Genomic DNA, 126,456 nt, shown 5'->3' with positions numbered 1-126,456 from the left:
TCAGTGGGATAAATCTCACATCTTCTTCTTCAACAATGGTCAAAGAGTTCAAGACCATCTAGCTCGAACTATTGTTTTTCAAACAGATAGTCTCCTGGTTAAATATCTAAGAATCTCGTTGGAAATGAAATCTTTAAAAGTATTATGCTAGTAGGATATGCTCAATCATATTAAAAAGCACCTTGCCAATTGGACACTCTATTATTTGAATCTGACAGGATGATTTACCTTACTGAAATTGGTCCTTCAATCCCTCCTAGTGTATTAGATGTCCATACTCCCTCCTCTGAAATTGGTGTACAAAGAGATTGTGGCATGTTTTAGGAAATGTTTGTGTAAGGGAGTGAAGCAAGGAAATAAAAGGCCATTAGTGGCATGGGATAAAGTATGTGTACCAAAATTGGGAGGAGGTATAGGGTTGTGGGATTCAGAAACATGTATTAGGATCAAAATTATGGTGGAGTTGATTGAAAGGGGTATTGGAACTATGGAAGCGGATCTAGTATCGCAAGTATTGTCCAAACATCTCTCAAGAGGAGAAGATCAAAAAATAGCCTTCCTAGTGGCCTCTTCTATTTGGATTCTACCTCATGAGAATAATTTTCTTATTCAAGATCATATGTTCTGGGAGATTCAACTCCATAGTCTCGTTGGAGATAATGGAAATCACAATTACATTATCAATCAATGCAAGTGTGGCCATTGTTACTCCCAAGCTAGAAAAAAAGGAAAATACAAATTGCTCCCAATCTAGATAAACTAAGATGGTGTCATAAACCCAAAGGTATGTTCATAGATAAGGAAGGTTATATAATCATGGCAGGACACCAAGAATCTCTTCAGGATCCTCTATGGTGGAGAATATGGACTGGGAAACTATTTCCAAAGGTAGCCCACTTCCTATGGTTAACAGGAATATAGAAACTGCTAACATGGGAATTGCACATAAATAAAGGACATTTTGGACCATCCTATTTCCACCTCACTAAGGGATAGGAGGAAACCATTGAGCACTGCTAAATTCCTATAGTTTCATTGGAAATCTATCGAATAAATTTCTCTACCTCTTTAGACATCTTGACTACTCCCCAAACAACCTCAAAGAAACTTTGGAGTCACGGTGCCTATCTCTATTTAAAAATATGTTGGTTAATAGGGAATGGGTACTAACATTAGGGCTCATACTATGGAATGTGTGGAAAGAATATCACAACAACCCAATCTTCAAGGATCTGAAACCATCCAAGGATCACGTTTGGAAGATTACAATGCAAAATTCGAGAGAACTCATTCTATTGGAAATGTGGGAACTCGATGACTAGAAGGAGAATTAGTTGGAAGAGATAATATTGAGAGACGTACAAATATCCCAGGAGATGGTGATACCACATAGGACTTAGCAACCTTCACAGATAAATCCTTACTCCTTATGTTGTATTCTTCCCCTTGTGGGTCTCATAAAATTGAGCTTTGACAGGGCATCGAAAGGGAATCCTAGACTCGCAATCTTTGGAGGTGTTCTCCAAGATGACCAAGACAAATCAGGAATTTATATGTAGGGTACTATGGCCATACTAGTAACAATGTAGCAAAATTTAATGCATTAGAGAGAGGGCTCTGAATTGTGAGGGAGGAGGGATCCACAAATTATAGTGGAGGCAGCTCAAAAACTCAACACCAATTATGAAAGTTTTCATTAGTTGGAGGTTGGTGCTATTAATGCCTCAGATCTAGGCAATGTTGTTATCCCTCCCCTACGTAATCACCACACACTCTCACAGATCTGGTAACAAAGTGGGAAATGTTCACCCTATGCTTGTCACCCTATTCCCAATCTTGATGTAACATGAGATGTCTATCAATAGGTGGGTCACAAACATGAACGAATAAGGATACATCCCACTATGCAAAGATAATTAATGGAATTTACAGTAGTTGCATTTTTTTGTACCAAAAGAGTGGATGGTGGTATAGTCAGTGATGATTGAGAACCTAGGAGAATTTAAGTGATACAATGTTGGTTTTGATTTCCTTCATATCGATTAAAATGGGACTCCAAAGAAGCCTTGGTTTCATTAACTAGTTCCCACTAGAGGTTCTGAGTAGACAGAAATTGCGCATTGCATTGAGGAATGAGTGAGACACACTGGATACACTAGGATACATAGCGCATTTTGATGTGCATGGTTTGCTTCCAGAGTTTTTTTAGTTAATCCACATAAGGTATAAGGACTCTTATCACGTACATTCATTTGTGTTGGCCTATTTTGTGATTATATATATTTGGAATCTTAGACATGCTGTGATAGGGCATACCAATTTTCCTTCTCAGGTGAAATTAGGGCATGGGAGTGGTATTTTGTTATTATAGAAGGTGTTTAGCCCCTCCCTTGGGTGGCTGACAAGTATAAGAAGGTGGAATATTAATTCTATTGGGGAAATTAACCTCTTATTTTATAAACGGTCTATTTTTTTGTGTTTGCATCCTGCTCAACTTGGCGTCCATTCCAATGTCTAAATTTTCTTGGTTCTATGTAGAGAGGTGGGTGGGATTTTTCTCCTCGAGGATTTATTTTCAGAGCAGTGACTGGATCATTGCTTTGCAGCTTGCTGTGTCTAAATTTGTGGAAAACAATGGAAGGCTGAAAAGGAAGTTTTCAATGAGTTGGAAGTCATGGACGGTTGAAGAATTCTACAGGTTGGGGACCTTCCCCTATCCACTTAACATGGCTAGTCAGGGTATTAGCAAGGTGATTTTTTCAGGACAAGAAGCTCTAGGCATAAACATGAACATGAAACCTCAAAGAGGTTGGGCATGCCATGGGATGGATATGTGAGGTCTTCAGTTTCAATAGTAGCAGCAACAACAGGGCCAAGGTGAAACAATGGACCCTCCATTTTCCTCCTTACCTTCAATGAGAAACACTTCCTCAATGGAGGAAAAACTGAATAGCCTTCATCAATTGCATAACTTGTTGGTCCAGCTCAATCTAGATAGAAAAGATGACCATAGTGATATCATTGATTTCGTGAACCATATCTATCGTAATATGTGGGAGATGCATGAAAGAATGGCTAGATTTTGGAGAGGACGGCAGTGCATCCATGAGCACATGGATCGGCTGGAAACTAGGTCAACACACATGGGGGGGTCACATGCATTATGAGTTCAAACCCCACCATCCTCTGGCTCAACTCTAGACCACCTTGTTCTGGTAACTTCTGATGATACTTGATGAGTATTGGTTTCTTCTTTATGTTGTAAATATTTTGGAAATGGTCTCTGATTAGTGTATGAAAATCATTATTTTTTTGGAAATATGTTACATATGTGGGCAAGTACCTATTGGCCTAGTAAGATTGAGGCCAACAGGCTTTTGAAAATTGCCATGAAACGATCTAATATTTTGACGTAATGGAAATTGTTGGCATAAAATTTTGATTAGAAGACCAGGGGTTCAACCACTGGTTGCCAACAAAGGTTTCCACTGTAATATAGCACATTGTTGGCATTTTCATTCCTCCACGAGGGAGAAATGTCTCACTCGAGGCATGTTGAGACATTCAAAGAGGAAGGGGATCGAAGGATGAAGTCAAGGATCTATTAACGAACAGATCATTCATTCCTCCAACAAGTATATAACATTTTTGAAAATATTAAAAACTTTGCATGTAGTTAAGACCCACTAGAAATTTTTAATTCACAAAGAAAAAAGAGTAATGACCTATTTAATATTATAAGTATATAAAATACATTTCTGATCTTTTATATTAAAATTTATAACCTCTTTCATACTATCGATATATATTTAAATAGTTCATTTACTTTATTTAAATTATTTATCTATTTTATTTTAATAATTTATATAAATTTGAAATTTATTTATTATTTTTTTTTAAATCAAAACTACAAATTTATAAATATTAAGATAAAGTAATAATAAATTTATTTTGATAGGGTATAATGGTGTGAGGAGGGATGGAGTCTACACCTAGAAGGATGAGAATGAAAGTCGACCTAGGTCTTCAGACCGGGTTTTGTAGGATTCTAGACTGTCAAGTATAATCGTGCAAAGCTTTAGATAATGGATTGCACCCAGTCATAGTTTTTCTTCTCGTAAGTCAGTGGCCTCACCTTTGTTATCCACGCATTCTTTGTTCTCCCCATAGTTGGAAGATGTGTTGGAAAATTTAGGGTTTCAGCGATCCATGTCGAAGTTGACCTGTGAGACACCAACCTTCAGACCCTCATGAACGATCAAGAACAGGTGGATTTTAAACCTGAGGATGAAGCTTACTAGCAAATCTAGGCTAGTACCCTAGATATCACCCATGCTCGGATCGTAAATAGATTAGAAGCCTGGGAAGTGAGCACCCTAGTAACCCTTTTTGAGGGTGAAACCACACATATGATTGAGATGTCATTTGGAGGCTCGAAAACTATAACCCTATCCTCAGTTCCACAAGAGTTGAGTTTACAAGGAACAATAAGTCTAGGCCCAAAGACATGGTGTCAGGGTTTGAAAAATCTCACTTGGGGTTCTCTATAGGTTAATCGCTCTTTATTGTCTCTCTTTCCCCTATCAACCCTAAGTCCTGAGCTAGACTTCTAGAATTACCATACGCAGTTTGGTTTCTCTATAGGTTTCAAACATAGCGGTGGTTTTTTGTTCATAGATACCCTTCTGGTTAGTTTCCTACACTTGGCTCTTTCAGCCTCGCCAACCTCCAGTGGTTTCTTACGGGAATCAGCACCGGCCATGGAAGAAGGTCAATATGAAACAAATAATGAGGTTAGGGCTCTAGGAGAGGAACTCCTCTAACATCTGGGAAAGCCGAAAACTAGGAGGTGGATTGTGAAAAGGTCGGGAAGGGGACAACAATCACTGCATTAAGAAGTCTCATAGGACATGCCTTTCACAAGTTGTGAAGTGGTTTTATGAGTGACAACATAAAAGATTTTTAAATATAGATAGCAAAGTGGATGTTTAGCTAATAGATGGAAAGAAATGGATTACAACAACATTACAGGAAGCAGAGTAAACTTTATATTGGTTCACGAAGCTATGCATGGAGCATGGTGCTAGTATAATATTGTGAAGCTTATTGAGACAAATGGTCTTAGGGTCTCAACCATCGATCTGATGAGTGCAAGTATAAATATGGTTATCATTGATTCCATCAATTCATTTTAGGAATACAATGAGCCTCTCATTCACTTCCTCCCCAAGCTCCCACAGATAGAAAAGGTCCTCAACTCCTATTGTACATTTATATTTCATGTTTGAATTCATTGAACTGCTTTTAATGATCATTTATTAATTTAGAAGAGATTACTTGAACGTCTTCTTTGGAGTCTTTCAGCAATGAGGTTAAAAATTCCTAGGTTGTCCGGATCAATAGGTAGAGAAATGTGATATCTATTCTTTTAAGGATCAAGGTAATTTTCTTATTTTATTTTCCCTGCAATTCAATGAAAGTTCAAATCTCAACAATTTCCAAGGCACTAAAACAACCTTGCTCTTGAGCACCAAAATAGTGAAGTGGTTTGAGAGTGAAAAATCATAGTGTACCCATCTAGATCAATAAATAAAGAAATGTGATTTCTAGCCTTTTAAGGATCAAGGTATTTTTCTCAATTTATTTTCCCTACATTTCAATGAAATTTCAAATCTCAATAAGTTATAAGGCACTAAAACAGCTTGTCTCTTGACCAACAAAAAGTGTAGTGGTTTGTGACTGAAAAGCCATAGGGTACCCATCGAGATCAATAGGTAGAGAAATTTGATTTCTATCCCTTTTAAGGATCACGATTTTCTTCTATATTTCTTTCCTATATATTTTTAGAAAGATTTCCAATATCAGCCAGTTCCAAGGCACTAAAACAACCTAGCTCTTGACCACCAAAAGGTGTAGTGGTTTGAGACGAAATCGTCATAGGGTGCCCATCCAAATCAATAGGTGGGAAATATGATTTCTGGATTTCTAAGGATCAAGTTTCTATGTTAAGTTTCTTTCCCATACATTTTTTTAATGAAGTTTCAAATCTCACCAAGTTCCAAGGCATTGAAACAACCTCTTGACCACCAAAAAATGTCCTGGTTTGTGGAATACTATTGTAGATTATGTTTTTTCTTAGAATAGTTTTTTTTATTATTCATTGTTAGAAGCCAAAACCAAGTATGCTTTTTAATATGATCTCTATTACATGTTTAACTAATATATATTTATTTATGTTAATAGAGTTAGAATAGTTTTTTTTTATTCATTGTTAGAAGCCAAAACCAAGTATGCTTTTTTATATGATCTCTATTACATGTTTAACTAATATATATCTATTTATGTTAATAGAGTTATATTATTTTATTAAGGCAATTTTGTTTTAACTTTAGATTTATGTTTTTTCTTTGTGGTTCACTGACTCTGGAGATCAATGACCGCTACATCCATTGAATATTTGTAGCAGACAGATCCACCTGAAGGGATCACTTCTTGTGATATCAACCACAGTTGCTAACCCTCAGAGTGTCGAGAGAATTGAAACCATGACCTCTCAAAAGAAAACGTTCTTTTTAATGAAAGGGACTCAACCAATTGAGCTAACCCTTAGAGATTTTAACTTCGACTTTATCAAATATTAAAAAGGGATTAATTTAATTCTTTTATTAGGTAAATTTTTTATCATTTAAAAATAATAATTAAAAAAATATGTATATATTAATGTAGTGAAACATTAATATAATGGAGCGAGCTCTGCAAACTTCTGCAATGGTTAAGGTTTCACCCTAGTTGGTCATCCTCTCTCCTACAATAGGAATCTCTGCAGACTCCCACTATGCAAATCTCACAACCCTCTGATTGATGGTTAATTTTCATGATTTAGCACAAAATTTAGTTACTCTTGAAGGAATGGTAGGTTGTTCTACAAATTCTTCCTCTCAGGTAGCTCAAGCCAAGGTTTCTTACAATGCCATGTTGAAATCCAGATTTGATCTTTCACTAGTTCAAAAAGCTCCTACATTTAATGTTCCGTTGGAGGAGGAAGTATTTGGCTATGCAAAATTCTTTTTAGATCAAGGTTTGGCCTGCATATTTAATTTTTTTTGTTCTCCAATGATCTAAATATTTACCCTCTGCCTTGGGGTTCTCTTATTGTTGTATTTGATAATATTGAGGATAAGAATATTATTTGTGATTATGGGCCCTAGTTCTAGGTTAGTGTTGGTCTCTTCATTTATCCCTAGTCTCCTTTTAATCTAGTTAAAGTGAATGTAATCAAGAATTACCGCAAGAAATTATAGAATAATAAAGTTTTGAAAAATAGTTGGAGGCCCAAATGGTGGGAAAGTGCTTAGATAGAACACTATACTATATACAAGAAAGAAGAAACCCAAAAGAAATCCAGGAAGAATTTCATTTCAAAGAGGATTCACTAGAGGAAGCAAAATAAAGTTAGGAAGAAATGCATATCAAATAGGATCCATCAAAATAAGAGAGAGAAGAGGCCCATGCCCATTAAACCCTTTTGAATTCTACATCCTCTATTGAACTCTCATGAAACAAGGCTAGAAAACCAAATTATTGAGCTAATGAGACAAATAGAAGAAGTGACAAAGACAACAAATATCACTCACAAAATGGTGATTCGTTGGATTGAGAAGAAAACCCATTTTTTATCCAAGTTGGGAAAAAAGGAAAAAGGATATTGCCAAGGAAAATGGGAAGTCACTCAAAGTCAAATCAATAAGTAATAAGAAATGGAATTTAAATGTATTTAGATCATTATGTATCAATTTCATTCCCAAAATTCTACGAAAAATATTTGAACCTATGCTCTTTTAAAAAGAAACACATGTTCTCTAGATGGATTTATAATATTTATTTTTTTAAATATTTTTTAAATTCTAAACATGTTTACAATATCTACATTTCCCCATTTATCTTTAAAATCAATGAGAACTTCTTGTTTCTATCTTTTAAATTTGATTCATGCATTTATTTTCTTTAGTTCTTCGAATTGGTGAGGAAATTAAAAATATAAAACCACTTTACAAACCCAACTCGATTTTTTCTAATTATTATTATGTCAATAAAATATTTAATAAAATTTCTTTCAACATCTTGCTTTTCTTTTTTCTAATTTTTACTTGGAATGAAAGCACAAAAAGAGTACTTCCCCACATTTTGTAGATGGTAAACCCAATTGTCAACCCTAATTGTGGGGCCTCACTCCAAGGTAATCAAAGTGATTCAAACAACGATCAGCAACAACTAATAACAATATCAAAGAAATTCATGTCTCCCTCTAGACCACTTAAACTAACCCTTAGAGCTAATTTCAATACATTATCAATTAAAGAGAATAATAAAACACTCAGTTATAATTAGCTATTAATTATCAAAATTCTCATTTCATAATTGTGAATGACTTTATGATTAATTTTTTTCTTAAAAAAGTCATATCTTCTTTTCATTTATTATTCTTTCAAATTATTAAAAATTATTTATAATTAATTTTTTAGAAATTATTTTATACTTATATTTAATTTTTTAATCCTTTAAAATTTAAAATAATTGATTTTTTTTTGTGATTTTATATTTATATTTAATTTATTGTTTTTTTTTTATTTAAATTATTTTGGGTTTTTTTCTAGATTCTTGATTCATTATAAAACACATAATGTTGTTGTTTTCTTGTTTATATATATATAGTCTCAGTAATAGATTAATTATGTTGCCTTTGCCCATGGAGATTTGAACCATGAATCTTGAATCTCATGATTTACATAATATTTTTTTTAAACATAAATGAGTAGAAATTGTATAAAATTTGTGCTAAATAGCAACAAATACATGAGAGATTCACTACATTGAATCTTATTTCAAAGGATCCTCCAAGGAGACACTCTCTAAGGTACCAAAAATACTATAATGGAAACACACTACAATAGCAAATCGACATGTATAGATCTTACAAAATTGTTCTAGTAAAAGGGTGCATTTACAAAAGGATGCCATTAATAAACGAGAAGGAAAGCCTTATCTCGAGTCTTGTTTAGATCTAATTGCATAATTCCTTTGGGAGGGCTTGAAGCAGTGATGGTGATATTTTGGTCCACTGGTGCTTGAGGAATTTGTTGTAGGTCCTCTATATGTTGCCAAGGTGCATAAAGCTCATCATTTTGATGATATATCTTGACCTTCACATACTAAATTTCCTTTGTGAGAAATATTAGAGTTGTCAAATGATGAAGTTCCCATTTGATATCCATGTTCCCCCTTTGGAGGGCCTCGATTTGGTGAATGAATTCATTACAAGCCCTAGTGCTTCCAACATAATGAGGGTTTCCTATCCTAGTCAACATCATTGTAGATGTGGAAGGGGGGACATTAGTCAATAGAGTAGACTAGTCTTGAGGAATACAAATAAGATAAGATAGGGTTGTCAAAGGGAGTGCAAGAGATGTCAGTGGGCACTGAGCCGCTAGAAATTATATAGACTAGAAGGGATACATCAAGGGAGCTTATTTTGAGTTCATAGCATCTACGAGAATTTTCAGGGTTGGGGATTGGCCAAAGTGAGAAAGCTAGAGATAGGGGAGATTAAAAAATGATAAAAGTAACCAACAAACATAACAAATTTCTAGGGGAATAGAAGAATTCACCATAATGAATAAAGGAAATTAGTTGGTAACAAAGCTCTGGAAAATAACACCAACCAAATAATTATTCTCATGGTCTTTGGTGTTTAGAGTACCGATGATGCCACAGATTAGGAAGTTAACCCCTCATTACACGGATAAATGAATCTCGCGAGCCTTTGAGTGGAGGTGGCACCAATCCACCTCATCATGTGGATGGTGTTAAATTTTCAGAATGTTATATGTTGTAACAATCACTTAACAATTTGTTCTTTCAGTAGAAATCACTTTTCCAATTTGTTTTCAATCACCCAATAATAGTAAGTAATTATAAATAGAATAGTAAAATATATGCACAATAGATGGCAGCCAAGATCAATGAGACATAGAGGTTTAGGTCAAAGACTAGGGAAAAAAACCCACAATTGGAAAAACCCAACCAGATTCTTCTTCTATTAGATGTTCATCAAATGTTCAACAGGGATATATAGTCCAAATACATTCATAAAGAAGTCAAATGTCAAAGCCTTGACTATCCAAGTCAAAAATCCAATATCCAATCAAATATGAGATAAAAAGTCAAATTTGTTCAAAGTGCCAGTTCTGCAATTTTCAGCCCTATCAAATTCGAGTCAATAGTAGTCAACAACAACCCTAACTCGTCAAAGTCAATCACCCAAAGTGCTCAGAACAACTTGGTCAACTAGTCAAAGAACTTGACCTCTTCTCCTCAATCAAACCTAGTCAAAACAAATCTAAAATTCCTCTAGCCATTTGGTCAAAGTCAATAGTCAATCTATGGTGAGCCCTAGATTCAAATTCTCATTCAAAGATTGTCAAAGTGCATAGAAAAATTTGGTCAATATCTCAGTCAAATCGACCTTCCAAAACATATCAGATTCCATTTAAACTGAGTAAAAGTCACCCCAAGTCAACATCGGTCAAAGGAGGCCAAAAAATGAAGTCAACAGAGCCAAAGTAAAACTACTTCTCTTCCTTTCATGCATGTGAATTTGGACCTACAATTTTCAAAGGAGATTTAACAAAATTAAGAAGATGTGATTGTGATGTGATGCCTCCAAGTGATGTCAAGTTAGGTCTATTTATATGTGATCTTGGTGCTTAAATTTCTCTCTCTAATCTGACTTATTCCTTTTAATTTGACTTGGACCAACATTAAAATAATATCTTTCTATGTGAAATTTTGATTTTTCCAAGTGCAAGAGGGGTCTCCATAGGATTTTATAGGCTTCTTCAAGGAGTGAATTTCTCCCCCAACTGCCATTTTTCAACACTCCCTCTCAAGTAGGAAGTAATTGTTACTGCATCATAAGTCTAATGTTAGATGTACATATCTCATCGTTATCATTGCATCATCTCATCTCATCTATGCTCATATGTTGAACAATGAATTTATAAGGTTTGGATCACTACTAGTAAGGATTAGATCATCAAAATGAAGAAAAAGAATGATAAGAGACTTACCCACTTTCTTGGTGTAGATAGTACTGTCAGAATGACACCTACAAAAACCAGTATCTAAAAGAAAGTTATCCATTTTTGCATACCAAGCCTGAGGGGCTTCCTTGAGACCATAAAGGGAATTATTAAGATGACATACAAGGCTAGAGTCTGTTTTTATAAAGCTAGGAGGTTGTTCCATATAGACTTCTTCATGCAATTCCCCATGCAAGAAGGAAGATTTATCATCCATCTGATGGACTTCCCACTTGAAAGAGGCAGCAAGGTAAAGAACAAGGTAGATAGAGTTCATTTTGGCAACAGGGGAAAATGTTTTAGTATAGTCAATGCCTTCAACTTGTGAAAAACCCTTAGCAACAAGACGAGCTTTATGTTTATCAATTTTTCCATCTGCTCCAAACTTGGTTCCGTAAACCCATTTTTATCTAACAGGTTTTCATCCCTTTGGAAGAGGAACAAGATCCCATGTATCATTTGCCAATAATGAAAGATATTCTTCATTCATAGTTGCGTCCCAATCTGGATGGCCTGAAGCTTCTGCAAAGGTGTCAGGATCATAATTCGCTGAAGCTTGAGCTAGTAAAGAAGAGGCTCTATCAAATTGAGAACGTGTAAGTCATTGATCTATAGGATCACTTGCAAGAGAACTTGTTGCATCCCAAGTAGCACGGACCGATTTAGGAATATGAGGAGCTAAAGGAGGATCCTGAGAAGGTGGGGGAGGATTTTCATCCTCGATGTCATCATTTGGAGAAGAAATATTTTCAGAAGTAGAAGGGATAGAGAGAGGTGACACATCCGCCAAACTAGGCTCATAGGCCGATATATTTTCAAAAAAAATTTACATCTCTTCTAATGATAACTTTTTTGGACTTAATTGGAATAAGTCTATATCCTTTGACATCTTCAGAATATCCAACAAAAATATATTTTTCACTCTTAGGTTCTAAGGCTTTATGTTTCTCATCTGGAATATGAGCCCATGATTCACTTCCAAAAACACGAAAGCGACTTACATCTGGTTTAATTTAGCTCCATGCTTCTTTTGGATTGATATTCTTTAAAAACTTAGTAGGAGTTTGATTTACTATTTAATTTTCAAAGTTTAATGCTTCTGCCCAAAAATTAAGACTAAGTCCTTTAGATTGAAGCATACAATTAGCCATTTCCTTTAAGGTGTAGTTCTTCCTTTCAGCTACGCAGTTTTGTTGTGAAGTACATGCTCAATGAAATTTTTTATGAATTTGTTGTTAACATATTCTACTCCATTATCAGATCTTAGATTAAGAATTTGATGTCCAGATTATTTCTCAACAAAGGCCAAGAACATGTTAAATACTTCACGCTTTAGTTTTAAGAAGTATACCCAAGTGCGTCTGGAGAAATCATCAATGTAAGTTAAGAAATAGTTGTAGCCAGAGAGTGAAACAACTGGAAGTGGACCACATAAATCACTATGCACAAACTGTAAAGGGGTTGAGGCGTGTGAAGAGGCATGTTTTTCAAAACTATCCCGATGAAGTTTTTTGAGTACACATCCGAAACAAACACCATCTCTGCAAGATACCATAGGAAGACTTGTCACCATATTTTCTTTACATAGATTTTGAAAGGAGTGATAGTTTAAGTGACCAAATCGCTCATGCCAATGTTTGCTCACTTCATCATTATGAGCAACAAATACCGAGGGAAGAGTTGATGACCCAAAGTTGTTAAACTTATACAACCTTGTAGAATCATCAAAAATTCTAGTAGCTAAAATCTGTCTAGGATCTCTTAGGTCCTTAATTACAACATCATGAGGTGAAAATTCAATGATTTTACCGTCACCTGAATGAGTTATCTGATATACAGATAGAAGGTTGCATGATAAGGTTGGAACACATAATACATCATTAAATTGACCACTGTCTAGATGAACAGTTCTAGTCCCTACAACACTAAGAGATCTATCATCACCAACATATATATTTTTACTGTTACAATCATTTAAAGAAGAAAAAATGGCTTTGTTTTTGGCCATGTGATAAGAAGCTCCAGAATCAATGAGCCACTCATGAGAATGAGAAGAAGAAGATACATTTAGTGCGTAACCAGACCGAGATGCTTGACAACAATATGTAGAAAGTGTAATTCTTGAAGATGAAGTTGAAGTTAAAGAGTGCTCCAAATGGATGTTATGCTTCTTCATTGCTTCTTCCAAGCCTTCCATCTTCTTAAAGCATTTAGATTCTAAGTGGCCGTATCGATTACAAAAGTAGCAATGTCTATCAGTCTTCTTCCCTTTGTTTTTATTTACCTTATCATTTTGTTGAATTGATTTTTAATTTTGAGACACAAATTGCTTAGGACCCTTGTTTGGTATAAGACCATTCCTTTTAGGATATTGTTTCTTAGGATTCTTTGAATTTGGTTGTTGTTGGGTGGCTAAGGCTTTCGTAGAAGAGTTTCCAAGATTAAGAAGACCAAGATGTAAGATTTTTTCTTGTTCTCTTATTAAAGAATCACAAAAGGCATCAAAAGAGGGGGACTTGTAGTCTTGTCCTTGAGAAATAAAGGTTTCTCTAGTAGAATGGAAAATGGAAACAAACACAGAGTAAGTTGGTTCCAACTTAGTAAGATTGGAATAGATAAGGCTACCATCTTCTTTCTTAACCTTAAAACCTTCCAAGAGAATTCTAAGGGTCTTGAACATGGACAAAAAATCTTTAATAGAAGAAAAATTATTGGGGTCCAACGTAAGCTACTCATTTTCAAGTTGATGGGCTCTAATTTCGTTTTTAATTCCAAAAACTTTAGTGAGTTGTTTCATTGCTTCATTAGGGGTATCAAGTTCTACGATGTGGAATCTAAGGTTTGGAGAAATAGACATCCCTATCAACCCACATGCTTGATCTTTCCTATTTTCCCATTTGGCTACCTTATCTTCATCTTTAGTTTTAGTTTCTTGGCCTGAGGCTATTTGGTAAAGACCTTTAGTTCTAAGTAAATCCACAATGTAGGACCACTATTGGAAGTAGATGGTCTTGTCAAGAGTAACTTGGAATGGAATTTCTATTTTAACGGAAATTGAAGTTGTAAATTCTAAAACTAAGTGTTCCAGTGGAAGGATCTTGAAAAATTAGGCCGATTAAAAAAAAGAAGCTCTGAGAACGGCTTCCAGATGAAGAAGTTATGGCTTTTCAAAGAAAAGTTGTTGAAGATGCCAACGAAGTGCGTGAATGTGTGGAAGTGAATGATAATGTTATATTTAAAAAAAAATCCCCCACCACAACCCCCTCCCCGTTCCAAACTTAATCTAATTAGCTCACTTTAAAAATATTTATGTGACCCACTTTTATAAATAAGTGAAAGTCACTTTTACAATGGTCTTTTATGAGCTACTCACTAAATTGTAACTTAAATAAAAGATAAAGAGACTTTAGAATTATAAGTGACTCACTTTTAGTAATGGGCGAGAACACTTTTACATAAAGTAACTTAAAAACATAAGTTACATGTGCTTTTTGAAAAGGTAACTCAAAAAAAAGAAAGAATTGAACCCAAGACCTTTATTCTCATAAAGTAACTTTGGACCAAGTGAGCTAGTTTAAAAGGTTAGTAATTTTTGGAAAAGAAGAAGGTTTTTTTTTTTTTATATTAGTCACTGAAGCTTTGGGGTGCATGCTCAATTGAAAAAACTCTTTTTTTTTCCTACAAAACAAGAAACCGCACAACCCAACATAGACACGTAACAAAAAAAAAAAAAAAAAAAAAACACCTTATGCCTTGAAGTTAGCTTTCGTTGGAAACTAAATATTTTCCTTAATGTTTCTAATTTTTCGAGATCACACTAAGGCGCGGTGGAAAAGAGCATACGCATGAAAAAATTTCTTCCTTTATGTTTCTAATTTGCCCAAGTCGCACAGAGTCATAGGGAAAAGAGCATACGCAGAAATGAAAGGTATAGATCCGGTAGTAAAAAATAGAGACCGAAATAAACAAAGAGATGAATAATTAAAACTGAAAATAAAGATTATATACCTCCAGATCTTAAAAATGAAGTAGCTAGGGCTACTGGAAACCTTTTCACGTGAAACAAAAGAGGTTCCTCACTCAAACAGATGCTCCTAACACAATAGAGTAGTCATCTCGGTCCGAAAGCAGTCAGAAACAGTACATCTAGGAAACGACAGTCAGATGCAATTCTATCGGCTTCAGATTTGGATAACCATTGGATGAAACCCTCAAATAGCTCTGATACCATGTAAGAATTTACAGGGTAAGTTCCTCAAATAGAACACCAAAGGACACGTCCCACAAATAGCTCACAGGTCAATACACCAGTATTTTTGATGTGGTTAAAATCCTCAAAGAGGGAAACAGTCCATGGCCTGAGCCAACACAGCCACTTCATGCAATTTATTAATAAAAGAAATAAAATTTACATAAGCTTCTCTCATGAATGGTCACCCTACAAATGACCCTTCATGCTCTTTAAATGGAGATCATGGACCAATTGGGTGTTAAGCCACGGATGAAGTGTCGGTAAAACTGAGGAGAGAATGAGTCATCAGATCACTTCATGTCTAGAACATATCTTGACCATCGGATTATAAGTTACAAATGTACATAGTAAAGAAACACACTTTACCTAACTCTACAATAGACCAAGTTATACTTAACTATTTCCTATGTGTCGGAATATCCTAACATCCCCCCTTAAGAACAATTTGGGATAGGATTGAAGGATGTACAAATATAACACAATAGGAGAATGAAGGAGGAATTAGAGCCTATCCCCCCTTAATGACAACTTCCTAAACTCCAACCATAAATCGAAGTTTAGTAAAATTCGCCTCTCTGAGTGCCTTTGTAAAGATGTCTACAACTTGATCATCGGTTGAACAATATTTCACTTCAAGAACATGGTCATGAATGAGCTTTTTGATGAAGTGCATGTATAGTTCAATGTGCTTGATGCATTGATTTTGGACTAGATATTTGCATAGTTGAATGGCACTTTGATTATCACACCAAAGTGTAATCAGATGATGTTGTTGAAAGCCAAACTCTAACAGGACCTGACAAAGCCATAGGGCTTCCTTACTAGCTTCTACAGCACCACAATACTCTGCTTCTATTGAAGAAAGTGAAATGCCAAGTGCTTTGTTTCATGCAAGCCCATGTAATAGGTCCAGAACCAAGAGTGAAGACATAATCTGCAGTAGACTTTCGATCATCAGGGTCACCAACCCAATTGAAATCAGTGAAACTAACCAATAGAGGAGATGCTTCTTCACTGTAATGAATCCCAAACTGAACTGTACCTTGAACATAATGAAGTATTCTTTTAGCTTCTTTCCAATGAATTTCATGTGGGTTTTGCAGAAACCAAGCAATAAGGCCAAAAGAAAATTAAAGGTTAGGATGGGTATTGGTCAGATAGAAAAGTTTTCCTACAAGGTGACCGTATAAGGTAGCATCAACTTCAGGGGAAGTACAAGTGACTAAAATTTTGGCTCCAGACTAAAAGGGAGAAGGGGATGGCTTACAGTCTTCCATGTGAAAGTGTTGTAGAAGATCACAGGCATACTTGGACTGGGAAAGGGAAATACCTTCCTTGGTTTGCAAAACTTGAAGACCAAGAAAATAATGCAAGTGTCCTAAGTCTGTCATTTCGAACTTCTTTTTAGGGTTGGATTTCACATGGCTTATAAGGTTGGGATCACTACTAGTAAGGATAAGATCATCAACATAAAGAACAAGAATGATAAGAGACTTACCCACTTTCTTGGTGTAGCCAGTATTGTCAGAATGACACCTAGAAAAGCCAGTATCTAAAAGAAAGCTATCCATTTTGGTATACCAAGGCCGAGGGGCTTGCTTGAGACCATAAAGGGATTTCTTAAGCTGACATACAAGGTTGGAGTCTGTTTTTATAAAGCCAGGAGGTTGTTCCATATAGATTTCTTCATGTAAGTCCCCATGCAAGAAGGACGATTTATCCTCCATTTGATGGACTTCCCATTTGAAATAGGCGGTAAGGGAAAGAACAAGTTGGATAGAGTTCATTTTGGCAACATGGGAGAATTTTTTAGTATGGTTAATGCCTTCAACTTGTGAAAAACCCTTAGCAACAAGATGAGCTTTATGTTTATCAATTTTTCCATCTGGTCCAAACTTGGTTCTGTAAACCCATTTTCATCTAATGAGTTTTTGTCCTTTTGGAAGAGAAACAAGATCTCATGTATCATTTGCCAATAATGAATGATATTCTTCATTCATAGCTGCTTCCCAATCTGGATGGCATGAAGCTTCTGCAAAGGTGTTAGTATCATAATTCATTGAAACTTGAACCAATAAAGAAGAGGCTCTATCGAACTGAGAACGTGTACGTCGTTGGTCTATAGGATCACCTGCAAAAGCACCTCCTGCATCCCGAATAGCACTGTTTTGGAGAATTTGGTATCTACGAATAAATACTAATTCCCTAGATAATTAGCCTTATCTAGAACAACAATTTAAAGAACTTTATCCTTTTCCTATAAGCAATAGATAAGACAAAGAGAATGAGAAGACCTACTTGTAGTTCCGCTTTCCTCTTGTCTCCTTTGTATCAGTCCCATCGCTCCTTCCCGTACTTAACACACTTGAGAAGTACCTGTAAACATCAACATAAGACAAAGAACCAATCAAATCCTAAGATCTATTGATTACATGTAAATGGAATCAGATACATTCACACATATAAGCATCATATAACAAGATAAGAATATGGAAAAAGGTTCAAATACTTTATTGAATAGAAGAAGGAATTACAAACATCAATTTTGCTCCTCCAACTTTGATCCCATCCACATCACATCAAAAGCATGACAAACTTGTAGCATAACAATACTTGTCTCAAATTCAATTCTCATAGCAACATTATCTCTTCACAATTCAACATAGTCCAGCCCCTTAATCACTTACATGAGTGCTCAATTTATAGGAATATGGAGGAGGTTATGTCATAAATGGGGGTATTGAATTGCCTTCCATACTTAGAATTAGTTCCATGGAGGAAGGTATGAGAAGATAGGATGCATCTTAACTCATTCCTCATCCATTTTTGAGTTCATATGAGTTGATAAGTGAGGGAATATTCTAGAAGAATCCAAGAGATAACAATATTCATCAAACCCTATGTGAATTTCGCTCAATCTCACCCAGCGCAGGTGAAAGAGGACCTAAGTGCTTTGCAGAGCACCCTGGCATGGACTCAACTTCTCTGCAGTGCACCCTCACATGGGCCTACCTACGCTGGTCCCTTTAGAGATCATTTCAGGATGTGTTCAAGTCATGAAATTGTCTGGGAAGGAAGAATTCAAAAGGTTGACTTGTTTAGGGCATATAGCAACCAAAATTAGGGTTTGATGAGCCTTAAAACATTGAACTAGATGACGGGATTGATATGCCCAAATGGATCTGTAACAAGCATAGACCCATTTAGGAAGATGAGGAGCTAAAGGAGGATCCTGAGAAGGTGGGGGAGGATTGTCATCCTTAGTGTCATCATCTGAAGAAAAAATATTTTTAAAATTAGAAGGGATAGAGAGAGGTGGCACATTCACGAAACTAAGCTCGTAGGCCGATATATTTTCAGAAAACTTTACATCTCTTCTAATGATAACATTTTTGGACTTAAGTAGAATAAGTCTATATCCTTTGACATCTTGAGAATATCCAACAAAAATACATTTTTCACTCTTAGGTTCTAAGGCTTTATGTTTCTCATCTGGAAGATGGGCCCATGCTTCACTTACAAAAACATGAAAGTGACTTACATCTGGTTTAATTGAGCTCCATGCTTCTTCTGGAGTGATATTATTTAAAACCTTAGTAGGAGTGCGATTTACTATGTAATTTTCACAGTTAATTGCTTCTGCCCAAAAATTAAGACTAAGTCCTTTAGATTGAAGCATAAAATTAATCATTTCCTTTAAGGTGTGATTCTTCCTTTCAGCTACAACATTCTATTGTGGACTATATGGAACAGTATGTTGCATTTGAATCCCATGCTTAGTGCAAAAATTGATGAATTTGTTGTTAACATATCCTCCTTCATTATCAGATCTTAGCTTAAGAATTTGATGTTTGCATTGTTTCTCAACAAATTTCCTTAAAGGCAAAGAACATGTTAAATACTTCACTCTCTACTTTTAAGAAGTATACCCTAGTGCATCTAGAGAAATCATCAATGAAAGTTAAGAAATAGTTGTAGCCATAGAATGAAACAAATGGAAGTGGACAAAATAAATCACTATGCACAAGCTGTAAAGGGGCTAAGGCATGCCAAAAGGCATGTTTTTCAAAACTATCCCGATGATGTTTTCTGAGTACACATCTGGAACAAACACCATCTCTGTAAGATACCATAGGAAGACCCATCACCATATTTTCTTTACATAGATTTTGAAGGGAGCGATAGTTCAGGTGACCAAATCGTTCATGCCAAAGTTTGCTCATTTCATAATTATGAGCAACAAATACCGAGAGAAGAGTTGATGACCAAAATTTGTTAAACATATACAACCTTGTAGAATCATCAGCAATTCTAGTAGCTAAAATTTGTCTAGTGTCTCTTAGGTCCTTAATTACAACATCATGAGGTGAAAATTCAACGATTTTACCATCACCTGAATGATTTATCTGATATACAGATAGAAGGTTGCAGGATAAGGTTGGAACACATAATACATCATTAAATTGACCATTGTCTAGATGAACAGTTCCAGTCCCTACAACAATAAGAGATCTATCATCACCAACATATATATTTTTACTTTTACAATCATTTAAAGAAGAAAACATGGCTTTGTTCTTGGCCATGTGATAAGAAGCTCTAGAATCAATGAGCCACTCATGAGAATGAGAAGAAGAAGATACATTTAGTGCATAACTAGACCAAGATGCTTGAAAACCACATTTAGAAAGTGTAATTCCTGAAGATGAAGTTGAAGTTGAAGATTGCTCCAAATGGATGTTATGCTTCTTCATTACTTCTTCCAAGGCTTCCATCTTCTTAAAGAATTTAGATTCTAAGTGACCATCTCGATTACAAAAGTTGCAATGTCTATCAGTCTTCTTCCCTCTGTTTTTATTTGCCTTATCATTTTGTTGAATTGATTTTTCATTTTGAGACTCAAATTTCTTAGGACCCTTGTTTCGTTTAGGACCATTCCCTTTAGGATATTGCTTCTTAGGATTCTTTGAATTTAGTTGTTGTTGGGTGGCTAAGTCTTTCGTAGAAGAGTTTCCAAGATTAAGAAGATCAAGATGTAAGAGTTTTTCTTGTTCTCTTATTAAAGAGTCACAAAAGGCATCAAAAGAGGGGTACTTGTAGTCTTCTCCTTGAGAAATAGAGGCTTCTCTAGTAGAATGGAAGGTGGAAACAAACACAGAGTAAGTTTGTCCCAACTTAGTAAGAATGGAATAGATAAGGCTACCATATTCTTTCTTAACCTTAACACCTTCCAAGAGAATTCTAAGGGTCTTGAACTTGGACAAAAAATCTTTAATGGAAGAAAAATTATTGAGGTTCAACGTAAGCAACTTATTTCCAAGTTGATGGGCTCTAATTTCCTTTTTAATTCCAAAAACTTTGGTGGGTTGTTTCATTGCTTCATTAGGGGTATCATGTTCTGTGATGTGGAATCTAAGGTTTGGAGGAATAGACATCCCTATCAACCCACATTCTTGATCTTGCATATTTTCCCATTTGGTTGTCTTATCTTCATCTTTAGGTTTAGTTTCTTGGCCTAAGGCTATTCGGTAAAGACCTTTACCTCTAAGTAAATCCACAATGTAGGACCACCATTGGAAGTAGTTGGTGTTGTCAAGAATAACTTGGCATGGACTTTACATTTTAACATAAACTGAAGTTGTAGATGGTGAAACTAAGTGTTCCAATCGAAAGATCTTGAAAAACTAGGCTGATTAAAAAAACGGCTTTCGGATGAAGAACTTATGGCTTTTTGAAGAAACGTTATTGAATATGCCGACGAAGTGCATGAATGTGCGGAAGTGAATGATAATGTTATATTTTAAAAAAAATCCATCCCCACCCCACCATTCCAAACTTAATCTAATTATCTCACTTTAAAAAGCTTTTATGTGACTCAATTTTAAAAATAAGTGAAAGTCTCTTTTATAATGGTACTTTATAAGCTAACAATTAAATTGTAACTTAAATAAGAGATAAAGAGACTTTAGAATTATAAGTGACTCATTTTTTATAATGGGTGAGAACACTTTTACATAAAGTAACTTTAAAACATAAGTTACATGTGCTTTTTGAAAAAGTAATTCAACAAAAGGAAATACTTGAACCCAAGACCTCTATTCTCATAAAGTAACTTTGGACCAAGTGAGCTAGTTTAAAAGGCTAGTAATTTTTGGAAAAGAGGAAGGTTTTTTTTTTTTTTTTTTTTTTTTTTCACTAAAGCTTTTGGTTGTGTGCTTACTTGAAAAAGCTCTTTTTTTTCCTACAGAACAAAAGACCACACAACCGAACACAAACATGCAAAAAAAAAACCTTATGCCTTGAAGTTAGCTTTCGTCGGAAACTAAATATTTTCCTCAATGTTTCTGATTTTCCGAGATCACACTAAGGTGTGGTGGAAAAGACCATACACATGAAAAAAAATCCTTCATTTATGTTTCTGATTTGCCCAAATCACATAGAGTCGCAGGGCAAAGAGAATACGCAGAAATGAAAGGTATAGATCCGGTAATAAAAAACAGAGACCTAAATAAACCGAAATAAACAGAGAGATGAATAAGTAAAACTGCAAATAGAGATTGTATACCTCCAGATCTTAAAAATGATGTAGTTAGGGCTACCGGAAACCTTTTTGCATGAAACAAAAGGGTTGCTCACTCAAACAGATTCTCCTAACACAATAGAGCAGTCCTCTTGGCCGGAAAGCAGACAGAAACAGTAGATCTAGGAAATGTCAGTCGGATGCAGTTCTACTGGCTTTGGATTTGGATCACCAACAAATGCGGCCCTCAAATAGTTCTAATACCATGTAGGAATTTATAGGGTAAGTTCCTTAGATAGAACACCAAAGGACACCACTCACAAACATATCACAGGTCAATACACTAGTATTATTGACGTGGTTAAAACCCTCAAAGAGGGAAACAGTCCATGGCATGAGCCAATGTGGCAACTTCAAGCAATTTATTAATAAAAGAAATAAAATTTACATAACCTTCTCTCATGAACGGTCACCCTACAAATCACCCTCCATGCTCTTTAAATAGATATCATGGACCAAACAGGTGTTAAGCCACGGATCAATTGTCGATAATACCGAGGAGAGAATGAACCGTCAGATCACTTCATGTCTAGAACATATCATGACCGTCAGATTGTAAGCTACAAATGTACATAGTAAAGAAACACACTTTACCTAACTTTACACTAGAACAAGTTATACTTAACTATTTCCTATGTGTCGAAATATCCTAGCATGGTTTACCATAAATGACAAAGATATTCCAACCCCATGTTCAACCATCTAATAAAAACTCCATCCAGATAATAAGGGAGATTTAATTTTCCACTAAAGTAAAGATCTCCCAACCCTATATCTTCAACAATAGGGGAGATACGATTTTCCATAAATGACAAATATCTTCCAACCCTATGTCACCCAACTTAATCCTTAGTGATCAAGTGGTTGAACATCATGCATCCCAGACTTAGGGAGATAAATTTACCATACATGTCCGCCATAGGTAAATATCTTCCAACCTGAGTCTCCTCACTCATTGGTCATATGAGTGGCAATCCAAACAAGCCTTGCATATGGGTAGGATGCATGTTGGGGTATGTACCTTTTCATGTCCTAGACTTGAATAGGAGAGACCAAAATTGTCAAAATGATAAGGATCTTCCAACCCTATAGCTCCAAGGAGTACCTCATGCCCCTAGGAGCTCCCATAGCTCAGTTTTCATGATAAATGGTGACCCCTTTCTAGAAGGATCACATCCACTAGTCCAAGCTACTCTCGAAAGACCAAGAACTCCCCTTTCAATAGAGGCTTGGTAATAATGTTTTCTACCTTCTCATTAATTGAAATATGATGGAGCTTTAGACCTCCTATCTACACCATATCCCGGATATAGTAAGATCTAATCTGAATGTTCTTGGACCTATTGTGGAATATGGGATTCTCTAAAGACATTCCTCAACCATACCGCCTCCAAGCTATCCAAGCTAGTAACAATGTAATTAGCCTCATCCTTGCTAAGAGAAACATACTTCTGCTTCCTGCTCATCCAAGATATCAATGTAGACCCCAAGCTAAAACAACACCTTGATGTGCTCTTCCTTTCACCAAAATTTCCAGCCTAATTAGAATCAGTGTATACATGAAGTATCATGTATCTGGTAGTGTATCTCAATCCATGATTGATAGTCTCATGCAGGTATCTCAGCACATTCTTAGCAACAACCTAGTGTTCATGTAGTGTCTCCACCATAAATTGACTTAGAGTGTTGACAGTAAAATATATGTTTGATCTAGTATTCACTAAGAAAATCAATGCCCCAATCAACTATCGGTACTCAGAAGGATTTTCTGGATTAGGTCCATCATCTTCACCACATAGTTTCTTGAATTTTATTTCCATTGGAGTGGCCATATATTTTCACTCTGCCATCCCAAATCTTTCCAAAAACTTGACAACATAATTCCCTTGAGAAAGGAAAATATGACCAAGTCTCTACCACACCTATAAACCCAATAATTAGTTCATCACACCAAGGTATTTCATCTCAAATTTAGAGGCCATGTACCTCTTAAATTTAAGGATAATAGGTTCTCCACCTGTCAATAATAAATAATCAACATATAACACCATAAACAAAGGCATACCTTGGACTACTTTGAAATAGAGATTTGGATCAATATTTCTTGTAGTAAATCTAAGCTTCATCAGGGAGTTATCAATGAGGGCATAGTAATCCCTTAGGAATTTCTTCAATCCGTAAAGAAATTTCTTTAGCCTACACATATAAGTCTTCCTATCATGCTCCCGAAAGCCCCGTGGTTGCTAAAAGTACACCTGTTCCATGAGAATCCCATGTATAAAATCAATCTCCACATCCATCTAATGAAGTGTTGATCCTTGGCTAGTAGCAAGAGAAGAGATAGATTAGATGGTAGTGTATAAGGAAAAATGTGCAAAAATATCATCATATTCCTCTCCCTCTTTCTGGGAGAAACCTCTAGCCACAAATCTCGCCTTGTACTTCTCGATACTTCCATCCACACCATGCTTAATTTTTTATATCCATTTAAAGTCACAACATGGTTCCCTTCGGGCCTCAGAACCACTTCCCACACCTCATTCTTCATGTTGGATTCATATTATTTTTCCATGTCATTCTTCCACGCATGTTCTTTCACTCCTTCTTCAAAGGTGCATGGTTCAACATGTATGATGTTGCTCATAGCTACAACATATACCTGAATCGACATGGCTTGTTACTTTCTCTAAAGGTTCGTCTTGTAGCAACATGTCTCTTAGCATCTTGTAAAGTGTCATGAAGCCATAATGGTATCCTTCTAGTAGCAGGAGGATCACATAGAGTGGGATCCAAGGGATCCATGGGTTCCATGGGATCATTGGCAAGATTGAGCTCAGGCTTAGGAATAAGAGGCTCTTCTTGTAAATCTAACATAATCCTTTCACTCAACATTGGTAGGGGGAGGAGTGTCCCTTGCTTTTCTGAAATAAAAATATTCATCAAATGTTACATCATTTATAAACTCTATACTCATTTGACCATGTAAATATATTCTATAAGCCTTAGAATTATAAAAATAACAAAAAAAATAACTTTCTTTCCTAAAGCTTCTAGTTTGGTCTCCTTTTGCTTCTGCACATGAAAGTAGATGGGGAAGCCAAATATCCTCAAGTTTCCAACCTCGGGATTTACACTTGTGAAATATTCTTTAGGAGTCTTTTCACCCAAGGCTTGTTGAGGAGTTCTATTTTTAACATAGACAACAGTGTTAGAAACTTCTCCCCATAAAAACCTTGGCAGCTTCTGATCATGAAACATGGCTCTAGATGCTTCCATGATAGTCATGTTACTCCTTTCAACTACAAAATTTTGTTCAGGGTTATAAGGTATGATGGTCTCCTTCTTGATTCCAACTTTCTTGCAAAACTCAATGAATTCATTTGAAGTGAATTCTCCTCAAATGTTAGTCCTCAATATTTTGATCTTCTTTTTGGTTTGATTTTCCACTATAGTCTTGAAGTCCCTACACATGTCAAATGCTTGGTCCTTGTTCTTCAAGTAGAAAATCCATGTATTGCAGGAGAAGTCATCCACAAAGATTATATAGTATAGACAACCACCAAGAGAGGTCACATGCATAGGTCCACACAGATCAGAATGTATGAGTTGAAGTATTCCATTGGTCGTGCTTCTACTTGAAGAGAATGGTCCCTTCACATTCTTTCCACTTGCACATCCTTGACAAATTCCATCATGATCTACTCGAATCTCAAGAATTCTAGAAGACATATTTCTCACCTTAGGAAAGGCCTCATAGTGAAGGTGAGAAAGGATTCAGTGCCACATCTTCTAATGATGACAAACACCATGAACTAAGGCTCACATAGGGTTATATATGCCTTCATTTATAGTCCCAAGTGTGAATGCATCTCTCGTACTAGTTTTCCTTGGCTAAGCATGGGCATTCCCATTAATGAATGCAAACTTCAAACCTTGTCTTGCATGGAAAAAATTGAAACAAGGTTCTTCTTCAATCCCAACACATATAAGACATCATGTAGATGTATAGTTTCACCACAATTCAAATGAAAAGAAATATATATGAACCCATTTAAAGGATATGTAGAATTGTCTCCAAGTATTATCTTCACATAATAATCCCTCTCAATCAGATTTTAGAGGAATTGTCTTTAGCTAATGAAATGTCTAGAAACCCTACTCTCTACTAACCAGCTATCATAATCCAAAGGAGAGGAACTAGAAAGAGCAGAAACAAGAAAGTATTCAAATTGAGTTTCAGCTACATTATTATCATACCTTGAATTCCTTGATCTCTTGGGAGGATGACAAGTCTCTTCTTGGGTAGGGGGTCCTCCTCTCTTCATTCTTTAATTGTTCCTTAGAGAATTTCTTTCTTTCGGAAAATATTGGTCATATTGACCATGCCTATGAAAATTCTATCATTGGATGTTGGACATGCCCTTCTTGAATCCTATATTGTTGTTTTTGAATCCTAGATTTTTGTTCTTGAATCCTTAACCTTTCTTTCTTGAATTTTGATTTGAGGGCCTTCCCTTCTCTTTCTTCTTCTTACCTTGAGCAGAAAATGTAGTAGGTTCTCCTTCTTCATGCTTTTGAGTTCTTCCTCTAGAGATCATCTTGGTTTCTTCTTGAGTGCACTTTCTTAATATCTCATCAAATGTGGGAAACTTGCCATTGTTGCTAATGGTTTTGATAAATGTATCCCAAATCATAGGAAGACCTCCAAGGGTGATCAACACTAGCTCTCTATTAGATACCATTTCACCAGCAATCAAAAGTTGATCCTTGAGTTGAGATATCTGCATGAAGTATTCTTGAATGGTCTCACTTGTTCATCTTCATGTCCTTGAGTTGATTCCTGAAAGAAAGAATTTGGCTCAAGTTGTTGACTTCATATATCTCAATCATCTTATCACACATTTCCTTGGATTTATTTATCTTGTACACATATGTAATCAAATGAGCTCTCAAATAATCAATAATAATTTTCTTAGATTTGATCTCACCTTTCTTATATTTGGACTTGGCAGCAGTAGTAGCATTTTTTGGAGGCCCAACCACTTTTCTTTCAACATACTCATTAAAATCATTTCTCCCAAAGTCAAAGCTAATCTATCCCTCCATCGATAAAATATGGAGGAGTCATTTAGTTTCTCCTCAATCTTGAAGTATGAGGTAGACATCTTGACCAAGAAAATTGGACTTCAACAGTATATAAGATTTATTCACAGGGATTATTTCTCTTGTCTCCTTGGGATTTTCTTCACCTCAACGCTGATACCATGTCAATTTTTCACAATGTTATATGTTGTAACAATCACTTAACAATTTCTTCCTTTAGTAGCAATCAATTTTCCAATTTATTTTCAATCACCCAATAACAGTAAGTAATTGTAGATAGAACAATAAACAAATTTCATAATAGAAGATAGGCAATATTAATGAGACATAGAGATTTATGTCAAAGACCAGTAAAGAAACCCCACAAGAGGGAAAACGCAACCAAATTCTTCTTCTATTAGTGTTCATCAAATTTTTAGTAGAGATACATATTCCAAGTACATTCATCAATAAGTCAAAGGTCAAAACCTTGACTATACAATTCAACAATCCAATATCCAATCAAAGATGAGACAAACAATCAAATATTGTCAAAGTACCAGTTTGGAAATTTTTAGGCCTGTTAAAGTGCAGTCAAAAACAGTCAATGGTAACCTTAGATAGCCAAATTCATTGGTCCAAAGTGCTCAGAAAAATTTGGTCAACCAATAAAATAATGTGACCTTTTCTTCTTAGTTAAACTGAGTTAAAACAGATCCAAAATTCCTCCAACAATTTGGCCAAAGTAAACAGTTAACCGATGGTGAACCCCAACTTCATATATGTGGCAAAATATGGTTGTTCAACATCTTAGTTAAATGTGGTAAAAAAACTCCTCTTCCTTTCGCGTGTGTGAGATTGGAGCTGTAGTTTTAAGAGGAGATTGAACCAAATGAAGAAGATTTCATGTGTTATGTGATGCCTCCAAGTGATGTCAAGTTAGGTATATTTATATGTGATCTGTGGGGTCAAATTTATCTCTCTAGGCTGACATGTACCTTTTAAGTTGATTTGGACCAACATTAAAAATAATATGTTTCCATGTGCATATTCGATTTTTCCAAGTGCAAGTGGGGTCTCCTTAAGGTTTGTTGGGCTTCTTCAAGGAGGGAATTGCATCCTCAATTACTAATTTTCAATAGATGGGAGATCCAAACGCATAACCCATTGTCACACATTGAAAAACCTTCCACAAAGAGCCAAATACATAGCACATTGTCTCCATGAGTAGCAACCCAAACAATGCTTTCAAGAATTGAATGACACATAAGGTGCTTGGTCGTGATTTGGAATATGCTTCCATTGTAATTGCACCCTAACACTTATATAAGGGAACCAAACACAGTCCATAGGTTTATTACAAGATCCCTTTGCCTCACATGGATAATCCATTGAATCACCATTAATATTCATGATGCTTAGTTTCATAAAACTCATCATAGAATGAAGTGCTTAGTTAGGTCGAGGCAGGAAATTTTGTATGAACATCAAGGATGTAGCATGTGGATTTAATGGTGCGGCCTCCCATGCATAACCACCCCTCCCATATCTACCTAGTTTCACTAGCCTGTCGGGTTAAACATGATAGGAGGAGTTACTATGACATGACCTGACCTCCTAGGTCTCATTAAGGAAATGGGGTCAATTGTGGAAGACAAACTGGCAACTCAACACATCGTACAGGGGCTGCATGACCCACAAGAGCTAAAAAACCACTCCAAGTGCCCAAACCCTGCACTAACTTACATTTTTAGTGATCTGCACTCCCAGTTGCTTGCATAACAAGGCAAGCCAATGGTTGTGACCCTCCAGTCACATGGATAAACCTACCTCTCAGCAACTGCAATCCAGATTTCCTAGTTTTGAGCATGTGACCTCGGAATCTGAGCCACTTTTCAGGGCTAATATCCAGAAACCTACCCAAAACTTGATAAAACTTTCTAGAATGATGAGTGACACAAAGAAAAATCCATTAATGCAAAAATTAATCAAGAACTTGACCTAACTAGGCCTATCCATGACATACATTTCATCAAACACATGGCGAACATGTAATTTATAGGTCATGAATGCATATTTAAACATAGGGGTATGATAGTTATCTGAGAATCACCAAGAAGGATTGATTCCCTCTCATAATAGTTACCATAACATTAGTTATTCCATGCATTCATCAACCATTCATATATTCATCAAAACATGTCAACAACCATAAGTAATATACATCACACAACCAACATATAACCAGCATAGAAGCCATGGCAACGCAACCATAAAATAACCATCAGAATCAACACATATGCACATAGATCACAATAGAAAATACCTCTTATTAGCATATGAAAATTATAGCCAAGTCAGGGAATTCCACATACCACCCAACCATAGATTAGACTGAACCAAATCTCTCTTTTAGCCAATCACCCTCATGGCATATTCCAAGCATGAATGTGGGATCTCATGGAATAAACCAAACAAACCAAACCAGGGCTTCTAGATGCTAAAGAACCTCAACCCTCAACTAGTGATTCCAGTTCACGATCAGACATCACTAACACCAACAAGATCGATCTTTACCCAAGTTGTCCAGGACTCTAGATTGTCTTTTCCAACCTGGCTCCAGGACTAGTAACTCTACCAACAACTGTCATAGCATTCTATAGCATTTTTCCAACCAAGGCTCCAGTACTAGTAACTCAACCCACCAAGGGCTCTAGAGTGTTTGTCCAACCAAGGCTCTAGGACTAGTAACTCAACCCAAGTTGTTCAGGGCTTCGAGATCGTTTGTCCAACCAAGGCTCCAGGAACTATTAACTCAACCCATAACCATAAGGAACATGAGCACCAATTAGAAAACAAATGGTGAAAACCACGACACAATTGCTATCTAGGAAATTACAAGGCTAGGCAAAACCACTGTCAATCTAGGCAATCCTCCATGCCAATGACATATTATAACCAACTAATTGCATGCATATACCATGCATGTCAAAACTATCAAGGAAACCATACATGCAAGTCGATACCTACAAAGAAATCCAACTGCAATTGTTGATCCCATTATTCCCTTGTGCTTTTCCACTTTTTTTTCCTTCTTTCTCCAAATCCAATTTGCTCCAAGAATGCGCCAAGAAAACTCTAAGTGTGCAAGATTATGAGAGAGTGATAGAATAGATTGAGAGCTTTACCATAGAACTCACAAAATCCATGAACTGATCCTCAAAATCATTTTATCATTGAGGCCTCTATATTCTTCATTTTCCTCTATTTTTCCTTCAATTTCCTCCTCATGCAAATCTATGACCTTTCACCTTCCTTTTCTCCTATTTTCCATTATTTTCATAAATAAATGCCAACTACTGCCTCTTTTCCTTTGCCAATTCCTTTTCCAATTTCCATAGCCATTAATTAACTGAAATTAACACCCACTAGAATGTTTTTCCAACCATTCAGCTTGGAATACATGTCCCATAACCTTGGTATTATTTTTCCTTTATTAACTTTATTACATGTATTTTTAATTGGGGTTGTTATAGAACCCTCCCCCTTGGGGGAACACCATCCTTGATGTTCAATGACACTTATAAACTAGGAACTGTTGAAATCAATAACATACTTCCTATGGAGCTTTATAATGCAACTCATTGAAGTATTTACAATGACATCTACTAAAAACATGACAATCATATTGTTTACTAGAGCTTTATAACAAAAGTTGTTATGGTATTTACAATAACAACCACATATATTTATGCACATTTGCTTCAACCAATAAATAAACATATTGTCCATGGAGCTTTATAAATCCAGTTGGATACAATATTTACAATAATATACACATATACATATGCATGTTTGCTCTAACCAACAAATAAAAAGATATGATGTCTGCATCCGCAACAAGGAATCTAGATGATCGCACCTCCACTGACCCCAATTGGATCATTATATTGTTTTTCATCCATCTTGATGCATTTGGAGTGGAAAAAGTGGAGGAATCATCTCACGGGACCATTTTTACTGGTGGGACCTAGTTTGGTGAAACGGGGTCCGAAACCTTACGGAAGCATTTTGAGGCATCAAACGACATTTTTTGGGGGTAAAAATTTGTTGTGTTAGTGTAGCAATTTTTCATTTTGTGAACTATTCTACACATCGAGAGCTTTCCAATGTTGTAAGAATCGCATCAATCAGAGTCTGTATGCAAACATTATGCCATTGAGAAGTTGACCTTCCTGTTTTCACACCTATAGTTTAGGAGGATGTCGTGTCAGCCCCCATTATTCATGGAAAAGGGAATAGCCACGTGTTTGTGATGTAAAAGGCTCTAGAAGAGTCTATTTTATAACTCTAGTTAAGATTTGATGTAGTCAAACTTAACCACTAGTAGGTTATCGGGTTGTGTTATAACCAGGCCACTAGGAGGAAGAGGCATTCCATTCTTTCGAGATCATTTTGTTCCATAGTTGAGCAAAGATATCAAGGAGAGATAGGAGGTAGAGAACACAGAGAGGATATGTGCACTGTAGCAGCCCATGGGCCAAAGAAATTACTTCTTTGTATTTGCAGCCATATTTCTAGACACAGAAAGAGAGCGAAGCGACTTCAACTTCCAGTTGGAATCTCTCCCAAAAGGGTTTCCTAGAGAGCATATCTTGTGTATTATATGTGTGTGTAAGATTATTTTATCATTCTCTACTTTTCTTCTTGATTTGTTTTTACATGCATGCACTAATTAAAGTTAATTTTACAGATCTATAAATTAAATAAAATTGTAATAGTGTATAATCTCAAATTTTTAATACAATATTATCATATATGTTGTGACAAACTGTCCAGTGGAATATCCACAGAAGTTTACAAATCATTTGGTATTGGAGCGGGTTTCTTTGGGTGTTTTGTGGATATTGCAGGGATCTAGATCAGTGAGGCTGAAAATCGTAAAACCCTGATCATGGGCGAAGAATCTGTAAACAAACCTCGTGATCCTGCAAAGGTGAGATTTTTGTGGCTCGAAGAACAAGTCGCGGATATAAACCTGTTGTAGCAGCTATAACCACCCTCCAAAATTTTGGCCTGCACCAATTTCGTAGCCTCCCTTGGAGATTTTCACTTGATGACTGCACACATTCGGGTTCACTTCATGAGCTTGTGTGAGTCTTTACATTCACCTTGCTTGTTTATTGCACTCAAGTCTCTACATGTTGATGTTTAAGTCATGCTTGCGGTCGTGTTCTGGTTATGGTCAAAGTCTTTGCTTCATATGCATTTGTTGCATTTGCCATGAAGACATCTGTCACACTTACACACGGAGTCATATTCACTGTCACACAAGTGTCATCTTAATCATGAATGATCAATCATGAGTGTCGTGCTTGTCACTTGCACATTCAGTTAGTCATGTTGAACATCTGTGTCTAGATGGTTTGGTCATTTCGTCGCTGAGTCATGCGAGTGTGTGTCTATATGATCACTTATGCATCTTTCGATTGTTCACACACTTAGTCAATTTTGCTGAAGTTCTGACAGTCAGACTCCTCACTGACAACCGAACCATCACCCTGCTTTCAACCCAATTGACTATCAACCAGAACAGTGCAGAAGCACCAAGCTAGTTCTTCCAAGTTGTGCTACTTCTAAGAAATTCAATCAGCACTCATGCTAGCGACCCAGACAGTCGACTAGTTGTTCGTCTCAGAAATTGCGTAGTGCTCATGAGAAGGCCTCACGCTAGCCATTAGTTAGCTCAACTCATAAATTGCACAGAGATGATCAGCAGGATGGCCTCTCAGCCTTAATGTAATTTTCCCAGCCAGTAGCTCCCAACAACAGACTGCTTGTTCCCTCTAGGAATTGTGCAGTTTCTGCTGCCAATGACTGAGCAGCAAACTGGAAGTTCCCTCTGGGAATTACGTAGATCTAGCTGCCAGTGACCCTAGTAGTCAACTGGTATTTCCCTTTAGGAATTACGTAAGTCTGGCTACCAGTGACCCCAGCAGCCGACTGGCAGTTCCCTCTAGGAATTACACAATTCTGGCTGCCAGTGACCCCAGCAGTTCCCTCTGGGAATTGTGCAGTTCTGGCTGCCAGTCTCCTAGGAAGTTACCTAAAAAAATTGCGCAATCCCTACTTGTTGACCCCTCATGTACCCTGGCCTATTCCTCTCAAAAATTGCTCAAATTTGGTTGTCTGGCCCTTGCTAACTGTTCGTTCTTGAAAATTCACTGAGTATGCCTGCCTTGCCCTCCTACAGCCTGGACTATCCCTCCTAAAATTTGTGCAATTTTTGCTCCCAGCCAAGCCAAACCTTGCAGAAAATCATTGTCGACTCAGATCATCTGTCTCCATCCCTCAGTGACTCTTGCATAACTTTCATCAACAGTTTCATGGAGCCATCATCCTGCATCACACCCCTACTGCCTCTCCCGGTCACCCACATCTGAATGATCATGTGTCGTGGTAGACTAGGAGCTTTTGGATTTGATGTCATCTTGTCATGAGTGACTGCAGTACAAGTACACCCACAAACATGTCAAGATGATGAACGAGGTGAAAAAAGGGAGCACATGCAGATGGATAGGTTCACCAATGGATGAACGAATGGAGCATATGAAGCAAGGAACAAACAAATCATGTGAAATGGATGAATGCAGCGAACATGCACCTTCGCTAACAAGTGAGCCTTTCAAGCCCTCCAACGTGAAAGCAAGGAACAACATGCTAGAGCTTCATCAAGCAAACCAAGGACCATCAAAGACTCTGCGCACTTCACCATGCGGAGGTGAAGCTATGATACATCATGAAGACATTCATCACTCAGCAACAATAGCTCGACATGCACTCTAGTAGCAGCACGAATGTACCAGCATTGTCATGTCAAGTCACGTTGCCCACATCTCCACTATGGGCTTGTTTTCAATCAACGTGATGTAATGTGGAAGTCCAAGAGACTCACTTGTTGAACATAGAGTCATGTAAGTCAAAAAGTCATGGAAGTCGAATAGTCATGAGGGTAGTCAAACAGCCACAAGGGTCAGTTTCACCCTTGGTTATAAATACCCCCCTCATTTGTACATGAAAGGAATTTTCACCTCAGCTCCTCCCACATAGCTAAGAGAGTCTGTAATCTTTTCTTTGAGGAGTAAGTAGTGGCTCCAATGCCCCATTGATGGGGTTAGTGATGTATGGTGTAACGATGTGTCTTGGAACTTTCGCTTAATTTAGAAGCTTGTCAACAGGCCAACGCGTTTTCACACATGCATTGTATTTGTTGTAAGATTGATCTTTAGCACTTGTAATGCATGTTGATTTAACCATGTGTTCTACATCTGAACTGATTCATTTGTTGTAATGCATAATCTATTAATGGAAATGTGTTGTATATGTTGTTAATGTTGTCCCGTCCATGTTGACTGCTCTGTTGGGCATCAGACAGACCTTACACATGAACCTTGTTGTAACAACTGTTGCACTCATCTTGAACTAATCCATGAGCGTTGTACATGTTATATTACCTTGTATGTTGTGAGTTCCACATCCGAGTGGACTGCTCCGAGAGAAGTTGTGTATGTCCTTTGTGTTGTGTGTTCCTAGCAGATTTGGGACTGATCCCTTTCAACCTGGAACTCACCTTCACCTTTTCCCCCTCACAGTGAAAGAACCATTGACACAAGTACACTTAGACTCACGAGGCATGCAAAACTCACTTATCAAAGACAAAGTGAACCACTCTCCTGTGCTGACAAGCAAGAGTTGAGGCAAATCCTTAAGATAATGGCAACCGGGCCATCATACTAGATGGGACTCCCACACTAAACAGTGTGAGGTCTAGTTGGGACTTCATACTAGGTGATCTCCTGAATGTTTGCGGGTCTAGCACCGTCAACAAAACCGCAATGTCAACCTCCTCATGGCTAACCCAAGCAATAAGATGGGGATATTTGGAGAAGAAGTGGGTTCAAATGTAGAGGACAAACCAGAAGGGAGATCGCGAGATCGGGAAGATGCAAATAACCAACCAAACAAAGAACCCAAAAAATATCAACCCAGTTCAAGTGTCGTGAATCAATCCCTATTTAAAGTTGAAGAAAAATTTGATATCAATCCATGTAGCTGAAAAATTGATGCTCTGAAGTTGAACCACTAGTTACAGCAATTGGAATTTTATTTTAGTGTCCATCAAATCGAGGAAGGGCAGAGGATCTCATTCGCACAGCTGAAGTTGGAGGGCCATGCACTAACTTGGTGGGAGAGCAACATGAAAACCTTGAGGTTGGAGGGAGAACCTCTAGTGACTATGTCGGAGGATTTCAAAACCATCATTAAGTCACAGTTTTATCCCATTGAGTACATGGAAGACAAGTGGATCCGAAGGCATTACTTCAGGGAAAAGTCGGGCCAAAGCATACAAGAGTACACCATAGAATTCAAAAAGATGGCTATAATGTTGGGTATCTCTCCAAAGAACCCATATGTACTCCTCAAGTATTTGGGGGGTCTGCATTGCCATTTGCGTGAGAAAGTGATGTTGTTCAAGCCCAAAACAGTGGACGAGGCTTGTGTACAAGAACAATACCTGGAGAACATAGGCCTGAAAAGAGTGCAATGAAGTGGATCGAAGAAAAAGGAGAAACAAGATGCTTCTAAGGATGGGAGGAAGAAGAAGAAATGGCGAAAAGATAAAAAAACAACATCCAAAATACATCAGTGCAAAGATCTTAGCAACCACTGCAACATTCATGGACATACAAAGGAGAAGTGTTGGAAGTTGCATCTAGAGCTAAACTTGAAGAACAAGAAGAAATATAATAAGAAGAAGAATCTCATGGCCACTGATTCATGAAACCAAGTTGAAAATAACTCAAATGTAAATGAGAAGATCGTTTGTACATTAGTGCAGAAGGAGGTGAATTTGAGTAGCCTTCAGCAACAAGAAGAGAAAGAAATGACCAAACTCTTCCATGTAAAGATACAGGTCAATAAGAGGAAGATTGATGCTTTGTTTGAATCAGGATCGCCAGCAAATCTCATTACAACAGATCTAGTCAAGAAGTTGGGGATGGAAGTTCATGATCAACCAAACCCATATCTAGTAGGATGGGTACTTAAGGATGTAGAGCTGAAGGTAATAACACAGTGTAAAATTAGATTTTTTATCTGTGTTGATTTTATTGATGAAGTAGATCTGGATGTGGTTCCCCTTGATGTATCTGGAGTAGCTTTTGGGAGTCCATACATGTACATGCATAATGCAATATTCATGAGGAGAGCTAACTAGTATCATCTCATCAAGGATGGAAAATCATTCATCATCACCACGCACAAAGGCAAGTAAAAAATTTCACTAGTAAGTGCTAACGAAGCCAAAAATTTATCAGTTCTAGTAAGAAGTATGTTTTATCTTTTTTAAGGGAAAATCAGTCTGTAGAGGAGTCAATAAGAGGTAGGGCATCCCTAAAGGGGTGTGCTAAGAAACAAAAACAACAATTTGAGGAGTTGTTACAAGCATACAAGGACGTGTTCCGAGAGCCTAAAGGGCTACCCCCTAAGAGAGAAGTGGAGCACGAGATCTAGTTATTGCCAGAATCCCCATTTCCAAATATTGGGTTGTATAAGCAGTCTGTTATAGAATCAAGTGAGGTGAAGAAATAGTTGCAACAACTACTATAATAGGGTGTCATTCCACCAAGTACATCACCATGTGGGTCACCCATAATTATTGTGCCAAAGAAGGATGGGACTTGGCAGATGTGTATAGATTACAGGGCATTGAAGAAAATCACGCTCAAGAATAGATACCCCCTGCCCAGGATAGACGATCTTCTAGATTAGTTGTAGCAAGCAAAGTATTTCACCAAGCTAGACTTGAAGTCTAGATATCACCAAGTTCGAGTCAAAGAAGAAGATACATGGAAGATCGCCTTCAAAACCAGGAAAGGTTTGTATGAGTGGTTAGTTATGCCATTTGGCCTATGTAATGCACCAGCTACATTTATGATATTAATGAATGATGTACTACACCCTTATATAGATTCATTTTGTATATTCTATTTGGATGATATACTGGTCTATAGTGCTACGTGGGAGGAGCATATTTTACGTTTGACGTAGGTGCTGGAAACATTAAAGAAGCACCAACTACTAGCAAATCTCAACAAGTGTGAGTTTGCACAACAATCCTTGGTGTATTTGGGATATGTGATTGGTGGAGGAGAATTGAAGATAGATCCTTTCAAGATGGAGGCCATCATGAAATGGTCGGTGCCTACTAATGTTACTGAGGTTAGGAGTTTCATTGGAGAAGCACAGTACCTGAGGAAATTCATAGCCTCATTTTGAGCGGTAGCAGTACCGCTCCACGCCATAAAACAAGTGACAAGAGTTTTCAGTGGGGAAAAGGGAAGCATAAGGCTTTCGATGAGTTAAAGAAGAAGTTTAGTGAAGCACTAATTATGGCATTACCAAACTTGCAACAACCCTTTGAAGTGGAGACAGATGTGAGTGGGTATGCTATGGGAGCTATCTTGATGCAAGGAGGAAGGCCTATTCCCTACCCTTCTGAAGTATTTCATGGGGCAGTTCTTAACTACCCTACCTATGACAAGGAGCTCTATGCCATGGTGCAAGATGTGAAGAAGTGGAAGCACTATCTAATGGGAAAGGAGACAATAATCAACATAGATCGCCAGTTGTTACAGTAACTACAGGCCCATAATAAGCTGCAGCTTAGAAGGCATTACAAGTGGATGGAGTTTTTACAACAGTTTCATTTGGTGATCAAGTATAAGAAGGGAAGCACAAACAAGTTGGCCGATATGATTTTAGGGCCACCCACATCAAATATTATAGCTTTGGGGACTCTTATGCACATGGATAAATTCACCCATGATGCATACAAAGAGGCATATTCAGAAGACGAGGACTTCAACAAGGTGTATCAGCAGTTATAGAGTCAGAGTCATGTGCACGATGGTGACAACATGATTTACTACCATCTTCAGGATGGTTTACTCCACATGCTAGATAAGTTATGTGTTCCTAAAGGTAGCATTTACGAATGATAAGAGAGGGTCAAACCTCTAAGGTTGCAGGTAACTTTGGTTTAGGAAAGATCGTGGCTAACTTGCAGAGGTATGTGTATTGGCCGATGATGCAATAACAAGTAGCTAGGTTCATAAGAGGATGCATGCTTTGTTGTACCAGCAAGCCTAGCAATAGGAAATGGGGTTTGTATCATCCCTTACTTGTAATTATTCATCCTTAGGAAATAATATTCATGGACTTTGTGGGAGGATTACCGATAACCAAGAAGGGACATGACTACCTGTTTGTGGTAGTTGACAGGTTCAACGAGATATGTGTTCTGATGCCATGTAAAAATGCCATCAGTGGATAGGAAGTAACGAACTTGTTCTTTGGACAGGTTTGGGTACACTTTCAGATACAAAGGAGCATCATTTCAAATAGGGATACAACATTTCTCAGTGCATTCTGGACTACATTGTGGGAGGATTTGGGCACGAAGTTGAAGAGATCTACAACATTCTATCCACAGATAGATGGGCAGACATAAGTAGTCAACAGGACTTTGGTGCAACTTCTAAGGGGTTACAACCAGAAGCATCCAAAGACCCGGGATGCAAACATGGTATATATACATCATTATTATAACAAAGTGGTCCATGCTTCTACAGGAAAGTCCCCATTTGAATACTTTCCACCTTCACCTTTTGATAGTTCATATGGGTAGTAAGGAGGAGTGAAGGAAGACATTACAAGAGATGATTTTAGGGCTAAAAATTTTATAGAGAAGATGAGGAAGATCCATCTACAGGTACAAGAAACACTGTAGAAGTCGTAGGTGAAGTATAAGGCCAAGCATGATCAGCACAAAATAGAGAAATCATTCAAGGTGGGTGACAAAGTATGGCTACAGTTGAACAAGGAAAGGCTATAGGGGCCTGGAAAGAAAATCAAGGCTTTAAGGTATGGTCCCTTTGAGATACTCAAAAAGGTGGGTGATAATGCATATCGACTTAGTTTACCACCATATATGCACATTTAATCAGCTGTAAATGTAGAGAATTTGAAACTCTATGAGCCTTCCATGCCAGATGAGGAAGAGGAATAGGTCCTAACGTCTATGGAGTATTTGACACCAAACACTCAGGCAGAGTTGACAGAAGATACATTTTTGTAGAAGAGGACCATAACTACAAGACCAGGGCAACAAGACCTTTGGCAGATTGGGTTGAAGGGACAAATTCCAGGCAAAGCTAAATGGTACACTGGAGAGAAGGTGGAGGAAAAAATTTCTCACCTCATTCAGTAAAATCTTTTTGGGACCAAAAGCCTCCCAAAATGGGGAGGTGTGATATGAATTAGATCATTATATTGTTTTTCAACCATCTCTGTGCAAATGGAGTGGAAAATGTGGAGGAATCAACTCATGGGACCGTTTCTACCAGCGGGACCCAGTTTGTTGAAATAGGGTTTGAAACCTTTCGAGAGCGTTTCGAGGCATCAAACGACGTTTCTTGGGGGTAAACTTTGTTGCTTTAGTGTGACACCTTTTCATGTTTTTCTACACATAGATATTTCCAATGGCACAAGAATCATGTCAATCAGATTCCGTATGCAAAATTTATGCCACTCAGACGTTGACCTCCTGTTTTCACATCTATAATTCGGGATGATGTCGCATCAGCCCCCATTATTCATTAAAAAGGGGTTGGCCACATTTTTGTGATGCCAAAGAATATAGAATATTTTCTTTTGTAACTCTAGTTAAGAGTTGATATAGTCAAACTTGAACACTTGTGGGCTATCAAGTTGTGTTATAATCGGGCCACTAGGAGGAAGAGGCATTTCATTCTTTCGAGAGAATTTTGTTCTAAAGTTGAGAAAAGACAACTAGGAGAGATAGGTGGTAGGGCATACAGAGAGAATTTGTGCACTATAGTAGCCCATGGGCTGCAATCATTACCTCTTTGTATCTGCAGGCATATTTCGAGACAGAGAAAGAGAGCAAAGCGGCCTCACCTTCCAGCTGGGTTTTCTGTCAAACTGGTTTCCTAGAGAGCATATCTTGTGTATTATGTGCATGTGAGCTTATTTTTTCGTTCTCTACTTTTCTTGTTGATTTACTTTTACATGCATGTACTAATTACAGTTAATTTTACAGATCTAGAAATTAAATGAAACTGTAATAGTGTAGAATATCAGATTTTTAATATAATATTATCAAATCTATTGTGAAAAACTATCCAGTGGAATATCCACAACATTTTACAGATCATCCACCATAAAATCGATACTAGGATTCACCTCCTTCCCAGTAAGTCCAGAATCCACTTCCAAAGTCAACCTACATCGAATTTCTAGTGCTATGATCCTTGCGCTACCAGTCCCCTTAGTGAACACTTACTGACTCACTTCTCCATGGCACACTCCCATTGTGCTTTTGATCCCATATGGCAATGCTAATGACCAAAATAAATTCATCCATCAACCTTCCCTTCTCTGCTACACAGTCCCTCGGGCAATCCGGTCACCCCCTTCCATGCAGCCACTCACCTTCCAAGTTCCCCAGCATCCCCTTTCTCGAGCCATCCATCCCTTGGCAATTTTTCCTCACATTAGAAGGTATAAAAAACAAGGCATATCCCTGCCTAAAAACCATCATACCATTCATAGCATGCTCATGGAAATTAATGGACAATATTGGGTACTAGTGTCGCATAATGGCCCTACTCTTGAATTTCTTTACCAACATACTATTGCATGTCCCAATTCCTTTTGTTTTTCCTGCTAATTCTTGCAGTCAATTTCAACCACCTAAATCGAGCATTCCCCACCACCCAAACTAGGAATTTCCATGCTTTCTTGTACCAAGCACATAATTCCCATTAGATTCAAAATAAATTGAAATAATTCAAATCATACCTCATTGGTAGCTCACCAATAGGTAACCTACAATTGTGTTTACTTCCTGTCACAACAAGTCAAACTAACGATTTGAAAAAATCATCATATATAAAGATATCACAACTGGTTAGTTCAAAACGTAACCATCATGAACTAGAATCATAAGTCACATGAAACCATCATAGACCAAAATTATAGATCACATGTAACCATCATAAATCAAAGTCAATGGTCACATGCATAATGAAACTAAAATAAAATATTGATCATTATCATTTAATCGGTTCTTTGCTTCTATATTTTTTTTGTCCTTTTTGTACACACAGTGGATTGGTTGTCACACCCGACAAACACCCATTTTCTTATCTTCTCTTCAATCACATACACATACACAATTTACATCACAATACATACATCCACACATGGTGTACAACACTGCAAAATACATACACCTATATTCGGTATACATCATGACACATAAACCTACACCTAGTGTACAACACAACAAAATACACTTACACCTTGCATACAACACAACACATACACCTACACCCGGTGTACAACACCACACAATACATATACATACACAGAGTACAACACAATGAATATACATGTCACTATACAACAATTAAACAATGCATGTAACACAGTACCCCTGTATGCAACATAGCATTTATGACATGTACACAATACCACATGTACACAACACAACATGTATGACATTCACACAATACTACATGTACAACATGTACACAATACCATTTGTACAGAACACCTCCTACACAACGTGTACACAAAACCACAAGACACAATTAAGATCGCAAGTCAAACACAAACAAATCACAAAATACCAAAAATACAAAAATAGAAATAAACACCATGACTCAACCCCATGGGTTCCAAGTGCTTCCAAAGGAAAGCTTAATTTGAGCCTTCTTCAACATTTCATGGAAATATCTTTGCCATGAAATCCCCTACACCATACTGCCATGAACACATAATTGTCAGTGCATAAATAAGCATAAGAGTATACAAGTTATCTGACCTTGTTGTGTCAAGCGTGTTTCCTTGTAACTGAACACATCCATGCCATCTCTCAAGGGACTCTAATTACCTTAACGGATCCATATATAACTAGAAACCAATTTGTATACCTGTTAAATACATGTTCATGAAACTAGCACATCCACATAATGTTAGACAAAATCAAGGTTAGGAAGACTTCATGTACTAATGCAAGCACTCATTCATTTGGAACTACGGTTTCCAAACATTCCCAAAGGAATTCTTACCCAATTCCTTCCTTTTTCCTTTTACTTTGTTTCAATGAAGTCCTACAATATATTGTGACATCAGCCAAATGTTAGTTATATAAACAAATCAACTATTACCTTGTCATACTAATACCAAGCATGTTTCCTGCAATTGTTCACACATGTCAGCCACATGTTCCAAAAGTCAAGACATCATGTCTATTAATTTGAAAACATCCTTTACCAATACTAATAATCATATCATAATCAACAGTCAACTCATAGTCATTAGTCATAATACTACAACTAGCACCTACTTACACTCTTGTGCATATTAGTGATCTCAGCACATATTATATTAGTACAATCATCTTGAACAAGATCATTCCTTCATGCTATCTTATAGACACATACTCATATCAATAAGACATTCAAACCACCTGTGAACATACCATGTTAAATAAACTAAATAGAGAACATAATCAAACTCATACCTCAATGTATCTAAGGGGAGGTTATCGCATCAACACAAGTCAGTCTAGATTAGTATGACACAATATCACAAATACATCAAATCATACCTAAATATAATAACCATAACTTCTGCATGAGCCATTCAAAATTAGCATGATACATATAACATTAAGAACTTAAATAAAATGATCATATTCATCATGTGTACGACTACAATGCATATACAACAAGTTAAATACCATACATGACTATCTAATTCATATGCATATGATTGCACTGATTAACTATCATATATCATGCATATAACCACAACAATGAAAGAATGACAGGAATATAGATAACTATAATTAATATAACAACTATTAACCAGTCATACTTGTATACCCAAACATACAAACCTATATGATGATCTGATCTCACCATGAAGTCTAGTGCTACAGCCTCGCTAACACATGGAAAGCATCTCTTAGTCCATCTAAGCCAACATATCAGCATCAAGATGACACAAACTACAAAAATGACTATGACAATGCATGCATAATAACACATAGACATCTAACATGCACGCATAACAAACAGATTTCGCCCATCTAGTCCAAGTGTTTGAACTAGGGATCTCTTATACCACTCTGTAACCTCCCCTCCCATATCTACCCAGTTTCACCGACCTGATAGGGTAAACATGAAAGGAGGAGCTAGCATGACATGACCCGACATCCTAGCTCCCATTAAGGAAGTGGGTTTGACTACAAAAGATAAACTGACAACTCACCACATCCTAGAGGGGCTACAGGAGCTAGAAAACCACTCCAGGTACCCAAACCATGAGCTAACTTGTCTTTTTAGTGATAGGGACCCCTAGCCACTTGCATAACAAGGCAAGCCAGTGCCTATGAACCTCTATTCACATTAAAAACTATGTCTCCTTTAGACTGTAATCTATATTTCCTAGTTCTAAGCCTGTGACCCTGAAATATAAGCCACGTTTTTAGGGCTAGTGTCCATACCTCTACCGATAATTTGATAAAACTTTCCAGAATGATGAATGACACAAGGAAAAACCCATTAATGTAAAACTTAGTCAAGAACTTGACCTAACCAGGCCAATCCATGACAAACATTTCGTCAAACACATGGAAAGCATGTAATATGTAAGTCATGAATGCATATTGAAACATAAGGATCTAATACTTATCTACGGATCATGGAGAAGGATTGGTGTCCTCTCATAATATTTTCCATAACATTATCTAGTTCATGAATTGCTCATAGATCACAATAGGAAACAACTCTTATTAACATATGAAAATGTCAACCAAGTCAAGGGCTTCCATGCACCACACAACCATAGATTGGGCTGAACCAAATATCTCTTTCAGCCAATCACCCCCATGCCATATTCTAGGCCTGAATGTGGAATATCATGGAATAAACCATACAAATCAAATCAGGGCTTCCATAGGCCAAACCACCTCAACCCCTAACCATTGATTCCATCTCACGGTCGAACATCACTAACACTAGCTAGATTGGTCTCTACCCAAGCTATCTGGAGCTCCATAGCATTTCTTCTAGCCCAAATCCAGGACTAGTAACTCAACCCATAGTTTTCGTAGGGCTCCAGATCATTTGTCCATCCAAGGCTCCAAGACTAGTAATTCAACCCATCAAGGGCTCCAAAGAATTTTCCCAACCAAGGCTCATGGACTAGTAACTCAACCCAAGTTGTTCTAAGGCTTCCAAAGTGTTTTTTCAACCAAGGCTCTAGGAACTAGTAACTCCACCCACATTCATAAGGAACATGAGAACCAATCAGTAAACAAATGGGGAAACCCACAACACCATGGCTATCTAGGAAATGGAAAGGATAGGCAAAACCATTTTCAATCCAGGTAATCCTCCTTGCCAATGACAAATCATAACCAACTAACTGCATGCATATACAATGCATGTCAAAACTAGCAAGGAGACCGTCCACGCAACTTGATACCTGCAAAGAAATCCAATTGTAGTTGTTGATCTCGCTGTTCCCTTACGCTTTCTTGCTTTCCTTTTCCTTCTTTCTCCAAATCCAATATACTCCCAAAAAACTCCAAGTGTGCAAGAGTATGAGAGAGTGAAAGAATAGATTGAGAGCTCCACCAAAGAATGGACAAAATATTTAATTGGAAAAATCCATGAATATATCATGAGAATCCTTTGATCATTGAGGCCTCTATTGTCTTCATTTTCCTCTATTTTTCCTTCAATTTTCTTCTCATGCAAATATGTGACCTTTCACCTTCCTTTTCTCTTATTTTCCATTATTTTCATAAATAAATGTTAATTATTGCCTCTTTTCCTTTTCAGTTCCTTTGACAATTTCCATAGCCATTATCTAACCAAAATGAACACCCATTAGGATGCTTTTCCCACCATTCAACTTAGAATACGTGTCCCACGGCCTTGGTCTTAGTTTTCCTTTATTAACTTTATTACATGGATTTTTAATCATGGTTGTTACACCATGCATGGTCCGCTCACTTAGCAAGAGCCACGACATCCAAATAAAAATGTCTCTTCATATGTTTATCCAACCTTAAATTTCTTGTATATTGTCACCTTGTATGAGCTGTGGTGAGCTTGTGATATATTATTGTACATAATTCTTGTATCTGGGGTATAGTTCTTCATCCTTTGGATCGATTTATTTCCATTTGACTCACATTGAGAAGGAAGGCTATATTTTCTTGACTCTTTGCTTCTATATGTTTCCCTCTTATAATATGATAGAAAGACTTCAAAAGTGTTTCAAGGCACATTCAATTCCTTGGAGGAGGAGCTTAAGGTGGTTCTCTTTAGGAGATGAGTCATTGTTCAAATGTTGTATAGTGGTAAATGATTCTCCTAGGATTACAATTTCGGGGATTCCCATATATTGAGCCAATAATATGCCTAATAATAGACACTACATTTCCACTTGGTTGTCGGTTTTCTTTCCGAGCCTCGGGAGCAATTAATGGCTAAGTTTCCTTCAAGGTTAATTATAAACCCTCCCCCTCCTGCCAACCCTATGATTTACATAATACTTAATAACATAACAATCACCAATTGCATTGCACCCAGTTCTTTAGCTTGATTAAATTTATTATAAATATATTCATAATTTAATTTTCCAAAAATACTAAAATTTATTAAAATTTTTATAATAAAAGATTTTTTATCTTATTAATTCTTTAACAATAAACCAACAATATTGAGATGAGAGGCCCATTCCACAATCTAGTATGAGGTCCAGTATGAAGGACATGTGTAAGTATGTCACGTCCTAAAAAAGTAATTAAAATATCAAAAACAGAAACAAAAAATTAAATAAACAATTAAAAATCATTAACACAACAATTAAACTGATATTTCACTTACATTCTACTTGGTTGGTTGATAATTCGCTTTCACTCTTTGAGTAATAAATAAAATATTTTGATATATATGTTAAATAATATAACTTTATATAACTTTATAGAGATAAAGTAATTAAAAAAAATTATATTTCTCTTATAAATATCTCAATATAAAACTTAAATAAATTGTATTAACTAATATATTTTAGTATGAACTCTCTCTATATATACAAAAAGTGTGTCTGTGTGTGTGTATATATTGTGTGTTAATGTTTACCTTAACAAAATATTTCAATATTTGACACGAAAAAGTAATTAAAGGTAAATAATGTAGTTATTTCCTAATAAGAGGAAAATGTGTAACTCATTTAATTTTTAACATAAAACAATAAATACAAATCTAAAAGGGATTAAATCTCTTGACGTGTAAATGTTTTTTCAAGTTTTTCATTCTAAAAAAAATATTTACATAAAATGAGATTTGGTCCCTCTCGCTTGTTGGTATGGTTAAAATAGATCTATAATAGTTTTATTCTTAATTTCATTATCAAAATACAATTTTAATTTTAAATTAATTATTATAATACTAAAGGTTAAAGTTTATTAAAATCACCCTTCACTATATTAAGAGAGAGATTACTTTATTCATTTAAATTTTATTTCTATATTTGAAAAGATTAAAAAAAAACTTGTTATAAATAAAAATTAATAGTGTAATAATATTTTGCAACTCACATTTAATATAGACTTTGGTACTACATTATAAAAGAGAATATTTTTTTATCTTTCGTTTTCTTCGTATCACAAGGATAACCAATTAATTCATTTCATATTTATTTTTCTTGTAAATCAAGGTTCTATTCATTCATAAAAAAGGAAGTACATAGGTATCAAAATGTAGAGAGTCTCACCCCGACTAGGTTTGTTGACTACTGCTAGAAAAATATAGAAAATAAACATAAGTATGACTAGAGACAGTCAACAACTTAGTAGGCTACAAGCACCAAAAGACAAATAAAACAAGTAGAATACCTATAAAAATGTACAATCCTTAGAGGTAATAGGGACAAGATTATCCCATCTAATCCCTGGAGGAGGAGGGGGTCGGTAAGTGCATTGGAAGAGATGCCTGAAATGAGCCATCCATGTCTCCAACATTTCCACCTTTTTAGATAGCAAATTTTGACCACGCCATACCACCATGATCCTCTCCATGGAAAATTTTTGGGGCTAATATTCGCCCATGGGCTAATTTTCTATACTTTTTCCAAAAAAAAGATTTGCTAATTTCCATTTTTTTGTAAAAATGATTCGCCCAAATTTTATAGAATGAAATTATTTTACCATAAAATTCACCAAAACATTATATATAGACTATATAAAAATATTATAAATTTGAATATTTTTACAAAAATATCTCCAAACATTTTGTAGATTTCATATTATGGACTAGAGGTATTCGCCAAGGTTTCTAAACATTGAGATAAATTTCCGTCCTTAAAATTTTCTCTGATCCTCTCCCAGACATGGCATTGAAAGTAATGCAACTAATTGAGTGTAGGAATGAAACTTCATGTGTTCCTTCCTAGCCTTATCATGAATTTCTAATTGACCCAGAAGAGACTAGACTAGGTCCTGAAAATCCTTAGAGGAATGGTGTCGACTAGCAACCCATGCATGCCCTGACCAATGCATCCTACCTCATCCACAAGCTCCACCCCCACACATCACACTGCCCAATTTCCCAATCCTCATTACTCACCCATCTCAAGCTTCTCTCAATCCACCCCTAACACCACGGTCCCCCAAGACCACCCGACCCATGCTACCAGCTGTTCTTTCTCCCCAACTTGAACTCTCAGGCACCTAGTCCACCACCACCGCCTTCAAATGCTTAGAGTGTTCCCTATGGCTGGCAAAAATTCCCTTCGACTGGGGTTTGGAGCATGACTTACGCGACATGGGTCACATTATGAAAGCCCAGGAAAACTCTTCATAGACAAGAACACCAACAAAAAATGTCACCATGCAACGCACCAAAATATGAAACAAAGAAATAGACAACCCTAAATTAGCCATAATACTTCGACCACAAGGAACTTCCAACCCACTATCTCCACCTCTGAGAATTAAAAATGAGACCATAGCTAGGAAACACAACAAGCAGACCAGAATCTTGCCAACACCTCTATTAGAGGAAGTAAGAAACAAATATGTAGATCAAGTGATTTGACATCCAACCACCAACCCACTAGGCATGAACCCCCATTGATAACCAGTTGTCGTAGACACCTTAAGATGATCCTACACCCCCCGCCAACCCCAATAACTGTTCACCTAGTTTTTGGTAGTGAGAGGCGACAGAAAGGCTATGAAAATAGGAGAACTAAGAATAATACCAGTTGACAAGATACATAGACACCCCTGCAAACACAAAAGAGCTCCAGGAAGAGAATTGACTCACACCACGTGGAAGGGCTTGAGGGTCGACTTGATAACCAGAAACAATTCACATAAAACTCTGAAAAAAGAAGGAAACCACACACAGGAAAGGGAACTTATCATTTTTATAACCCAGAGGCTGAGGAGGAGATGACGGCTACGAAATTTCCACCATTCCCAGGTAAGCCACCAGCTAGAGAAACATGCGAAACCACCAGAGCTCAATCCTCGAACAACTAACCACCAAATTGTCAGAGCATAATACCAAGCTTGGAGATCAACAATTTCCGTATACCAATGACACTCACCCACTCTCAATCCCGAAGAGACCGATTGAAAACTCGCACATCGCACCGTTAATTTCCCCGTACTGCTAACGCAATGGGAGGATTAGGTGACCGACCTCCACACCATTTGCCATATGTTCATCATCATAACCCATGCATCTAGGTATCCTCGATGTTCATAACCCCCATCAGGGATGCCTATTTTGAAGCCATCATCCTATTGAACTTCTCAAGGTGGGAATTTTGTGAATTTAAAGGTTAGTCATTGAGAAATTTGTGACCTTAGTGATCACTTCCCCAATTAACTAACATATCAGCCACCTTATTCCCTTCGTGACCCATGTGCTTCGTGACTACATAGTCAAAGGAGGAAATCCAAGAGTGTATATGTTCTCTAATAAGTTGAAGTCTCCATATTTTCATCACCTTATCTAGGGGAGACCCATTAATAAACTTCTGCAACATAGAAATTGCAATTTGGGAATCCCCAGAGACTTGCAATTTAGCCAATACCATTTCTGTTGCAATTTCGATCCCTTTCTCCAACATGAGGAATTTAGAAACGTTATTGGTAGATATTTTGCACAAGGCCACAAAAAAAAATCACAACTTTCCCCTTATCATTACGAGTTAAATCACCAAGGACAGCTGGACAAAGGTTTCCTTTAGAAGCACCAACGAAGTTTAGCTCAAAAAGCCCAAGCGGGGGGTAAAGAAAGGTATCAGGTGAGTGGACCCTAGTGCAAGATAATCTTGGCTACGAGCCAAGACATTTCAAATGTCGTTCTCCCTACCCTCAATTTTCCAATCCTCCTCCGACTAATGCGAAATAGAGATGGATTTGTTGATGTTATATTTTATTACTTCGCAAACATCATCAACCCTGATGATCTGCGAGTGGAACACTGCTTTGTTTCTCGCTTTCCAAAGATTCCAAAGGACAAATCCTTGTGAAAGACACCACACTCTATTCACTATGGGATTCTTGAAGAGCATCCAATGCCATGACTCCAGTGATTCTCTCAGAATATGTTTAGATCGATCCATAGCTCTGAAAAGTGTGGCAATTCGGTCCCATATATCCACTGCCATCGAACAAAATTTAAGGAGATGGTATGTTATTTCCTTCATGCTATAACAAAGAGGACACCGAGAAGGACCAGAAATACCCTTTTTCCCTAATAGTTTCGCAAGTATGAATTTTTCCATGCCCAATTAACCAGAGAAAGAACAAAACTTTTAGCCATAGCCTAGAATCCAAAATTCTTTTCCTTAAAGGATTTGGATTCAGATCTGCAGAAGAAGAAAGAATAGAATATGCTTCAATGAGAGAAAACATACCTCTCTGAATATGACCCCATCTGATTTTATTTGGTTCTCCATTGTTTAATATAGGCTATTGTTGGAGGATCAAGACTAGGGCCTCCCAGTCGAAAAGAGGATTATGATCTGGCCAGTGCGTTGGGGATCTCCAAACTCTCCATTTTGATGACCTATTGGTATCTTTCAATAATTCCTTGATCTACATGACTCCTAGTTGATAGGTGGATGTTTGGATATCCCATAAGTGCCCTTCTTGGTTTATCTTGGGGTATTGCATCCAAGCCTCCTCCCAAAATCTAGCTTTACATCTATTCCTGACTTCCCAAAATCCATTATCCTTTATAATATCTTGATTCACTTTTAAATTAATATTCTAGATAGAGGAGCCATTCGACAAATTTTGGTGATCAGACAAAGGGTAATGGCTACTAGCTAATCCATTTGAATGACCAGAGGGTCTTCCATATCTCCTGTCCACGAAGCTACCACCATTGCCAAATTTTTTCACCGATAGATTTTGATAAGAGCTTGTGATATTTCAGGTTGCAACCACTATGGATCTTAGGTTTGTATAATTTATCCCAGACCACCTGAGCCCACTTATGGCTGATCCGTGACCCCGACTAAAGATATAACTAAAACATGGTTATTAATTCCTTGTAAATACTACGAGGGGCTGGGAGGATTGAAAATTTATAGATCATTATAGCTTGCAGGACTGCTCTTAAAAGAACTAACAGACCAATAGAGTTCAAAACCTTGAAGGTCTAGCTAGAAATATTTTTATCAATACGGCTCAACAATTCTTTCCAACATGTCATTCTTAGAGAATTAGAGACCAAGGGGACTCCCAGATAATTACTAGGAAACAAACTAATTCAAAAGCCAAGGGTCCGGGCCAGTTGACTTTGCACCCTTGGGTGGGTATTGAAAATGAAAATATCATATTTTCTCTCATTGATAATTTTTCCCGAGTCTTGCTCAAATTCCTCAAGGATGAAGCCAATTTTCTTAGCTTCTTTTAAATTTGGATTCGAATATAACATGTTTTTGTCAACAAACTTATGATGCATTATAGTAGGGGACTCCAGAGAAAGCCTTAAGCCCTAAAGATGATGGCAATTAGATGAAGATTTAGTGAGACATCCCAGACCCTCTGCTGCAATAATAGAAAGAAAGGGGGAGAGGGGATACCCTCGTCTGAAAACCCTAGAACCTTGAAAAGTGCGAGATGGTCAACCATTGATAAGGATGGAGTAGAATGGAGTCTCGATCATATATTTAACCTAAGTGATCCATGAATGAGAGAAACCAAAATCATCTAGAATAGACAGGAGATAATTCCAATTCAGACAGTCGTAAGCTTTAGAGAGGTCAAGTTTAATAAGCATACCTGGAGATCTGGATGAAGATAGAGAATGGACTACCTCATGAGCCACTAGGATACCATCCATAATTTTTCGACCTTCCACGAAGCCTGATTACTCAAGTCCGATAATAATTTTCAATAAAGGTTTGAGATTCCTCACTAAAATGCTTGAAATAATTTTGTAAATAATGTTACATAGGGAAATTGGTCTCAACCCATTAGGATCCAATGCAACACATTTCTTTGGGATGAGTGTGATAAATTTAGCATTCATACACGACCATATTCTTTGGGAATGGTGGGATTCCTCGACCAATTCATGGATTTCTAGCGCAAGAAAGTGTCAAGCATCTTTAAAGAACATTGAGGTAAATCCATCAGGGCCCAGAGCTTTATTTGAGGGGAGCGCATGAACATCCTCTTCAACTTCTATGTATGAGATCTCCCTCATAAGAGCCTCATTCTGATCTTTTCAAATTAGTTGGGGAATGCATTGCCTGATTCTACATATGGCTCCACTTCAATCTACCCTTGGTTCTGTGAACAAGGTCTGGAAGTGGGTGATCAGCTCTTCTGAAATCCCCTCATGTTGAAAAATTCATTAACCTCCCGATCCATGAGAGAAAAGATCATGTTAAAATGTTGGTGCTTTAACATAGTCCTATAAAAGAATTTTGTGTTTCGCTCACCTTCTTTAAGCCATTGGATCCTTGTTATTTTTCTCCATAAGGTTTCCTCCTGCTTTCTCCTTTCCTCCGGATCATTTAGGACCTGACCCTCCTATGCAGCAAGAGTTTTAGTTTGACCTTCGAGGATGATCCATTGTTAGATTGACCACATTGCCTCCTCCAAACGCCTCCCTTTGTGATGAATATTTCCGATTTTAGAAATATTCCAAGCTTTAATCCTAGGCTTTAAGTTCTTTCAATTTCATCTAGAAATTTTCCATATGATTTTGCCCCATCACGTTGATGTCCTTCCACCATTCCTCTAACTTTGCAACGAATTCATCTCTTTCTAGCTAAAGATTCAAAGCGGAAAGATTTATTCCTTGGGGCCATCCTCAAGTCAATTTCCCGACAGATAGGCCAATGATCTAATCCCATGCATGGAAGGATTTAAGCTTAAAAATATAGGTCCTGCTGTAGGATATCATCTGAGGTAAGGAAGTGATCTAGACATGAGGCAATATGGTGTTTTCCCCCTCGTTGATTATTCCACGTGAAAGAGCCATTAATGAAATCAATGTCTTCTACTTTGATATCTTGAATAGTATCTCGAAAGGAGAGAGAGATAGGATCCAATTGTTGAACTCCTCTTTTCTTTTCACCCAAATCCTTGATCAGATTGAAATATCCTACAAGAATCTAGTTGTCCACACCTAGAATCTCCTTTAGCTATCGTAAACTACTAAGAAAAGTTGGCTTCATCGATGGAAGAGTAGGACCATAAACTTCTGCTAACCAAACCATCTCTGAGGAGCATATACATTCAAATTGGCCTGAAAGAGTGTTAGGGAAACCTATCCAGGCCCCGAAGGAGATAGATCTGGAGTCCCATAGGATTCCCAGCCCTCCTACACTACCCTTGGGATCCAATGCCATAAATTATTTCGTGGGGGAGATTCTTCTCATGATTTCACTTAGTTTCTTCTACATTACCTTAGTTTCTTGCAAGACTATGATATCTGGGATTTTTTGTTGAATTCTATCTCTCAAGTACCTCAAATTTCCCTTTGAGTTAAGGCCCCTTATGTTCCAGGAAACCACCTTCATTGAGGAGGAGTTAGAGATCATTGGTAGTATTCTGTGATGCCATTGGTTTGTCCTAAGTTAACTAAGATTGACCCTGCTTCTCTAATCACTTCGCTGGTGGGTTTTCTTCCCTTCTTCCTAGACCTCGACCTAGATTTAGCACACTTAGTGGGTGTTTCCTCATTACGGAAAGCCAAGGTCAGGTGTGGGGGGGATTCCATAGGAGCTTGACATTGTTCCCATTATTTATAGATCCAGTGGAATTGATCTAGTTGTTATTGAGGAATGTCTTTCAATCTAGCTTTGCCCTAGTTCCGCAGGAAAGATATCATAAGCTGCTCATCAGAATTGAGTTGATCCATTTTGATTTCATGCTTTAAGCCTTGCTAGGCTTGGGCGAGGACTCGTTGAATCTCTGTACCAGTTGATAGCTCTTCCAATGATTTTATTTTGCTTGGTTATTTGTTCTTAGGGTTTTCTAGACCCGCTTCCACCTGCATTGCTGCTTGAGATTGAGACACAACTTCATGTGCTTTTGGCTGATCATTTTCACCAGAATCCACTAGAAGAGCAAAGTAATTCCCAGATGGGCGATTAAGGACCTCTGAAGGAGGGGGCAACATAGTATTAGTGGGAGGACCTTTAATGGTTGAAGGGCATCATTCTGGAACTTCCTGAAATCCGTTTGGGGGGGGATTAGCCGAAGGAGAGGGGATCTCTTGCTGCCGCTGAGGGAAATCACGAAATAGGTGCCCATACTCATGAAAAATTCTACATTTCAAGGGGAAATGTTCATAGTCCAATGGTTGAGACCAAACTTCATCCTGATACTCAATGTCAAATGATTCTGTAAGGGGTTGTGATATTTTCATGTAAACACAGATTCTGGCATAGGATGAGAACCGTCGGTAGTTGGTGATCTCCAAGACTTGCAAAAAATTCCAATGGAATTACCAACTGATTCGAGGTTGTCCATCTCCCAAAAATCCTCTAGCAAAGAGTAAATTCAAACCCAAATAAGCACTACCAAGAACTCTTCCTTCTTCAGGTTGTAGCTAGGTTTGCAATGCCTCATGAATAACCCTGCGTTGTTCATGAAGTAAGACCCGTTGTCCAAAATTCTCTTTCAGTCTTCCAAATCCTCAAATATCATTGTGAAGAAACCCTTTACTTGGAGGCGAACACCAAATGGATCTTTTGGTTTCCATTTGAGTTGGATCCATCTAAGAATATTTGACTCCTTGGGCTAGATGCCCATAAATTTATAGACTATCACGTGATATTGTATAAATTGTAGGCATTGTTCCATGTAGTGGTTGGGGATCACTACTCGTAGGTTTTTAGCTTCCTCTCGGAGGTAGTGGCCCCACATTCTGGACTGTAATTGAGCTCCCTAAGCTAGTGAGTCTACTTGCTTACCCTTTTGCTACCATGTGCTGGAGGACAAACCATTGGAGGGGTGATGAGCACCGATTACCATAGATTTGAAGGAGAAGGTAGACCCCCCTCCCCCAGGAGGGCTTGACATGTTCCCAATTAGTCGTAGAGTGGCATCAAGGTTGTCTGTCAGTTGCATAAGCAGGAAAATGTAGTTTCAGCGATGGTGATTCCAAAACCTTGAAACTATAGCACATCATAAACCCTATATCAAAAACAAATTTAAATAGTATTTCATAACATAATTCATTTCATGATTTTTTTAAAGTTATCCAACTCTTTATTTTATTATAAAACCTTATTTATATATTTTAACTAAGTTGTTTTTTTTCATTTATACCGGATCATTTGTTCTTTGTGGCTCGTTTGATCTTTATGTGGGCATATCTCTATAGTTCATTATATATATATATATATATATATATATATATATATATATAATCTCTACGTGGGTATATCACTATAGGGTAATTGATCTCTATCGCTTGTAATCTTTTCGGTGCCTATGGGTTTATGCGCTGGGATAGTTAAAACAATGAATAGCTTTTAATTATTGGAAAGCTTGGGTATAACGTTTTTTACACTAAATAAATATCTTTATATTTTATTTCTCAAGCTCGTATACAATATTTTTTTTTCAAGGGGAAAAGACTCATAATTTTTTATTTTTTTTGAACCAAGGAAAAAAATTACATTCTTCATATGTTGTAAAACATCCCATAAGATAAGCCTCTCAATTTATGAGCTAAAGAGAAAAAATCTTAGAAACACAAATTACATATGAAACATTAAAGTTAAGTGTGATAATAATCACTTAACTTCTCTTTATTGTCTTTCTTTTTTGTTCTTTCTACCATCCCCTTGAGTTCAGACCAACTTGAACCAATGCTTCTTTGCATCATGTTGTCTTTGGTACGGTTCTTTATTTGAGTCCAAGCTCTCAAAAACATGAGCTCTCCTTGTACCTCACATCCCATTTTATGTATGTGCCTTGTTTTTTGTTGCTTTAATGCCTAGATCTCTTGTGATTCAATGTCATTATGCATCTAGAATTCAGAACCATGTTGGACCTATGCATCCACTATTGCTTGATTCAAATGGTTTTCCATGGTTTCTTCTTAATCTTCATCTAACAAGTGAGGATCAAATGGTTTCCATCCTTTTTATTTATGGGCCTGCCCCTTTTTCTTTTTTGGAAGCTCTTTTGCCTAAGGGCATGTCTTCTACAAGTGTTCTGTTTGGAAACATATTGGGCATATGAATGTCATGTTCTCATAGTATAATATTTAAATCCAATCAAAGTTTTATTGTTTTAGTTGAATGTGATTAGGTAGACCTTTCTTCTGGTCTATCTCTACATATTTTGACGAAGGTAAATAGATCTTTCTCTCTTCTTTTGAGGTTCGTCTTTTTGAATTTTCATAGAATGTTTACAATTTCTTCTAGAATCTTGAGGTTCCAGAAAGAGGGTGAGATTTGATAATCTTACCCATACAGGAATTGTTGAGACCAACGTTTTTGTTGCATCAAAATCTGGGAACCGTGGGGTGATGAAGAGCCCAACCCTTCTCCAAAACCAAGGCCTGTCATTTAAAACTTTCTACAAATCTTCCTTTGTGTCAAATTGGACAATAAAAACACCTTTGGAACATAAAAAAATCTCACATTAGTATATATAGGATGAAAGGACCCACTAGTGTAAGGCATCATATCTAGGCCAAAATCCATTGAACATGCATACTACAACCTTGGATTGGAGAGCAAAAAAGAGGGAGTGATTAACCTCCATGGTTGGTACTTGTTGCATTTGTTCTACAATGTAGGGTCCAAGGATGAATTGAAGTTCATCTGCTAAGTTGAATGCATTTCCTTGTACCACATCCTTCATAGAGGCAAAACCGTTAGGTTTTTTGGGTCATGGAGTACCTCCACTCGACCTCAAGTTCAAGATAATGGTATAGTTCCTAGATATGTGGTATTCCTTCATCTAAGTAGGATCTTAAAGCATATTCCCTTCAAAAAATAGACACCGAGTATTCACACATATGCCTAACCTATTCTCAATAGGTTGCTTCATATTTTCCACCAAGTCCAAATCCCCGATCCACAGTGGGGAAGACTCACCATTAATATTTTTTATAAATATCTCATAGGTTTCTTCGACTTTCTCTTTTTCGTCAACACGCTCAAATTGCACAAAGAGCTTCATTTTCTCCTCACCATGCTTGTTCTCTGCAAATCCTAAAAATGTTACATTCCACGAGACCATATTCATCTCAGGAATTTCCTTAAAAAAATTTAAGGATTTGTCAACGAGCCCATTCTATGCAAATTCTACACAAAACATAGTCCAAGAGATCACTTCCCTATGAGGTATCTTTCAAAAGAGGCTATGGGCCATGTCCACAAGCCCATTTTGTGAGAACCCCACAAACTTCTTATCCCACTAGATCATGAGCACCATAAAAGAGCCCTAGACCTTAAAATTGTTGATATAATAGTGCAAAATAATGAAGGCACATTAGAAATAGTAAAAAAACAACTACAAACTAAGTAAGAAATTCAAACAACTTATCTAACACAAGCTAAAATGGTGGGAAAGATACTCAAGCACACAAATAAATTGATTCTTCTTAAGGTAAGTTGTAATGACCATAAATTATATATACTTAGTAGATCTCCAAGCCTAAAAGGGTTGGGAATCTTCATAAATGAGGATCTTATTCTGTAAGACCAAGTTGAACTAAGGAAATAGGCTCAAAAGGTAAAGAAGGTAAGAAAGAAAGGCAAAATGCACAATCATGAGGACTAGAAAATCTATTATTAGCCAAAATAAGAGCGATAAATACAAATTGGGAACACTATAGGTCTTCTTCTAGAACTATCATGGTTTTCCATGGCATAGAATTCCTATGTTAAGTCATATCCCAAGTGATTTTGATCTTATCTTCTTAGTTGAAACTTTGGAGCATGATGAATGTAAGGTCCCCCACATCGATGAATTCAATATTTGGTCGGCCTAGAACAAGAAATCCTCTTGTAGAGGTTTTTGTGGAATAGCTTGTTATATATATATAAAAAAATATTTCTCCTCACATTCGACTTCATAAGATCAATCCCCTCAACCAGTACATTTGGATCAATTTTTTTACTCTAACACCAATAGGATTTATCTCACAATTTTTTATTTTTCTCCTATCAACTCTACCTCCTATAAGAAGGAAAATAGGATATTCATAGTCTAAGGAATGAAGGTAATATCCTCTTGCTATGGTACTTTACACTAGAACCACTACTAACCAAGCTACTCTCCTAAGTAATAAATTTCACCCTAATCCTCTATCGCTACATGAGGACTCTGAAGTAGCTAGTATATTCAAAAGGAATTCTAAAGACATAATCGAGAAATTATTGTGTATCAAGCTAATCAAGCTCTGTAGCTCCCAAGACCTCATAATTTGTAATAGAATTAATAAGTGGCCAACCTCTGACCAAATTACTTGTATTCATGGGCTCGATAGTAGTGTTGTGGATTATGTGATATTTGATACTCATGTTATCAAATGTATTGTAAATCTTGATCTCCTAACCAATCGTGAGCCTAATTCTGACTACAAATCCCTAACCTTAACTCTAAACCTTTACATGCACACCAACCAGATGCAACGTAATTATGGGATTCAAAGGCACATTTGTTTTGACAAAAGAAAAATTGATCTCTTCTTAAAAGACATAAAAAGGGATTTGGCTTTCTTAACATATAATGATAACATTGATCACATCTACCACATTTTTACTACAATCATTTCCACTACCGTTAACAAGTTCTCTACTTAGGTGTCTTATAAAAAGAATAATAGAATTTCCAATGCTTTGTATGATAATGATTGTAAAATTTCTAGGAAAGCAATCAAATATTCTCCTAACAAAATTGTAAAGATTGAAAAAATTAATATGTACAAAGATATTATCTAAAGGAAGAAATGATACTGTATAAATAGGATGCAAGAGCATCTTGTTCACCTTTCTAAAGTTGAGCCTAAGAAGTTTTAGAGGCAAATTTGTATTCTTAAAATGAAAGAAAATAATTTGATCTCTTTAAAGACTAGATATATATCTTAAGAATCTTTATAATTCCCCTAACACCATGGGTGCCATCTTGAACACTCCTATAGAGGAGGATATTTGTTTTGGAAGACATGGAGTTTGGGATTAAGAAACTTGCTAATGGGAAATCTACAGATATTGAAAGCTTCCTAGGAATGGGACGCAAAGTCTTATTCTACCTATCTTTAAAAGTGGGGAAAAAACATTCCCTCTAATTACAAGACCATTATGATTAGCCACATTTTATCAAACTATATGGGCATATTTTGGAAAATAAGATTTCATGAGACATCACTCAACTATAGATCATATTGTTACTCTTAGGATCATTGTAGAGGAATGTCATCATAATAAAATGGATCCCTTCTCTTGTTTTGTTGACTTTGGAAAATATTTTGACATAGTTACTTGCGACAAGCTATTGAAGAGGCTAGAAGAGATAATGGTTCACATTGAGTTGAGGGTCGTTGTGACTAGGCTATACGAGAATGTTATTTCCAAACTTAGGACCAATGAGAGTTGGTCAGAAGAAACTAAATAAAATATCGAAGTTAAGCAAGGGCATCCCATATCCCCTACCCTTTTTGACATTTACATCGATAAATTAGAAGAGTGTTTGGAAGCTACAAGTTTTGGTGGCTCCAACCTCATAGGTATGGTCATTACTCTTCTCCTTTATGTTGACGATATTTTTCTTCTAGCCAAGATCCCTAATGATCTCAACAAGCATCTTAGAATCCTCCCAAGATTTCTACTCCAAGATGGGTATGATTGTTAATACCAACAAAACTAAAGTAATGAAAATCAAATCCAAAAAGACCAACTATGATAATTTTATTTATGATAATAACTAGTTTTAGAATGTTTCTTCATACAAATATCTATGAATTGACATTCATCATCAACTCAATTGGAATTATAGCATTGAGAAAAGGATAATTAGAGGTTGGAAAGCTTATTATGGCTTGAAAATAATTGTAATCCACAAATATTTGGGTATGAAGTAAAAAAAATCCTCTTTGAAACTCTCGTCACCTTTTTTATTTTATATATATGTGAGTTTCGGAGTTGCAATATATCTAGATAATTGAGGAGGAAAATTGAGTTGATCCAAAAGAAATTTATAACCTACAACCTCAAGATTAAAGGAAATACTCCCTACCCTATCCTCTTGATTGAAGCTAGATTTTTCCCCATTGAAAGCATGGCTATAATTAGATGTCTCATGTATAAGAAGAAGTTATACAAAATGGAAGCTAAGAGGTTCCCCAAAATTGCTTCTAACTCTACCCAAAAACAAGACCACTGGCTCAAGAGAGGTTGGCATAAGGATGCCTAGTCTTGACTAGCCCACTCGAGGGTAAAGGAGGAGACCATCTTGGATAATAAGGATAATATTAGAGATATTATTACTTCCAAATTTAAGGATAAGTTGTGGGATGATAAGAAGTTAGAGGGAAAAATGAAGCTAAGTATTATAAGGAGGTGATCAGCCCCAACCTTGATAACAAGAATTATCTTTTTGTCTTGACTAGTGCTAAGAACAAAATTAACATTGTCATGATAAGAACTAATTCTCATGAGTTTGAAAGTCAAAGTGAGCATTGTCCAATTCCAAAAACACCTTGGGATGAAAGAGTCTATCACATTTGTGATAATAAGATGGTTGAAGATGAAAAGCACTTTCTCTTGGATTCCCTAGCTTTTTCTCACATATTTTCTAATTTTCAAAATCTTTCTCACACTACCAACCTTCTTGACTTGTTAAGTAAGAAAAATTATGGCAATCTCCGAACGCTTTTCTCCCATATTTCCGATCATAAAAATAAAGTCTTAAAGAATTTTTACTGATCTCTTATTTTCTTAAGGTCTTAATAATCTTAGTAGAGGTTAATCATCATCATCCTCTTCATCATCATAACAAAAATATACACCAATTCTAATTAGAATATTTATAACTTTTGAAAAATAATTAACTCTTTATTTCATTATAGATTTCTATTTCATAAAGTTGATTTTCTATTTTTCCCATGCATTATTTACCATATAAATATATTTTTCATCTATTATATTAAGATTAATGACCTTTTAATATTATATTATAGATATATAAAAGATATTTTTTTATCTTTTATATTAATATTAATAACCTCTTTTTTAACTATGGATATATAGTTAAATGTCGTTTTATTTGCTTTATTTTAATTATTAATCTCCTCTATTTAATCATTTATATATATTTGAAAATTTTTATAATTTTTTATAATTATAACAAATTTAGAAATATTGAGATAAAGTAATAATATTTTTTTTAATAACGAGGATCATAATTAATTTATTTTTTTTAAATATTTTTATTTGTGTGTATATATATTTACAAAATAAATTTTTCAAGAGGGTGTAGTTAGAGTGGCAAGGGGAGTAGCTATTATCTTCTTCATAGGGGTTCTATCTCACCTAGATTCACATATTTGCTTTTTAAAAATAATTAGAGCAAACAACATCTTAAAACTTAACAATTGTAACCAAGATTTCCAAAAAAAATTATCAAACTGATTTTCTCAAAATAATACTAAAATTTCCATTATTTTTCAACTAAAATTATAATTTCATTAAACTATAACCACTTAATATATTAATAAAAATTGTTTTCTTTATAATTAACCTATATACTAAAAATAATATTCTTAAAATTTCAATGAAAAGATGGAAACCAACCTTTCAAATAACTCAAAATCCCAACCAGTGATGGGAGGAGGGTGATACAGAAATTAACATATTAATGACTCAAAACCAAACATAATAATTGATTATTATATATATATTAAATACATAATAATTGATTTCTATATATATATATATATTAAATTTTACATATTTCCGATTAAATTTAAAGTAGTTTTTTTCGTTAGAGTGGGATATAAAATCTGTACGGTTTTTACACGCCTACTCAACATCTCAGGCTATAGCTGCAAGAGATGTGTTTATTAATTACACTAACACTGGATGACGTGGGAATATTTAGTGTTTTCCGCGGTTGATGTTAATATTTGTTTTGTCTTGTTTTCAAGTGCTCAAAATTCGAGTTTTTTTTTTTTTTTTTTTTTTTTTTTTGAGTTTTTGGTGTTAGAATCCCGTGGAAAATATTGTGATGAAATTTGTTAAGGTATTTTTATTGTGCAGTTGTTATTTATCGAATTTGTGATTTCAATAAATTTTTACTGAATTTTAGAGAAATTAGACTGGAAAATCCTACCAAAAATACTTCTAAAAAATAATACTAAAAACAACTCAAAAATTAAATAACTAGTTTTAAATTCAACTTAGAATCATGCCATGTCACCATTTCAATATTCATGATTCTTAAAATCAATGAAATTAAAGCTTATAGCTTGATGTTTAAAGTGCTTTTGGGGGATAGTATATCATTTTGTGAGTGGTCAATAGTATTCAGTTGAAAGCAAAAGGCTTTTAATAAATACAAGGAAATTGTGTTAATAAAGTACACAGTGAATCCATAGAATTAAAATTATAATTAAAAAATATATTTTAACAAAAAAATTTCGGTAGAAATCATATGAGAAAATTTTTTGGCAGACGCATTTCAAACCAACAAGTGTAATTCATCATCAAAACCAGATATTATTCCAAAAAATTATATGTTAATATAATTTAAATTTTATAAAAAATGTCTAATTTTTGTTTATAGTTAATAAAAATAAAAAAATAAACAAATATTTAAAAAAAAAACTTTTTTAAAAACATTATAAAATTTTTATAACTTTTCTGTTTTTAATTAAATTCGATAAATTTTGTTGCGGAAAAACCATGACAATATAATATAACGTGTTTGCAGTAGGCAAGTATAAGAAACATATTTTTTTATTAGCAATACAATAATGCAAGTATGTTGTAGGTTCTGATTTTAATTATACAGTACATATAATAAAACCGCGGTTTGTTTTTTTTTTAATTTTAGGACGTTGGTTTGAGTTTTTCCTTGGAAGTATGTTGTAGTTCTGATATAATTATACAGCTCATATAATAAAACGGCGGGATTTTTTATTTTACGATGTAGGTTTGAGTTTTTTTGGGAATAACATTATGTTATATTATCAGTGTTAGTTTTTTGGTGAATATTTTATTTATTTTAAATTAAATAAATTAACTAATTTAGATATTCAAATAATTTATTTAAATCATATATTGAAATATTTTTAAAAGTATAAGAAAATTATAATTTTTTTCACATAAAATATAATATTTCCTTTTATTATTAATTACTTTATTTTTTTAAAATTAATAAAAAATTATGACATTTCACATATCTTTTTTAGAATAAATTGTACTATCAAACAAAATTAAGACAGTGAGAATAAGATTATTGATATTTTATAATATTTTTAATTAAACTAACCAGATATTAATATTATTTTTTATCTTTTATTACAATAGACATTATTTTTTTATTTAGAGAATATTTTATATAAAAGAAAATAAAAATCATACATGATCTCGGTGGCCACCTAGAAAATGTGCCTATCCTTGTAACAATAATATTATACTTTGTTATCCATCTTAATACAAATAATTATTTTTGTTACCATTTCTTTTTTTCTTACTCTATATTTAATAGAAATAACCTGAACATTCAATAAGCTGTTGCCAGCTAAATAGTGTTGCAAGATGCACACAAGCACTTCCCAATCCTAAGTATATAAATACTGTGTTAGTTTTTTAACACCTTTTTTCCAAAAGAAAAGAACACAACTTCTTTATTAAAAGTAATCGCGTTTACATTTACCTGGCTCACTTTTTGATAACCATTCAGCAAATCCTACAGAACCATGATTCAATTAGCTCACCAACAGAGCCCTAAAAAGCAACAATCAATGACAAGGACATCACTTTACCAGAAGCAGTCTAACAAAGACTAGAAATAAGAAGATAAAAAAGGACAGCAAATATGAAAAGAACAAAAACAAAATAGAATGTCCTTAGCAGGGAATCCAAAAATGGTGGGGTAGACCACCATGCTTACACCTCAGTTTAATGATTATATTTTTTTGGTTTGGAAGTTATGAAAATTCCAGTTATATTTTGAAAAATTTTGCAGGGATTTTTTCAAAAAATTGTTAAGCTTTATAATTTTATGTTTTTAGAAGCTTTTGATGGTGTTGAATCTATTTCCGTCATCAAAAACATGATTCAAACATTGTCTTTACAAAAAAATTTGAAATCTTTTCACTTAAATTCCAGTTATTTTTGGCAGTCCAAACAATTTCTCGTAAACCACTCCCCATAAAATATCAATCCAGGAAGGATAAAAAATCCGCGTTTGTACAGAGCATGAGCTAGTTGATTTTGCTCTCTAAAAACATGTTGTAAAGTGATATCAGCTAAAACAGAGAAAAAACAACTTAGTGTTTTGCATCCAGTTAACCAAAAAGGGACCTCGAAAAATTGCCCCCTGAATCCATAAAATGATTGTCAATACTTCTCCAACCACTAGAATCTTGTCGATTACAGACCAGGAGGCACACTGTAAATTTTGCTCTGCAATTGGAACCGGCCACTTATGACCAGAGCAGTGTGAAAGTAACATTTATTGTTCGGGAACTGTCGCATCAGTTAGGGTTCGTTAGTATAGTGTTCGAGTTTCGATTCTGGATGGTACGGAGGTTCATTCTTATCTGGTCTATAATTCGATTGACACGTACAATTTTAAATAATAGATTTTATTATTTGTTGGATTAGAATTATTTTAAATAATAATTTTTTTTATTGAATTGAGATTTTTATGATTTATACTAAATTAATGAGACATTTTTTTGGCCTAAATCAAATGATATTTCATTTATCGAATCAATGAGTGTAATTTATCGTAAATTTTCATAAAAATTATGTTAAACAAATAAAAAAGAACATATCACACTATTGCTAAAATTGAAGAATGAAAAGCGCGCTGAAATGGAAAGTCCTGGGAGCATACAAATATTTTGGGCCTTCGTTAATTTAAATTTTACAATTTTCAAACTTTTTGTCTGACAGAACTTTATAATTTCTATGGAGACACAGATAGTATTGGTGGGACACAGCTTGGGAGGCATTAGCGTAGCCAGTGGATCTGAAGATTTCCCGCATCTCATTGCGGTAGCAGTGTATCTCTGCGCTCTTATGTTTCGGGGTGGAGAATCCATGCAGCGAATAAAGGAAATTGTAAGGATTTTAGCTTTTACAAACATATAATTAATGAAATAAAAATATAGATACAGCTGTGAGTAAGAAATTTTATGGTTTTATTTTACAAAGATATAATCAATGAAATAAAAATATAGATACAGTTGTGAGTAAGATAAATTTTATGTCCCGTCCTAGAGTATGCCGTAAAACTGCTTCTGCTTGGCTAAGAGCTCGTCTTCCTCGGACGTAAGGAAACAGGTTAACAGCCCAAGACCCAGAGGCATCTGGCAGGAGTGAGAGCCTGCTCCCGATTACGGACCACCAGCAGGGTTATGCCAGGTGGCGTGGTTTTCCTATTTAACAGTGATGAGTCAAACCCAGCATTCGCGGATAGCAGCCAGAGATGGCTGTCCTCACTGTTGGTTTGACACCTGAGTTGATAGGTTTTACCACCTTCGGAAAAAAAAAAAAAAAAGATAAATTTTATGTCTTTTCCTTTTACATATTTGTTAATTTATTAAAAAATTGTTTATTTTTACATATATAATATTAAATAGATGATATTAATTTAATTTAAATGGATGATGTCATTAAAAAATAAAAGTGTTTGATAGATGATATTAATTTAATTTAAATAGATGATATCATTAAAAAATTAAAGTGTTTGATTTTTCAAACTAAAATAGTGACCTACAATATGAAGAGAAAATATGAAATCTTTAAACAATACCCTGTTAATTGTCTTTGCATTTTGCAGGTGCAACGGGACAGAGATATTGCTAGGAAACGTGAATACAACTTTGGTAATGGCAGGGAAGAACCTCCCACATCTGCACTAGTGCCTAAAAAGTATCAGAAGGATTTATTCTACGGTACAACCTCCACATTGGTAAGTGTATTTTTTCTTTATTGGTTGATTATAATAATTTGGTACTAGTTGGGTCTACTAATAACATTTTTTCTACTGTAACCTCCATATTGATAAGTATATTCTTTTACTTTTAATTAGTTAATTATATTAATCTAGTACTCGCTAAATCTACTAACAACATTTTACCTTAAAAAAAATCAAAATACGTCATTATATATTATTATTATGTTGAAAGGAGTGGTACTAAATATAATTCGATGTTGACAGGATGCAACTTTGGCTTCTCTCTTGCTCCGACCATGTCCAACCAGAGCAGTGACAAACCTGAGCCTGGAGACCACAGATGAGCGGTATGGGGTTGTTCCAAGAGTTTATATCAAAACTATTAAAGATAACACGCTCTCTCTTGCCGAGCAAGAAGAGTTCATTGCCAATTCGCCACCAAAGAAGGTTTACAGTGTGGACACAGACCATAGTCCATTCTTCTGTGCACCGGAGAAGCTGCATAGTCTGCTATTGGAGATCGCCAACACATACTGCTTATGAATGCAATTAGCCTCTTTTACATCGAACGAAAAAACTTCGGAGGCTTGCCTTTATCAGAAATTTAGTATTTAATTAAATAAAATTTAAATATATAAATAAGATAATAAATTTTACTCTCACTCTGTTTCGTTGTTTGGGAGAAAAGTTTGGCTTGGTTCTCAAATCTAAATTTTGTTATTTTCTTTTTCTTAATTGCGAATCTGAGTGAGAAAAGGTAGTCTTTTCTAGGCAAGTAAATCTTCATTTTCAGAAAAAATAAAAATATAGACATATTTTAAATAAAAATCTAGGTTTTTAAATTGTTATTGTTATTTTGTATTAGTTGGGTTCAGCATTAGAATTTAGATTTTTCTTTAATTTTTTTGTTTCCCAATGTTATATTTAAAAATTTTCTTTTAAAAAAGATGTTTTCATAACAAATTAACTCTTTATCAATAAAATTTTTATTAAAAAACTACCCTTCAATTACATAATTTTGTTAAAAAAATTCACAAGCAAAAAAATATTTTTTCACATTCTTATTTTAATTGTAATTTTATTATTATTTTTATTATTAATTTAATTTATTTTAATTTGTTCTTCATTAATCATTATTAAAAAAAATCTTTATATGATTTACCAATGTAATGTTTAATGTTCTTCCAATTTTTATCAATATTAATTTAAACTTTATTATTTTACATATTTTAACCACAAAGATGGAATGGTTAAATATAATAAAGTTGAAAATGAAATGCCCTCTTATTTTTGAATGGATAGATTAAAGAATAACTAAAGTGAACGGACCTATTAGTCATGAAAAGGAGAAATTTGTTTTCCAATTCTAGTGAATAATGAAATATTCTATTTTTGGAAGAAAAGAATAATCATTCAGTAGTTGTTTAGTTCTTACCATTATTTTACTACGTATGCAATTGACATCAAATTTGTGGATTGTTAAGATTAATTGAATTTTGAGGCATTAGTTATTGTCATCAATTCAGTTATAAGAAGGTACAATGATGCAAAAATTAATTATCTTTCCCCTCAACAAATACATTACGAAGTCTAAGTTTGAATTGTTTTTCACCTCTTGTAGAGTCATGTATACTTTATTTTCATTATTATAGAATTTGCAACTATATGTTACAAGGTTACAACTATTTTGTATGACTTTTCTAAAAAATTATGGTAATTATAAAATTGGTCAATCATTTTATGGTATGATTTCAAACTTAATTAGTATTTTCAACTGTAAAAAATAAAATAGGCTAAAAAGTGTCAACACTAACCTCCAATCCAAGTTCCAGCAAGCATGGATTTCAATATGCTGGGAACCTTAAATTTTATTGGAACCCAAATTTAAAATCATCCAACACCCAAATAGATTCTCTCATTCTTGAATTGAATTATTTCCATTATTTGTGTCACAAGTTCCTTGTTTGAAAATAGAAAAAATATGTTAATGAGAAAAAATTACTTCAATTAACTTCACAAAAAGCAGCTAAAAACCCGTATATACATTCTATTATAGTTCAAAACAGTACAGGCAAAAATTTAGTAGTACATCAGAGAAAAAAATCAAACTACACATAATATCTATTGTAATAAAAATTGGATAAACTAATAACTTGCCCTATCATAACAGTGACCTCTGAGTATTTGGCAACACATCGAAACACAAGTGCATTCTCCTATGTTTAGTTCACCTTCTTTATGTCTCCTTGAAATTCATTTGTCATAAAAAGTCCGAGTAGGTTTATCGAAAAGCTCGACTTTGTGCTCCATAAGCCAATTTTATATATTTTTATAGTTCATTTTACTTAGGCTTCACTGATTTTCACCGTTTTGAATCCCGTGTCAAATAGTTTTTAAAATGGGGGTGGCTAGTCCCCTGAAGAAGCATTTATTAGGCCCATTGTACCCGTGTCAAATAGTTGCAAATACGCGTTCTCTCTTTTTAGTGATGTCAAAAAAAACTAGAGAAAATTGGCCCTTTATGCTCATGGAAAGATTAAATTAGATAATAATAATATAATTATTTCTATTATTTATTTTAATCCTTCTTGAAGTGTGATTTGGTTTCAAGTTTGACATGAATTTTTATGTTTTGGATTTTTTTTTTTCAATCTTTTCAGAATGATTGCTACCAAGCACTTAATTAAGTGACAGTTATGCTATGTTTTAATTAACTCACGATTACATTATGTTTCGCATTAAGATTTATCAATCGTGTTTTGCATGAAAATTTATCAATCGTTTGAAATCGGTTGGTCAACAGTGGCCTAATTAAAACTTCTAATTTTTATCTAAACATTCAAGACTGACGAGTAACAATGCCATGTGTCAACAACGCCATGTGTAAAAGAATACCTACAGTTTGTACGTCCCAACACGTTTTATAGATGCCCAGTGTCGACTTTCCTTTCGAGTCGCGTCATTCATTGAGAAACTTAAGCGTTTATGCCAAAATTCCCTATGACGGCCCGTCAAATTCCATCACTGGTTGGGTTAATGTGTTTTCAAGACGCATTTTATTAAATTGTCATTGTTATTTTCGCACTGGCTAGGTTGATGAGGGATGGAATTTGACTGGTAAAAGCATCAAGTTCTTTGTTTAAAATTGTGAAAATGATTGGAAAAGTGAGAAAAGATCTTTGCTTAAAACTGTGAAAAAGATCATAAAAGTGTGAAGAGTGGTAATTTTGATGTGTAAGTTTGTTTTAAAATTCCTACCCATTTTGGTTCTTAAATTGTTATTATTATTTTTTGTATGGGTGAGAGATGTCTTCTTTTTAGGGAAATTTTTTCTATTATAAACAATTTGTTATTAGTAGTTTAGATTCACTTTAATTTTGGATCTACTAAATACTAAGAGGCATCAAATCTATTTTCACTCTAAAAGAGGTTTGTACGTCAAGGGATTTGATCCCTCTCAATGCTTGCTGGGTAGATATGGAATTAAGATGGATCTAGATTGATTTAATTATTAATTATAATTATAATTGTAAATATAAAGATTAATTTTATTTCTTAATCGTATTTATTTACTTACTATTTTATCTAATTTAATTTTTATTTTAAGCAAGTTAAAATATTTTATTAAGAATTATATTTTTTTATTATTATTATGTAATTTTATGAGTTAAACTATTGAAATAAATAGAACATAATAAAACATTAAGACAATATTCTTATTAGAAGTAAAATTGTGATTAAAAAAACCCTTATTGTCTTTTTTTAATTAATTAAAAAAATAATTTTATGAAATAAAATATGTTTGTTTTAATAGATCTCAAAAGTTAATTTGTAATTATTATTATTATTCCTTTATCTTATTATTTATGATTTCATGAACTATATTTTTTTCATAATATTTCAATTTAAGGTGACTTATTATTATATTAAAACACATTTTAATAAATTTAATTATAGACAATTATATAGATTAATAAAAATAAAACACATACACACATATAGATATATGTATTTTAATATAACTAATGTTAGTTAATCATATTTCTTAATTTTTGGTGATGACATTCAACAATATAATATTTTATTAGTGGTTTTATTTTTATGATGAAATCTTTGTCTTTGCTATTTTTTTGTTTCATTAAGCTATATTTAAACTAAGCGGTAGGTACTAGCTACTATGTAGCCCATTTTACGCACTAAGGAGTTTACCTCTTAAACCAACTCCCTCCCATGTCATTGTGTCCCGTCATGGTCCGTCAATCTTGTCCATCAATCTTTGTGTTAGACGATTAGAAAACTTTATGTCGTTGGATATCACAAGCCATGAAACCTCCCACAAGAATTAGGCACTAACCACCACCAGTGATGATTACGCTGTTGTTTGGAACAACTATACCTGTCCCTTTATGAACGAACCATCTTTCTCTACCATTTAAATGTGGCTATAAGCCTGGTTCCTTCATTATGTTTTACAGTTTTGGCTAAGGCAGGGTAGTTATAGCAATTTGACGTGTTGGAATCGACTCCTGCACCAATTTGAGGTGTTGGAATGACTCCTGTGCTCAACTAAATCATAGTGAACCACACAGTAATTGCAACACCGAATTGGGATTAATGGATATGCCACAGTATGGTATTTTGGTACTCCGGGTTTTAAGATTTCAGAGGGATTAATGGATATGCCATCGGATGGTTTAGAAGTCATTCTTTTTGAGGATGATATTGATAAAATCGAGTTGAAACACAATAATTAATCATTTTCAGACTAGCATATATTTTATAGTTGTATGTTGTTTCTTTACTTGGTATGGTGTCATTTTGAGCTTTGTATTATTTGTGAATTCAAACACTGGTTTAATAGCTTCAAAAGAGAGTTGCTCTTCATGGACTGCATTGGTATGGTGTCATTTTGAACTTTTTATTATTTGTGAATTCAAACAATGGTTGAATAGCTTCAGCAGAGAGTAGTTCTTGATGGACTGCTTGAAAATTAAAAGTAGTGAGCATACTATTTTAGGCTGTGTTCATATGGCTATAGAGAAAATTATAAAGCTGAAAAGCATATAATCCATTTTTTTGTGCAGTCCTTTTCTATACAGAAATCACAATTGCGAGGATACAAAATGTTGAAAATCATAAAGGATATATTGTGCCTGAAAAAAGTGACAGTTAGCATCCTTTCAGTAATATTGTATCTGTAATGTCCCTATCGTAATCAACCCTGTGTAAAAGTAATTTTAAATTACGAATCGGTTAATCAACCCTGCGTAAAAGTAATTTTTAAATTACGAATCAGTTATAACTAATTCTTGATGTTGGTAAAATGGATTGGGGATGATAACAGAGGGGGGAAAACCGCAATCTAAGTGGGCTGCTGGGGGTATTTAGTTCTGGATATTATGCACGACTTCAAGGAGGAAGGAAAAAAAGATATGAGGGAGGAGGGCATTCAATGAATCCTTAACGTATGATTTGGGGATTGAGGAAATGGTACCAGCCATGGCCGTGGCAAACAGTGCATGATGATGGGAGCACAAGTTCCAGGCCAGGGAGAGCATCGCCGCTCTTCGAAGTGCTGAACGAATCCCTCGGGCTCTGTGAAATTTGTGTAAATAGACTCTCAAAGCTCCCCGCGGAAGGAATTCTTGAACGGAGCTGCTTTCTTAGGAGTTTTGGTGCCCCTGGTTTTGACGTTCCCTCCAAATTTTGTGAGGTAGCTGAGCAGCAAGGCTCGTTGAAACTGTAGCAACATCGGCATGCGCAGGTGGTTGTGGCTTCTGTCACTAATATTTCGTTGTCTTCGGCCCCTACGAACATCGAGAAGCCCTTCGTGCTCAACTGCATTAATAGTGTACAGGCCGATGGCGCTCTACTAGAGAAGGATTTTATTACCCCGATGGAACCCTCGCCGTCCATTCCGTGGTCTTAGGTGGGACGTTCGGTAGAGTTTTAATCTAGAAGTCATTTTGGTCGTGACTGTATTCCATCAAGAAGCACTTGATCCACAATGCATTGCCCAAGATTTGTAGTCTTGCATCACATCGGAGTGTTTACAGTGCAAGGATCGAACTTGTCCCACACTATTATTGAAAGGAAGTTCTTTCTCCATGTTGAAGGTGATGGAGGCAAGGAGGCTGCCATGCATAAGATAAGTAACTTGCCACTTTCTTGAAGAAAAATATAGGAATATTTTATATGTTTTCTTGGTAAAGAAAGTATTTGAATGCATGTAGTAAAAGATTTAATATTTTATATGTTTTCTTGGTAAAGAAAAAATTTTAGTGCATGCAGTAAAAGAATGACTATTTTATATGTTTTCTTGGTAAGAAAATATGTTAATGCATGCAGTAAAAGAATGATTATTTTATATGTTTTCTTGGTAAGAAAATATGTTCATGCATGCAGTAAAAGAATGATTATTTTATATGTTTTCTTGGTAAGAAAATATGTTAATGCATGAGTAAAAGAATGATTATTTTATCTGTTTTCTTGGTAAAGAAAATATGTTAGTGCATGCAATAAAAGATTGAATATTTAATATGTTTTCTTGGTGAAAGGATATATGCTAATTGCATTGTGATTCTAGCTAATTTCTAAGTTTCCTGTGAAATAATTATGCATTACATGCATGATAGAATTAACTAATGATGCTCTTCTAGGCTTATAGATATTCATTTCTATAGTTTTCTTTTTAGAAAAGTGTGCATACTTCATGTATGAAAATGATGCCTTTTATGAGAAGATCTCTTGAAACAAAAATAGAGTTTCCTATTTTTGAAAGACATCTGAATAGTGTTCATATCATATCAAGAATCCATACTCGTTTCATGAAAAGATTATGTGCATTGAAGTAAAAGTAATTGTGTTAGGAAAAACACATGTTGCATGCACATAAGGGTAGCTATTGTGACTGTGGAAGTATGATCTTGTGTGTACGTAGAGAAAGTGATTATGTTAACTTTCTTGAAAACAATAATCTCTTAAAAAGTTTGTCTTGTTAGATGAGTTGTGTTGATTTCTGGATTTTTGGTGCAAAAAGGGTAAGTTAACCTTGTTATTGTATCTTGATAAAGATGGATATCTAATTAATTTCTTGGAAGGGAAGCATGAGAAACCCTCATAGAGGAAGATAGAGAAATGAGGTTATAATGACTTCCTTAAAGAAAGAAGTATGTGGTTTGTTGCATGAAATGATGGTAGTATTCTAGTGAAGGGAATAAGTGTTGCATACATTAAAGAAGGGCTATTATGATAAGCTAATGGTAGGCACAAAAAATAGTCATTGTGATATAGAGTTATGTTCTTTGTATGTTAGAGAAACTATGTTGAGTTCTCGAAAAATAACTATGTGAAAAGAACACTTGTGCATAAGCATAGGAACAATAGTTTATTACATGTAAGAAGATATAACGATTGTGTTATACAGTTTACTAGAACTATTGGGTTAGATCTCTTAAAGAGAATTATGCATTAGTATGAATGAACATTGTGGAAGTAAAACAAGTATTTACTTCAATATGTGTACTAGCTAATTAGTATGTCATGCTTGCTCATGCACATGAGTAGATGTTAAAAAAATCACTTTTAGAGGTTGATTAGTGATTGATTAATATTGTATCTAATCTTGTTGCCAAAGCTTGTTGACGACAACATTGACAGGAAACGATGGCGGTTGGTGCCAAAGAAAAGTGATGTTTAACATTGCGGTAGGAAAAGGATTAATGGTCCATGCAGATAAGTACGAGTTGAGGGAATCATACATTGCTAGAACAATCATGCCACCAGGAATGTTGCATGTGGCGTTATGTAAGTAAAAGATTACATGGAAATTGTATTAGCTTTTAGCTAGTTATGTGACAACTTAATGATAATTCATTGTAATAATTTTATAACAATGGTTAAGGGATGGGATCCCTTATAAGCCATTGAGTGAGGGGTGAAATCCCTCACGAGCGTTTAATAATAAGATTAAACATTTGTTGGTTTTCACCCTACGAGGTTTCCAGGGTATATCGGTGTTCAATGGTGTGTTTGCCTTTTTGTGTCAGTTTGATAATGTTGAATCTTTGATGATGATGATTCTTTATTTGATGTGATAATCATAATATCCAAAGTATGTGATTAATTAATATGGTTAAGGAAATCATGAAATGGATGCAAGGATTCATGAGACTGTTTATGTTATTACACTACTACAGTGGTGGTTAATGGTTATGCAACTTACTGTCTTTTGTTGCAATTTACTTGATGTACTAATGAACATTATATCTATGGTTAATGAGGAATTGTGGAGTTGTGAATTGGATAATTACTTGTGGGTAATTTGTATAAAAAAATTCTAACTTCGTGCTTTTACATGCGAGGTTACTGGGGTATGTGACAGTATCTCACTCTTGGACACATTGAATCCATGTCTCTAAATATTTGTTTGTGCCCAAGTTTGTCTCCCCGAAACGTGGTTCATACACAAGAATGATTGGTCGAATTCCATACAATCATTGGTCAGCTCTTTTGTGTAATTGATAAAGTGGTATTCATTTACTTTTACTGAAAAGCAACGTTAGATACTTCATGTGTATAAAAACTATTGTGTGAATAGTCCATGCGTATTTTCTAGTCTCGAGTAGTAGTAGATTGCTGCTTTAAATTGATTTTTGGACGCATGTTCTTTTTTGTGGCTTACAAGACTGTTTCATTGGATTACGGTTTACCCGCATAAGAACTTAGTTAATACAATAGAGATTGAATGTTTTTTTAAAGTTCTCAAAAGAACGAAGGCTTCTAACAAAGAGATTAGCTACGGAAGGTTTAGGGTTCTCCGTGATAAGAACTTAGTTAATGTAGTAAAGATTGATTTTTTTTTTAAGTTTTAAAAGAATGAAGGTTTTTAACCATAGTTACTAAATTTGAATTTGAATTTGATTCGATACAAAATTTCATTATAAAAAAAGCTATTTTTAAATTAAAAAAAATATGTATATTCCCATATATATTTAAAAAAATCATATTCTCAAATCCTAAATTTTAATATAACCCTTAAAAAAAAACATTATTAATTAATAGCTAAAACAACATAATTCTCTCCTTGTAGATTTAGCGTTTCCAGTAAAACACACTTTCCAAGAGTTCTTTACGGTGTAGATTTTGTTGGTCCAGGTATGCATTCTTGTCAATTCAAAACAGACACACTTTCAAAGAGTTGTTTACAGTGTAGATTTTGTTTTTTCAGGTATGCATTCTACTCAATTCAAAGTAGACAGAAAGAGAGAAACACACCGCAACTTTAATTCATCATTTCTATTTTGTTACTAGTGAGGAATAGTAGAAATATAAAATTCAAATAGAAAAAAATTAGAGATTATATATTTTTTAAATATTTATAAATAAAAAATTAATTTTCTTTGTTATAGGAATTTATTATATTTTACAAGTATAAACTTACTATTTTTTACTATATTTTAATACAAAATTTATTATTTTTTACAACTATAACGTTTTTAATATGCAATTTACTATTTATTATACTTTTTTAATATAGAAATTTCTATTTTTAATATATATATATATATATATATTATTAACAAAAATCCTTACCAAATTAAATAGTAAATGTATCTTTTTTATATAGAAATTTATGTTTTAAATAATAAAGAAATTTATGTTTTTAAATATTAAATTTTATGTTAATAATTTTTTTACCTAATTATATAATATAGAAATTTTTATCTTTAAATATTAAATTTTATACTAATATTTTTTTTAAAATTAAATTCCATTATAATTATAATATTTGTAACATACTATTTTATTAAATTCTGTCACAATTGTAATATTCCTAACATATCATTTTATTTATAATTGTAATATTCCTAGCATACTATTTTACTAAATTCTATTCTAACTGTTATATTCTTGACATACCATTTACAGTTTATTATAAATTTTTTTAATATAAAATTTTTTATTTACAGTTTATTAGAAAAAAATTAGTATAAAAATTTTTATCTACCAAATTCCATCCACCATAATTGTAATAAGTGAACAAGTTTAACCTACCATTTACAATTTATTATAAAAGAATTAATATAAAAATTTTATTTTTTAAAAAGAAACCGTAACTAATTCCAATTTCCAAATTTGCAACCGAATCGAATCATACTGTCGTATTTTCGAATTTTTCTTTGTCTGGCCAGTACAGCTAAACTTGGTAGCTATGCTTCCAACAAAGAGATTAGCTCTGGATTAAGAGGGTCAAATTTAAAGCTGGTATGTTCACAAGTTTCTTGTTTTAAGGGGTCTTTTCCAGAGCTTTTAGCTGAAAAAATTGATGATTAGAGTTTTAAATTAAAATATTCACATGTAGGTGTGGCAAAATTATGATTATTTTTTTTAAAAGGGCATTATCTTCAATTTGTATTATATTTTTTATTTTTTTTGGTTTGGAATAAATATAGATGGGGATTTAAATCAGGTGACCTCTTCGCATGAAATACTTTAGTTCCTTAACAATACCTCTTGACATGAAACACAAGTAAAAAATGTAACACTGTAATTTTATAAATTTATTGCAAGAATATTTTATTAATTGTAATCATAATTTACTACGTTTATTGAATAAATATTTTATTCATTATTATAGAGTAATTTAAGATGTTTGATATTTTGAAAAGTTAAAATCATTTATTCTATATAGTAATTGTTGAGTTTCATTATAAATGTCAATTAATCAACAGAGAGTTATACTCTATAGAAATTATGATTTTACATTTATATTCTTTTTCTACCTAAAAATTTTTAATTCAGATAAAAATAAAATATTATTTGATATTTTGAAAAATGAAAATTATTAATTAATATTTTGGAAAAAGAAAATTATTAATTAATATTTTTTCAAACCGTATGTATTTTAAAATTTTTTAATTCAAATAAAAATAAAATATTATTTGATATTTTGGAAAATGAAAATTATTAATGGACATTTTTCCAAACTGCATGTATTTTCTGAGATAAGGGCCGGGGCTTGCAGTAGTGTTTGAGTTTCGATTCTGGATGGCATGGAGCTTCATTCTTATCTGGTCTAGACTAACAACTTTAAATAATAAATCTTATTATTTGCTGGACCGGAACAATTTTAAATAATAAATTTATTTTTCATTAATCACATTCTAAAATTTTCAATAAAATTATGTTCAACAAATAAGAAAGAACATATCACACAACCGCTAAAATTGAAGGATGAAAAGCGCGCTGAGAGCATACAAATATCTTGGGCCTTTGTTAATTTAAATTTTACAATTTAATTTAATTTGTTCTTCATTTTTTAATTTTTATTAAAAAAATTATATGATTTAACAATATAATGCTGGATGTTTTTTAAATTTTATCAATTTTAATTTTAACTTTACTAATTTTACATAATTTATTTATTCGGATGGATTGGTTAAAAATAATAAAGTTGAAAATGCTTTATGATTGGTAAAATATCTTGTGATTTTTTGAATGGATAGATTAAGGCATAACCAAAGTGAGTGGATCTATTAGTCATGAGAAGGAAAAGTTTGTTTTCCAATTCTTGTGAATAATGAAATAATCTATTCTGGAAAGAAAAGAATAATCATTTAGTAGTTGTTTAGTTCTTACCATTATTTTACTACATATGCAATTGACATCAAATTTGAGGATGGTTAAGATTAATTGAATCTTGAGGCATCAATTATTGTCATCAATTCCATTATAAAAAAGTACAAGGATGCAAAAATCAATTCTCTTTCCCCTCAACAAATAGATTACTAAGTCCTAGTTTGAATTATTTTTCACCTCTTGTAGAGTCATGTATACTTTATTTTCATTATTTTAGAATTTGCAACCACAAGTTACAAGGTTACAACTATTTTGTATGACTTTTCTAAAAAATTATGGTAATTATAAAATTGCTCAATCATTTTATCCTATGATTTCAAACCTAATTAGTATTTTCAACTGTAAAAATAATATAAGTTAAAAAGTGTGAACTCTAACCTCCAATACAAATTCCACCAAGCATAGATTTCAATATGCCGTGAACTTTAAATTCTGGATTTCAATACGCTGTGAACCTTAAATTCTATTGGAACCCAAATTTAAAACCACCCAACACCCAAATAGATTTTCTCATTCTTTAATTGAATTATTTCCATTATTTGTGTCACAAGTTCCTGTCACAAAATAGAGAAAATATGTTAATGAGGAGAAGTTACATAAACTAACTTTTTAGAAAGCAACTAAAAAAAGCATATGCATTCTTTTATGGTTCAAAAGAGTACAAGGCAAAAATTTATTAGTACATCATAAAAAAGAATCAAACTACACATAATATCTATCCTAATAAAAATTGGATGTTCCCTTCTCCTCAATTATGAATTGGCCAATACATTTTACTAGTAGTTGAATTTATATATGTGGCCTGCCTAAACTAAGAACTTTCCCTATAATAGGAGTAACCTGTGACTATTTGGCAACACAAAAATCAACAGAAGTGCATTCTCCTATGTTCAGTTCTCCCTCTTTATGTCTTTTTGAAATGCATTTGGCATAGCAAGTCTCAGTAAGCTTATTGAAAAGCTCTACTTTGTGCTCCATTTCCAGATCTATCATACTCATAAACTTATCTTCGTCAAATCCAGAAGGGGCTTCTGGGCCTGTAGCCGTTTTTATATATTTTTATAGTTCATTTTTCTTAAGCTTCACTGGTTTTCACCTGTATTGAATCTTAGTGGCGAACAACTGCATATACGCTTTGCCTCTTCTTAGTGATGTCCAAGAAAACCAGAGAACTATCAAGATATGCTTTGCCTCTTCTTAGTGATGTCCAAGAAAACCAGAGAACTATCAAGATACACCTTGCTTCTTCTTAGTGATGTCCAAGGAGACCAGAGAAAATTGGCCCTCCATGCTCATGGAAGGATTAAAGTGAATAATGATAATAGAATTATTTCTATTATTTATAGAAAGATTGAAGTAAATAATGATAATAGAATTATTTCTATTATTTACTTTAATCTTTCTCGGAGTGTGATTTGTTTTGAAGTTTGACATAAATTTTCAGGTGTTTTGCATGAAAGTTTATCAACATTTGAGATGAGTTAGTCAAAAATTCCCTCATTAAAACCTCTAATTTTTATCTAAAATTTCAAGAATTAAGAGTCAACAATAACATGTGTCAACAATGCCATGTGTAAATACCTATAGGTTGTACTTGTATCACAACAGTGAACAATGAACCTGTATTATAGATGCCCACTGTTGATTTATCACAACAGTGAAGAATGAACATGCTCAGTGATTTTCCTTGAAAGGCAACTCATTCATTGAGGAACTTAAGCATTTATGCCAACCCCAAGTAGATGCCAAGATGTCAAATGCCAAAGTATTGGTAGCTAAAAAATATTGTGAAAATAAATAGGGATTAGTGACTTTTCGAAAAATGGTTGCTCTTTAGAAATACTTTTTCAACCATTTCAAACATGTGTGGAAAAACATTTATCTACAAATTCCAGGTGTAAAAAATGCCAAAATGTTGTCGTTGCTATTTTTGCATTGGTTAGGTTGGGGTCTTCTTTTCGACATATTCTAAATAAAAACCTTGGTTCTTAAATTGTTATTATTACTTTTTTCATTGGTGCTGGATGTCTTTTTTAGGGAAGTTTTTTTTATTATAAACACTTTGTTATTTGTAGTTTAGATTCATCATAATTTTGGATCTATTAAGCACTAAGAGACATCAAATTTTTTTCTCTTTAAAAGAAGTTTGTACCTCATTTTGATCTCTTTAAGTGCTTGATAAATATAGAATTAAGATGGATCTAGATTGATTTAATTATTAATTATAATTGTAATTATAAATATAAATACTAATTTTATTTTTTAATTTTATTTATTTATTTATTATTTAATTTAATTTAATTTTTATTTTAACATAGTTTAAATGTTTTATTAATAATTATAAAAAAACAAATTAAATTAAAATGTTGAAAATGTTTTATTAATAATTATAAAAAATAAATCGAATCAAAATATTAAAATAAAAAAACATTAAAACATCTATTATATTATATGATATTCTTATTAAAATAAAATTGTGATTAAAAAAAAACTTTTATTATTATTTTTAATTAATTAAAAAATAATTTTATGAAATAAAATATATTTGTTTTAATAGATTTCAAAAATTATTATTATTATTATTCCATATCTTAATAACATCATTTATTTATATGGTATTATCTCTTTGATTATTTGTTAAGCAAAGAGCACTAATCCATTCATTAAATTGATATTTTGTTAGAACCTTCTTTAAGTCCCTGCAATATGTCTTTTTCAATCCCCCTTTATTGTGTTATGTTATTCTTACACAATATTCTTTTTGTTAACGAAGGTAATGCGGATTAATGCATTGGTTACCTTATCGTGGTTTTATTCCTTTGTCAATTATCTACTTATTAGCTAAGTAATGAGGATATCATTTTAGTATGTTGTTTTATTATTTTGTTAAGTATTTAGTTAAATAGTGAGTATTAATGTATTGGTTAGGTTAATGTTATATTTTTATGAAAATTTTAACCGAGGATATTTTGAATTTTAATATATATATATGAGTTAGTTATTTTGAAATAAAATTAATACAAAATTCTCATATTATTAGAAATATAAATATTTATGAACTTTTTTATAAAAAAATATTAATGAAAGTACATGTTTATATAAATAAATTACTTTTAATAAAAAATGTAATATTTATAAAATAATATGTATATTAGATATAATTTAATATTTTAATAAAATATGTATTTATTTTTCAAATTGGAGAATATAAAGTGTGGCTTATTAAAAAATAATACAAAATTTATAAAAAATGTAATATTTATAAAATAATATGTATATTAGATATAATTTAATATTTTAATAAAATATGTATTTATTTTTCAAATTGGAGAATATAAAGTGTGGCTTATTAAAAAATAATACAAAATTTATTACATGAATTGTATTCATAAGGGTGTATATATGCACATTGCCACACTAGAATCTACTTTTCAACCTCTGGTTTCCTTAGCTTTTTTTTGTCAATGTTTGTTTCTAGATTGAGTTGTGCGAGGGAGTTTTGCTTCACGCTACTACAACATAATAATTGGTGATTGACACTCCATTGGTTTATTTATTTATTTTTTTGTTTCCCAATCAAAAATAATATTTGTTAAAATAGTTAATTAATTCTTGCATGGAGATTTATTTAAAATTAGAGAGTCATTTAATTAAGTGTTAAGTCAAGTAGAGTTAGGTGGGAGACGAATTTAGTGTTTGGTTGCATATCAAGTTATTTTAAGTAATTTACTAATTGGAAAAACTTAAATACTCTTCACCAAGTTCATTGTAATTAATCAAGTTTTTTTGTGATCAATAAAAAAACCGCAAGTCTTGTATTTTTGTGTGTGAAATTTGTATTTAAACTCTTCTGCATTTCCCACATATTAGTATCACAGTTGAGAAAATATTAATATCAGAGTTGAGAAAAAATCACAAGATCCGTGAAAAAAATAAAAAAACAAATTAAAAAAAAATTACAAAATTATTAAATAATTAATAAGCAACAAAATCGTTAAATAATTAAAATTATTTGATGAACGTTCCCGCTCCCTCTCTTTTAACCTACGAGGCAAACTTAACTATTGTTTACTTTTGGCGATGCAACGCTTGGAAACCATGCGTTGTGGGTTTTTTTCACTAAAGTCAAAAGAGCGGAGGGCCCTCTCTTTTAACATACCAGGGTAACTTAACTATTGTCTACTTTTCACAATGCAACGCTTGGGAAACCATCGAAAAGTGCGGTGGTGAGTTATAGGTCGAAAGAGTGGCGTCGAAATTTACAATGTTACTTCAAAATTTTAAGAACGTGACTTTTTTAAATCCGTGACGTACCAGAAAGGACGAAACTCCCGTTAAACACGAAAGCGCCAAAGTCAAAAGTCTCCGTGCTTATTTGGAGTTATATGAGTTCATAAAGGTTTTTTAAAAGCAGTTGTCTATAATGAGACTTTTTGGAAGTCTTTCTGGTGGGTTTTTCCGGTCAAAATCTGGCAGCAATTTATTGGAATCCCAAGTTTGATAGCTAGTTTCTGCACAATCAAGGCGTTCCAAGGGTTTTTCAGGGTGCTGAATCCAAATATGCAGTTAAAAAACCATTTTAACTGCAAGAAATCAAGATTTAACCTCAATTTCTTCCGCTGGATTCCGTCACGGGAATCTTCAAAAAGTCGCATTATAGACAACTCCTTTTTAAAAGGATTCGTACAAGTTTGGAAAACTTTATATGAAAGTGCTTTTAAGCTTTTTAATAAGGTTTTTAAAAAGAGATTTTTATTAGATGTTTATATAAAGTTTTTTAAGGGATTTTTGAAAAGAGGATTTATTATATTACATAGGTTTTTTATAAAATTATTAAAGGAGTTTTGTAAAGTTTACAAGGAGAAATTGAAGGTTTTATAAGAGAAGTTTTTTCTTGAAAAGGATGATTTTATCAAATTTCTAGTTTTAGTTTTTACCTTTCATACATAGGTAAGGATTATGATGTGTGGGCCATTAAGATGGCGACCACGTTGCAAGGTCATGATGTTTGGGATTATGTTTAGTTTCGGTTTTCAAAACCTAATGATGAAGCAGAAGAACGAGCTCCCACTAATCTAGAGAGGGATCTATGGAAGAAAGACGAAAATAAGAATGCATAAGCGTTGCAGCTTATCCAACAAGGAGTGGACCAAGCAGTGTTCCATAAGATCATGATCACGTCTTTAGCAAAGGAAGCATGGGATACCTTGGCGACAAATTATAAAGGTATGGTCAAAGTCAATATTGTTAAGTTGTAGAATACCAGGAGAGATTTTGAAAGTCTACAAATGAAGGAGAGAGAGGACATCGGTTCCTTCATGAATCGGGTCATGACTGTCGTAAATCAGTTAAAAATTTGTGGTGAGGAAATTAAAGATCAAACAGTGGTTGAGAAGGTCATCAGATCTTTGTCTACCAAATTTGATGATATGGCAACATCCATAGAAGAAGCCAAGGATTTGACATCACTGACAGTTGACGAGTTGATGGGATCACTTCTATCACATGAGGCAAGGATAGACATAAATAAGGATTCCACTTTATAAACTACTTTCAAAAGTTACGTTTCTATTTGAAAAGACAGAGGCCAAGGCAGAAGTAGATCGAGAGGCATAGGACGACGTGGAAGACATGATGGTTAGAGAGATGGCCGAGAAGATCATGAACATGAAAGTGGAAGAAACTTTAGAAGCTTCAGCAATAATCAAATGTGAGAAGTTATTATTGCAATAAATTTGGTCATTATGCCCGTGATTGCAGGAAGATGATAGTTGATCAAGGAAACGAGAGAGCCAATGTCACCACATAGAGTACTAACTCCATGTTCCTAGCTTGACATACCATGCATGAACCTTCTGATAATGTGTGGTTATTAGATAGAAGTTGCAGTAATTGCGTGATAGGCAACAAGAATTTGGTCGCAAATTTGGATCAATCTATGAAGACAAAGGTAAAGTTGGGGACTGAAAATATTGTGGATGTAGATGGAAAAGGAGTGGTAAACATTCTTACCAAGGAAGGGGAACCGAATACAATCTAAGAGGTATATTATGTCACTGGTCTCAAACATAATTTGATAAGTGTTGGTCAACTGACATAGAAAGGATACAAAGTTATCTTTCAAGGACAAGAGTGTGTTATATATGACAAGCCCCCAAGAAAGAAGTTGATAGAAAAGGTGCAGATGACGAGGAAGAAACTCTTTCCTCTAGTTATGAATTATAGTGATTAGCTCAGTTCTTTGATAGTTGCATGTTCTAATAATTATTGGTTATGGCACTTTCAGCATGGACGCTTGCACTTTTCTGGTTTAAGATTGTTGTAGTAGAAACAAATGGTCAGAGGATTACCTACCATAAAAGAACCTCCTAGTACTTGTGAGTGTTTCATCTTGGGAAAGAAACATCATGAAAGTTTTCCAAAGGGAGTTACATACAGAGAAAAGCAACCTCTTGAGCTAGTGCATACGGACTTGTGTGGACCGATGAGGACACGGTCGATTGGTGGAAGTTGTTACTTCCTCACTTTCATTGATGGCTATAACAGAAAGACTTGGGTTTACTTCTTGAAGCAGAAGTCTGAAACTTTTGCAAATTCTAAAGAATTCAAAGCCTTAGCAGAGAACCAAAGTGATTGATAGATCAACATATTGAGGTCAGATCATGGTGGAGAATATGATTCAAAGGCATTCCATGAGTATTGAAAACAACATGAAATAAGAAGACAATTTACAACTAAATACGCACAACAACAGGATTGTGTAGCAAAGAGAAAGAACAGAACTATTATGAATATGGCAAGGAGCATGTTGAAGGGAAGAAACTTGTCTAATGAGTATTGGGCAGAAGTAGTTGCATGCATTGTTTATGTGATAAATATATCTCCTAGAAGGAGTGTGATGAACAGAGTACCAGAAGATGCATGATCAGGTATGTCTTGCAGCGTATCTCATCTCATAGTATCTGGATGTGTAGCTTATGTACATGTGCCTAAACAACTAAGAGGCAAATTAGATGATAAAAGTGAAAAATGCATATTTACTTGTTATAATAATCAATTAAAAGCTTACAAATTGTATAACCCTATCATCAAGAAGACCATAATTAGCAGATATGTTGTGTTCAAAGAACAAGAGTCATGGAATGGGATTATAGACAAAACAGTTGATGCACAAGTGCTACTGATGGAAGAAGATCAAGTAGTAGACAAGGAGCAGCAAGAATCACACGTAAAGACTCCAAAAGACACATATTAGAGTGCAAGAAAAAGAATTATGAGATACATAATAGTAACCAGAGATTGTTGCATAATGTATGCAGGCACAGAGAAGAAGGATTTGATTGGGTAAAAAGATAGTGATTTCACAGGCAGTTTGGATGATAGGAAGAGAACTTCCGGTTATATGTTCCATCTTGGTTCAGGTGTGATTTCATGGCCATCTAAGAAGTAACTTATTATAACACTATCATCAAGAGAAGAAGAATATATAGCAGCAACATCAGCAACATGTCAAGAAGTATGGTTAAGAAGAGTATAAGATGGAATCAAGAAAAAACAACAAGGATCAACAAGAATATATTATGAAAACACCTCAGCAATTGCAATATCCAAGAATAGTGTGTTTCATCAAAAGAAAAAGCATAATGATACTAGATATCACTTTATTAGAGAACTTGTGAGCAATGGAGAAGTTCACTTGTAGCCTTGTAAATATAATGATTAATTGGCTGATATATTTACTAATTTATTAGCAAAAGATGTGTTTGATTTTCATAGAAGAAACTTGGGTGTTGTAGACCTAGTTGAGACATAGACCAACACGTATGTTTGATTTGTCATGAGTCATGTCTTAGTTTAGTGGTCGTAATTAAGGGGGAGTGTTAAAATAGTTAATTAACTCCCGCATGGAGATCTATCTAAAATTAGAGAGTCAGTTAACTCATTTTTGAGTCAAGTTGAGTTAAGTGAATAATTTAGTGTGTAGTTGCATGTCAAGTTATTTTAGGCCACTCATTAGTTAGAAAAGGTTAAATACTCTTCACCGAGTTTATTGTAATTAATCAAGTTTGTGTTTGATCAATAGAAGAGATGCAACTCATGTGTGAAATTTGTGTTTAGCCTCCTCTGCCTTTCCAACAATATTTCATCCCTACACAAATTAGATTGAGAGCACCTCAAAGGCCAAAATGGACAATCCCATGCTCCTAATCCATTAATAGGTCCATCAATCTAGAACCATAACCTAGGCTATTGTTTTCCAATGATTGTGATTGATCCAAAATATGAATTAAAATGTAACTGCATTGGATAATATATTCATTTTATGCATGATCATGCCCTCATCGACAAACTCATGGGAATCTAGCCCACTAAATGAACCCTTATTTAGTGGATCTAGAAGACACAAAAGTCAAAATGATGCAAGGGCATCTACAATTCAATATCACCTTTGACCTTCTTAGGTCAAAGCCTCATTTACCAAGGTAGTTGGTTCCCTAATTTATGTTCAAGATAATTTGGTTTCGCTAAATTTGTAATAAGTATGGTATAGAATGAATTAATTTGTTAGGAGGTTATTCAATTATTTTATATGTTGAAATAAGAATCTAGACAAATCCGGGATCTATCTGGAGAAGTTTAAGGGAAAAAATGTGAGTCGCTAGGGCACTCTATTAAAAGTTGTCTCATATAATCGAGAGAGAAGAGATGAGTGAGAGTGATCAAGAAAGGTTTGTTTGGTGTGTGAAAAGAATTGTGTTATGGTAAAATTATATTCTTTCCCGTTTCCATTTAAAAATCATTCTATGAAATTATATGCCTTTGTTCAATTCCTCTGAGCATTTTGTGTTTATGAATTCAATCAAGATATTCCCATATGCATAATATGACTATGGTTGTAGGTTCTATAACGAGGTGGTCACATATTTATTATGTCTTACATAATCATATGTTCAATTGTTAATTTGGAAGAAAGAAACAGTTGAGTAATGATATCTTCGTATCTAGAAAAGATTAGATCCATCCTAAAGGTATTTGTTGGTCGACAGAAAGATCGCAATTGCAAATGTTTTGGATCCTCAAACCAATGAATTAAACGTTGTTGAAAGTTATATGGCATGCGACACAGTTTAGACTATATATGGCTTTAAAAGTGACATGTGTCCTCGGAGGTAATCACATTATCTAAAATCGCCAGGCACTAGATTACCCTAGACATCATATTACACCGAATCTAGTACTATCATGGACCCATCGCAAATATCAAAGTTAGGGCTTAAACTTGATAAAGTTTTATTGGGTACGATTTCCAAAATTTGTGTCGTGTAGACATTCAGGCCTCTTAAGTTTTGTAAATCCTCATATACAACAATACTTTGGAAATACATCCAATGCTGGAACCCTAGATATAATACCACACTAAGAATCAATCCAATATCAAAGGAGATCCAGCCTTGATAAAAAAGTGTAAACATTTTAGGATATTGGAAAAAAAGGCAGAATATCCACCTACATGAAGAAGATAGAGGAATAAGGTGTGAGGTGATTGATCAACATCATCATGGTATTTGAGCATTTCCTTAAGTCAAAAAAACAATTGGCTAACCATAGTGGAGTAGAAAAGTGGAGTAGCTAGAGGAGAAGGTCAAGGGAGACTTGTAACAAATGTGAATTTGCATGCAAAAGTGAGGAAACTTCAAGAAAGAATGGAAGTTATGAAGACCACACAAAGGAGAGGAACTGACACAAGAGACGTCAGTGGTGAAGAAGAAGAATATTCTAGTGAAGAAGAAACTGAAGAATCAACAAAGAAAAATATGTTGAAGATTTTTTCTAAGATGACTTCCATACCAAAAATGAACGTACTAATGTATGAAGGCAACTTGAATATTGATGAGTTAATGGACTGCATAAATTATCTTGATAAATACTTTGATTAGGAATATGTTGAGGGAGATAAGCGAGTTAAGTATGTAGTGACTAGACTCAAAGGCCATGGAACTCTATGGTGGGATGAAGTACAAGTTGAAAGAAAGAGGAAAGAAAAGCCTGAGATTAAATATTGGACATAATGGTAGCAAAATTTCAAGGTAAATTTTTACCCAAGGATTATCAATTTAATATTTTGAAATACTTAGAAAACCTTAGAAAAAAGTCCAAGTCAGTTATAAAATACACTAAAGAGTTTTACAAGCTAAATATTAGAGTTGTTAATGCAAAATATGATGCTGAGAAAGTTGTTAGATATATAAACAATTTGATATTTGACATTCAAGATGAAATAAACTTGTTATCCATCAAAATTGTTTAGGATGCATATCAATTTTCCTTGAACGAAAAAGAGAAGATTGCTCAAAATCAAGTTAAAGTAGTGGAGGAAGGAATGTAGAAAGTGGCAAAGGACAATAGAGTGGAAGAGGAAGAGTCCAGTCAAGGGAAGAAGGAGGAATTTATAGTAGTCAATCACCAAGAGGAAGCGACTATCAACCCATATTTTTCAATTGTGGGAAATTAGGACATATGGCTTTCGAATGTCCTAGGAATGGACTAGTATGTGAAAGAGGTGCTCATGTTGTAGAAACAAAGGAGGAAAACAATAATCCAACCACAATTGAAGAAGTTCCTAAAGTGGGGTAGTCTTTGATGATGAAGAGAGTATTAGTTAAAGCAGAGAGGAAATATAAATATCCAACCCAAAGGAAAAGTCTATTAAGGACTATCTGTAAATCTAGAGGTAAGTGTTGGAAAGTTGTTATGATAGTGGTAGACTGGTAGCTTAATCTCCATTGAAATGGTAGAGAAATTGAATTTGAAGAAAACAGTACACCCTCATATTTACAAGATGTCATGGTTGAAAAAAAGACCTCAAGTTTTAGTTAATGAACAATGCAAGGTAGATTTCCAAATTTGAAGGTAAAAGGATGAAGTTGTTTGTGAAATTATGCCAATGGATGTTTTCCATGTTTTGTTGGGGAGACTGTAGAAATATGATAGGAAATCCATCCATGATGGTAGAAGAAACACATACACTCTTGAGAAATAAGGTAAAAAACACACCATGTTTCCTTTACTAGATGAAGAAGCTAAAGATGAAGCAGGTCCAAGTGTATTTCTCATGAGTGGAAATGAGTCACTTCGGGAAGCAAAAAAAGAGGAGGTATATTTTTCTCTAATTGGGAAGCCTCATATAATTCTTACAAGCACAAATCTAAATGACTTAGCTGAAGAAATTAGAAACATGTTAAATCAATTTTCTAATATATCTAATTATAGGATCCACTCTTATAAACAAAACAAGGTATCCTCTGACCCTATAAGAAAATGAAGAAGTAAATAGGCAAGTTTAGTAATTGTTAGATAAAGGCCTTATCAAAGAAAATTTGAGTCCTTGTGTTGTACCAACAAAGCTCAGCTTGAAGGATGGTGGAAGGAGAATGTGCATCAATTCAAGAGCCATAAATAAAATTATAATCAAGTGTAGAATTCCATTTTCATGAATTGATGATTTGATTGAATGTTTAAGTGGTGGAAAGTATGTTTCAAAATTTGATTTAAAAAATGGATATCATCAAATCCGTATCAAGGGATGAGATGAATGGAAATTTTCTTTTAAAATTAATCATTGATTGTATGAATGGTTGGTGATTCCATTTAGTCTTACCAATGCACCTAGTAATTTTATGAGACTAATGAATGAATTCTTGAAGGAATTTACACGGAAACTTGTTATTATTTATTTGGATGACAATCCAATCTATATATAAAGAAAATAACCTAAAACACCTTAACCTATTTTTAAGTACCCTGTAACATGAGAAATTGTTGACAAATCTAAATAACTGCACCTTCATGAAGAGTGAGTTGTGTATTTGGGTTTTGTAATCTTAGAGGAAGGAATGAAGATGGATGTAGACAAAGTAAAATAAATCATTAATTGTCTAATTCCCTGAAATGTGTCTGAATTAAGAATTTTTTATATGGATTTTATTAAAAGATTCAGTACTCTGTGTGCACCCATTGTTGAAACCATTAAAAGAGAATAATCGACCATTTAAATAGATTGTAGTAGGAGATCAAAACTCCAAATTGCTAGAGCATAGGATTACGAAATAGTCAGTTTTAACATTGCTAGACTTTAGAAATTCATTTCAACTTGAAATAGATGCCAGTAGTGTTGTTATTGGATCAATTTTGAGCCAAGAGGGACACCCAAATGCCTACTTCAGAAAAAATTTGAATGTAACTAAGAAAAATTATTCAGCCTTTGAAGAGAAGGCGGTAGTATGTTATGCCAAAAGAATTTATCCTATTTACTAATAAGGCTATGCAATTTATAATCATCCAACCAAAACTAAATCACAAACATGCCAAGTGGTTGGAAATTTTACAAAACTTCACTTTTTTAATTAAGCATATCAGTGGATCATCAAACAATTCCATGTCATAGGATTTGATGAACTTAAAGAAATGTAAAAAAATGATGTAGATTTCAAAGAAGCCTATGCATAATGTGAAAATTCAGTGAGCATGAACACAAATAAATGATCAAACTACATTATTCAAGATGGTTTTATGTTTGAACGCAATAAAATTTGCATTCATAGAGGTTCTATGAGGGATAGTTTAATACGAGAAAAACATAATGGAGGGTTAGTTAGACATTTTGGAACTGATAAAAATTCCGTTCTATTAATTTCATTTTATTGTTGGCCAAGCATGCAAGATCATGTGAAAATATTTGTGGAAAGATATAATGTATGTTAACACGCAAGAGGAAGGAGTCAAAATATGGGCTTATACCCGGCCTACATTACGTTTCGGCCACCACTCACCATCTAAACTTTATCGCCCGCGGGGGGGGCCTACGCAGGTCCAAAATGGGTGGTATTGAAACCCGCCCTCACCTTGACGTGGTACATTTTCATGATTTCACACCCCCTTGGCCGAAACCATTAACCACCTCCCCCTCCTTCGAAAAGTGGTTTCTCCACCAAATGATACTATTGTCCTATTTGTTATGCTCCCACCAATCACCCTTCGCCACGTCATCTATCCGTTGCTCCGCCAATCACATCTGCTCTCTCAAAAATCAATCTGTTAAGTAATTAAATTCCTTAACCATTAATCCAACAGACCTGCGCCACCATCAATGGGAAAGCCAGAAGATTATAAAATCCCTCCTTTCACCCATTCACTGGTTATTGATTTTATACACTTCCATTGCCATTTCTCTATTACAGATGTGCCAATCCCAACTACAACAATTTCACCCGGCTGGGGATATTACCTGCTAACTTCCACTCAAGTCAACATTGTTGTTTCCTGATATCTTGAACCCATTTTATCTCTGCACACTGTAAACTTGTACAATCCAGGTTTCACAAGTGTCCTTAGCTTTATCCAATCATGCCTTTGAAAGACAATGGACAAGAAGAGCATGTGAGTCCTATGATCCACCCTCCCATCAACTTTCACTATATTCCTTTGGTAGACAAAGACTATAAAATTCATGAAACCCTCTGTGAATTTGATTTGTTTGAAATGTATGGTTGGCTTGAGGACAAGTTTATAGATAAATAAAATGATATTCAACTATGGGAATCTGATTTTCCCCATTATATTTTTCCCCATACCCACAACACCCCTGAATTCATCGAGAAATGTCATGCTTGTTATTTGTGTAGCCAAAGAGCTATTATTGCCCCCACAAGGGAAAATCTATTCACTATAACTCCCCAGGTATAGAACAAATGATGCAAGCTCCTACACCAGAGAATACCACTCCTTTTTCTCATGAAGCACTTATTGAATTATGTCAGAAAATGGACTTTGCTAAAAGAGCCAAAACCCTTGAGATTTTATTGACAGAACATGCCCCATTACCCAAGAAAAATCCTCCTTATACATTCTTCATTTTTCCTGAGAGAGATAAACAAATCATTACAATTATCTCCTACCTCCTTGGTTATTACTCAGATCAATGGGACGTAGATGAGGAAATTATAGGATTTCTTTCCATTTTCGCTACAGATTCTAAGGCTTCCATCTTGTTCAACTTTAGCCAATTTCTTGCAAATTCTATCCATGAACAGTTTGTCAAATTCCAAACTGAGGAAGTATTTAAATATGCTTTTGTGTTAGTGTATATGTCTTTATATTTTTAGGGAGACAACCTCAAGCTTTCCTTATAAAAGTTGGATGAAGAAGGAAATCAACAATCATTCATCTTATGGACTATGGTGGTAATGAAGGAACAAAAGGAATATGCATACAAACAATTCATAGAAATGTTTCTACATCTAGCACTCAGTCTCCTAAGCAGCAGGTCAGAGCTAAGAATTAGTGAATAAATTAGGAAAATCTTGTAGTTATCAAACCAAGTCCAGCCAGGGGATTGGTACCTCTATCAGAATTACACAGAGCTAAGGATATTTGGGTGTGAATTTTCTCCTTACAAGCTACCAAAATTCCTCCCAATGAGGATTTTTCCCTTAGAATACATCAAGAAAATGCTCAATGTTGATGAGATTCATTTTGTATCTGCCAAGAAGAAATCTCAATTTAAAATCAAAACCCAAATAGTGCCTTTTATTTGCAACATCAGGGCAGCAAGGGAAGAAGCAGACAAATTGTTGAAAGAAATGCAGTTCAGTCTCAGTTTCACATGGTCATATGATCCATTAAGGGTCATTTGGAGGTTAAGGGCAGAGAACAAATCTACTTCTTATTTTCATACATCCAAAACAAATATTAAAAAAAATAAAAACCAGCTAGAATGGACTGAGAACACTCTACAAGAGGAAGAGGAGCATTTTTTGTCATCTTCAATAGTAGACATTCCTATCACACAGGAAAAAACAAGAAAAAGGAACAGGGAAGAAGGGTTACCTTCAGTGACTAAGATTTCTAGTGGAAGCTTCAAAATCATGTACAGGAAGAGGACCAAGGTAAATTCCAAACTACACCTAAGCAAGGATTCAGAGCAAGAATATATTATCACTACCAAAGAGACACCTCTTTCCTCACTAGTAGGTGATCAAACTACACTTTCTCCTACCACCTCAACAACTTCACAGCATTAGCAGCAACCTATGAAAACTAGCACATCTACCACAAGGGAGAAAGAAAAGAGAATATTCGATATATTCAAAGAGATTAAAGTGAGAAATGAGGCCTTGAATATCAACACATGCAATCAATTATGGAAGCAAAATTCCATTTCTCAAAGCAGACTGTTGTCAGCCTTTGATTCAGAGAAAGGCAAAATGCAAATGGCCTTCCTCCAAGCACAGACTCCCCAGCCCAAGGCAACATCGGATTACAAGAAAAAATCATTTTAATTTCATGTGAAAAACATACATCCCATTAACCAAATGGATATGCACAAGTAGACTGGGAAAATGATTTCATCTACTCTCACTAACATTGTTATGAGTTTGTCTAAATTGCAGGTTACCTTAGCCAATGTTCAATCATAATTGAAGATGGAGAAAGTCTCTACACTTTCCAAAGGGACCAGTATCAAATCTTTGGAGGACTTGGTAATCAAAGTAGGGTATGATCCTGCAAATATCCATGTTGTAGAAGAGCTCGTAAGAAAGAAGAATACTGACATAGCAACATTGAGAAAAAAATTGAAATTTCAAGCCACAGAAGATCCTCTGGCCAAAGAAAATGAAGAAACAGAGTCATAGAAGGCAGACATGATGAAACTCATCATCGAGCAGAATGTACAGTTGAAGCAAATGGAAACAAAGATAAAAAAAATAATCAAAGAAAAGGAGCAAGCTGCCAGAATGTCCATTGTGCCTTCGCATGCAGTGCCTCTTACAACAATTCCTATAGCTACATCTTCTACAACAAACACATGGACTACAACAGATCAGTTGGAAAGTGCAGTGGAGAATATGTCTCTCCAAATAGAATAAATCAAAATATTGTGGGCTCAAGTTAATATTTTGCAAGACCACAAGACAAAGGCTAAAACTTTCCATGTAGCATAGCTACAGAGAGCTCAAAACCAGATAGAAGCATGGAAGAAATCAACAACTGAGTCCTCTATTGGCTACACACTAGCCCAAGTTAAGGAAATTATCTGGGGCAATATTATTGTAGCAATGGATGAAATCTAACCTTGTATCCATATTATATTTGAACAAAAATAGTTAATGGAGAAAGCCAAGTAGGCCATTTCCACTATTAACACCGAGTTGGGAGATATGCCTACCACATCCAACAACATCATCAAATTTCTCAATTCTAAAAACATTTATGAATTGGATGATTTGGGAGTAGATGACAGGACAGAAACAATCTTAGAATTGAAGAAATTTTGACAAAGGAGGATTTTATTGTGCGTCTTACAGAAAAATGTCACAATTTGGATTGTAGCAGTCAACAGGTTTTTCACCAGAATAGAAGCATTAAATAAGAAGGGTCTACCTTCTTTATTTGTAATCAATGACAAATTGATGACCAGGGAAGATTATAAGAAAAATATTCTATAAATTGCAAAGGATATTGCCAAATATTTACACATTAAAGGTGTTATGACAAGGAGAGCTTTTTTTGAAGCTATCAACAACATGAGTTCATCTAGAATGAGATAAAGCATATTTTTGTAGTAAAACCCACATTTGCTTAGTATACTGTGCTAGATGAAATCCACCGCAAGGCAACAAAAAACAACATTCCATATGAATAGCGGTGGGATAAATTGTGTGAATTTCAAGACTAATGAAAGATCAGCCATTGAGCGTGACACCCAAATCGTGGCAACTCAACAATTGCTCTCCACCAAAATAGTGTCAAACCTCTAAATCACTTCACTAAATCCACTTCTTTTCGTCATATTAGTCAATTTTGTTAGTTTAAAGTTAATAATAGAATGCCATGTCGATGCGACATTGATTGTAATCTTTTCTGTAAATTTTGTTTAAATACATCATTTAGTCGAAGTATTGAGGGTCGGTACCTAATCATTGTAACTCTTTTTATCAAGCACTGTACTTTTCCCACATTGTTGGAGCATCAATTAATACAAATACTTTCACACGATATTTTCGTTGCAATTTACTGGTGATGTTTTTCTTATTGTAATTGTTGTTTTCACTATTATTCTCTCCATGTTAATCATCTGAAATCTAATTGTAAAACAGGAAATGTGAAAAATAAGATATGTTAATTGAACAACTTATTTGGATTGTGTTTAAAATCTGTATGTTTTCTTCTGAAGTCTGATTGAAAAAATATTAAATGCTTTTCAATCACTACTGAAACACACTTTTTCTCCATTTCATTATTGAATTTAAAGATCCAGTAAATGTAAAACTAGCTTTCCCTGTGATTACTCTTTTAAACATTTGATGTAGAATCTAGCTTTATTTGACTCCATATCCCAATGGAAAGAAACCAATTTGATCAAATCAACCAACCAACCCAATCAGCCAAATTCAAACAAACAACCAAGCATAATCATAACTAGCCTAAAATCATCTTAAAAAACAAAGTTAAATCATAAAGAGAGATCCCTCTCTGGAGTTGGCAGGGCTAGATCCTAGCTTCAAAAGTGGTTTTGATGGTTTCCTCTATAGTTATTCTCCCAAATCTTAAAATTGTAGAACGATAACATAGTGGCATCCATACTGGGGAGAAAATTATTTTAATCCAAAACATTGTTACTCCCTTGTTTGAAATTAGTGTTTCAATAAGCAATTGTTCTATCATTATGAAATACCTTATTTGAGATTGTATGCTGTGTATATTCATTGTATCATTGATTCCAATTTTAATTTTTGTGTGATTATTTTTTATAGCCCTGGCTCCCAAAAGAATTTACAGTAAATCTCACCCAGATCCCAACCCCGCTGAATTTATAGATAACCCTGAGAAGCTAGTGAGAAAGAAAATCCTTACTAAGAGCTAAGGTAGTAATAGTCCCTTGTCGAGATTCAATTCTTCCCTGGAAAATATTACTTTTTGAAGGTCTAATTCTCTTCGAGAGAAATTGGAAACTTTACAAGATATAGAATTTGCTTTACCCTTCCAGCAAAGTTTGTTTAGATCAAAGTCTGAGGCTTTTGTAGATCAAACTGTTATAGATAAAGCCATACTGCAACCATGTATTCCCAAAACCCAAGTCCCTAAAATAGATCCTGATCTTAAATATTTACAACAATTTGACAAATTACAAGATCTAGTTTCAGTCTTGGATCAAGCTTTAGAGGAAGCTTTTATTCAACAATCTGTTGAACTCTTTGCTTTAACTGTTGGAACAACCTCTTTGTCTAGTTAGTCTTCACAGTTTGTACATCTACAGCCTCCCAATCCTACTCATTCCATAGTTTCAACTTCCCTACATGTGATTTCTCAAACTACCATCCCTATTATCTCTGTTGTTTTCAAAACTGCACCTCCTTTAGGTCCATCCTCAAGTCAATCTACCAAGACAATTATGGTAGGAAGGTATACACCCTCAGTGTTATTAGGCCAGATAAATGCTATCCCTATGGATTACCCTTCCAAAATTGTGACCTTTGATAATACCAGTGCTTATACTGCCCAACAACATATAGATAGGATGAATGATGTCTTTGATCTCCAAGAAGTAGATGATGTAGAAATTCACACTGTAGATCACCAGATAATGCAATATACTAAAGCAAAATACTTGATCTACTTCTACAAACAAACTTGCGAAACCTTAATTGATTTTGAGTAAGATAAAATAAAACACATATAACAGAGAATGAGAAATCAATCACACATGAACACAGAAGAATACTTTGGGGAAAGCCTCAACTAAAAACCCCGATCTCTGTATTATCATACAAGCGGAAATATGTCACGATTACACAAAGCTTTAGGTCACAAGCTATCCAGCTCTCAGTACAATCCTCAATGCTACTCGTAGACTGAATAGACACAACATATGCCTTCCCTCAGTCCTCCAAGCCTCCTATTTCCTTGCACAGTTTCTCGTAGGTCCTCTGGCTACCACCTGTGTGAATTCCACCTCACACACTGCTCTGACTTTTGAAATAACTGCACAATCCTGAAGGAGATAATTCATTCTGAATGGATGAGTTTCCTATATAGGAAAAATCCTCCAACTGATAATACACTGTCCCTTCCTCTGATCTCAACTAGGTCTCTGACTGAACTGACATGCATGAATTATTTATGAGAGAATATTCAATTATCTGAAGTGCAATAGTTACATGTATGCATGCATTAACTAAATGAACTCACAATCAGTTCCACAAACTGTTGGAACTAATCTAACTGGACTTAACTCAGTTAGCTGAGCTAACTAATTACAACTCAAAGTACAACTCATCCTGATCTCCTTAATCAAGGGATAACTTCCTCAATCAAAGGGGAAACTGTTGCATGTCTTCACATAAACTTCATGTTTGATTTTCTCCAACTAATTAACTCAAGATGATTTAATTAATTATTTTTCAAACAACTGCTAAGATCAAATTTGAATTTTAATTCTCAATTTTAGTTCAAGGACTAACTAAAATTTGAATCTATCCCGAAATGCTATTTATAGCAATGCTATTTTTAGAATTTCTATTTTATCATTCATTGTTGCCATTTCCAACACTGGTACCTGAGATGCTATTTATAGCAATGCTATTTATAGAATTTTTATTTTTATCATTTCTTATTGCCATTTTCAACACTCTCTCTCAACAAGAAAGGCATTCAACTCGAATCCGATCCTGAACCTTTGGAATGTTCTGCATGCAACACTTCTCCCTAGTGCTGTTGCTCCAGCAACTCTAGAAACAAAAAGATATCCAACCTGAATCAGAATGATGCCTCTATCATCAAAGTCTCTGACTTCTATTGCCTTTGTCGACTAAAAACTTTGCACCTTTGTGCTCTTCATTATCTGAATACTCTAGCCTCTGTTACTTTGATCTCTGACTGCATCAATCACACTGATTCCTGTAGCTACATCCATGTTGTTGTTCGTCCTATCTCCCAGCACTGCATCCGCACTGCACCTCCTCTCATCATGTTGCATCATCTTGCCCACTGCTACACAACAACTCAGTTACTAAGAAGTAAGTAACTGATCTCCGAACTGAACTCCCTATTGGGGTAGAAACATCCTCTGATGTTGAAGCTTCCTCTGCCGCTCCATCCGCATTTGTCTCTACCCACTTAACTTCTCCTCATCGGGGCTCCCGTAGCAAGGTCTAATTAGAGAGGTTGGGAACCTCTAGGATCGTGCCCCTATTTCAACCTTCTTGGGACTATCACTCCACATCACCCCACCTCCCACTTGGAGGTATGGATGCATGTGATCCCTCTCCCCACTTGGCTCGAAATTTCCCCCTAATGGAGATCCCTACATGAGTGGATGCCTCCACTTAGTCTCCTCTCGGCTTCTCCAGTTGTGGCTGATCCATGACCTCTTGAAGCTGGTTCACCAATTGTGGCTCCTCCACAATTTTCTAAGACTTCTTCTGGTGCTGCATGTTGAGAGGTAATGTACTCTCCCTCTCAACCTCCAAGTCTCCAACAATTTCCTTGCTCCTCAAGGCTTTTCATTCATCTTGAACCTCAAGAGCATACAGGTTCTTGACTCGTGAACCGATCTACTTCACCTATCTCATGGTGATGTGTCTAAGGAAAAAATTTCCCTTACTGAATACTACATCATAGCCTTTGTCCTCCAGCATCGCGATCGATACCAAGTTCTTCTTCAGTCTTGACACATACTTCACATTTGTTAAGGTAATGCGAGCTCCATGCTCCCTCTGAAAAGAAACCGTACCCACAACTGAAACACTATACTTTTCATCATTACCCATCGCTATGAGTATCTTGAGGTCTTTCTCCTCCAAGGTACTGAACAAACTCTTATCGCCAATCATGTGGAATGAGGCTCCACTATCAAGAAACCAACCACAACCCATCATCGATGAAACCATGCATGTGATGAGGGTAAAATCCAATTCGAACTAAGAGGCCAATGCCTCACCTTCAGATCCTTCCTTGGATCCCATCTTGGATTTCTTCAATGGAAAATTTGTTGCATAATGGCCCACCTCATGACAATGAAAGCATCTCACTTTTGATTTGTCAAACTTCTTCCCACCATGGGAAGAACTCGATTTGGGATGAGAATCCTTCTCCTTCCCTTTCTTTGTGTTACTCGCTAAGGCGCAATTTTCTTCATCCTCTTTGGATGAAGAACCATCTTTGGTGCTTCTTCTTATCTCCTCCTGCATTAGATCCGACCAAATTCATTCCCAATCTAGTAGTTTCTCTCTTCCATTTACTTAGTCTTGGTACCTATGCCAGCTCTTAGGAAGACCAAGAAGAGTAAGACTCACCATGTCATCATCAGCTGTCGTAATTCCTACACTTCCAAGCTCATCCATGCAGGTGGTGAGCTTGTTCAGATATGTAGAGATCATGTCGCCCTTTTCACACATGATTTTCCGAAGCTTGTCTTTCAATGCCAGCTTCCTCTAATCACTGTTGTTCTGATATAGATCCTTTAATGTTTTCCACATTGAAAATGTTGTCTCCTTCCCATGGAGACTCGAGACTATGTGGTCTCGAACTCCCTCCAGAAGAATCCTCCTCGCTCTAGCCACACATTTCTTCCATTCTGCCAATTCTTAGGCATTAGTAGTTGTTGGCTTTGGGACTTCTTGATCAATGAATTCCTTCAACTCGTTGTCCTCTAATACCACTTCCATGCGATCCTTCCAGGCTATATAATTTGAGTTGCCATCAAGGGCATACTCGAGTCTCAAACCGTTGAATGCCATTGGTGAAATTTGAGAAGTGATAAGAATTCAAATTCTATAATCAGGAACTTCAAACTTCGAAATTCTCCCTTCTTTGTATACTTTTCTTTGCTTTGATCACCTTTTCTTTGATACCATGTAGAAATTCCCACTGTAGATCACCAGACAATGCAATATACTAAAGCAAAATACTTGATCTACTTCTACAAACAAACTTGTGGAAGCTTAATCAATTTTGAGTAAGATCAAATAGAACACATATAATAGAAAATGAGAAATGAATCACACATGAACACAGAAGAATACTCTGGGGAAAGCTTCAACTAAAAACCCTGAACATTTTATTATCATACAAGTGGAAATATGGCCGGATTACAAGAAGCTTTAGCTCACAAGCTATCCAACTCTCAGTACAATCCCTCAATGCTGCTCATAGAATGAATAGACACAACATATGCCTTCCCTCAGTCCTCCAAGCCTCCTATTTCCTTGCGCAGTTTCTCCTGGGTCCTCTGGCTGCCACCTATGTGAATTCCACCTCACACACTGCTCTGATCTCTGAAATAACTACACAATCCTGAAGGAGATAATTCCTTCTTCATGGATGAGTTTCCTATATAGGAAAAATCCTCCAACTAATAGTACATTGTCCCTTCCTTTGATCTCAACTGGGTCTCTGACTGAACTGACATGCATGAGTTATTTATGAGAGAATATTCAGCTATCTGAAGTGCAGTAGTTACATGCATGCATGCATTAACGAATTGAACTCACAATCAGTTCCACAAACTGTTGGAACTAATCTAACTAGACTTAACTCAGTTAACTGAGCTAACTAATTACAAATCAAAGTACAACTCATCCTGATCTCCTTAATCAAGGCATAACTTCCTCAATCAAAGGGGAAACTGTTGCACGTCTTCAGATAGACTTCATGTTTTATTTTCTCCAACTAATTAACTCAGAATGAATTAATTAATTATTTTTCGAACAACTGATAAGATCAAATTCCAATTTTAATTCTCAATTTTAGCTCAGGGACTAACTAAAATTTGAATGTATCCCAAAATGCTATTTATAGCAATTCTATTTTTAGCATTTCTATTTTATCATTCCTTGTTGCTATTTCAAACACTGGTACTTGAGATGCTATTTATAGCAATGCTATTTATAGTATTTCTATTTTTATCATTTCTTGTTGCTATTTTCAACGGATGAAGCTGATGTTAAAATGAGATTGTTTGCCCAAAGCTTAGGAGGTGATTTCAAGAAGTGGCTCAGGGGATTAGCTGCAGGAAGTATAACCAACCTTGATGTTTTCCATCAAGCCTTTTTAGCTAGATGGGAGATCAACAAGAACCCAATTCAACTCATAAATGAATATAAAAGGTTAAAAAGAAAACCCAGCGAAACTATGGAAGAGTATTGTGAAAGATTTAATAATGTTTACAACTCCATTCCACAAGACATCAAGCCCTCCCCTAGTCTAGCTCTGATTAATTTTCTAGATGGTTTCAATGTAGACATGGAATATCAACTCATGGAAAGAGACTTGGAAATTTTGGAAGAAATGCAAGAAAATGCAATTGAATTTGAAGCTAACACCTTGGCCAACAAGGCCAAATTGAAATCTGAACATAGAGTAACCATAAAATAAGAACCTTCTACTTCTGTTGTTGATCATAAGATTGACAACTTAGTGAGAGTAGTGAATCAAATGATGCAAAGAGTTAACATTAATGATCAAACCCAAGAAAGATAAAACCAAAATGTCCCACAAACTAGAAACCAAAACATTAGAAGAAATGTTCCCCAAATTAAACAAAGAGAACAAAAGCATACAAACTAGTAGGTTCGGCCTCATTTTCAAGAAAATTACACAGATGATGACCGTAATATTGTGGAAGATTTGGATGATAATCAAATTAATTTGTTGGGGATAAATGATGATTGAACAGTTTTCCTCACTCAAGAGGAGAAACAACTTTTTCTCATAGCCCGAAAAGAATTGGATTCTGAGGAATCAGAGGAATACAAACAAGGGTTTAAGAATGCTAGTTTAGAAGTACATAAGCAGTATAATCTTAGAAGTAAGAAAAATCAAGATACTTCCAAGAAAAATAATGTTGAAAATCCTATTAAAAAGGTCTATGATTCTGACTCCAAGAAAACAACAGAAAATGAAAATCTTGGAAAGAAGCCAGTAGAAGCTACTACGAAAAAGATCGTTGATACTACTTCCAGAAATACTCAAATGGATTTCCCTTCTACTAGCCAAAAAATAGAACTTGCCACAAAAGTAGTCACTGATAAGTCTGATTTTTCAAATCTCCTTAAGAATCAAACACCATTCAGTAATGAAAATGAACTTGCCAAGCTCAAAATTTCTATCCCCTTAACTGAATTAGTGAACAAAAATGTGTACTGGAATTAGGTCATGAAAGAACTAAACATTGGGGAAAACACTGACTCGGTAAATTTGAATGATGATTAGCCTGAAATCATATTTGGGCCAGAAATTGAAGGTAAACCATAAGAAGGAGGGGTTCCCCCATTTTATGTTAGTTTGAATATTCGTGATAAAATTCTTCATAATGCAATGTTATATTCAGGTGCATCCCATAGCTTAATACCTAAGACTGTGATGGAGAAACTAGGATTGGACATTACTAGACCCTACAAAGACTTGTACTCCTTTGATTCTAATAAAGTTAGATGCCTAGGTCTTATCAAAGACCTATGTGTTACCCTAGCCCAAATCCCTGCTAAGAGTCTCGTGATGGATATAGTAGTTGTAGACATTCCCCCTAAGTATGGCATGTTGTTGTCATGCTCATGGGGAGAAAAACTACAAGGAACCCTACAAATGGACATGACGTATGCCACTATACTAGTGTTTATTCAACAGAGAAGACTGTACAGAAAAAATTTAACGAAATATATGGTGAGTAGTCAAGAAAAGCCACATAATTATCCTCTTTACTCTGTTCATTCCAACCTAGACTCTTTCATTTTGTAGAATGATTGAGGCATTGATGCACAGGTTACTCAAGAAGAAAATGACATTGATGTACAACATGAAAATCAAGCACAAATTGTACAACAAAGCACTAGAACTGAACCTTTTTGGAACATGAGCTTTTATGGCTCTTGTGGCAAAGTAGGTTTAGGGGCAGGTGTTTGGGTGTCCAATTTGGGGGAAAATAATGCAAAAGATCATTACTATAAACTCAACTTTCATTGCACCAATAATATAGTAGAATATGAGGCACTTCTCTTAGGATTGCAATTATTGAAGAAGTTATGTGCTAAAATAATTTCTATTCATGGGGATTCCGAAATAATTATAGAACAAATTAAGGGAGAGTATGTTGCAAAACATCCTAGGTTGAGAACCTACAAGAATGTCGTGCTTGACTTTTTAATAACTTTTGAGGAACATGATCTTGTTGTCATTCCTAGAAACCAGAATGTCTTAGCTAATGGTTTAGCTTTTTCAGCTAGCACTTGCCAAATTCCTCATCCTAATAGACAATATACAATGGAAGTTAAACATTGTCCAACTGTACTTGATAATATAAGACATTGGCAGGTATTTTGAAGTGATAAGCAAATCGAATTTTTTTTGCAATCCAAGGATGAGTATGAAGATAATAGCATATATTTAGAGGGTGAAGTAGAAAATCAGATTGTTGAATATTCAGAGGGTCAAGTAGGAAATTAGATCGTTGAATATGTTAGTGTAGATAAATAGTTTGAGGATTCTGATGTAAATATCTCAGTCACTAAAGATGTACATAAATTAGAATTGCATGAAATAGATCTAGAAAAAGAGGAATTTGAAGTACTTTACCCTAAGGATAATGTTCTGCCTAGCGGTATTGCTCCATTAGAAGAACTTTTCGATTTCCATGATGTAGCAAAAAAGCCAAAAATGGAACCCATAGGGGCAGACATAGAAGAATGCAATATAGGTAGTGAGCATAATCCTAAAATGATAAAACTCTCAAAATCACTGCCTATTATCACAAAACAACGATATATAGATCTTTTCAGAGAATTCATAGATGTCATTGCATGGAGCTACCAAGATCTAAAAGCATATGACACCAGTATCATACAACATAAGATCCCACTCAAGGATGATAAAAAACCATTCAAGAAAAAACTTCGTAGGATAAATCATGTCATAATGCCTTTGGTTGAGAAATAAGTGAAAATGATGTATGATGCTAAGATTATACTTCCTCTTAGATACTCTAAATGGGTGTCTAACATTGTGCCCGCTAGAAGGAAGACAGGAGAAATAAGATTGTGTATCGATTTTAGAAATCTTAATAAGGTATCCCTTAAAGACAACTACGCCTTACCCAAAATTGATCATATATTGAAAAAGTTAGTAGGGTCTAGTAGAATTTCCTTATTAAATGGTTTCTTGGGTTATAACCAAGTCTTAGTGCATCCTAATGATTAGGATAAAACTGCCTTCACTACTCCATGGGGAACTTTCATGTATGTGAAAATGCCCTTTGGGTTAATGAATGTTGGAGCCACTTTCCAGAGAGAAATGGGTATTTCCTTTGCTAATGAAATTGTCCATTTTATTGTGATTTATCTAGATGACATTACTGTATTTTCTAAAATTGATGAGGAACATCTATCACATCTAAGAAGAATGTTTGAAAAATGTAGAAGGTTTGGAATCTCACTTAATCCTAAGAAGACACTATTTGGCCTTGAGGAAGGAAAACTTCTTGGTCACATTATTTCCAAGGATCAGATTAGGATTGATCCCAGTAGAATTGAAGCAATATTAAAAATCAATCATCCAAGAAACATTAGAGAGCTTCAGTCTTTTATTGGTAAAATCAATTTCCTAAGGATATTCATTCCTAACCTGGCAAAAATTCTTAGAAACATAACGAACATGCTTAAAAAGGAATCTGAAATCAAGTGGAGTATTGAGGCTAAACAATCCTTTGACTTAGTTAAACAGGCATTGACCAAAGCACCAACATTAATTAGCCCATATTTTACAAAAGATTTCATAATCTTCTCTTTTGCTTATGAACACACTATTGCAATAGTCTTGTTATAGAAAAACGATGAAGGTTTTGAACAACCTATTGCATTCTTTGTAAATATTTAAGAGATGCATATTTGAAATCCAAAAATAGGGAAAAATAGGCCTTTGAATTGGTTAAAGCATTCAAATATTTTAAAGTAGATATTTTTCACTCCCATATTATTGCTTATGTACCTAATTTAGTGGTTAAGGAAATTTTGACACAGAATGGACCATATGGAAAGTGAGGCAAATGAATTGTTGTCATTCTCGAATATGACTTAGAAATCAAGCCCACCAAGTTAATCAAAGGTCAGGAACTAGCCAAATTGATGGCTCAGTCAAATTTCCATGCATTAGACATTAATTTGGTTGATTCATTAGATAATCAAGAGGAACAGGTGACTCCACAAATTGATGAGGCATTTCTGAACTCACCTTGGTATGCAGACATGCTTTATGTTTTATTTAATTTAAATTCTCCTCCTGGTTTGAAAAAAACAAAGGCAAGATTTTTGAAGTTAAAAGGAGTTAAATTTTGCATTGTAGATAATGTTTTGTATTGGAAAGATGTTGGGGGTATTTTAATTAAATGCTTGTTAAAGGATGATGCAGAGAAAGTTATGTAGGAGTTCCATGAAGCAGATTGTGGTGTACATATTTACTGGAAAACCACTGCTAGTAAAATCCTTAGGGCTGGTTTCTACTGGCCTACTCTCTTCCCTGACATTCATAAACAAGTCACCTCATGCCATAAATGCTATATTTTTGAAGGAAAGCAAAAATTGTTGCCCATGTCATTAAAACATGTCTTTGTTGAAAGCCCTTTTCAGCTATGGGGATTGGATCTCATTGGTGAAATTCATCCCTCTTCCTTTGCCCAATACAAGTAGATTCTCACAGCCACTGACTACTTTACCAAATGGATAGAGGCCAACCCTTCTAGAGCTACTACTGATGCTATCATTATTAAATTCCTTCAGAATAATATCCTCTCCAAATTTGGCTGTCTTAGAAAAATCATCACTGATAATGTTGCAACCTTTAAATCTAAGAAAATGGTTGACTTTTGCCATAAATATCACATCACTTTGGGACATTCAACATCTTATCATCCTCAGGGTAATGGGTTGGTTGAATCCTCAAATAAAATTTTGGTGAATATCATCAAAAAGTTGTTAGAAGAAATTAGAAATTCTTGGCATAACAAGCTGGTAAATGCACTTTGGGTTGACAGGCTTACTACTAAAAAATCAATTGGCATGTCACCATGCCAATTGGTATATGGAATGGATGTAGTTTTCCATCCTCCTTAGGAGTTCCAGTCATGAAGATCATTCAAGAAGTGTAGACTGAACCTAATGATGTACAGAGAAGGATCAATCAAACTACCAAGTTGTAGAAATCCAGGGAGGAAGTATACAATAGGACCCAAGTTATTCAAGAAAATGTTAAAAGGATCTTTGACAGAAGAACAAAAGATGATGAGTTTAACATTAGGGACCAAGTTTTGAGATGGGAATCTAGGAGAGAAGACAAAGGAAACATGACAAGTTTGATAGTCTTTGGAAAGGGCCATATATTGTTTATGATTTTAGGGGAAATAATGCATTTTTCCTTAAAGATCTAGATGGAGCAGAGATACTTGGAGGTCCTATCAGTGGTAGGATGATGAAGCACTACTTTTATTAGTCTACAATTTTTTCTTACATCATTGTAAATATCATAGTCTTTATGGTTTTGATTGGGTAACTTATTAACAAAGGTTGATGCCCACAGTGAAGGCCCTAAGCTCGGATTGATGAGCTACCATAAATATCTTGAAGCAGTGAAAGAAATTAAATGAAGCACATTACAGATATGGATTACTGAAGGCTATTTCTCATATGTTCTTGACACTTCAATTGGAGAAGTGCCATCCCTAGCTGGAGCCACTATTAGGGTCCTATAAATTATAGGATATCAAGGTAATTGAGTATTTTTTATTTGTGATTTCATATTGTACATAATTTCAATATTTAAATGATTTCCAAAAACATATGAAAAAAGAAAATGAAAAGAGGGTATGTTAAAAAATAAGTAAGAAAAAAAAGGAAATAAGAACCCCACAAAAGAAAAAATAGAAAATAATACAGAAAGTGATGCAACTGTAAATGCCACTACTGATAAGTTCTTTTAATTCATTATCAAATAAGGTTGCGTGAAAATTGTTTTTGAATGCCACAATGACTAAAATTATGTTCAAATCATATAGTTTAATCATGATTGAATACATTTAAATTTATGTCGAATAGGTTACTGAATAAAGATTTACCAAACAGTTTAATCTTGGTAAATCAATAGCTAGGTAGAAATAAAATTGATTCAACAGTTTAATCTGAATCAATGGTGAAATAAGTGATAGGATAAGGTAGATTTTCATTAAAATATGAGTGATTTGGGTCTGCTAGTTTAAATGCACCTTGCAAAGCAAGGGGCGAAAATGTTATCTTAGAAAGAATTGAAATGAAAGGGTAGGTAGAAGCACTATGTAGGAAATTTGTGATAGGTTAACCCGATAATGCAATATAAATCAAAGCAGAATATTATAACCTACTTCTACTATAAATTAGCAGAAGCTTAAAGATCGAGCTAAAAAATATAACCAGAAGAAGAAGAATCAATGGCACAATACACATGAAAATACTTTGGGGAAAGCCTCAGCTAATAACCCCACACTATTGTATTATCATACATGGTGGAAATACATAGGAATTATACAAAACCTTAGCTCTCACAGCTAGCCAGATCTTAGTACAATCCTCATAGATGCTCACAGGCAGTCTTTGCTTCTCTCCAACCTTCCTCTCTACCCTCCAAGATCCTATTTCCTCACGCTATTCCTTGTGGATGATTTTCCTTTTACCACGTGGAAACCCAAGCCTTCAAAATTGCGCAATCCTCAAGGATGAATCCTTGACTGCATGCATGAGTTTTCTCCATGAGAAAACACATGCAACTGATAGTACACTGTCCTTGAACATTAATATCAACTGGGTCTTTGTCAGAATAAACATGCATGAGTTTCTAATGAGGGAATCTTCAGTTAGCTAGAGTAGCACTAGTTGAGTGCATTAATGCATCAACTAACTGTTAACTCACTATTAGTTCCTCAAATATTTTGGAACTAATTTAACTGGACTTAACTCAGTAAATTGAGTTAACTTATTACAAATCAAATATAACTCAATATTATCTCCTTAATTTAAGGGATAACTCTTGCGTGAATTCAGAAAGACTTCTAACTTGAATTTCTCCAGCTAATTAACTCAAAATAAATTAATTAATTATTTCCAAGTAGTTGTTAAGACTAAATTCGATTTTAATCCACAATTTAATTCAAGGACAAATTAATTTGGAATATTCTTGTTGCCATATTTCAACACTCGCTCTCAACAAGAAAGGGATTATCTTCCACCCCGATCCTGTCTCTATGGAACTCGAATTTACACTTTGACAATGCCTTTGTCAAAATGTCAGTGTCTTACTCCTCTATCAAAATATACTACAGAAAGATGATCCTCTGAACTTGTGAAAAGTCACGAGAAAAAAATCTTTCCTTATGCTTCTCCACACTACCATCAGTAGCTTTCTTTACCTTGTAAAGCTAATGGGAACTCATAACTGAGTTGTTCTCCGGTCTCGGAACCACGTCCCAAACACTGTTATGAACTATGGAGTCATACTCCTCCATCATAGCATCAACCCAAATCTGCTATTGCACTGCTTCCTCAAATAAAGATGGCTCAGTCTCAACACATTCCCCAGCAAGGGCCATGTATCTAGTGTACCTCTCAAGTGACCTCCTCTATCTGCATTGAGAACATGATGTTCCCACATTCTCTCGTGCATCCTCCAACAATATGTCATCTTCTCTTGTGCACTTCCATCCATCTCTGGAAGACTCCTCTTGAGTGGATGTCTCCACTTCTGGAACCTATGCATGTGGCTACTCCGCATCAGTCTGAGGCTCCTCCTCCTTAGGAACCAACAGTTCCTCCAAAGCCTGTAGTTGGAGCTCCCTCTCAAGGGAAACTCACATGGCCTTTTGCTCATCAAACTTGAGATCTTTGCGAACCATTGTCCTCCGACTACTAGGCAAGTACACCCGATAGTTATGAGGTGTATCAATGTACCCCACAAATATCCCCAACTCTATTGTCGGCTCAAGCTTCTTCCCTGCATCCTTTGTCACATGGAAATATACCGATGAGCTAAAGATACTGAAGTGACCCACATATAGTCTCTTATCGGGGAAAGCTACCTCTGGTGTCTTCATCCCAAGTATGTGATGTAGGCTTCTATTCTCCAAATAGACTGCTATGTTGCATGCCTCAACCCACAAGTGAAGTGGTAGGCCTTGGTCATGCATAATTTCCCATGTTGCCTCTATAATATTTATGTTATTCCTCTTGGCCACCCCATTCTATTGTGGGTTATGAGGTGTCATCAACTCTCATTTAATTCTTTCCGCTTCACAGAAGTCTTTAAACTCTTGAGAAACATATTCTCCACCATTGTCGCTTGTCAAGGCCTTGATATTCTTCCCTGACTCTTTCTTGACCAAAGCTTTGAACTCACAAAACTTTGTGAAGGTTTGGTCCTTCTTCTGCATGAAATAAATCCAGCATTTACGAGAATAGTCATCAATGAAAGTCACATAATACCTTTGCTTCATTGTGGATGCCGTCAAGAATGGTCCACACAACTCAGTGTGAACTCACTCTATGATAGCCTTTGCTCGACCATCTCAATCATGAAAGGAAGACTTGGTGTACTTTACCAAGGTACAACCTTTGCATGTGTCAACTTGCTCAAGTTTACCTTTGGGATGTCCTATAGATATCTGTTGCATTATATTCAAAGCCCCATGATGCAAATGGCCCAACCGACTGTGCCACAACTCGCCAATTTCTTGGATTTACACCAATTTTTCTTTCATGCTCAATGCTTCATAATCATCTACCTCTATTTTATAGAGATTCTTCACCCGAATCCCTATCCTCTTGGTCTGACCCGTGGCTATGTGTCTTACGAACACCTTTCCTTTACTGAAGACAACATTGTAGCCTTTGTCCTCCAACATCGCGGCCGATACCAAGTTCTTCTTCAGTCGAGGCACATACATCACATCTATCAAGGTGAGAGGAGCTCCATTCTACCTATGAAAATCAACTGTGCCCACTCCTGAAACACTATACCTTCCATCGTCACCCATCTCTATGCGCATCTTGAGGTCTTTCTCCTCCAAGGCACTGAATAAATTTTTATCACTGGTCGTGTGGAATGAGGCTCCACTGTCAAGAAATTTCAGACACAACCCATCATTGATGACACCATGCATGTAATGAGTGTAAAGTCCATTTCGAACTGAGAGGCTAATGCCTCACCTTCCAATCCTTCCGAGGATCCCTTCTTGGACTTCTTCGATGGGCAATTAGTCACATAATGTCCCATCTTGTGACATTTTAAGCATCTTACTTTAGACATGTCACCCTTCTTCTCTCCATGAGAATAATCCAATTTGAAATGGGAAGCCTTTCCCTTCTCTTTCCTTGCCTTACTTGCTAGGGCCAGATTTTCATCATCATCATTCTTGGATGAAGAACCATCTCATGTTCTCCTCCTGATATCCTCTTGCATAAGATCTGACCACATTCATTCCCAATCCGACAGTTTCTCCCTTCCATTCACAGAGTCGTGGTGGCTATTCCAACTCTTTGGAAGGCCAAGGAGAGCGAGGTTCACCATATCATCATCAGCAGTAGTTATTCCCACAATTCCAAGCTCATCTCTACAGGTGGTGAGCTTGTTTAGATATGTGGAAATAGTATCGCCCTTCTCCATCATGATTTTTCGAAGCTTATCATTGAGCGCCAATTTCCTATGGTCGCTACTATTCTGGTAGAGGTCCTTCAATGTCTTCCACATTGAAATTGGAGTATCCTTCCCATGGAGACTCAAGACAATATGGTCTTGAACTCCCTTAAGGATGATCCATATTTCCTTTTCCACACACTTCTTCGACTTAGCCAACTCTTGTGCATTAGTTGAAGTTTCTTTGGGATTTCTTGATCAATGAATTCCTTCAAGCCATTGGCTTCTAATGTAGCCTCCATTCTATCTTTCCATGCTATGTAATTTGAGCTACCTTCCAAAGAATACTTGAGTCTCAAGCCATAGAATTCCATTGGCCAACCTTGAAGTATGACATGAATTCGATTTGCACCTGTAACCCCGAACTTCAAACTTCGAATTCTCTTCTCATTATACTGTTCATAGCTTCGATACCATGTCGAAAATCTATGATAGGTTAACCCAACAATACAATATAAATCAAAGCGGAATACTATAACCTACTTCTACTATCAATTTGCGGAAGCTTAAACATCGAGCTGAACAATATAACCAAAATAAGAAGAATCAGTGGCACAATACACATGAAAATACTTTGGGGAAAGCATCAACTAAAAACCCCACACTATTGTATTATCATACATGGTGGAAATACATAGGAATTATACAAACCCTTAGCACTCACAGCTAGCCAGCTCTCAGTGCAATCCTCACAGATGCTCACAAGAAATCTTGGCTTCTCTCTAGCCTTCCTCTCTCCCCTCCAAGCTCCTATTTCCTTGCATTTTTCCTTGTGGATGATTTTCCTTTTACCAAGTGGAAAACCAAGACTTCAAAACTGTGCAATCCTCAAGGATGAATCCTTGACTGCATGCATGAGTTTTCTCCATGAGAGGGGACCTGGTAGTATTCCTTTAGTCGAGAGCCCTTTCTGGGCAGGCTCACCCCTTATTTATATATAGCGCGGAGGTTTTCACATATTTCCCTCTCCTTAACAGTCGAGCATGCATACGCATCCTACTAATTTGGCCATTTTGGGAGGCGAAGGTTTGAACGCTCCCGATGGCGGCCTTATATTATATTGGGCCCCTCTCCTTATAAGTGAATTTGGGGCGGCCTTTTAGTCAAGAGTTCGCTTACTCACCCTCTCTATTCGCCGAGCTATCAATTAGGTACGTTAGTGACTCGACCAATGCTCCCCCACCCAATAAGTAAATTGAAGGGAATGAGTCAAATGAGTCAAAGCAGAGTGTTTTATATATGTAATTACGCTTTTTCCTTGCACTAGGAAGCGCAAGCGCCTCCGGGACCTTTATTTCTTTTCTCCTTTTCTAATTTACACCCACCCACCTCCTCTCCTGGAAATGATGGCTATTGATCTCCTGTCAATGATACTGGCTATCAACCTCCTGGTTATGATCGGCTTACAGTGATCGACTATTGGCAATGACACCAGGGAATGATCATCAAGGACTCCTGTCTATGACTCCCGGCTATGACTCCCGACTATGACTAGTGTCAATGAGAATTGGCTATGAGTGGCAATGATCAGAAATGATCGTCTACTGCTATGATTGTTTATTGCTGCTATGACTGACTGGCTATGACTGGCAAGTACTCCTGGCAAGGACTACCGTCTATCATTGGCTATTACAAGTGGCTACAACTGGCTATAACCTTATGGATTTGGCTATTGGCTATTACCAGCTGGCTATGATGGGGACTATGACTAGGGAACCATGACTATAGGCAATCGGCAATGAGAAAAGACAATGACTCCTGGGTGGGGGCTATGTAGCGACAATAAGGGGTTTTTGGGTAAGGTCCTGCTTTTGTTCTGTCGAGAGTGCAAAGGTTGTAGGATCGACTAGGAGTTGTAGATTGAGGGCCTAGGTCAAGGGGCCTAAAATTAGACCTATCACATTGGGACGCTAGATTGGATTTTGTGGGGATAAAAAGGATGGGATCGTATTGGGAGTTCGCTAATGAAAATAAAGCGTGGCGTGGGTGCGTGATGCGGGGCTTGATGTAAGCTAGGGATGGAAGGAAAATGCGCCCCTATCTTCTCACTCAGGTCTAACCCTCCCCCTCACTAAATAAGTCACTTGGGATGCGCCCTCTGATGCCCAGGTATGCCTTGCCTTGGTTCATAGGTGAGATGCCCCTCTCTATTGGTACAGATAGTTGTATTTCTCATGCTCTCAGATATGCTATGCACCCTCGGAATGCCTTGCCTCGGTTCATAGGTTATGTTATCAAGCTAGAACAAAGGTTTATATACGAGAGCCTTCATGGCCAGTTCGGATTGGATTGTAACCCTTCTCAATAGTCTTTAGATCGGATTTCTTAAGCCTCATAGTTCCCTAGCCAACCATAAAGTGTCCTATATGTATACAGATTTAGATAAGAAATATGGGGTAGTTCTACTATTGGAAAGGACCCATATTTGACAGGACCCACTCGGTATTAGAAAGGTTGCTATGTACCCTCCTCTTCCGTTGGTCGAGCGGATGGATAGATAGTCTTTCTCGACCGATTGGCAAGTGCGGAGCTAAGACGGATAGATAGTCTTTCTCAACCAAAGCTTCCCTCAACAGAATACACATCATCCCCTTCCTTACTTGCTGGCTTTAATCACATATATAAAGGATACATTTGATAGAAATCACTATCTATTTATTTGTATGAGTCTCAATAACTATCTATAGGCCATACGAGATACTTTCATTTCCACAGAGGATAAACTGCCTTAGGTAATATCTAGCTCTAGCCATTGATGCAAGTATCACGTAGAGATGCAGTATCATATGTATAGATCCCAACATCAAGAATAGAACATCAAGAATAGAAAGGCTTTCACGTATTTGAACTAAGAAAGGGGACTTGGGTGGGACACAACCTACATAGTCAATGCCCTGCCCTATGGTTTTTATATGGTGCTTACTTCCTAGAATAAGCTCTTCAGCAGTCTTTCTTTATTGCCCTAAGGCCCCATAGAGATAGAGACTAACTATTAGTAGCTTCAAGTAGTACAATACTACTAGCCTAAAATACAATTATTACTATGTTTCCGTATGCCCTCTAAGATATTGCATATTCAGATTCTGACCAATGGCAAAGTTTCAACCTCACACTCGTAACCTCGTATTAGCCCCTCCAGGCGTAGATATGCGAGTTTGGTCGAGCCTCAATCGACTTCATCCTGCCCCTAGAGAAACCTCCTGAGAAGAAGGCATATTGTCCAACAAACTTCTTTGTTGTGCCTGTCCCGACCGAACCTGAAGCCATGGATAACAACTCAATAATATATGGTGGTAATGTAAGAAATAAAAAATACAGTATGGGAACTTTCGGATTAGAGCTCCCATGGATTATTCCCAATAGAGACTATTAGCTTCCAAGTAAGTCGTCGTACTACTCTCCTACTAACTACTTCTGATCCTTGCTCAGTTGGGTCGTGCAATGCAACAAGGTAAAAAAGGGTCAACTAAGTGTTCGTATTATATATTTCATAATAATAATGCTAAATCCCATAAAAAAGAGATTCTATTATAAAAAGCCCGATCGAAAGGCTGGTACCTCCCTAAGATGAACTAAGTGAGTGATCTAGGGTGAGCTTGCCGAACTCTCGACTAAAGGCGGCCATCGCTACTAGGTTTAGTTCTTCCAATGGCTAAGTAGTTTTTCAAGTCAATTATGAAGATTCCGGTTGCCCAAGAAGCGGTTCCGGTCGATCCAAAGAAACGTTCTGAGATGTGATTATATCTATATTAAAGCCGTGGTTGGCATGGGTCATGGACATAATCCTCACCTCAACTGGGTTGGTAAAGGTAATTTGTCATTAGGCAAGTAGCTAAATGATAGCCTGCCTTGAAGGTTATTCCTTCTCAATCCATCCCGTCTACCCGGTACTTGCTTCTAATCTAAGGTCTTCTAGCATTCCCTCCCTCCAAAGAACCTTATGATCTATGGTTTCTAAAGATCTATTTCTAACAGGTAAAGAGTAGGTCAAAAAGGGGTTATGCTTGCCATACCTGATTGCAACTTTCGTGTTCCTGGCTTGGCTGGCTTCATCCAATTAATAGGTTGGGCAGCAAGCACTCAATCGATGTCCTAAAATAGAAGTTCTATTCATGAAGGCCTACTTATGGGAAGTTCTACTCATGGGATGCTATACTCTCTTGGTGGGATGCTCTGGTCAGTGCTAGCTCTACTCAGTGCACCTAGAAGCTCTGGTCACTGCTCTATACAGTCAGTGCATTAAGCTATTATCTGTGCCAAGTAGTCGATCATAGTTGATAGCCAGTGGTTGCCAATAGACAGTCTCATTGCCATAGGGTGGGGCAGCCGAGAGCCGATAGCCACTAGTCATTGCTTGAAGATCATTGCCGAGAGCCCTCCAACTAGAATTATGCGGTAGGAAATTGAATTGTAAGTCATTTACCGAGGTTTCGGGAGTTCAGTCTATAATGAATGACTAATGCAACAGCAACATATATAATACATGCATCTCCGAATACACCTGGAGTCATATCGGGTGAGATAGGATGCGTGGATTCTCGTTACCGTTTATTCGATAGCGTAATTACGTATATAACGAATGAATGCATAATTACTGCTATAATTCATGAATGCATCATGACATATGCCCATACAGCTAAGTCTGCTAAACCGTAATGACATATATAATAGATCTCATTCAGGACTAGAAGAAATCCATTTTTTTATGAAACAATCTGGCCATTTTCAGAATAAGAAAGAGGGCTCTTTGAGGGGAAGAAATATATCCTTGAACATTAATCTCAATTGGGTCTTTCTCAGAATAGACATGCATGAGTTTCTGATGAGGAAGCTTCAGTTAACTATAGTACTAGTTGAGTGCATTAATGCATCAACTCACTGTTAACTCACTATTAGTTCTTCAAACAGTTTGGAACTAATTAAATTGGAATTAACTCAGTAAACTGAGTTAACTAATTACAACTCAAATATAACTCATCTTAACTCCTTAATTTAAGAGATAACTCTTGCATGACTTCAAAAATACTTCTAAATTAAATTTATCCAACTAATTAATTTAAAATAAATTAATTAATTATTTCTGTAGAATTTTGTAGAATTTTTCCTACAAATCAGCTCGCTTTGATACCATGTAGAACTTTCTCTACAAATCAACTATCTCTGATACCATGTAGAAATTCTCACTATAGATCAACCTGGTAATGCAATGTACTAAAGCAAAACACTTGATCTGCTTCTACAAACAATTTAGCAGAAGCTTAATCAACCATGAGCAACATCAATAAGAACACATATAACTGATAAGAAGGAATCAATCACACATAACATAGAAGAATTTGCCTGGGGAAAGCACCTGCTTAAAACCCCATCTCTGTATTATCATACAAGTGGAAATATAGTCCGGATTACACAAAGCCTTATTTCGGAAGCTATCCATCTCTCAGTACAATCCCTCTGCTACTCATAGATAGTCAAAAGCTTCTCACAAACCTTCTCCTCTGCCCTCCAAGCCTCCTATTTCCTTGTGGAGTTTTATTTGGGGTCCAGTGCTGCCACCTATGTGAATTGGCCTCTTCACACACTCACTAACCTCTGATCTAACTGCACAAACCTGAAGGAGATAAATCTTCATCATGGATGAGCTTCCTTTATAGGAAAAATATTCATCCAACCGATAGTACACTATCCCTTCTCTGATCTCAACTGGGTCTCTGTCTGAACTGACATGCATGAGTTATTTAAGCTATAATATTCAGTTATCTGAAAATACCAGTCGTTACATGCATGCAAGCATTAACAAACTGAATCTCATTAATTGAAAAACTTGTTAAATTAATGTAACTGGACTTGACTCAGTTAACTGAGCCAACTAACAACTCATAATTACAACTCATCCTTATCTCTTTAATTGATGGATAAATTCATCAATTAATAGATAAACTATTGCATGTCCTCACATAGACTTCAAGTTTGTTTTTCCTTAACTAATCAACTCGTGGAGATTAATTAATTAATATTTTAAACTGTTGTTAACACCAAATTCGTTTTTACTTCCTATAGTTAGATCAGGGACTACTAAAAATAGGAAGGGACCCAAAAATGCTATTTTTAGAAGATTCTATTTTTAGCAGTTTCACCTCTCACCCAAGGTGGCCAAAATGCTCATTGGCCAAACTGCTATTTTTAGAAGTGCTATTTTTAGCAGTTCTATTTTTAGCACTTTCTAAATTTAGCATTTCTTGTTGCACACTTTTCAATACTCCCTCTCAACAAGAAAGGCTTCCTCTCAAACCCGATCCTCTAACTCTCGAATGTTATGCATGCAACACATCTACCAAGTGTGGTTGCTCCAGCAACACTCGGAACCAAAAAACTCCCAACTGATCTCTCTGTTGGGTTAGAAACATACTTTGATGCTGAAGCTCTACCTGCTGCTGATAAGTGCTCCCTAGCTAACCTCTACGCTACTGCAACATCTCCATGCATCTCGCACCATTGCACCCTTCTCTGTGCCACCCTACACTGTGCAACACAGTTATGCCTCTCGCATTGCTGTAGCCTGCATGCTCTGCACTGTCTTGGGATTACCTGCACTGTATCTCTCTCTGCCACTCCATCTACATCTATCTCTATCCAGTCAGTCAGTTCCTGCTACTCCACATCGAGGATCCCATAGCAAGGTCTCATCCAACAGGTTGGGAACCTCCTTGGGATGATCACTCTATATCGCCGCACCTCATACCTAGAGGTATGGCTGCATGTGATCCCTCTGCCCACTTGGCTTGAAGTTTCCCCCTACTCAAGGTCTTTGCATGAGTATATTTCTCTACTCGATCTCCTCTCAGCTTCTCTAGTTGTGGTTGCTCCACAACCTCCTGAAGTTGTTGCACCAATCGTGGCTCCTCCACAATTGTCTGAGACTTCTTCTGCTGCTGTATGTTGAGAGGTAATTTACTCTCCCTCTCAACCACCAAGTATCTAACCTTTGCCTTGATCCTCAAGGCTTTGAATGCATCTTGTACCTCAAGTGCATATAGGTTCTTGGCTAGCACACCAATCTATTTCTACTTTCCCGCAGTCACGAAATTTTCTAGAAAAAGAGCTGATTTTAAATCAGCGATATCTCCCTCATCTGAACTCCGATTCAGGTGATTTGTTTTTGACTTTTGGTGTTTTTCTGTAAGAAATCCAAATCGGCTATTTATTTCTGAAAATTTTGTACATAAATTTTCAGATCTACTCTGCAAACTCTAGGCCCAAAACTCAAAACTTTGAAATCTCCTCTTAGTATACGGTTCTCTCCATGATCACACGTGCTCCGATACCATGTAGAATTTTGTAGAATTTTTCCTACAAGTCAGCTAGCTTTGATACCATGTATAACTTTTTCTACAAATCAACTAGCTCTAATACCATGTAGAAATTCCCACTCTAGATCAACCTGGTAATGCAATGTACAAAAGCAAAACACTTGATCTACTTCTACAAACAATTTAGCGGAAGCTTAATCAACCATGAGAAACATCAATAAGAACTCATATAACTGATAAGAAGGAATCAATCACACATAACACAGAAGATTTTACTTGGGGAAAGCACCTACCTAAAACTCCATCTCTGTATTATCATACAAGTGGAAATATATTCCGGATTACGCAAAGCCTTAGCTCGGAAGCTATCCAGCTCTTAGTACAATCCCTCTGCTACTCATAGACAGTCAAAGGCTTCTCACAAACCTTCTCCTCTGCCCTCCAAACCTCCTATTTTGTTGTGAAGTTTTCCTTGGGGTCCAGTGTTGCCACCTATGTGAATTGGCCTCTTCACACACTCACTAACCTCTGATATAACTGCACAAACCTGAAGGAGATAAATCCTCATCATGGATCAGCTTCCTTTATAGGAAAAATATTCGTCCAACTGATAGTACATTGTCCCTTCTCTGATCTCAACTGGGTCTCTGTCTGAACTGACATGCACGAGTTATTTAAGCTATAATATTCAGTTATCTGAAAATACGAGTTGTTACATGCATGCAAGCATTAACAAATTGAATCTCATTAATTTAACCGCTTGTTAAATTAATCTAACTTGACTTGACTTAGTTAACTAAGACAACTAATTACAACTCATCCTTATCTCTTTAACTGATGGATAAATTCATCAATTAATAGATAAACTATTGCATGTCCTCACATAGACTTCAAGTTTGTTTTTCCTTAACTAATTAACTCATGGAGATTAATTAATTAATATTTTAAACTGCTGTTAAGACCAAATTCGTTTTTGCTTCCTATAGTTAGATCAAAGACTGCTAAAAATAGGAAGGGACCCAGAAATGCTATTTTTAGAAGATTATATTTTTAGTAGTTTCACCTCTCACCCAAGGTGGCCAAAATGTTCATTGGCCAAACTACTATTTTTAGAAGTGCTATTTTTATCACTTATATTTTTAGCACTTTCTAAATTTAGCATTTCTTGTTGCACACTTTTCAACAATTTCCAAGTAGTTGTTAAGACTAAATTCGATTTTAATTCACAATTTAATTCAAGGACAAATTAAATTGGAATATTCTTGTTGCCCTATTTCAACAGACTATGGTGATTTTAGGAAAAGCATGAAAGTTCTATCCTAATTTGAATTCCAAATATATTTTCATGCATAAAAGAAAGGCAAATGGCTAAGAATTTTATCCTAAGGTTCGGTATATCAAATAATGTTTGGTACACTATTCCCCTATTGCTAAAGTTTCATTACCCCAAAATGACCCATACGCTCATATTTCATCCATCCGCCTACCCCATTACACTCCAATCATACCCCATTAAATACATTTTCCTACCCCTGCACCATATGCCCCGTCACATCATGATAATATCCCACCACCTCCCACATCATATGTGCCCACCTCTTAACATCTGATGGCCTACATTACGTTTCAGCCCCACCCACCACACAAACTTTGCTGCCAGGGGGGGGGTCCGAAATGGTCGATATTGAAACCCACCCACACCACAACGTGGGGCATTTTCAGGAATTTTCACCCACCCCCCTGGCCAAAACCATTAACCACCTCCCCCCCGAAAAGTGGTTTCTCCGCCAAACGATACTACTGTCCTATCTGTTACACTCCTGCCTGTCACCCTTTGCCATGTCATCTATTCGTTACTCCGTCAATCACATCCGCTCCCACAAAAATCAATTTATTAAGTAATTAAATTGCTTAACCGTTAATCCAATGCAACAACGCCACCATCAATGGGAAAGCCAGAATATTATGAAATCCCTACTTTCACCCATTCACTAGTTACTAATTTTATACACCACCATTTCCATTGTTTTGTTACAGGTGTGCCAATCCAAACTACAACAATTTCCCTCGGTAGGGTATATTACCTGCTAACTTCCGCTCAAGCCAGCGCCTTTGTTTCCTATTATCTTGAACCAATTTCTATCTCTGCACATTGTAAACCTGTACAATCCAGATTTCACCAATTTCCTCAGCTTTATCCAATCATGCCTCTTAAAGACAAGGGACAACAAGAACACGTGAGTCCTCTTATCCACCCTCACCATATTCCTTTAGCAGATAGAGACTATAAAATTCACGAAACCCTCTATGAATTTGATCTATTTGAAATGTACTGTTGGCTTGAGGACAAGTTTATAGATAAATCTAATGATATTCAAATGTGGGAATCCAATTTTCCCCATTATATTTTTCCTCATATCCACAACACCCCTGAATTCATTAGGAAATGTTATGCTTCTTATTTCCCTAGCCAAAGAGCTATTATTTCCCCCACTGAAGAAATTCTATTCACTATAACTCCCCAATCTATAGACCAAATGATGCAAGCTCCTACAATAGACAATGCCACTCCTTTTTCTCATGAAGCACTTATTTAATTATATCATAAAATGGACTTTGCCAAAAGAGCCAAAACCCTTGAGCTTTTCTTGACTGAAGATGCCCCATTACCCAAGAAAAATCCTCCTTATCCATCCTCCATTTACCCTAAGAGAGCCAAACAAATAATCATAGATATATCCTACCTCCTTGGCTATAACTCATATTAGTTGGTAGATGAGGCAATTATAGGATTTCTTTCCATTTTCTTTGCAAATTCTAAGCCTTCCATCTTGTTCAACTTTAGCCAATTTCTTACAGATTCTATCCATGAACAGTTTGTCAAATTCCAAACTGAGGAAGTATTTAAATATGTTTCTATGTTAGTGTATATGTTTTTATATTTTCAGGGAGACAACCTCCAGCTTGCCTTACAAAAGTTGGATGAAGAAGGAAATCAGCAATCAGTCATCTTCTGGACTACGTTGGTAATGAAGGAACAAAAGGAATGTCCATACAAACAATTCATAGAAATGCTTTTACATCCAGCACTCAGTCTCCTAAGCAGTAGGTCAGAGCCAAGAATTAGTGAATAAATGAGGAAAATATTGTAGTTTTCAGACCAAGTCCAGATAGGGGATTGGTACCTCTATCAAAATTACATAGAGATAAGGACATTTGGGTGTGAACTTGCTCCTTACAAGTTGCCAAAATTCCTCCCAATGAATATTTTTTCCTTAGAATACATCAGGAAATGCTCAATGTTGATGAGATTCATTTTGTGTCTGCCAAGAAGAAATCTTAATTTAAAATCAAAACCCAAATTGGGCCTTTTATTTGTGACAACATGGGAAGAAGTAGACAAATTGCTGAAAGAAATGCATCCCAGTCTTAGTTTCACATGGTCATATGATCCATTACGGGTCATTTGCAAGTTAAGGGTAGAGAACAAATCTACTGCTTATTTTCATACATCTAGACCAAATATTAAAAAATATAAAAACCAACTAGAATGGATTCATAACACTCTACAGGAGGAAGAGGACCAATTTGTGTCATCTCCAACCATACACATGCCTATCACATAGGTTAAAACGAGAAAAATGAATAGGGAAGAAGAGTCACCTTTAGTGACTGAGATTTCCAGTGAAGGCTTCAAAATCATGTACAGGAAGAGGACCAAGCTAAATTACAAACTACACCTGTGTAAGGATTCAGAGAAAGAAGATATTATCACTACCAAAGAGACACCTCTTTCCTCACTAGTAGGTGATTAGACTACACTTTATCCTACCACCTCGACAGCTTCATAGGATCAGCAACAAGTTATGCAAACTAGCAGATTTGCCACAGGTGAGAAATAAAAGAGCATATTCGATATATTCAAAGAGATTAAAGTGAAAAATGAGGCCTTGAAGATCAACACATACAAACAGTTCTGGAAGCAGACGTCCAGTTCTCAAACTAGACTGTTGTCAGTCTTTGATTCAGAGAAAGGAAAAATGCAAATGGCCTTCCTCCAAGAACAAATTCCCCAACCCAAGGTAGCATCAGATTACAAGAAAACATCATTTGAATTTAATGTGAAAAGCATACATCCCATTGACCAAATGAAAATACATAAGCAAACTGGGAAAATGATTTCGTCTACTCTCACTAACACTGCTACGAGTTTGTATAAATTGTAGGTTACATTAGCCAATCTTCAATCACAATTGAAGATGGATAAATTCTCTGCACTTGCCAAAGACACCAGGATCAAACCTTTGGAGGGCTTGGTAATCAAAGTAGGGTATGATCCTGTAAATATCAATGTTGCAGAAGAGCTCATAAGAAAGAAGAATAGTGACATGGCAACATTGAGAAAAAGGTTGAAATTTACAGCCACAGAAGATCCTCTAGCCAAAGACATTGAAGAAACAGAGTCAAATAAGGCAGACATGATGAAACTCATCATGGAGTAGAATGTACAGTTGAAGAAAATGGAAACAGAGATGGAAAAAATAATAAAAGAAAAGGAACAAGCTTCCAGAATGTCCATTATGCCTTTGCAAGCAGTGCCTCCTACAAAAATTCCTATAGCTACATCTTCTACAACAAACACAAGGACTACAACAGATCAGTTGGCAAGTGGAGTGGAGAATATGTCTCTTCAAACAGAAGAAATCAAAATATTGCAGGCTCAAGTTAATATTCTGTAAGACCACAAGACAAAGGCTGAAACTTTCCATGCAGCAGAGCTACAAAGAGCTCAAAACGAGATAGAAGCATGGAAGAGATCAACAACCGAGTCCTCTATTGGCTACACACTAGCCCAAGTTAAGGAAATTATCTGGGGCAATATTATGGAAGCAATGGATGAAATCTAGCCTTGTATCCAGATTATATTTGAACATAAAAAGTTAATGGAGAAAGCCAAGTAGGCCATTTCCACTATTAACATTGAGTTGGGAGATATTCCTACCATGGCCAACAACATCATCAAATTTCTCAATTCTAAAAACTGATACGAATTGGATGATTTGGGAGTAGATAACAAGACAAAAACAATCTTAGAAGTGAAGAAAGTTCTCACAAAGAAGGATTTGATTGTGTGGCTTACAGAAAAATGTCACAGTTTGGAGGTAGTGGTCTACAGGTTTTTCACTAGAATAGAAGCATTAAATAAGAAGGGTTTGCCTTCTTTATTTGTAAACAATGACAAACTGATGACCAGGGAAGATTATAGGGAAAATATTCTAGACATTACAAAGGATACTGCCAAATATTCCCACATTAAAGCTACTATGACAGGGAGAGTTTTTTTCGAAGCTATCAACAACATGAGTTTCATCCAGCATGAGATAAGGCATATTTTTGTAGTAAAACCCACATTTGCTCGGTATACCAAGGTAGATGAAATCTACCGCAAGGCAACAAAAATCACCATTCTAGATGAAGAGCGGTGGGATAAATTGTGTGAATCTTAGGACTAAAGAAAGATCAACTACACCCAGCGTGCCACCCGAATCGTGGCAACTCACCAACTGTTCTCCACCAAAATAGTGCCAGACCTCTAGATCACTTCACTAAATTCACTTCTTTTCGTCATATTAGTCAATAATTTTAGATTGAAGTTAATAGTAGAATGCCATGTTGATGTAAAATTGATTGTAATATTTTTTGTAAATTTTGTTTAAATACTTCATTCAATAGAAGTATTGAGGGTCGGTTCCTAATCATTGTAACTCTTTTTATCAAGCACTGTACTTTTCCCACATTGTTGGAGCATCAATTAATACAAAGAATTTCAGAGGATACTTGTGTTGCAATTTACTAGTGATGTTTGTCTGATTGTAATTGTTGTTTTCTTTGTTATTTTCTGCATGTTAATCATCTAAAATCTAGTTGTAAAATAGGAAATGTGAAAAATAAGATTTGTTAATTGAACACCTTATTTGGAATGTGGTTACAATCTATATGTTTTCTTCTGAAGTCTCATTGAAAATTTCTTAAATGCTTTTCAATCACTACTGAAACACACTTTTTCTCCATTTCAATATTCAATTTAAATATCTAGTAAATGTAACTAGCTTTCCCTATGATTACTCTTTTAAACATTTGATGGAGATTCTAGCTTTATTTGACTCCATAGCCCAATGGAAAGAAAGTAATTTGATCAAATCAACCAACCAAACCAATCAACCAAATTCAAACAAACAACCAAGCATAATCATTACTAGCCCAAAACCATCTTAAAAAACAAAGTTAAATCATAAAGAGAGATCCCTCTCTGGAGCTGGCAGGGCTACATCCCATCTTCAAAAGTGGTTTTTATGCTGTCCTCTATAGTTATTCTCCCAAATATTAAAATTATAGAATGATAACAAGCTACATGCCTCTAAATTATGTTACAATGAGGCTCAAGGGCCTTTTTATTTTTGAACAACAAGGGAAAACCCTAAACAACCAAAAGCCTAATGTTGGGAGATGGAATGCCAAGAGTTTGTGGGCCCCGTTTGGGTTAGTTGGGCAGCCAACTTCCCAGGGTCATAACTTGGTCATATTAACTTTGTTTGATGCATATGATACCTTGTTTGCAATATATCTTTGAGTACTACAGGATTCGTCACAAGCTCTTTCGTACGACCATGGGCCTATTTCAGACCACAAAAAAACATTGTTTACAGGGTCAAAACTGCTCCGGAAATTCAGGACATGAAAAAATGCTAAAAATAGTAAATCCTACTATAAATAAGGAAACTAATGAAACCGACTGGAGGTTTAGGTGGAATAGGTGGGTGGCCACCAATATCTACCTGGATCAGTCCTCTATCCTTAGGAAGTAATGGTCCCCATTGCGTGCAAAGCCTCCATGAGGTGAGGAAATTTATGCTAAAGTTGGTCCCTTGTGAGCCACTTGCCTTGGTGAAGGATTTGGTCCACGTTGACAACTCGATATATCTGGATCCTCTATTAGAAAGTTTCCTTCATATACATTTCCATGATCTTATCAGTTTTGGCATGTTCCATGCAGTCTCGGTTTAACTTTGTTGGTGTGAGTTGTTTTGCAATGTCGGATGTGTCTAGCAATGGTGGAAAGTATGGTTGAAGGCAATCCATATTGAATAATGTATTCCAAGGAACTATGGAATTTTGATCTCAAAGACATTGTACCCTACACCTTCGTGATGGTGTATGGACCATATCAAAGTGGGTGAAGCTTGTGATGGGGCCCAACGAGGCATTCCTTTTAGAGATGTAGCCAAACTTTGTCGCCCACCTGGAACTTATGTGGCGCTTGATGTTTATCATGTCGCTACTTGTACTCAAGATTGGATCTGTCCAATACTTTATGGACCTACTAACGGATGTGTTGAATGCGCTCAATGAAGCTGTTAGCCCTGTCAGCTTTAGACTAATCATGAGTGGAATCTACCTTAGTAGTTGCAAATGGTATGGCCATATCAATGGGTCATATTGGCTAGAATCCCAATCCCACATAAATGGGGCGATGGGCAGTTGAGATATAGAGATCCCTGTTGTACTTGTGATAGACATAAGGGAGGCTTTCATCCCATGTGCATGGATTCTTCGAGTTGTACATGCACAAGATGTGTATGATCATCTTTTGACGACCTCTATTTGACCATGAATTTGAGGGTGGAAAGTTGTGGACTTAGTGAGCTTGGTATCCAACATAGACTAGAGACTTGACCAAAATGTACTTAGGAAGCTGCTATCTCGATTTGAGATAATTGATTGTGGGATCCCAAAGTGTACCCACACTTATTCAAAGAATAGCTTAGCAGTGACTTCTGTTGTGATACTCTTCTTGCAAAACGCCATAATGGTCATCTTAGAGAATCTGTCGACGACCATGAAAACACAGTCGTTTCCATGGTTAGTAGAAGGAAGGCATGACATGTAATCCATGGAGATGGATTCCCAAGGTTGACTAGGAGTAGGAAGAGAAGTATATAGGCTTTGCTTCTTGATGGCCAGTTTGGAAATGGCATAGGCAGTGAAGGATCTGATGTACTTCCCAGCATCTTGTCAATGGTTCAGACAATAAAAATACTTCTACAACACTGTCACTATTTTCTCTAACTCGAAATGTCCAATGACCCGACTATAGTGCACTTCCTAAATCATCTTAGCATGTTTGCTTGAAGGAACACAGAGGTGTCCTAGGTGGCATAACAATCCATCCTGGAGGTGAAAATTTGGAACTTGCTTGCCTCCTAGGAGCATCTTGTATGATTTGTTGAATTTTGGATCACTCTTGTAAAGATGCAGCCACCACGTAGTCTCATTCCCACAAGATTTGAGCACAATGATTAGTGCCATGACCAAAAATCGACTGAGGCAGTCTGCAACATTGTTGGTTCTTCCCTTCTTGTGCTTAATGTTCAAATGGAATTGTTGCAGGTATGTGAACCATTTTTGATGGCGACCATTCTGCAAATTTCCCTATGTCTGTATGAACTATAGGGGTTAGTGGTCTATGTGGGTGACCTTTTCTTTCCCTAGAATGTAATGCTTCCATTTTCGGCAGGCCTGCATAATGGAATACATCTTTTTGTCATAGGTGGGATACTTTTAGACTGTGTCTGAAAGTGTCTTACCACGGTATGCCATTGGATGCCCCTGTTGGAAATAATATTGAGAGGGGGGGTGAATCAGTATTATTCAAAATAATCTTTTCTTTTTCATACTCGAATTTGTATACGCTACTTCCATGTGGGTAACCCGCATGTACATGCAACTATGCTTAAGGAAACAAACGTATATTCAACAAACTAATGATTCAGTTAATTATTCATATGTTGATATTTAATATGTGCAATAGTACTTTATTAAACATTAAA

At 35.4% G+C, this 126,456-nt stretch overlaps 1 pseudogene; it reads left to right on the top strand.

Annotated features, from left to right (window-relative positions):
- Nucleotides 1-5,009: 5,009 nt before the first annotated feature.
- On the top strand, nucleotides 5,010-66,480 carry LOC149263703 (methylesterase 17-like; annotated as a pseudogene).
- The last annotated feature ends 59,976 nt before the right edge of the window (nucleotides 66,481-126,456 follow it).

The sequence above is a fragment of the Pinus tabuliformis genome, chromosome 6 (genome assembly GCF_031772625.1).
Source record: "Pinus tabuliformis cultivar Carrire ecotype Pingquan chromosome 6, CPIR1, whole genome shotgun sequence".
Taxonomy (NCBI): Eukaryota; Viridiplantae; Streptophyta; class Pinopsida; order Pinales; family Pinaceae; genus Pinus; species Pinus tabuliformis.
The sequence above is the reverse complement of the archived record's forward strand: the minus strand, read 5'-3'. Positions and strand labels throughout refer to the sequence as shown.